Genomic DNA, 144,179 nt, shown 5'->3' with positions numbered 1-144,179 from the left:
CTCTGGTTTGTCCATTTTATGATTTGTTTTTGGAGCTAATGAAGAAGGCTTTCAAAATAGACCAATATGCTCCCATTCCCGTATATCTACAGTGAGTTTTATTATTTCCTGTGCTACAATTATTACACGCATCACACACACACACACACACGAATATTTTTTTATTTATTGGGAAAATGAACATGATTATTATTATTATTATAATATGGACTTATAATGAATAATGGTTTGCTATTGATGGGGAAGAATGAAGACAAGACGTGGGTGGGGCCGGGGGGATTGCCGTTTGGGCATATAAAGTAGGGAGGTTGGTGATGGTGAGTCATCCGAAAGTGACGTTTGGGGACCTGACCTGTCAGAAACAAGCAAAGTGGGACACGCATCCATTCCGTTTATATATATATATATATATATATATAGGATCCAGTTACATGCTTTCATCTCTTTTTAATTATGGGCTGAAAATTTTAAAGCGGATTGCTAGCAAAAAAAACAGCAACGGGTAAAAATATCGTAATTAGTGCTCAATATATACATATATATGAAGGGAAATGGCAAACAATGAAAAGGCTTTATTATATTTACCCATCAATGGCATATACATCCCAATGCTTGACCCCAGAGGGCAAGCGTAAAGAATGTACGTGACCCGGTCTTCATATAAATAACAAAAGAAAAATGAAAAACGTGTCCAGTTTTATTTTTGGATAGATGATGAAACTAAAACTAGATTTTACGATATGGTTAGACCCAAGAAGCCGAGTGAAATGTGACCAAATGCTGAAGCAGAATAAGGAGAGATCCCAGGAGCCAATCAGATGTGACTAACGAGTCTTGATATTTCCAAACTTTCTTCTTAAGAGGCTCAAAATAATTGGAATTTTCAAACGGACCCTCCTCTAGGACAGTGAAGGCACCAACTATATGGGCCTTTCACTTACAAGTTTATAAAGCAACAAGGCCTCTACCATGCACAGGCTTCAAGTCTCTTAAGTACAAAAGGCCCTTTTTCTAGGATTCAAGTACAGACAACCCAATTAAAAGCCTTCCAGTCTGCAAAGCAGCGTTTAATTGCTCCCTTTTAGCTTGTAGATGTACCCAGCGTGCACTCAAATGGGCTTAGACAACCGTTCTTTGGGCCTCAAAAGGGAGCAGGTTAAATTTGGCCCTAAACCAAACATGACAGCTTACGTACATGAAAGACAATTGAGAGAAAACGAGGGAACTGCGCCAAGTGAATGTGCCATATATAGTAACGGGTTTAAACCCTTAAGCTTCATTCTAAGGTTTGATTTTTGGAGGTACGTGAGGAAAAACATTGCTTGAGAGATGACAGCCCTTAATTCTTCAAAGGATTAATTTCACAACTGCTGCTGGCTGTGAGAATGCCTTGGGCAACCAACAAGGCGAGGGGATGTGAAGTTGCCATTAATTTAATCATATATATATGCATCAAAAGAGAAAAGGATATATTGTCAAAAAAAAAAGAGAGAGAGAAAATGATAGATTCAAATGCTTGTACATGTTTTTTTCATTAGTCATAAAGCGACTCATAGGCGTTCAACATTAAAACCATCACTGATTACTTGCCTCTGTTTATTCTGACATTACAGCACTTCATGAAAATAGTGAACACAAGGAGCTAGGTTCAATTAAGTGAATTTTCTTGGATTTAGATTAGTTAATTTACAACCAGAAGAGACAGGAAAGTTCTCAAAAGGACAGGACACAGGTGATGATAAGTCTGAATTATTGGTGCGCTTCGTAAAAGATGGAAAACAAGGTGGGGAAATGAACTAGCATTTCAAAAAAAAAAAAAAACAGATTTAATTTCTCCCTAATTTATGCTTGTAAATTGTTTTATTTTGGAGGTCGGCAAAAGAATTTGTTTTATTTTGGAAAATTTTAAAAAGAATTAGAGATGTCTGTTGACGTTCTAAAAGTAGTTTAACATTATTTGAGAAAAATAATTTGTTTGTATTTCTTTATGATATTTTAAGTATGCTTTTAAATAAAGATAAAATAACAAGAATTCATTTAATTTCTTGTACAGTGTATTTGTATCATCTCTCACTTGTTGCAGTAGAAGGTGCAATAACATGTATATATAAATATAAATCAAATTGAGAATTAAATTCAAAATATAGTTTGAGCACACTAGATTGTTGAACAAATTCTGGTATGGTGCAGGATGAAGGGCTTTTTGCCAAGCCCTAGCTAGATCCACCAAATTCATATAATTAATTAGCTCAGAGTGGCTGCCTATTCTGAAAGGGACCACAAACCTGCAATAAATAATCCCAAAACCGACCATGCTTATTAATAATTATATATGGGGGAATTGATATTTTAGTTATTGAAAAATGTACACTTTTTTCTCGTTTGGTTCTTAATTAATATTATCATCACAAGAATAATGTCATGATAATGCACCGAATCATATATACCAAGTTTTACAATATTAAGTCAAGGCAGTACTCTTATCTGTTTATTAATTATTTCCTGTTAACCAGCAGCTTAAGTATCGGATATGCGTTGATATTAAAGATGAAATACTTTTTGAAACATTGAAGTGAAATATCATACTATTTTGAAAGACAAGATAAAGAAAGAAAATATTGTTTGGCTTTGGAAGATTAATCAAGATGTTTTTATTGTCATTGAAGGAGATTATTGTCTGAAAGACTCCAACTTTCATGGGGGAATGCACCTAGTCATCTCCTAACTTGTATACACCGCTCATAGTCAAGAATTTCATCATTCACCATAAGTATTCCATTATAATCCTCCTACAGTCCTACTCATCCTTTTTTGATCGTATCAGAATCATGAGAAAGATTAATTAGAGTGGAAGCCAATATTTTAGGCTGGGTGGCCAATCGTTTCACTTTCACACATCACTATTAAACTCAATAAATCAGCCATAGCCTGCTACAACACAAAGCTTAGGAGCATAAGGGACTGTATATGTTTCCTGTCATCTTTTGCTAATTGAGTGAATTCATCTGCGGTGCAATTTTGAATGAGATATAGTTCCTATAATGTAATCATACTCCATCCATCCTTCTTATTATATGGTATCTCTAACTATCTCATTAAAATTGATAAGAGATGGTCAATTATTAAATTTGTCTGAAAATAAAATAAGCAATATTTTATTTAAGATTATCGTTCGGTTGCCTTGCATAAAATTTTCAATTTTACTTTTATTTAAATGAAAAAATTTTAAATTTGCATATTACATTACTCATGGTTAGAGTCATTTAAATAGGAGTAATATTGAGAAAATCTAATTATAATATCTCATCAAGTGACTTATATTAAGGATAAAAAAATCTTTCAAAAAATGCCTTGCATTAGGGATCAGAATTGTATACTTTATAAGAGCAAATCACATAAATGTATGTGACTTGGTATACATGTTGTTCACTTCTTTGTAACCCCAAGGGAAAAAAAAAGAGGCTCTTCGTAACATATAGATATCGGAATACAGGCACTATATGTAGAAAATGATATATTGGAGAGACGATCTGAATTGAAATTGACAAAGGAAAAATGAAAAGGAATCAAAACTCCTATCTTGTGGGGGTAAAATCCACTCACATTAGCTGTACCGTGTGGGCCAAGTCCTTTAAAAAAAAAGGGGGGAAGAAATAATGTTGTATGTGATGCAGTTTGGTTGTTTCTATGCGTAGGTATTGCTGGCTAAATCCTACATGTGAGGAAAAGAGACAAACTCACTTTTGTACGATATGCTCCTGGAATTTTCCCCTCAAAGAAATCAAATTTTCTTTATACATGCGTCCACACAAGTTCAGAGGAAGCCCCCTTGTGTTTCTGGCCGGAGCCTAGCCCGTGAACCTTAATGTCACTCACAACTCTCAACAACATTAGGGGGCGGTATGTCCTTTTTGGGATTCTGTCCAATTCAACATCACCTGTCACTTAATGCCTCCAACTGACCCCAGATGTAGACCTTTAATTTATTTAAAAATTATCCATTAATTACTAGATCGATCATAAATTACACACACACACATATGCAAGTATTGCAACACATCTTTTTGTTAAATTCATTTGTTGTTGACCCTTATATGTAGTGTATCGATTGCCAGTATGTGCAGTATCTGATATGGATGTTTATTTGTGATTATTTTTTTAAACGAATAGGATACTGTGCTGCTTGATAATGATATTCACGCTGGCCACGGAAGCAGAATTATAATTTATGGGAGTTCACTTCGGAGGGCTGACTTTAACTTATGACAGAAAACTGAGGTTTCATTTGCTAGCTAGCTTTAGCTTTAGCTATATAGGTAGCTAGCAGCAAAATGGCTTTGAGGCCTTTTCAATGTATATTCTGCAAATCCTTTAATTATTCGCTTTCGTATCTCCTGGATTTTATGAGACCTTGCAATCCCACGCTCCCAACGTGAGCCTAATTGGTTGCCATGTTCCCCATTAATTCCAGATCAAAAGTTCATTATACAATCAATATCTTAAATATTATATATCCTTCTGTTGTTTACAGATAGCTGTGTAATCTGTTTATTTCAATCATCATAACACACACACGTAACAATTAACTTAGAATTGTGTGTGTGTCTATATATATATATATATATATATATATAGCTAGCTAGATGTTTGTGATTATCTCTCTCTCTCTCACGAGGGTGCACACGACAACTTTCTGTTCAGGCTTCTCCCAAGCTTTTCACCGCAAGCCAACAAGAACAAGCAGCTCTTCGTATTCTGCTGAAATAAAGAAAAAGTAAAGTGCAATTTTAATTTTTCCCGCTGCTAATATACTCAGGGGATCCAGTAAATTATTAATGATTGATGAAGGTATTTTTTGATCTCATTACAAGAACAATATATATCAATTGGGATCAGTGACTTAATTATTACTCTGCATGGCTTTCTTCATCCCAAAAGTGATGTTGGGCCAAGTATTCCTGCATAGCGAAAGGGAATGATAAACAAGTGAAGGGTGAAAAAAGGACAGGAAAGGAGGGCAGTCACGAGATAGAGTTCCAAAATTTGTACTATTTGGATTAATATTCATTTTGTCTGACGGGACGTGAATATAATCATTTTCTTTTACTATTATCCTTTGCACCGTTTCGTTTTAGGAGAATTACTTATAGTCGGACAAAAGGGCAATACATTACAGATCAACATGCACCTCGTTTGTCTTCAATTTTGTTGAAAATACAATATTCAGCAAATTAAAGAGACGACAAGAAATCGGTATGCGCTGTGTGTGATAATTTTACTGTTTAGTTATAAATTATTGTGAGATATGGTTAATGCGGAATAAGATTGATTGACCCTTTTTCTTTTAAATATTAACGAAGACAAATCCAATTCAAATTCCCTTTGGAAAAGAATATTATGAGAGGGAAAATAATTTTTATATTCATAACTTATTGATGGACACTTTATTTTATTTTAATTTTAACGCGTTTTGATTATCCTCCATCCATTTCTGCCTTTAAAGAAAGCCTGCATAATATTCTTCATAATCTTTTACCGTAAGCCAAGCATAAATATTTGATTTAGGCTTTGTTTAAAATTGTTTTGACATGGCTGTTTGAAGTGACAACTTTAACTATGATTCTTTCGTATGAGGTGTGTTCCCTTTAATAATTAAAAATGCTTTCAAGAAAACTCGAGATTGTATGTAAAGTTGTAGATGGAGATGATCATAATCAAAATTAATAAGCACTATTAAACGTGTGGCGAAATTTTACCATTCTTTTGCTATTATGATCATATACTATGATTTGATCTGAATCAATCTGGATCTCATTAAGTTTTCATCAAGTGTAATAAGTCTAGAATATCAGGTGGTCCAATAAAAAAATACATGTGTATTTGTGCACATTTCATTTTTTTTAATTACATATATATATATATATATATATATCCAATTTTAGTTATTATATATTTTATAAAAAATAGCATGAAATATAATCACTTTTACAAAATATTTGAAATTTGCCAAAAAGTTGACTAAATTATTGTGGTCACTGGTCTTGGTCTTTGAAATTTCTACCATGGATCCTTCTATAAACCAACCAACATCAGAGATCCAGGCCAAAAGAAAAACAGAGAGAGAGAGAGAGAGAGAGAAGGGGGGGGCTGATATTTATAGCTTATGGAAAAGAGAAAGGAAAGCACGCTCTTGTACTTCTTACACTAATCAATATATCCATCAATGTTATCATCAATATAACACTGTCAATATCTTTTAGCTAGCTTAAAAAAACGATCCCGCTCAATTGCACATAATATATGATGCATTAATACAAAATAGTCCGCTTTCCTGTAACTTTAATTGATATATCATTAATATAAATTAAAATATAATTTATATTTACTAAAAAGATATATAGAAGTCCGCTTAATTGATGGGAAAGATTGTGATGGAAAAATCCACTATTTTATTTTGTTCCCAGAACATGGCACTGTCATAAAATATCATGGAAAATCTGACCGCAGTCAGTATGATGCATTGTTCGTAAAATTGAATCATGATAGTAAAAATAAAATAGATTTTACAGGATATATTGAAGTTTTGCCAAATAGGTTTCTGTTTTTTTTTTTTAAAGACTTGTAGGTTTTTGGCAGTGAAGCGCAAAATTAGTAGAGCTACCAAAATCAAAGTTATCTGAAAACTGATAAGCACCAAGTCAGCCTCAGCAGTGACTGTATTAGCAAAACCTGGAAGCCATTAATGAATGATACGTTGCTCAATTAAATCAATCACATCATTCAACAATCGCAATATTGCTTTTGGCATATTTCTTCCAGAATAATATGACCACTCTTAGTCAAAGCTTAAAAGCATAGCACGTGCTGTGGATTATTCTTCTACTAATTTCTCTTAAATTTGTACCCTTTTAATTTTTTTTATAAATTATTTTTATTCATCTTATCATTATCAATATAAAAAAATAAATGTATAAAATGTTAAATATAATTTTATATAATAAATTTTAAAAAAATATCATAATAATTTTTTATAAAAATAATGTAATATTATTTTTTTATAAAAATAATTTTAAAAATATTTTTAAAATATTATTTCAAAAAATATATCATAATTTATAAATAAAAATAAATAAATTTGTTAAAATGTGATTTATAAATTTGAAAGGAGTATATTATATTTATGCACTCTGAAGCGGAATCAAGTAATGTCTCCAATGGGTCCAGCTTCCATCTCAAACAAAGTGGAAAGGGAAAAATTCCTTTGATCACCAATAGAGCTGTACGTGGCATTATTTACTTTGAGTTTTTATACTTTAATCTGTATATGTTGTCAATAAGAATAATATCTTTTCAAAGAATACTCTTAAATAAATGAAAAAAAATATAACCTTAGGTCTTCACACATTGCTTGAATTTTGTTATAGATCCTTACATTTTTTTTTTAGTATTTTAGGTCTTTACACTTTTATTTTTTAATATTTTGAAGAGACTTAGAATATTAAAAAATAAAAGTGAAAGGATTTAAAGTATTGAAAGAAAGTGTAGGGATTTATAATAAAACTTAAGTACAGTGCAGAGATTTAAAGTTATATTTTTCTTAAATAAATTAATCATCTAGTGTAAATTGTATTGCTAACATTTTTATATACTAGAAATTAAAGATCAATGAACTAATAGTGTAGTGTACTCTTCTAGTCCTTTCTATAAATTATTTTTACCAACTTTATCAATACTAATGTAAAAAAAAATATAAAAAATAAAAGTATATAAAATTTCAAATATGCCTTTATATAATAAATCTAAAAAAATATATTACGTTATTTTTTTCCTCTCATGGAGGGTAATTTTAAAAATATCTTTAAATATTATTTAAAAACTTATACCATAACCTATAAAAAGGATCATATAGATGTTTTAAAATATATCTTACAAATAAAATTAAAGGGAGTATTTAATAACCTGGGGAAAGAAGAGAGGGAAGCTGTGTTTGTAGGTGATGATGAAGATCCTACACATTCATGAGGAATAAAATTGAAAGTAGCTAGGCCCAGAGACAAAGGAGATTAGTTACTTATTTTATCAGTTTTTGTTTTGTGAATTATTGTTTTCTCGTGATGATGATATGGGCACACATGTGAAGAGGTTGGTACGTGATCATAGTGAATTACCCTTCCCTGGGGCACAATGTTTTGATTAATTTATAAACTTGTAATGCCATTGATTTATATATATATATATATATATATAAATCATAGTGAATTACCCTTCCTTGGGGTACAATGTTTAGATTAAATTATAAACTTGTAGTGCCATTGATATATATATATATATATATATATAAACCAATTATAAATAGATTGCTAGTAAAATAGAATGCAATAATTTGGATATGGTTGCATAAATTTCTTAATCTGGAAATCCGAGGGGTGTGTGTGTATTCAATTTTCACATTGTTTTTTTAGGAGCCGTATTAAAGAATTTATCGGACCAAGTAAAGAAAACACTTCAGGGGTTTTTAATTATGGTTAACAAGCATGTATCATTTTGCATATTTTAGTCATAACACAACCAGATCTGCACGAACATATAACGAGGGTTTTCACTTGTCATTTGAAAATATACAAATGAAAAAGCTAGCACAATTTATCGGTCTAACACTTGTATATTTTCACTGCTTATTTAATCGACTTCTCTTTTTTTTATAAGTCATTTTAGTCTGCCTTAATTTTCATTATGATATTGCAACGGTTTAATTATCAAATTTTCTCATGCATGTGTATGCGTAAATGTTTTAATCAACCAATTAACTGCTTTATCATATTTATTGATTCCTTTGTCTCGAACCACGACAATGGTATAGAACTATTTATATTTAACTAGGTAATAACCTTAGGCCCCCAAAAATCTTCACGTTCTTCTTTGTATCTTTCAGCTTTTAATTTTGAGATGTTTTCAATTTATGATGCTTAGTTGATGACTTGATGAGAGTTGCGTACATGATTAGTATTAGAAAGCTAAATAATAATAATATTCAATCGAGCATTGATGAAATATGACACCATATTAGCTAGATGTATCTATTATCTTCTTCTCCAAACACTAAAATTAATAGACACAGATATGCAAATTGAATATAAAGCACAATGCATGCATGGAAATTGAGTTAGGTGGTGGCTGACAGAATGAGTTGATGTAAGCGAAACATTTATTCACAAGACTGCTTGCAATTACTATGACATGTACAGCCAATAATGGCTGTGAATTTTGCAATCATGGTTATAATAAATGATCCAAAACCACAATTCAGAACAATGATCATTATAATTTAAAACCCTTTAGGGTGAAGGCTGATTAGCAAATAACAACAATCAAATTTATATCAACCACCATCATATGTTAAAGCATGCAATTTTGAGTGGATGTAGCTTGAGTTGATATAAAAAGTCTCATATCAAATAAAATTAATTAAATAACTAATATATATTATAAGGTGAAATGATTCATAAACTTAAAATAAGGATAGAAAACAGATGAGTAAAGAATAGAAAGAGCGACTTCCAAAAATGAGGGGAAAGAATAAATAGATGAAAATAAGTGAAAAGATCATAGATAATTATATTTGATTAATATACAAATTATTAAGCTAATTTTATTCAAGACTTGTCATGAAAACAGGCATGTGTAGCAGAGATGATGGATGTTTTATGTATACATATAGATTACTGTTTTTATTTTTTTTTTCAATTTAATTTGTGACATACATATATATAGGAATATTGTTTACTTTTGTTGCGAGGTAATGAAAAGGAAAAAGCGAATCACGAGCTGAGGGAATCTGCAAGTTATGAGATGGTTAGTGCTAACCACGGGATGAATCTAATATTTGAATTATCATGTTGCCTTGGTTTATTTGCTTCCAAAATAATAAAAATGATTGGTAAAAAATCAAGGAAAAATCACAACCAAGGACCCTGGAGATAATTAATTATGTTACCGGACCAAAGCATTTGATATTACTTGCAAAACTAAATGATCTAAATATAATTAAAATTTATTGTGAAAAGATAAAACTACCTCTCCTATATTTTTGTTGATAAAGGAATTGATTGTTATTAAAATGAGAATGAGATTTGCTTTTTTTTTTTGAATGGAAACTTATCCACCATACTATAACAATTCCTTTATCAAATTAATATTTTATAGTTGTTAATGAAAGAATTAATTATTGTTAAAATAAGACTTGTTTTTTTTTAAATGAAAACTTGTCTACTGAATCACAATACTTGTTTCTCTCCACTACTAAATTAATTTTTTGAAGTTGTTAATAATAGAATTGATTGTTGTTAGAATAAAAATAAGACTTTTTTCTCTCTCTCGAATGGAGACTTATTTACCAAATCATAATACTTGTTCCTTTTTACCACCAAGTTAATTTTTTTAGAGTTGTTAATAAAGGAATTGATTATTATTAAAATGTAAATATGACTTGTTTTTTTTTTTTGAATAAGGAGTTGTTGTTAAAAGAGTACTCTCACTGTTCAAAAATATAAGGCATTTTTAACTAAATCTCACTCCTAATAAAAAGCTGCTTATATTTAAATTAACTATATCTTTTTATATTTACCTTTATTAAACACTTCATAATAAATATAAATTCACTCTCAATAGGGACTTTTTTTTAAAAAAAAGATAATGATTACACTCCGAAAGACTAAAAATATCTTATATTTTTTAACATCCAACTCTTCAAAAAATATTTTATATTTTTTAATGGAGGGAGTATATAATATACACATAAAAGATATCTTTATTTTTTTATAATAAAGGTAGGTATTTTGGTCGTGCAAAGTAACATTACAATTATTTGGTCTTGTAGCATAATTACTTATCTTCAAAACTTCTTGATTGTGATTTTTTCAAAAATTAATTTTAATTTATGATGTATATATTTATGTAATTAGCTTTCAAAAGTTCAACAGTATGAATGCAAGGATCCTATTTATATATGTACATATATAAAATTAAATTGATGACAAAGAATTGGTGAATGAAGAATGATGGAGTAAGATCAACAGGATCTTATTATTTTTTATGATTGAAAAAAAGGATATTTTATTATAAAAAAGGAAGAAGAAATTGGAAGATAAAATAAGAGAATAAAAGAGGAGATACATCGAAAAGAGAGAAAGGAAGCATCAAATGTTGTTTAGCTGTCAATCCCTCCAAGGACTCTCTCACGGGACACCATTTCTAATCTCCTCTCTCTCTATTGAGCCACTTTTACTGATATACCCTTCCGAATTTTATATATTTCCCTTAAACGGCGTGATACTATGATATATGTTGCCGTCACGTTCCCAGAAAACATCAAATTCCTCTGTGCGTGTGTTGGCCCGAAGTTCTTCATCCTCATGAATTATTTCCTCAGAAATGAAGAAAATCACGTGAACCCTTGTATATTTATTTGTATCTTGAACAGTACTATATACATGTATATATATATATATATATATATCGTGTGTTCATATTAGCTAAAACTTTTGCCATGCGCGCCGAATATATTTGCTAGCTACATTATAAGTTTTAGGATCTATATATAAATTGCACATTAATGATTTACCTGTTGGATGTCACTTGTTACAAGAATTATTTATTCATTCTTCGCTTCATGTACTATAAGTCTACGAGACTATGATTATAGCCTAAAGCCTAAACAAAAGGATTCACTGTATAACATATAGTATCATACATACCCCACCTCTCTATCCATAAAAAAAATATTTAAAAGTTATTGACTGTTTTTTAAAGTTTATGTAGTATACTTTTTTTTTTTTTTCAAAGAAAGTTTATGTAGTATGCAAGTCTTCTAGTTCAGTTGAAACACATGGTGATTCTTTTTTTTTTTTTTTTCTGTTGCTGTTCAAAATTATACAGTATTTTTATCTATCTTTCACTCTTCCAGAAAGTATTCGACTTCATTAAAAAATAATTACTTTTTCTATGCCTATCTCATTTAATAGGGTAATTTAATAACAAATAAATATAAATTTTTCATTAATTCAACAGTATTTTTTAAATTAAAAAATCTCATTAATTATTCTTAAAAAAACACACAAATGCATTATATTTTTAAACATAATATCCCTAAAATATACGTCATATAGTTTTGAACAGAGATTTTTTTTTTTTTTGGTTTTTTGGGTGGAGGGGGATGCGTGATTCAATGAAAGAGAAAATGAAATGATTAGCAATTTAACGTGGGTTTGTGCCATCGCTCATGTGTACCACGTAAGACTCGCAAGGATGCAATAAAATACCAGACATTTATGCACTCTCGTGAAAGCTGGATGGATGACTCACTGGTGTGGACTAAAAACTAGGAACGCTAGCTTCCAACAAATTATGAGTCTATTTATTTCCTTCCTAATTTCATTTCAATTTAACATTTTAATGCCTTATTCAATTTTTATTCTCATTCCTACAGTTACCTTGAGGTTTTTGCTATATTCAAATAAAATTCAAGAGTGGGTGTGTATCAGTGTATGCGTCAGAGAGAGAGAGAGGGGGAAGCAAATTTTGCAACAAAGAATGAATGTCCTGATGAGAATTGAAAAATGGGGAAAGGGTCAAAGAGGTAATTGTGGAAGGGAAGAGCATAATTTGATGTGGGGGAGATGAAGCAGTAGAGGCGAAGGAAACAGACAAGAGAATCACATATTTCATTGGAAGGCTCACTCACACTTTCCATATAAAAAAAAATAAAGGCCCCAATTCTCATGGAAGCAGGAAGGAAGCCAGCAACAAGCAAATCCAGAAGAAGAAGAAGAAGAACAAGCATACATGTCTTCCACGAGGGAGAGAAAGAAAAAACATGGTCAAAACAAAGCCTCAAATCATCACCAAGATCAGGAGGCCGAATCCTCCACTTCTTTCCACCATGACTTGCCTACGGTATTATATATGCCTTCTTCTCATTATTGTCTTTCTTATTATGTTCCATGCCTTCACTGACGAATCATGAATTGCTTCAAATTTCATTTGCAGGTGAGGGTGGAAACCCTAGAGAAGGGATTCATGGTTAACGTGTTCTCTGAAAAGAATTGCCCTGGGATGCTCGTCTCCGTTCTAGAAGCCTTCGAACTGCTCGGCCTCGATGTTCTCGATGCTAGGGTTTCTTGTGAAGACACTTTCCAGCTCGAAGCTTTGGGAGGATCCCAAGTATGGAACCCATTAATATTCACTCTCATACTTCATTCTTGATCTCTATTTGCTCCCAGTAAATTAATCTATACGATTTTTTTCAAGTATGTTAAAGTACATACATCTATAAGGTCCCTTGAGATAGTAAGGTTTTAGTGTTTGAGTTAATTGGTGATATTGCAGGGTGAAGAGAAGGGGATAGACGCTCAGGCGGTGAAGCAAACGGTGCTGCAAGCAATCAACAATGTGATGGACTGATCAGAAAGTACTGATAGGAGCGAGAGATGAAGTACCCCTGTTTTTGTCTTTTTCTATTTTTCTTTTCCAAGTGTAAAATTCACATATATTCAAATTCCAAAATGAAAGGCCAAACCTATATTACCTCTTCGAAGTTGGGTGTCAGAACTCTGAACGAATGGACATGAATCAGCCAAGTTGATTTATACACTCTTTTCAGTCTTCCAAGGGCGTGAAAAATGAAATATTTAAAGGAATTAAGCCCTCAAAAATTTTAAAAAAATAAAATACATGCGCTTATTTATTTGAGCAATATTATAAATGCTTTGTCCAACATAATATACTTGGCAAACATCGCGTGCGGTATACCATTATCGAATAAAAAATTTTGGGACCCAGGATCTTATTTACGCACGCACTACTTGCTTATAGCACCTTAAATAAGTTAGCTATGATTTCTTGATTTACATTTACTAATTATTATCTGAGTTGAATAATTGACTGAGTTGAGTGCGTTTAATTCAAAGTGATGAATATTTAAATAAGGTACTATTCATTGTTGGATTTTTGAATGAAACAGACTCGATTCCGTCAAAGTTGATTGCTCTTGAACCTAAAAATATGTATATACTGTACGAGGAGAGCTATCATTAGTGGGTCAAACAAGACTCAAATTTTGACTTAATGGTATCCAATACGAAGTAATTATATAAAGAAATTGTCAAGATTTTTGTTCCTTAAGTTGTTTTAATATCCAAGTTGAATGAACTATGAACTTGAATTGCCTAAGTACAGTGACACTTTATGGTTACGGATGAAGTGAAAAAAGACACCAAGACAAAAAAGACGGGTCCCACTATTTTTCATCATTACAGGAAATAATATATATTTGTGGAGAAATTCTTGAGGTCCTATTTGGTTGGGCCCACAATTTCCCCTCCTCTCTCCTCACCTCTCCTCCTCTCTTCTTCCCTCCCCTCGAATCAAATATATTCTAAATAAATAAAATACATCATATCATTTATAATCTATTCAATCAAAACATAACATTCAAATATCATTAAATATAAAATGATTCTGATATTAATAATAGTAAAGAGAGAAAAAAGCGAGAAATTAAATATGAATTCTAATATAAGAATAAAATCAATTAAAATAATATCATATAAGGTTTTAAATAGATGATTTGGAATATTTTAATTGAACAGGCTATAAATGACTTAGTATACCAATTTACTTAAGAATTTCTCTATATTTATGATGTTTAAAAAAGATTATTGACAGCTAAAATTGATTTTTGGTCAACGGCTAATTGTTCGAGTAACAATATCATTTCTCTTACTTGAAAACTGTTCCAGGTTCGAACAGGCATTGGCATGTTTGTATATGTGCGTGCATGATTCTCCATTTTTTTTACAAGGAAGAGTTAGGTCATGGGTAAAAGTTGAAGTTAATTTTGAACTGAGTTTCTAATATTTGGGTGAGTGAGCTTCTCTCCACCTGGTGTTGCCTTTCATGGCTCGTCACCTCGGGCTGTCTTGGCTATTGGTTGTTCTCACGCCAATTTACAATATTTGCAAATCGTTTCCAGCACTGTTGATTGGCGTCTTCTGGATATTGATTCTAGCTCTCTTCACTGCTCTGGTCCTCTTATTGACATGGTGCCTAACATCTTTCATTCCAACCAATAATGCTGCCAAACATGTGTTGTTGCTCTAATACTGTTATTCTCGATTCCCATATGCACCTCTGAAAGCTAACATGTTTGGAAGCCCATTAACACATCATGAATGAGGTGCCATTATGTTGGAGCCCAAAAGTCTACTTCTTAACCTACAACCCAAAAACTTGGTTCATGGGCTTTTTGTTTATCTCCGAGTCTGGCCTTTCTTAAGGTCATTAAATTGGTTGTCAATTCAATTTATATGTTGGGTTCTTAATCAGTAAACATTAGTTAGGTATAATAACTGTCAATATCCTTAGGAAAAACACTATTTTTGATTCCACTTTCTTTTGGTACAGGTTTCTGTGCTTTTGGTATTGAAAATAAAGATTTTTAATATTTTAAGCCTCTACAGTTTTTTCTTTATCTACAATTAGAGCCGTCAATTAGGACCGAACCCGTAAGGCTGGCCCTTTTAAGCCATAAAAAATTGAGAGTCAAGCCACTACTTTAAAATTTAAAAAGGTAAATTAGGTTTAAAAGGACTGGTCCTTTTAAACTTGAAAATAAGAGGGCCGGCCCTTTTAAGCCTTGATATTTTTTTTGAAAAAAACAACATAAAAAAATAAATAAAAAAAGATACCACATCATTCAAGCTCAGCACTCACTCTCTAGTTCAAATAGTAGACACACACATTATTATTTGCTTACTTTGAATATTTTTGTATTCTTTAAATATCTTAAAATTATGATTTTGATTTATTATTTATTGCAAATAATGAGGATGAAGAAGGAAGATATGAAAAGCTTAAAATATTTGCCATTGATAAGGATACATAAAGAGAAGGATCAAATCATATTGATGTTGATGATGATGAAAATCATCAAAATTTAGTTGATGATACTGCCAATGTGTAATTGATGTCAGAGTTAATTTTGGGATGTTATTTTTTTTATCAAACTTAAAATTTTTGTCGTGTGAATTAATTTTATTTTATTTTCTTAGACTTAATGTGATGTGTAATAACTTTGTTAAAGTTTTAAATATTTCTTTAATTTTTAAATTGAAAAATAAAAAAATAATTAGGGCCGAGGTCCTCAGGGTCAGCCCTTTAGCCTTGAGGGCCAAGGCCGAGTTGCTAAAACTAAAGCCTTGAGATATAATAGAGCTTAAAAGACCCAGCTCGTTTAGGCCTTGGCCTTTGAAAGGCCGACCCTAATTGACAACTCTACCTATAACATTGGTCTTTATATTTTTAGAGGAATGTTGATGTGACTCAAATGGTGTTAATAATGCTGATATATCAATTAACATAATTAATTTTATATTATGTGTCAAATTGATGTCGACATGAAATTTTTTAATAAGCAAAAATTTAAAAAATAATCTATGTAAGATGAAATAAAAGGTTGACCTAGACTCTTTAAATGATCAACAAAATACACAAATTTTATATAGGTTTTTTTTTAAAAGAATTTTTTATTAAAATTTTTATGTTAGAATTAGTTTGACATGTAAGAAAAAAATTAATAATGTTAATTAATATGTCAGTATTATTAATATTGTTTGTGCCAAGTCAACATCTCCCTAAATATGTAGGGACTAATGTTGCAGATGGAGAAAATGAAGAGATCTAAAATACCAAAAATAAAGTGTAGGGGATTTGTATCAAAACCCAAGTAAAGTTATGAACCAAAAGTATTATTTACTTATATCTTTATAAAAAGATATTTCCTCTATTTCATATTAAGAAATATACTTAATATGACAAAATTTTACATTTCAAATTTGCCCCTAATTCGTTTTATAATTAATAAAGTGAAAACAAAGGAACAAATATACTTATAAATGATGCATTGAGATTATAAATAAGTATGTATTAGGAAGAGTATCAATAGATTACATTAAATAACTTTTAAAAGGATATGTAATACTCCTTTTATTAAAAAATGTAAAGTATTTTTAACTGATTCACATTTTTAATAAAATAATTACTTATTTTTAAATCAATCATATCTTTCCATATATATTTTCATTTAATAAAATATTTTACCTTTAAAAAATATAAAATAATCTATTTACTAGGGGCACTTTAAAAAAATTAATAATTACACCTTAAAATATTCAAAATGTCTTATATTTTTTAATATCCAATCTCTTAAAAAATATCTTATATTTTTGAATGGAAAGAATATAAAATAAAAATTTTCTTTCAAAAATACTTATATTTTAAAAGAAAGGAGTAATATATACTATAGAATTTTCAACCATGAATTATATGATTAATTAAGTCTTTGAAAAATAATTTGATATTTTATGTCACAATTTTATTAGAAGACTAATTGAGTGTAATTCAACATTTTTACCCCATTCTAATTTCTGCTGAAAAGCACACACAGATATATATATATATATATATAGAGAGAGAGAGAGAGAGAGAGAGTAATGAAAGCAGCAGCAAGAAATTATTCACACAAGTGATTATTACATGCAACGAAAGAGGGCGAACTTATCATTAAAAGACACGCAACTTAACATATTAAAACTGGTAATTAAAACTGAAATTGATGGACAGCACAGGTGGAGCCTCCTCCTGATTGCTCAATTTATTTATTCTTCAATACTCACTCGTAATATTATAGCCGTTTCGGCAGCCATGCATCTCCGTCCTCTGTTTTCAGAACCTAATGCTGCAAACCAATCAGTAAAGCCTTGATTATGTTTGATTAACTGACAACTTTAACCAATCAACCTCTTAATATATCACATGCATGTATAGATAACACATGTGATGTGAAATGTAATGATTTTTTTTTTTTTAATGAACTCGTCACTTCATGAAAAGGGAAAAAGAATCAGTAAAAAGGAAGACCTGGCGCAGTTGGTGGACATGCTGATCTTGTAGGGGATGAAAACCCTGCAGCGAGAAGGCAGAGCCTCGGCGAACTGGGATTTGACTCCCGGCACTCTACCGGCGGCTGCTTTGAGGCAGTTACAGACTGCCTGGCGGTCCGGGGTGGTTCGAGCAGAGTTCACGGTGGTCCTCACTCCGTTGCAGCATGCCGGCGGAGGACCCCCGCCATTCTTCAGGTAATTCAGGCACGGCGCTAGGTTGCTTTGCACCTGACCACACGTAATGGCCTCACCCACTGCGACCACGACCACCGCCATGCACCCTGCCACCATGAGGAGCCTTCCCATCATTTTGAGAACACCACCAAAGTTACCAGTAGTAGAGATTGCTTGCTTTGAGATTGTTGCTGAATTGCCGTGGTTGCTTTGATCTGTGAGTGGCAAGTGATGGGAATCGAAGTGTTTATATAGAGAGTGATCCAGGAACGTAGTATCCCAGCTTGCTAGTAAGTCACTAGCTACGAGTTTTGGAGACTGCAGCAGAGCCATAAGTTGTTGGCAGTTGCGTGCAATTTAATGCTCTCTCATGTCTATCTTCACAATATTAATCTTAGGTATGCCCAATTTTGACCACTTCTTCTTTTATAAATAAAATATAGTTACTTGATGAAATTGGACATATATATATTGAAGTTTTTCGTGACAGAGTGTGTGACTGTGAGCAAAACAGCACCGATCAGGATCATGTGGCGTCAACTCTTAAATGATCCGGACACATATTACAAGAATTGAGATAAAGCGTGGGAAGTATCAACCAATTTTAATAACCACCTTAGTGAAATTGCATGGAGCAAAAATGTCTCAAGTGTATGGGTCGATATGCAATTAGTGGTAAAGCCAAGATTGAAGTCAAGGGATGCAGGATAATTTAATAAAAAAATAGTATTTTTTAAAAATTAATAATTATACTATAGGACAAAAATTATAATAACTTAAATAGATTGATTTATTATTTTTTTAAAAAATTATATTGAATAAGTTGATATAATCTTTTATGTAAATATGCTCTTTTATATAAAATATAAATCATTAAGCTATTTTATATATAATAAGTTTTTAAACTCAAATATTTTTTATTTAGTTTAAAAGGTGCAAAATATAAAGAGTAGGGGGCAATAGTTGCAAAATTTACATACCATATTTGTAATATTTTTTAAGTAAGGGGGTGCAATTTTTCCCTCACTATCATGTAACTCTGTCAATGCATGCAATATATTAATGCGTTAAGGTTGATTCTACAAGGAATTAGACAAAATAGCAATTAAGCAATAAAGTTTTTACTTTTGTTCACATTAAGCAAAACTACTTAAAATTGATTGGCTTAAATCCAAAAACCATTTCAATAAAAAGTGACTTAGAGTCACTAATTCCCCATTAACTTCTTAGACTCAATTTAACCTAATTAATTAATTTTAAAGCCAATTTGTTATTAGGAGTTTTAATAGTTGTTAGGGTCTTTCAATCCATTAACAACCTTATCTCTTAAATTAATTATGTTATTTCTAATACAATTATCTAAGAGGAAACTCAAACAAAAAACACTCACAATGATTATATGGGGCAATTACATATATATATATCCTAATTACAAATTAGATAAAATTTAATTTCATATTAATCAATTCAATGGTCTAGATGAGATTCCTTTTTGTTAAGAAAAAATTCCAACACTCAAGATCACATTTAGTAATGGCCAATCATCAAATGGATATTAAAACACAAGTTGATCAATCAAAATCAATATTAAGCTTAATTAATGGGTAAAAATGAATCTAGGTTCATAACTCCTCTAGGTCTAAAGAGAATCAGCCAAACATTATTTTGAAAATAGCAAAACTCAACAAATTAAAGAATATATCAAATTGAAGAAGAGAAGGAGAAGAAAAGCTTAATCGGAGTGATTTTGGATGAAAATAACTAGTTTATGAAACTTAAGTTTCTCCACCTCATCCATGGCATTTTTCTCTCTTTCCTGGTTAGTTTTCAACTACCAGAGTCGAGCAATGTTGAAGAATGATGAGTCAAAATGTTAAAAACCCTAAAAATATCAATTTTTCATGAAGCTGTGCTTTTCATTAACTCATGCTTATACTGCAATATAATTGGGTTAAACTGTGGTGTGAACCACTCTATCACTGTCACTGTCATTGTCAGCTTACATTACGTTGTAATGTAATTCAGATATGCTATAGCATAAATCTTGCCTTTTCTTCATCTTTAATCTTTTCTTTCATATGGCACTTTGACTTATAATTATCACCTTATGCATAACATAACATTATTAATACAATTTTAGCTCAAATAATATATTCATTTCAACAAGATACTACCAATTCTCCTTTTTTATATTCAAAAGCACTTTTCTTTCTTTTTCCTCAAATAATAGCCTCACTTTCTCTCAAAATTACCTAAATGATTCCAAATTAAACCCACAATTTCCTAATAATACATGAAAATATTTGGAGTCATCAGCCCATTTACAATTTTTTTGATCTTAACCAATCTAATCCTTCTTCACAGGAAAAGGCGTTTTACAAACACAAAACAACGCTGACTCACCAGCACACAACACAACACAACACAATTTTAACTAACCCGATACACTAATCTAACCTAAATCCCCACCAATTTTTTGGGTTTAGGGAGATAGAATTCACAACTCCTTGCTTTAAGGAAGAACGCTCATGCCATTGAACCAAGTTGTTCTTGGCATATTTTCTCACAATTATAAAGTCATAATTAGCAGGTCCATTTTCAATTTTTTTTCATTTTAAAATTAGCAAATAAGGTATTGTTTTTGAAAGGATATGCAGAAGTCACAACATTCAGAATCCCATTTTCTCCACCAATGGGGCCTTTGAGTAAAAGCCCAAGGGAAGGCAACAATCATGGTCATGGCGCAAAAATTGAATCGATCCATTAACTGCTTGTAGATTGGAAGCTCGTTCATTAACCCTATTAGATATGGTTCCTATTTTCCAACCTCTATTGAGTTTTTAGAAAAAGATCACAGATTTATATCAAGAAAAGGATGACGATAAGCCCAGTAACTGATCTCCCTTCAATCTAGTTCAGTCGAGAGCTGACTTCACGCATGCACAGGGCTGAACCTTGCTAATTATTATTTGTAAGCCGAAAGAGTTGGGCACGTTGAAAGTTGGAACCGAGAATGGATGAACTGGATGGGTCCAATCAGAAATATGGTAAGGCATGGTTTCCTATTAATTTTGGATCAGAAACCAAACTGTTTCTGAGATTTTCCATTCCTGAACGCATGGCTTCCTTCCTGCAATTTCATGTGCTGCCCATATCATCAGTACAAAGGTGCATGTCCAAGAAAAGTATTAAAAAAACCTATAATTGTTTAAACGAAGGGCATTACCATAAATTTGAGATATTAGCAAAGATTCTTGAATCCTTCATGGATCGCAGTCGCAGTGTAGGAATAACGTGTCGCCGTATCAAAATTTGGAATAACGGTTTTATTCAGTTGATAAGAAAACAATAAAGTGCTGTTGCTTGAAGGCAGTGCGTTGAAGGAGACTGCTCATTAAGCTTTTGTTTTCTTTGCAAAAACTGTATCATAAAAAAACAAGTGCGTGCTTGACTTTTCTTCCCAATTGCCCACATTCTCCGTATAATATACTAATATACTAATGCCGAACGGAACCTGATTGTCCCAAAAAAAGTGTAACGTGGGCAGTACGTGGCGTACGTGCATGTCTTGTGTATTTTCTTCGGCCACGCGTTTTTTCATTGACTCTTCTAGGCTTTTATTTTAGGAAAAATAATTGCCCTACAAAATTTATATCAATTAAAAATTAACTGTTATTAAAATATAAAAGAAAAATAAACCCAAATGAAATATTATTAATTTAAAATAAATTATTATTAAAAATTAAATAAATATTTATTAATAAAAGAATAACCCAAATTCAATTTCCCCACGCGAGAAAATGTAAGATCCCCACTAAGGTCTGAGGCAAGATCGCAAAAAATCCGGACCAAGACGGGTTGCTTGTTAATAGACAGTAATTAAAGAATCATAGAATTAAATTTAAGAGGAAAAACTGAAAATACGCCTTTCAGTTAAAAAAAAAAAAACTTAAAATGCCCCTAGAAATAAACAGTTACCAATTTTTATAAAGTATTTTATCAAGTTAATAAAACTTAGATCTGGTTCAAAAAATATAACATTTATAATTAATTTACGGGTTAACCTTCTTCACTTGCGTGAATGAGCCTTTTCAGCTGATGGCCCTCCATTTTGTGCTTCTTTAATCTCTGCCAAGCAAATAGTGCATAATTAATTATTTTGGGATCTTGAGCTCCAGTTCTAATATATATAGTTGGGTTAAATAAAACTATTAAAGGCATTTTTGAGTATTTATGATGTTGCTGTTGATAATAATAGTCCTACCTATCAGGAAACAGGAATTTAGATTTGTGTGAGTGGGTAGCGGTAATAGTCAGGATTTTCCAACATACCGGCATAAAAAAATATTAATTATATAATTACACATCCATCCTCGTGGTCAAAGAAATCTATATTCTATAATCTATAATTAATTAAGAAAATTGTAATTACCGCAATGTGCTTCCTGCTTCACACGTCTTTCGAAATGTCGGTAAAAGTGCATCAAATCATATAATAATCACAATTCACGTATATGACCTCTAATTTTTTTAGTGAAAATATTATTTATTTACATAAATTATTTCAATGAAGACGTCATTGAAGAGTTGATGCGCTTAAAGCAAAAAAGAGGCAACATTACTCTGCAATGGCACAGTTTATTTTATTTTTTCGAAAAAAGAAACTAATTTAATATTCAATAAAATAAAATGGATTAGAAAATATTTAAATGATATTAGCATATAATGATAAGTCAAATGGAGGCGGTGGTAGAGCCAGGGCTTGTAGTCAGGAGGTGCAAGATAATTTAATTTAAAAATTAATAATTTTTTTAAAATAATAATTACATAATGATTAAAATTGTAATAACATAAGTAGATTGATTATCATTTTTCTTTTTAGAAAATGATATTGAACAAGTTAATATGGTTTCTTATGTCAATATCTTCTTCATATTTTATGATCATTAAAATATTATGTATTTAATAAGCTTTTGAGCTGAAATATTTTTTATTTAATTCAGATGGTGCAAAATATAAAAAATAAGGAGTGCAAAGTGTTGTGTGTGTGTCAAAAGTCTCACATTGCCTAAATAAAGAACTATCCTAACGTATAAATACTAAGGAATGAAGTAGACTTGGAGAAGAAGTGGGTTCACACATGTGAGACAGGCCAACTCAGGGCAATCATAGTTGAAATTAGCCGATTCGGCCCCCCTGCACGTGAGTTCAAGAAGCACTGGGTTCCTTTTACTAGATTATTTTTACAAAATAATTAAATAAATAATTATTTTTAGCTTACCCGAAAAACCTCAAATTTTGCTATTTAAATTTGAATTTAAAGCCTTGACAGTTTTTTGGGCATTAAACCACTTTTGAAAACTAATTTTATGAGTTAATGTCTTAAACGCATTTGTCTGCCAACGTTTCTAGACTAATGGTGCTTTATATATGTGTAATCGAAGCCTTAATCTGTTGATTATGAGCCAACATTCATGTCTCTATCTTCAGGCTATATATAGCCATGGGTGCTTATAGATAAACTCACTAGCCTCTTGAGCTTTCGGGGCAATTCTCTCCTCCTTCCAGCTTTTTCTGTGTTGTTCGTCTGACCTTATTTTAGTTCTACTATTTTGGTTTCTTGCTCTGCAGGAAGTGCTTGTTTAATCTTGAGGAACTGTCGGTCTATCGTCCTAGTGTGTCGGAATAGTTCTTAAGGATATTGTCCTTTCAGGCATGACTCAAGCATTGATTCATGTCTATACCCTCAACAATCTTAAGAACTATTCGAACTGAATGGCGTCCAACAATGCTGAGAATGTTGTCCCTGAAGCTGTAACTGGTGGTTCGGCTAGAGATTAGTACGCCCCTACTGTTGTTACCGTCCCCCTGCCAAGGTTGTTCCCAGACATATCGAAGATAGAAGTCTTTGATGACAGGAACTTCAAATGCTGGCAGGAATGAGTCTTTCACCATTCTTAACATGCATAGTGTGGCTGTTGCTCTTGCTCAATCCGAGTCTCCTGCTGATACTGACCAAGCCTAGAGAGTTGCATGGACTCATGCAAACAAGGTATGCCGACATACTATTATTAGCACTTTATCTAATGATTTGTTCGATGTCTACTGTCTTTACAAGGAAGCTTGTAAAATATAGGAGTCCCTGGTGATAAAGTACACTATTGAGGATATTGGCAAACAAAAGTTCATTGTGGGAAATTATAACAAATGGGAGATGACCGAGAACAAAGGATGTGAAGGAACAAATCAATGAATATCATGAGCTGCTGGAGGAGCTTCATGTTGAAAATATCAACCTTCTAGATAAGTTCATTGCTGGAATCCTAATAGAGAAGCTGTAAAAATTGCGAAATGATTACAAACAGCAGCTGAAACACAACACAATGTTGTAAAATTTATACACCATATTTGTAATTTTTCTCAAAGTGAGGGGATGCATTTGTCCACCCTTACCATCAAGTGGCTCCGCCATTGAATGGAGGTCTTGGCATTATAGATACTCATCCGATGAATATGGCATTGCTTGCTAAGCAAATTTGGAGGATTTTATCCTTTGAATAAGATTATTTGCTAGTAACAATTTGAAGATAAAGTACATTGACTCCTCAGATTTATTTTAAGCTCAAGAAACTTTACAATGCTTTTAGGTTTTTGCAAAGGCATTTTCGAGTCTAGGAACATTATTCTGTCCCATTTAAATTGGCATGTAGGTGATGGTTTTAGCATTCCTATTGATCATGAGCTCTTGTGGAAACCTACTGACATTGGTCTCTCCTATAGACTCAATATTAAGAAGATCTTTAACTTACTAATTCCTAGTTCCTCTGTTTTGTCTTCTTCCATTTTGAATAGATCTTTAATCACTTAAATATACAATAGAGATGTTGCCCAAGCCATCTTTAAAATTCCTTTGCCCCTATGCTTTATTGCTAATAAGTTGATCTGGTTGGGTAATTTAGATGGCTCTTACAGTAAAAAGAGGGTTTTTGGCAACTTTGCAGATTTAGATTAGAAGATTTTGATGAATCTTTTCAGAATTTTCTTTGAAAAATTAGCTTACCTCATAAACGACTTCTTTTTATTCAAAAATTGTTAGCACTCAGCACTCCTAATTGGAGATATTCTTAGACATAATCATTTAGATATTCATTCACATTGTGTGTTTGGTTGTGTGGAATCAGAATCATTAACCTATTTTTTCTTTTTGGGAACTGTCATTATATATGGTAGATCAATCTAGTTTGATACTTTGTCTATTCACTTTTCTAAAATAGTGGCTACTAATTTTTCTAGTTAGCTTGTCACAACTCTCACAAGGTTGCATAAGGATGGTTTGGATTTGCAGCTTAGAAGTCTTATTATCTTCCTTAAACTGGTTTGGAAAAAAAAAACAAGAAGGAATCTTGCATTTTACAAAGGGATTATTTGTCATCCAAGGGAAGTGATTAAGGAATTTCAACAATTTTGCTTTTATTGTTTGGATATTTGTGTTTGGTCTAGTTCGAACAAAAGGGATAATAATGCTTTAAATTAAAGTTTGTGATTTTGGGATAATGTGGAATTTCCTACTGTTTGGAGCATAAGGATAAAAAAAATTCAAATAGGGTTGCAGCACCTACTATCTTGTTATACTTTTTGTCAATTCTAAGCTCATGCGAAGCTTCCTTTAGAAATGATCTTCTTACAATTAGCCAAATTGCTTCAATATGCTTTTCTTTCAAGGTGTGCTAACATGGATCAAAGAAGCATTTTCAAATAGGGCCTCTAATCAATGTGGTCTTACATTTCAGTGCCATTGAGAGAAATTATTTCACTGCATTCTTTTGAAGCATTACTTTTCTCTTTTGCTGGTGTAAGATATTTATATGCTTGCTAACTACTTTGATTTTGTATCATCTAATGTTTCCCAGGACTCAAAACTCTTCATTCTCCCAATCCCTTTAGAATTATTGCAAACTTATGTATTGTAGACTAATATCTTTGTATCAATTGATCTTTTTATAAAAAAAAAAATGGTGAGAACAATACAGCTAGCAAACTAATGTTATTACTAGTATAACTAGTCACAAAGGTTTTACACTATAGTTTTTATAAATAGGTCTGAAAGAATAATTTACAGCAAACACCTTTTTCATATCATCCTATATGCAGTGAGATTGTGTAATTATAATCATTATTATTAAATATGCATGTTAGAGTAAGCGAATGGTAAAAACTAAATATGTACTGTATAAATGGATATGATGGGAAGTATATAAACAAAAATCCATAATTATTTTAATTAAATTATTGAAGATTTCCTATAAACAAAATTAAAAACTATATCTCTAGAGCGAACATCCTCATCAAGAACAAATATTTTTAAATTCTCCATGCTTCAAACATGAGAAACAATAACCTATAATTAGTCATATGTGAAAAAGGACGAAGCATGTACAAACCAATAAAAAATAGGCTCTAATTTTGGCTCTTATTAATGGGTATTGCAAAGGCCAACACGATGGGAAACTACCTCTTCTCATGGTAAATAGCAACATTGAATCAGATGGACACATAACAATATGTGGTATACATATTTTCGTCCTTATAGTTGATCTAGACATTTATTGGGCTTCAATAACATATTTTTTAGTTTATGTAACTATAAGACATGCATAATTATACAATCCCATAAACTTATCAATGTTTTTGTTTGTGTTACAATAATTGGGCAACCACTTTAAGCCTTATTTTATAACTTGGGAGACCTGACATTGTAATTTAATTTAAAAAATTTGTAGAGTATAATTCATTAAGTGGATTCATCTCCCCATCATCTTTAATAACACTATTAGAGCTCAAGTATATAACTTTCTTTTCGAGAAGTAGGGACAACATGTACCTGTTTACTTCTTCAACCACAGCCAACATATGAACTAATATAGCCCTATCTCTAAAATATAAAAAATTTTATATTAGTAAGGAAATTCGAGAAAGTTGAATAAACAATAAATTTTACTAGATTATTTGAACCATCCAGTAATATATCAGTTAGGATCTTAATATCTACAAATCCTTCATTAGCTCTAATAGTAATCCCATCACCAATTGAGATAATCTAGTGTGCAAAATCTTGAAGAACACTAATAGGTACTCTATATATTATTTAATTTGTTATTGTTAGAAAGTCTCATGTTATTGTTAGTGTAAAAAGTTGACAATTGTTCCAAAACGAAGAGTTAATGACATCTCTTGATCCACCTAGAATAATAAGAAGGACGAATCTTCCTAAAGTCTCCATCAAGCACAGCAATTTTTCTTCCAAAAGGAATATTACCAACTAATAGGTTGTTTAACTTTAGAATATCCTTTAAGCATCTTTTAAGAGCTTTAGGGAAAAATTTGTGTGCCATTAGAGCCTCAACCCATATAATCAATGACAAGTGAATCAATAATTTAGCTAAGTTGCTCTCTTATTTCATGTTACATATAGTGTTTTCAATCATAGAAAAAGGAATACAAAATTGTGAGTGAGTTTTCTATCCTCTTGGTATCATTAGAGAAGCTATTTTGCTTGATGCTACATTGATAACTATTCTACCAATATGTCTTAATAAATCAGAAAGTGTACTCCAAAGATACCTCTTCCCAATACCACCATATCCATACAAGGAAAAAATTTATCCTTCATTAAATTCAATGGCATCAATAATTTTATCATAAATCTTCTTTTCTTGAAAATTAGGCTTTGAAGAAACCTTAATAGTTCATCATATAATGTAACTATATCATAATTTAGTTCATTTTATATTAATTTGTTGCCACTTGCATCCAACCTTGACATAAGTAAAGGTATAGGCTCGTAATCTTTGAGACTTTTCTTGTTAGATTGTAATATTTTCTCGATTTCAATTAGAGATAATATTTAATATGAGTTGAGCTCATAGGTCAACCCAGCCAGAGTTATAGGTTGGGTTGCATAATCTAAAACTTAGTTAGATATAAGTCAATTTTGGATCATACAATTCAACCCGAGCCCGCCAGCTCACTTATATTTTTTACTGTTTCATTATTCATTCATTCCTCTTCCAATCCTTCCCCATTTTATTCCAGCATCTAATTAGAGTAATCTTCCTATATATTATACTAAATAAGTATTTCATTAGTATAATATATAGCTAGAATGAAATAGTAGCAATACCATTTGGATTTGAAAATATTTGAATCGCATTAGTATATAATGACAAGTCAAATTGGTGAGAACAGTACAGCTAGCGGGCGAACGTTATTATTAGTATAATAAGTAATTCATTAATAATTGGAAGGTCGTGTGCTGCGTGTGGCCCAAAAAAAACAAAAACAAAGATGATCGTGAATGCATGCATCTTGTGACCACATTGTTAAGCATATACAGCTAACATCCTACAATGAAACGCAGTTCTTAATGTGTTTGAGTTTCAATTTTGTTGCGTTGGCCCACAGAATCAGAGAGTCGAAAACTGGGTGTATAAATAGGATCGATACAATGTGAGGGCATCGATAAGAATCAAAGTATCAAACAGATCACGCAAGGTTCTGCATTCAACTCAATTTATCATAAAGCCACAATGAACTCGTCCAAGTCCAAACACAGCTTCTGCTTGCTGCTGCTGCTATGTGTTAATGGGATAGTCTCAGCTAATGAATTATCCTCTGATTATTACGCGTCGACGTGCCCCGCTGCTCTTCTCACCATTAAAGCAGCGGTTTTGGCCGCCGTGCTGAAAGAGCCTCGCATGGGAGCTTCCTTGCTTCGTCTCCATTTCCATGATTGCTTCGTCCAAGTAATTTTCTTAACCCAACATTTTCATGCCATGTGATTAAACTGGAAAGTGAACGAGAGGTATTCTTTTGTTTTTGCAATGAATCTACAGGGATGCGACGCATCCATATTGCTGGACGACTCAGAAAATTTCAGAGGTGAAAAAACTGCTTTTCCCAACGTGAATTCAGTGAGGAGCTATGAGGTTATAGACAAGATCAAATCTGCTTTGGAGTTCATGTGTCCTGGCGTTGTGTCCTGTGCTGACATTGTGGCCGTTGCTGCCAGGGACTCAGTGGTTACAGTAGGAAGCTGATTCATGAACGCAATGACTGGTTTTTTAAATTATTGAAAGAGATTAGTATACTTTTGGTTCACTTAATAAAATATCAATGAACAAATGACAGTGAAGCAATATACATATACATATATATATAACAATTGACTAATGTAGTGCATGATTAACACGTGTCAGCTGGGAGGACCATCCTGGGAAGTGAAAATGGGGAGAAAAGACTCGATCACAGCCAGTTTAGATGATGCAAATAGGGATTTACCGGCTCCCTTTCTGGATCTTAGCGGCCTCATCTCTGCTTTCTCCAAAAAGGGATTCACAGCCCAAGAAATGGTTGCTTTGTCAGGTAATTAACGGCCCCTTATATGCTTTTTTTTATATACTTTTCTTTACTTTGTAAATATAGATTGCGAAGTTGAGATTAGGAGAAAGGAGATTGAGACTACCAGCCATCATGAGTTCCCATGACTTTGAGTCTCTTTTAGTCTTCTACTCTCTTAAAGCCTATTGAACTTCATTTGCTTGGGTCAGCTCAGCAACATAATTTTCCCAGGCTCTCCCTAAAATGGATTTGGATCCTCTCATCATCCTTTCTTTCCCTTTTCTTCTCCTCATCCCATCATCCTCATTTTTGGACTAAAAATTCAACTATTGACATTTAATCAAATTCATTCATTTAAAATTTAATATTTTAGAAAAATATTATAATAAAAATAAATAAATAAATAAATAGATCTAAAATGTTAAAATCTAATCTGAGCAATTCACAACTGTAAACTAACCATAGACTATAATTAAAATAACCGTTCAATTTTTAATCCAAAGGATAGGATGAGGAGAAGAAAATGAGAGAAAGGAAAATGACAGGATCCAGATCGAAAATTGTATCATATAACTTGAATGTCTTCGTTCTTTATCCTTTCTTATACCATGTCTCTCCACTTCCCCCCCCCCCCCCATATATATATATATCTATATTCTATTTTTCACAAATATATATATTCTATTATTAGTTTGTGCCTTTTCTGAGTAGTATTGTTACTTAATTTGTTGATGTTGTTTTAAGTTTGGTGATTAGCTTATATATGAACTCGTGCCACTAGTTGGCTTTAATGATAAGTTCAAATTGCAAAGAATCCGATACACATATCTCCAAATTAAATGTGGTCACTCAATTCTAGTCCATTACGATAACTTACCATGCATGCATGTGTCTCTTTTCATTAAAAGAAAAACCATAAAAAGCTATATTGATAGTATGCATGGATCTCGGGCAGTAGTCAAGGAGTGATTGCATGAATCCATATAAGCATTGATTTGAATTATGGAAATGAATTGCTGTATGTTCAGGATCGCACACAATAGGGCAAGCGAAGTGCGCAACTTTCAGGACAAGGGCTCACAACGACACTAACATAGACCCGTCGTTTGCAGCATCACTAAGAGCAAGATGCCCAAGCGCAGGCGGCGATGGCAATTTATCACCTCTAGACGCCACCACTCCCAACTTTTTCGACAACTCTTACTTCAGGAATCTGGTAAACAACAAGGGTCTCTTGCACTCCGACCAAGCTCTCTTCAATGGAGGCTCCTCTGATTCCTTGGTCACCACTTACGTATCCGATCCTTGGCGTTTCAGAGCAGACTTTGCCAATGCCATGCTTAAGATGAGTGAACTCAGCCCTCTAACTGGTTCCCATGGCCAGATCAGGAGAAATTGCCGCAAACTCAATTGATCTATTCACTGCAATTCTATATATCATTCATACTTTGTCTCTATTTTCATTTCTTCCCGGTGACTTGTCTTTCAGTAAGCCTAGTTTGCTGTTTTATTGATGCTGTTCCTTTTTAATTTTTTGGTTTTCTGGTTTCAAATGAGACTTTTGGAGGAATAATTGTTAAGCCAATTTAAGTTATTTACTAAGAATAAATTCCACCCTTCTCATAAATAAAAATTTAGATGAGTTAGGTTCTATAAGTTCACTAGGGCCGATGCATATTTTCATATTCAAAGAGTACTTATAGAGATATCTATAAATTAAATCGTTACATTGATAATGAGATTTGAACTGATGATTTTATGAATTATGACTCAAATTCTTATTAATTGAATTAACTTTTATTGGTTCCCATATTTTATGTAAACATGTATAACCAAGTTTTTATTTTTTTGGCCGAACATGTATAACCAAGTTCAATCAGCCAAAAAAAAAATGATAGGAGTGCTTTAATTTTTTAGGGTAAAATACCGTGACTTTCCTTTTATATTACTAATTACGTACATGAACTTCCATCCTGTTTTCAAGCATACACTTTAACCCAACTTTGACATAATTGAGAATATTTTGTTAAAGATGTTAAAATATTTAATTTTTTACTTGTAATCATGTTAGAAAATTTACAATTACTAATTTTTCCTTTATAATCAAATTGTATACTCTATCTTTCTCCCTATAAATAATTTAAAAATATTGTTTGAAGTTAATAAAATTTAAATAAAAATAAACTTAAATTATATTAACTAATTTATCTCTTATTATATTAAATACCTATTTCATTAATTTTTTATATGTATGTTTGAAATATGATTTTAACCACAGATGTATTTACTTTTTAAAAGATTAAATAAATAATTTTACATAACTAAAACTAAAATATGAATAAAAAATAAAAAAATATATTCATTAATTTGAACATACAAGAAAGCGTACCTCTTCTATAGAGTTCCGATCAAATCCTGGCCATCTGAGACCATTCGAACTCTCTCTCCTAACCTTCCAAATCCAAAGTTCATCTTCGTGAACTATGCGACTTCTTCAGCTTCTTCTTGATTTCGTTTGATCAATAGATCTGGTCCATGAACCTACCGGTAGCAGTGTTGATACTTCCCCTGCCTTTTTCCCATGCCCTAGGGTTTTTTAGTTAGGGTAATTTAGTCTTTTAACATTATATATATGTGATAAAAATAATACCAAGATTTTATGAACATACCATACATATTTTTAAACCTCATATCTATTTTCATTTTAATATCCATTTTTCTTTTCATCACATCAAACAGGGCCTTAGAGCTCAGATTAAACATATGGACATCATATGGAGTGAAAAATATTAATAAGATCATGAAGTTAACTTCTTTACTAGATTTTTTACTAACTTGTTTTCATGAAAAATTGTTTTAATTTTTAACATTTTAATATATTATTCTTTTGATGTCGTGGATATTTTGTGTACCTTATTTATAATGAATAGAGACTAAACTAAATTTTGAGAATTTACTGTGCTGGTTATTATTCTTGTTATTTTATATATTTTTATACATTTACCGTTTAAAATATTTTTGAACACTGGTATTATACCTTGCAAGCTTTTTTACGTAAAGCAAGATTTTTTAAATTTTTACTGCTTATCATTTCGTGCATGCTCATCATTTCTCTAATATTAAAATAAAGTGAAATCATATAATACAAAAAGGGGATCAACTCCATTTTTCTATAATCATATGATCTATAAGTGGGAGAAATATACTTGGGAGAGATAATTCCTCCATTCGCAATGTCATGAAATATCGAAACAGACATATGGATTTGCGCAAGACTATTCTGGAGACCGAATTTTAGGTGAGACAGTGACAAATCATTTGATTAAAAGAAGTAATTGTCTATTTGTTAGTTAAAAGAACCCAATCCAATTAATATTAAAATTGATAGTCAATTGTCATTTATCTTACCCGTTCAACAGCACGAGCCAGTGTTTATTATCTTTCTTCTTGTTGACCATGTCCCTAGAAGAGATAGTACAAGAGATAGAAGAACGAAACAAAATAAAGAAAAATCGTTGGCATAGAAATTTACGCGTTGTTTATGTTTCAACAACTCCTATATTACCGAATCTTTATTACGTATACGAAGAAATGCTACTGAAACAATCACTTTAATTATTGTATGCATGTCCCTAAAATCAACGAGCAAAACTCTCAACTAGACTAAATCAAAAAAAAAATTAAATTCAAATGACTGAATCATTCTTTCCATGATTGCTTGCCCGAGTGAACTTTAGCACTGGCAAGTTAATTAAGCAATGTGTTCCTTAAGATGCCCAGAAATGGTCGTCCGGACCTGGTCCAGCCATCGCTATTGGCAGCTATAGTTAGGTGTCATATGGCGAAGTCCCCTTCCTCTGCATGCACTATATAATATTGTCCTCAGTTTATAGCTCATACATTCGAAAAATAATACAGTATAGTCTTGAGAGAGCGTGAACAATCAAATGGCCTCGCAAAGGTGTTTCTGCATTGTGGTCTATTCCTTGGTGTTTTTAGGTGTCGCGAACACAGCCCTGTCATCAACATCACTGTCTCCTGATTTCTACGGCCACTCTTGTCCCAAAGCTTTGGACACCATCGAAAGAGTCGTTCAGGCTGCCGTCTACAAAGAGCGTCGCATGGGCGCTTCTCTGCTGCGCTTGCACTTCCACGATTGTTTCGTTAATGTATTGTGCCTACCCTGCTAGTTACTTCATTCCTGGCACCCTAATTTATATATATGTGCACATGATCGAGTTAATTGGTTTAATCAATTAAGGTTTGATTGGGTGAATATTTAATACTCAGGGATGCGACGGATCAATTCTTCTGGATGATTCGGCAACAATAGAGAGCGAGAAGAAGTCACTGGCAAATGTGAATTCAGCGAGAGGATTCGAAGTGATCGACGAGATCAAAAGCGCAGTGGACAAAGCGTGTGGTGGCCCTGTCGTTTCTTGCGCCGACATCTTGGCCGTCGCGGCTCGAGACTCGGTCGTCGCTGTACGTCGTATTACAAAAACATCAATTTATTGAAACTATTAATGAATGAAATCAATGACTTGAACTCAATTTCTACGTTGCAGTTGGGGGGCCCATCATGGAAAGTGAGGCTCGGCAGAAGAGACTCCAAAACGGCGAGCCGAACTGAAGCAAACGCGGCCATCCCAGCCCCATCTTTCAGCCTGTCTCAGCTGAGGAACAGCTTCAAGAATCAAGGCCTGAGCGAGAAAGACCTTGTGGTTTTATCCGGCGGCCACAGCATTGGGTTGGCGCAGTGTGGTACATTCAAAGACCGCCTCTACAACGAATCATCTGAGATCGACCCCTCCTTTGCCAAAGACCTCAAGAGGGGGTGCCCCACAGATGGAGGGGACGCCAACCTGGCTCCGCTGGACCCCACCGCAGCTCGATTCGACGTGGCCTACTTCTCCAATTTGCTTCGCAAGAAGGGCCTTCTTCACTCTGATCAACAGCTCTTCAGTGGCGCCTCAACTGATGCATTGGTTCAGAAATACAGCTACGATACGAAAGCTTTCCGCAAGGATTTTGCCAATTCCATGATTAAGATGGGAAATATAAAGCCCCTCACTGGCTACCAAGGCGAAATTCGTTACAACTGCAGGCAGGTTAACAATTATTAAAAATATATGCGCGCTTTTCTGTGTGAAAAAGAGCCGCCGGACTTTCATTTTCATTTTCATCAAAAAATATGTATTTATATTGGAGTGCTATTATGTTCTTTTAATTTATTTATGAAATATTCTAAAATATGTGTGATCTATAATAAAAAAACGAGCTACCTTAAGCTTAGTACCTCTGCTGGCGTTTTGCCCCGTTGTATACCAACGTATGGTCAAAATATTCTTAGTTATTTTTTCAATTATAAATTATCTTTTAATTAACAATTATCCTTCTCTATACTTTTTTTTTTTTAAACAATCCATAACATCTCGTGGAGCAATTTTTCTTCTCTTTCATGGAGCAATGTTAGTCTGTGACTTGGACGTACAGTTCTTTACACACACATACATGTGCTATCATCCCTTTCAAAGATGAAGTTTTTATACCACACACCAGAAACATGTGTCTATCACTTTTTTCTTTAATTAAAACCAATCATAATGGGATTTAGATATTTTATTTTGCAAGGTAGCTAGACAAATAAAAGAAAACAAGGAGCTAGAAGGAGAAGAGGCTTTGAAATTAAACATGTAATGAAATATAATAGGAAAAATATCCTTCAAGGACCACTAAGGGTATTTAATGTTAATCAATGACTAAAAAATTCTGAAATATTATTGTAGAACTAGGAGATTGATTTAAAAATAATTTTATATGGGAAAAGATTATAATGCCCCTGCCTTTCTTTTTTTAATGGATGAGTAGCCATTTATAAATTAACAAGCACCTATTTGCATTTAGCAAGAACTCAATCACTAGTTCACAAGTTCAAGAATATGAAAAAACTTTGTTGTGGAAAGGAATAATTGTAAATCTTATTTCAACGAGTAACTATTTGTTAATTAACAAGTGCCTATTCGCATTTAATAAAAAATTATTCACTAATTAACAAATTCAATAATAAAAAAAAATTAGTTGTGGAAAAAGGAACAAGTGTAGATTATAAGGTTACTTTTACTAAACCTTATCATCATTTTTTTTCCTCCTCCACTTCTTCCAAGCTTTACAAAGGTTCCAAAAATTAAAATGACTCAAATTAAAAATAAAAATTACTCTAAAATAAATCAAAACATAGTATTTACAAGACAAGCTATCTAACACCAAAATAAATACTAAACATAAAATAATAAAATAAAAATAACTAGATGACTCTCTAATTAACTAATAACACTCCTCAAAATATATGAAAATATAGAGAGTCATCACGCCCCTATACACTTGAATCAAATCTTGTTCTCAAGATTTTTGAGATCAAAGGCCACTAAAACCACAAGAAAACAAAAGAAACAAAGATTGTTGCAAATATGATAAAATCAGATACAGTTTCAAACTTTCAAAAATTTCACCTTCAAAGAAATCTTTCCTACCTTTCAAGAGTTTTAGTAACAAAGCAACTAATTAGGCTAAGATAAATCACCAAGGATTATCCCTCACCGATTAAATGTTTTTACTGTACTCTCAAGGTGTTTTAAGAGCTTGTGTATCACTCAATTTCATCTATTGAAATTCATCTACCATAAGCTTGTCTCTCATCTCAATCTCTACTATGTTGTCCCAATGCATACACAAATCAAAAGGACCTATTATAGAGTTAAATGCATAAGATAGGATGATGGAATGAAATAGATAAAGAATAAATGAAACCAACTTCAATTAGTGCTAAGCATCATCAAATAGATTTCAAGAAACAGGAGTTATCATCTATGAGATCAACGAACTAATCCATATTTCAAAATAGTATATTGACATGAATTCTCTATTATTCATCTCATATTTTTTATTCATCATTTTTTATGCATACATTATTTGCTTCTTCTTTTCTTTCTTTCTTTCTTTTTTTCATCGTTTTTATTTTCTTTCCTTTTCAACTCTTACAAGGCATTTGCATATTCATTACTTTCTAACAAACATGGACTCCTTTTATTTTATTTTTTTTTCAATATTTTTGTTTTTCAATTCCTTCACCAGTTGCCGTGCTTAGCACCAACTAAAGCAATTAAAAGGGGTAAAAAATAAAAGGATATTTTGATTCCCACAAAAGGCTATTAAATTATTCTTTCTTTCTAAGGAAAGGCCAAGGCTCAAAGGTAAAACATGGGATTTAATGTGAATAGGTTGGATATTTGGCCAAAATGGTTATGAAAAAGAAAGCCTAAATCATCTTTGTGCATGCAAAAAGGTATTTTAAGTTTTAAGAGAGATTGAAGACAAGTTCTAGAGATATAATTCCAATATATATACTTCCTCTTAACAACAACAAAAAAAAAATATTTAGGCTCAAATACCTCACAAGCTTTATTTAAGCCTAATTTCTTACTCATTTACTGAAGTCCTAAAAAGGTAGGACTAATTCCTCATCAATCTTAATTCTCTCAAGTTGAAATCAACCCAACTTTAACAATATTTGCAAATTAAAACAAAAAAAAACAAAATTTTTATAAAATTTTTCAAGGTTTTCATTTTTTTCTATTTTTAACCCAAACAAAATGAGCGACACCAAATTGCAAATACTTACAAACCAATATAAATTGAACAACATAAAACCAATAACACCCTCCCCCACACTTTAACATAACATTGTCCCCAATGTTATCAATAAGAAAGAGAGAAAGTAAGGACACTGAAAACTCCCTTGACAAGAGCTGAATGGAGAGTAGAGAAGGAAAATGAAGATCATCTAGACATATCCTATATCTTTTTTTCTTGACTCTCCAATGCTTTGCTAATCTTCTTCAACAATTCTTTCTACCTAGAGATGCATGGCCTACAAACAAAACAAACACCAACTTAAACAACAAAACAAGAAAATTAACAAAATCAAAATTTAAGAAGCAAAAAACTTAGGTTGCCTCCCAGAAAAAGCTTTGTTTATAGTCTTTAGCTAGATTTCTTAACACAAACATCTAATTATAAGTATCAAACATCACAATCATCTTGTCTTCATTTCTTTTCAAGCAACAAGGTATTAAATGTAGAAGTTCCTTATTCATATTAATGACCTATACTTTTTCAACCATTAGCAATCTTAAAGTACGAGCATTCATTAATTTCAAAGAAAGTTTAGAAGGCACATCCCAATAATTAGAAATAGGAGCTTCTAAAACTTCAGAACATCCAATAAAATCTACTTGACTGTTATCAGTAAGAGTTAAAATTTCAATAGGAGGGTCATGTATGACAAGTCTCAGAATTTCCTCATCAAGCTTAACATTAAAATCATAAAGATTGGGCTCTAGAGACAAAACTTCTTCTAGACATCCATTACTTTCCCAAAAATTGGTTTCAAGTACATTATCACCTTTTCCATTATCTATATTCTCATGCAATTCCCCATCCTCAACTTTCTCACAATAATCTTCATCAAAGATGAATGAGGAAATATAATAGCAAGTGTTTTTTTTGCTTTATCTCTTCAATATCTTCTAACATTTAGCTCATATAGTTTCCAATATTTTGAGCATTTGACTAAACTTAAGCTGCTAATGCGTAATCAATTCAAACCAACAAAATCAAAGCAAGCTAAGCAAATCAACAATTCAAAAGAAAAAGAAAAGAAAAAAAATGCTTAATTGAGAACCATTAAAATTTCTTTAATGCTATCCACCAATTACTTTAATTCCTCAGTAGCGGTGCCAAAAATATGATGCACATAAAAATTAAATGGATACCACAAGTGTACGAGTTGCAATTATAGTTAATGACAAATCAAGGTCTATTCCATAAAGAATTAAATAAATTGACAAATAGACATTAAATTACTGATTTCATTCAAGTTAAGTAAGCAAAAAATATAGTGGTGAATGATTCAATATAAAAATAAAAAATGTAAAGTGAGCAACTAAGGTTTTGAAGAACTTTAAAGTCTAGACAACAATTAGGAAAACACCCCAGAGTTCTAATATTTCATTTGCTTCATTGCACTCAACTTACAATTTTAAGGGTTAAGATGCTATAATGAATCCTGAATATCTTTCAATTACCCAACGTCCTCCTTAATTTTAACCCAACAATTCCTTGCCAAAATTAAGTTAAGAGCATTAAGTATAAATCTCCTCTATCCACTTAAGTTTTTTACGTACATTCTAATCTTATAGGCAAATTAAATATATTCAATCCTAAACATTCAATTCCAATGGTTCAAATAGAAATTCCTTTCCCAAGTTCATTCTATTTCTCCAAATCATCACTTAGTGGTGATCAATCATCAAGAAACATAAAACTAATCTAGAATTAAAACATAAAACATTCATTAATCATAAAGTAATCAATAAATCAACATGTAACTAGAGTAAATGAGTTCATAAGAGTTTAGAGTATTAAAGTTCAGCCACACATAGTTAAATACAGTCTTAAAAGAATAATGGGTCATAATCATATACATAGGAGAAAGAAAGATAAAAGTGAAGAAAAACTCAATGAAAACATGAATGGTGATGAGTTATCTTGCTCCCAAGACCCAAAGCTCTCCAAAATTGCTTCTAGACCTTTAAAGAACGTCTAAAATGAAGCTTCATTTGAGAAACCTTAGTTTTCCTCTTTTATAGGACAAAAAAACTAAAATTGTGTGTTCCAATGTGAAATTATTTATAGCACCCGTTGTAGTGGGCTCTGTTTTTGGTTCAAAATTTACCTTATAACACTAACCTACTATAGTGGCTGTTGAAGTGGCTAATCATTAAAGTTTAATTTCTTCATTAAAATCATCCCCTTCCAAGATATATAAGGGTTCCTAAAATTAAAGTGACTCAAATTAAAAATAGATATTACTCTAAAATAAATCAAAATATAATATTTACAAGACAAGCTATCTAACACCTAAATAAATACTAAACACAAGACAATTAACTAAAAATAACTAAATAACTCTCTAAATAACTAATAAAACTCCTTAAAATACATGAAAATATAAAGTCATCACTAAACCTACACTTAACCAAAACATCCACGGTAATTATGGGACTAACTCAAATAGATTAGCTTTGTTTAAAAATTCATTAAAGTTAAAAGTAATAAAAATGGGATCCTAAATTTTATAACTTTAAAACACTTCAAATATCACTTTAATGAGCTTGAATCAGGGTATAAGTAAGTATAGAAGCATGTGACACCAATTTATATTCAAAACATGTGAAATTTGGTTAAAAAATGACAACTTAACACAAAATAGGAAGGTACACTATGGCATGTGGCTCATACGCTGTGGCCTCCCTGCTTTGTGCCATGTGCCATAGCACATTGCACAAAATGACAGTAGTTACTGCAATTTTGACAACAATAGGGCAAACTTTTGACTTGCCCAATTGTTTCGTCTGATATTTGATTAATGTAATTTAGGTGTCCATAGAAAGCTATTTTAAAGTCCTAGCTAATGACACTAATTTTGTTTCCAAATCTTATTTTAATCAAAAGTTAGACATCTATTTGCATTTTTAAACTTTTCACACATTAAACCATAACTTGGGTGTCTAAAATATCAACTAAGTGTTAAAAGCCCACAACCACACCTAAACCACATTCAATAGACTTAAAGTAACCTATGCAATAAAACATAGTATCACTAATACACATTTATCACATTTCTAATCCTTAACTCCTTAATCTTAAAAATAAAGAGGGAGGTCAATTGCACATCATATATCAATAAGACCATCTACAATCATGCATATTGTCAAACTCATACTTGTATTAATATTTTAGCCCTAATGAATTAATTCAATCACAACACAATGACTCTTAAGGCTCAAAATACAACCACCTAGAGCATGCATGTAATATAGTGTAAGTACATTCAAAATGAACCTCTAGTTGGCAATATCAAATAAATCAAAATAATTGAGGCTTATAGTTAGGAATTAATATTCATAAGCTTCTAGTGCTTTCTCTTAGTCTTAACTTGAGCTAACACTTATAAATATTTGAGAGGACGTAAGTACAACTACTGAATAGTAAAGATTAATCTAACTTGTGCAAATACAAGATAATTAATTATAGAGGTGCAAGTGGCATATATCTAACATCAATTTATCAAAGTTACAATTATCAATCATAATCACAACACAATATTAACAAACATATGACTTAAAGATAGAAGAATGCATAGTGTCATAATAACACCAACCATGTGACTAAGATGCCATAACATGTAAGGGCCATAATAATGACAACCACGTGGCCATAAAGATGGTATGCATGATCAACTCTATTGTTATATCCTCTTAATACCCCTAACTAAAATTGTAGGCTATTTAATCAAAGGGGTTTGTTTATGTGAATAGACTGCCCTAGCTCATCAATTGTGAAAAATTATTAGATCAAGGCTATTGTACTCACTTTTAGAATCATAGTTTCTCTTAAATCATACACTATAGGGTGTTGTGCCCCTAAGCTAGCCTTCTCATAGAACAAGTGAAAACTAGTTAGGTTTGACTCTCTCGATAAATCATGGGACAGCTTCTTGTAGAACAAGTGGGACAATTTATAAAAGGGCAAGTCATTGAGCTTTGAATGGTGGTTTTATCATATGAATTTAAAATATCTACTCTTTACCCTAGGCAAACTCTAGCCTCATATGATCATGTAATGCAACACATGTTTAACTCATATCATGTACATTTCTCAATAATCATATTCTTGCATGTAATCACTTAAGCCTCATATTCACAGCAAGCAATTTCACAATTCATAACCCTCATTCATTATCACATTCCACATTTCTCTAATAGCATTACATAATCATGCTCAAATGCATTAATCGTATTCTCATCCAATTAAGTTCACTTTTGCTAAAAATTCACTTATATAATAAATTTCATGCCACACATGCATTTTGCACATATTTAAGGGCGTATACTCATATTTTCAAAAAAATTTACAAATTTTTATTAAACAAGCAAAAGCATAAACTAGATTTTCTCCAATTACCTCAAACCTTTGAGAGGTCAAAGATTTACCTATCAGTACAAATACTTTCAAGGCCTTTTCCCAAGCTTGAATAGTGCAATAAATGATTAATCTACAATTAAATCATACCCACAACTATTAACATCATCTTTAACACAATTTCAACTCTCTATCTCAACACTTTGCACACCAAAAAATTTCCAACTCTTGGGTTTAATCAAATCCATTAGGTTTATTGGTTAACTTTAACCCAAACTAGCTTCATTAAACCATTATTCACCATATATAGCTCCCAACAACCTCCAACTCCCACATTTAATACTCATTTTTTTGACATTAATGGGGCCAACTACTAAAAATTGTGCAAAACCATGAATCTTATGTTTAGGTAGCCTAAACAATTTTTATTAACTCTATTTAAGTTAATGAATTCATAGCCATAGACTTATGAGTGTAAAAATCAACTTTTCCCTTAAATCTTGACTCAAAAACTTGAGAAAATTGAAGAAGGAAGGAAGAAGCTTAGAAAACTTACCCTTAATGTTTGTTAGCTCTAAATTACTCTGAAACCTTTAAAAATCCAAACTCTAATAGAGCTTTATAGGTGCTATTCATTTTCTCCCTCTTTCTTCTTCTTCTTTTGTTTTTTGAACTGACAAGGCTCTTATTTTTGCCAAAATTTGACTATGCATCACAATGCATGCTACTTGCATTACAACAGATGGTATAGAGAGAAGTCCTCATAGCCACTTAATCATGCACTGTGACGCATGTGCCTGTGCTATGACAGATGGCATAGTTAGACAACTCTCAAAATTCTCTTCTCTTTTAGGGCCCAGATGGCCCAACTCCACTTAGTACCCAATTCTAAGGCTATAACCACAATTGAATAGGCTTGTTAAGCCTATCTAAACCTCCTCCAATACAATTTCACTTATCTTTACTTGGCCATCCTCGATTAGTTTGGTTAATTAGGGCATTAATTTTGAGGATATTACATAAATCATGTTTTAACAAGTAGTCATTCGTTAATTAATAAATACCCTTCACATTTAACAAAAAACTATTTGCTAATTAACAAGTTCAAGAATTTGAAAGAATTGGTTGTGGGAAGGGACAATTGTAGATCATGTTTCAATAAGTAGTCATTCATTAATTAATAGGGGTATTATAATCTTTTATCATCTAAAATTACTTTCAAATCAATCCCCTAATCCTAAAGTGATATTTCAAAATCTTTTAATTTTTATTTGACATTAAATTGTTAGGAAAATTTCAATAAAAACCCCTTGACCATAATTAATAAAAAAGAGAACCTAAAAACTCTAAAATTTCATTGCAATCTAAGGGTTCTGTAATGAAATTAAGATGCTGAGGGAAATTACTTGGCTGTCCCAACTAAAAGATAGTTGTTTGTCCATTATTGTAAGTTGCTCATTTTCATACATATTATTGTTAATTACCTTATGTTAGGTTGTTCATTACCCTACTATCTGTTATTTGCCTATTACTTTTGATTAATAATCAATTTTTTCCATGCTTTTAGACATTTATAATGGATAAACAACAAATAATAGGGTAACGAACAACTTAATATAAGGCAATGAATAATAGTATGTAGAGAAACAGACAACTAATGTTAGCATGATGATAACATTTGGAATAAAATTAACTAAAAGTAATGAACAAACAATAAATAGTAGGACAATGAATAACTTAATGTAGAGTAATAAATAACAATGTGTGAGAAAATGAATAACTCATGTTGGCATGATAAGAACACTTGAAATAAAATCAACTGAAAGTAATGGACAAATAACAAATCATAAGGTAATGAACAACTAGTGTTAGCAAGATGACAACACTTAAAATGAGATTAACTAAACGTAATGGATAAACAATCATTACTACAAAAATTACCTTTTGGAGTGCATCTTTTGAAGCACTTATGAAAAAAGCACTATTTCATATAGAGGTGAAACTTACAAGAGCGCTTTTATAATGACCCTAAAATTAAAAAAAATTAATAAAATTAAAATAAAAAAATTCTCCCAATATATATTTTTATTTAAATTAGTTTTATAGCTAATGGAGAATGGTAGTTTAGAAAAACTTATATTAATATCTTTCTTGAAGTATTAAAATTCAAATTCTATCGAGCAAAATTTAGTTTTACCTTGTTTTAAATTATAGAAAAACTTTGTGTCATTCTTGTAATTTTTTCTTGTGTCATTTCTTGTAGTTTCCCAATTAGTTCTCTTGGTCAGAATTGTATCCCTCTCCAGTCTGCAACAGAGCATTCGCTCATTTGTTTTCCTTCCTTCTCTTCACCGACTTAAATTCTCTCTCTCTATGCTTCTCTTTAATTTTTCTGGCGAGCTCACACTATTGCGCCTCCGGTTACCATTCTTCCTCCTCCCGCTAGCATCCTTTTCATTCTTTATCACTGTAGGTTCGGTCTTGCCTCTTTACTCTGTAATTTTTGTTGATCTTGTGAGAGTTGCATAGGCTTCATCTTTCCTTTATCCTCATCTTTTGCTCGTGAATATATTAGTAGTCTTCAACTCCCTGCTTTGCAACTGCATTTTTTTAGTTGGTGTGTTGGAGAGGATTTCTTCCTCCATCATTATCTGTCTCGTCTCTGTTCTGTGGCCGACAGTGGTGTGTGTTGTGCACCCTCGATCTTCATTTCTTCCTCCTATCTCAAATGTAAGCATCGCGGGAATGTATGTGGTGAGCTCAATATCTCCTCTTTTCTCTGGCTGTCGATGGTGTTCTTTATTTTCTTATTTTTGCTGTCAAAAATCTCTGGAAATTGAAGTGTTAATTTGTGATTAATGATGGATGTTACTTTATTATGAGGATGAACTGAAGTTTAAGTTGATATTAGTTGGATGATTGCTTCATGAGTTTATTAATGAATGCCTTCAAGATGTTTGAGAAAATCCTTCAAAGGGAGTTATTAAATTGTCATAATATAGCTTGACTTATTGGTTGAAATCTTAAGATGCTAAAATAGGAAGGGGGAAAAAGAAAAAGAAAAGAAGAGATTAAAACATTAAATAGGATTAAGTTTAAAGAAAGCCTATCATGATTTATGATTGATACTGGGCTATAAAGAGTTATAAGGATGAATTGAAATTCATTAAATAGTTTATATTGACTCAAGTGTACATGGAATATAACTAATTATAGTATTATCTTTAATATTATTTGAAAAATTCAAATATATGGTAGTTTGTGATATTTTATTAAGCATTAAAGAAGGCATAAACTAGATGAAAAGGTTTTTTGTTGTTCTTATTAGGTTATTGTTAAGTTAATAATTTGATAAGAAAATTGCTAGTTGTATTTGTATAGTTGTGAAGTCATTGGAAATTAATTTGAATGTCACTAATTGTTAGAGAAATTAATTGACAATTGAAATTAAAGGAGGTAGAGAACTTATCAAGATAAAAAGAATTTTGTTAATTGTTGATAATTAGCATATTAAGCACTTATTTATTTATATTAAGAAAAGAACAAATAAGTAATTTTAGAATTATAATTGTCTTGTTAGGAAAATTAATAGCACCCTTAGAACTAAGCGAGAAATTGAACTAAAGCAAGTGTTAGAATTATTGAAAAACTCTCAAGTGAGTGAGTGGTGTCCCAAACAATTTTTTACAAAGTGTTTATAAAATTGCTTTATTTAAAGTTTTATATTATTGCTTTATAAATTGTATAAATATTCTTGCCAATTCTATTTTTGTGATTTATACAATTCTTTTAATTACCTTACTTTAATATTAATTGGTTTATTACATAATCTGTTTCATTAAGAATTATACTATTGTTAAGGAATATTTGGATTCAATACATTATTAACTAATGATTTAGTTGAAACATACATTTTTGTTGTTTAAACTTTATAATTTATATGATAGTAGTTAATATGGTAATTTTTTCATGGAAAAAAATGTTGGAAAGGAAAGTTGTTAATCAAACCTTATATTTTGAAAGGAATGATTTTAAAATTGATGTTTAGATCCATACAAACTTGATTTTGATTAAGGGGACTGAGTTTAGAACGCTGAATGCTAACAACAATTCTGTTAGCTCTTAGTGTGTCATAATACATCTAGCTAGCAGGGTGCTTATAGGAGGTGCTAGTCCCGTGCGCAAGCCAATGCACGTGAAATGGAGGAATGGATATTTATGAGCATTGTACTCACGCTTGTTTCATGAGCTTTATCCCTGCGCTTGTTTCGTGGCTTCTAGCAGCGCTTGATTATTTTGTGGCTTTAAGCCGCATTTGTTGGTTACTTACCCTCGTGGATTGTGTATCCACGCTTGTTAATTATTTTGATTAAATCCCTCTAAAATGTGAAATTTTAGAAACTTATTATTATTTTTTTATTCTATTAAATAAACTGTTGTTTGATCGTACATAATTTTATATGGTAAATTCTCTACTATATTGTATTTAAAAGTTTGTTGCTTTATGTTTGTTAGTTACAAATATATTTTTCTTTATTATATCATCATTTGAATTTCTTTGTATATTTTTATTAGTTATATGATTCTTGATAATTTATAAAATGTCAAAATTATTAGGTTATTTTTCGATTATATTGCTGAGCAACTTTGTCATTCACTGTTATTTAAAATATGTGTTTTAATATTTCATTGATTTATTTTAAATTAAATTTCATTAGTTAGTATTTTTATATGTTTTATTTATAATTTTTATTGAGACACTACTCACTGAAAACTTTTTTTGATCTCCAATATTGTAATTAACCCTGTGCCTCCTATTAAATGTCGAGGGACTTTATTGTTTTTTTTTTGGACACTAGAAGTATATGCTAGTCTTTTTGTTGATATGTGTGTCTATGTATATATTGTTTTATGTGAATTGTAACTTATTACTTCACATATACTATAGTTAGATCTTAGTTTTGTTTTGATGATATATAATCTACTTGTGTAAAGCTAAGCTCTTTTATTGTATTGGTTGACAAGTTTTGATATTGTAGAAATTTTGGGAGGTCCAAATTATAGGGAAGACTCTGTCAAAATTGTTACAAAATATTTAAAATTTTTTTTCTTTTTCAAACCTTACAAATTATATATATAAATTAGTTATGGATAATTTTAACTTAATCTCATATAATTAAGATTTATGAAATATGAGTTTATTTTAAATTTCATGCTAATCATACCCTTTATACTGGAGTGTAACAGCTTTTAAAACAAAGCTATCTTACAATATAAACTTTTAGGAGTGCTCAATAAACGAGCACTTCAAAACATTATATAAAAAAGTTTTAAAATAAATATGAGCTTTTAGGAGCGCTCTTTTAAAAGAGTGCTCTAAAAGCCTTCATTCTTTAGGAATGCTCAATAATTGAGTACTCCTAAAGAGCTTATTTAAAAAAATAAAAAAATTATGAGTCTTTTAAAGCACTCAATAAAAGAATATTTTTATAGACTATACTCTTTAGGAGTACTTAAGCGCTCTTGAAGAGTATGTTAAAAAAAATTTTAAAATAATTTTAGTCTAAAGCGCTCTTTCCTACACCATTTACGCTTCAAGAGGGCTCACAACTAGAGCGCATTTAAAGATCACATTAAAAAATTTAAAGATTATTTTTATTAGTGTTCGGATTCGAATTTATAGGCCATTCTCACTTGTTTTTCTTTCTTCTCTTCGTCTCTCAGTTGCACGCCGTAAGAGGCGAATCTTGCTCTGAAACTCTTCGCCGCCAAAAGAAGCTCGTCAGAACATCGCTGCCAAGTCTTGGTCCTAGATTCAAACCACCGCACAGCATCACCGAAGCCGAACATATCAAAATCACTGGAAGCCGCTGGACTAGTCTCGCACCGCCGAGCCTGTCCGGCTCGAATCCCCTTATGCCGTTGGTGAGCCATTAAGTCTTGCATTGCCGACGGTGAGTACAATATTTATCATGATATATATATATATATATATATATTAAAATGTCGTCAGTCTTCGAAGATGCAACTCGCCCTCGCCGCCACTTCAGCTTCCACGAGACCCTCTCGGCAAGACCCTCTCAACGTCGCGCAGTGCAGTAGCATATCTCCTCGCTCATTCACTGCTTCTAGCACCGACAACGTCCTCTTTCTCTTGATTTCATCTACTAGCTCCTTCACGATGCCCACTCGTTCGTGGTGTTGATTGGTCTCTTGTGCATCCCTGCGTTGCTTTTGTATTCCTCTACAACCTCCACCCATCTCCCTTCCAGTGTGCAAAAATATAAACTCTCCATTTTGCACTGACTTTGCTTGGTGTTGCTCACTTTTGCTTCCTCGACTTTCGTTTTTATACCAAACTTTGCAACATCGTCCACTATGCTGGCTACCAAACTCCTTCAACTCATTTCATGTACACGTCTGTACAGTGTAAACACCACTCGGGGAAGCAAGAATATATGATCTTTCATTGTGAAAGAGCAAGGTATTATCTTTTGCTCTCTTGATTGAGTTCAATGCGACACGCGCGGTTCCTCACAGTTCAAATGTTATGAGCAACCCAAAAACAATTCCTACCGCGTTTATATGCCACTCTTTCTTCTGAACTTTGTCATGCAGTTTAGTTATGCCTCTAATTGCTTAAATATACATATATAATTATTACTATTATTATTATATGTAACTAACCCTAAAAACGTCCATAATATTATTTATACTTTATCAGAAATTATAAGTTTACACTCTTTCACAATATGAATTTTTTTATAAATAAAAGTACGTTAGACATTTAGAAAATCACATCTAATTAAGTACGTAATATATCAGCTGCAAGAAATGTTTCTATTCCGTTGCCGTTGTTGCTCGATTTTGATCCTTGGGCATGATTTGATATACATATTTAATTTGTAAATTTTCAGCCGCTTTCCCTTCTAATCTATATAAATGGGGTTCCTCATTCTCCTTCGTATACCTTTATTTTTAGGTTCTAGGAAGTGGCTTCTCCTCTTCGATCATTTGTAAATTTCCCAGTTCTTAATGCGTTAAACAGTCGACAACTGGAGAAACTTCTTGTTCTTCATATCTTCCTATATTTTAGTTCCTTTTTTTTTTTTAACTTTACCTTTTCCTGCATAGGCGTAAAGTGGAAAAGATGAACTTGAAAAGAAGGTAGATGACAAGATTGAGCAATCTATTGGCTGGGTCGAGAAGCATCCAAACAAAAAAAGTCAGGTGACCAATTTTTTACTTGCTTTTCTTTACCCTGTCCCATGTCAGCAATTATTCAAGTGTACATTTTAGTTAGCTTAGGGTTCTAATTTTGAGGTTTAAAGATATTAGTTGAATGCAAATTATGCCAAGTGCTTAGCACAGTATTAATGTATGATATATATCCTCTTTTATAATACAATCCAAGTTTATTGCAATAAGCTGATAAGTGCTATCTCTGGGCATTGCTTTTTTTACCCTGCCTATTCTAATAGTCTTCTGAATTTTGATGATGCAGATATCTTTCTATGAAGTGAAAAAAACAAACATGTATATATAAAACTGAACGCTTGTATTGGGAGCAGTGATATATTAATCTTAATGTAGCCCAGCATCCAAAGGCTCATTCTAACATATAATAATAATACAAATAGTTTTATTTATTAGATTAGCTAGAGATCAGACTAATTAAATTAGAAAATTAAAGTAATTGTTTTATTTTCAAATTCTTTCATTGTATACAAATTTGATGTTCATTAGTCAATATTGTTTCTAGATTGATTTTTAATATTGCCATTAGTAATTTTTAGGAGATATTGGAGGAAGTTTCAAAAAATTTAAATTTTAAAAAAAATACATATAAAAGCGCTTAGAAACAAAATGCTCCTACAAAGGGCATATGGGAGCACTCAAGAAAACAGTACTCCAGCAAGCTACATATAGGAGTGTTCTTAGCATGAGCATTGTTGTGTATGAAGCATATGGGAATGATCTTTTTCTTAGCACTTCCATATGCTTGTAACTTCATACATTAGGAGCACTTTATTTCAATATATATGGGAGCAATTTTATAAAAGCGCTCCTGTAGGCCACCTCAACAGGAACGCTTTATAAAATACTTTTGTATATATGAAAGTGCTGGATATAGGAGTGCTTATAAAGTGCTCCCAAAGGCTAAAAATAAACACTTCAGTAAGGTTATTTTATAGTAGTAAACAAATAGTAAGGTAATGAACAATTTAATATAAGATAATAAATAATAGTATGTGTGAAAATGAACAACTTGTGTTAGCATGATGATAACACATAGAATGAAATTTATTAAAAATAATAGGTAAATAGCATACAGTAGGGTAATGAATAATTTAATATAAAGTAATAAATAACAAACAATAGGAAAATGAATAACTCTTGTTTGCATAGTTTGGGTATATACATTTTGTGCTTGCATGGTCCGGGTATTTTTTTTTTTTTTATTAACTATGATCAAGTGATTTTTGTTGAAATTTTTCCAAAATTGTTTATAACGGTTCTTGTCTTCTTGAGTGACATTTTCCAATAAAAAAACATTGGGGTAGCTATATAACAGCGTGGAGTACAAGTAGGAATGGGACGCGAATGAAATTGATGGAGAACCCGGTGCGGATGTCACATCAACCGTTAATTGCTCTTTTCTTCCATATTGATATGAGATCTTAAGCCTGTGGGGTTTAACATGTACCTAGTTCACCTGCATTCCAATTTTAATAATTAAGAGGATAGTACATGTATACATTATATTTGTTTAATTTTATTTATAAATCATTTTTAAAATATTTCATTGGTATTATAAAAAATTTTAAAACTCATTGATTTTATTTTAAAATATAATAAATTTTTAACTTTGTCACTATTAAATATATATATTCTAATAATATATTTTCTTTCTCTAGAAAGGTAAAAAAAAATTTGTAATAAAAATTTATCAATGTGACTTATAAATAGAATAAAAAAAATTTTACCTTATAAATAGTATCAAAGGGAGTATTACATATGATATGCCAACATCATTATTTGATAAAAGCATACCCCCATTCCATATATACACATTTCTTCCATTCAAAAATATAAGATATTTTTAATTAAATCTCACCCTCCAATAAAATTATTACCTACTTTTAAACTAATCCTATTTTTTTATATTTAGTCCTATTAAACACTTTACAATAAATATAAAGTCACTATCATTAGGGGCATTTTTGGAAAAAAGGTAATGATTATACTTCGAAAGACTAAAAATATCTTATATTTTTTAATATCTAACTTCTTAAAAAATATCTGATATTTTTTAATAGTGGGAGTATATAACTAGCTTTTACATCAAATATTACTGTACACGGGATATTAAATACCACGTATAAATTGATTTAATAATAATTTTATTTGCAACAAATAATAGTATGTAAAAAATGTTAAATTAGATCATATAAACAATTACAAATAAATAACTATTACATTGAAAGTATAGATAATAACAATATTTTTAATTCTACAAACCATAAATAATGATAAGTTGATATATAACAATAAAAGATAATAGAAAAAAATAATATCACGAATACGTACAACTTGTTTGATTTTAGAATTTGATACCTCAAGTATTCAAATATAAATAATAATTTATTTTATTCAATAAATTATTATATTGTGCAAATGAAAGAAATTAAGACAATTTTTTCTGTTTTATAGTTTAATTTGTTAGTTATATTATTTTCAAACATATTAAAAATGTAAAGAATAATTTGTTGTTTTTTTATAGTATAAGGAGTATACTCTGGAGATAAGAATAACTTGTTATTTCAAAATATGTGTTATCCCCATAAATAATCATTTTTTGTTAACATGACATGAATGAAGATTTAAATAACAATGGGTTGGGGTTTAGAATTTGTTACCCGTCGTGTGCATATTGTAAGTAGGAATATAGAACAAGTTGTTTTATATAAGTTATAATTTATTGTCATCATTTCTAAAATATCTACATGCAGAGTGATTTTGCAAAGAGCATGAAAATGTGCAAGGGACCAGATTTAAGGAATAGATTCGTCCTTGACGATGAGCTGAGAAAGTAGGTAAGGCAGGATGGGTTATTGAAGTGAGAACTTGTGATATGCCACGCAAAGGGAAAGGGATGGGCCCCACATCCGCACATGGCAAGCATACATATGCGACAATCTCAGACATCATTTCCACTTCTGCTGCCGACAAATTACATGAATCATACCTCTCCCACGTACGTACCTCCCCTCCCTTTCCTTTCCTTCTGTTACCGCAATCTCAGTCTCTAATCCTCTTCTTTTGTATCACTCCATACAATGCCTTCTTAAACTCAATCCCCACCACATTGACAGGGGAATAGGGAATAGTGTGTAATCAATGCGGTAAGAATTATGAGAGATTGATCTTCATCCCAGACTGTGTAAGTTGCAATTAGCAACTCAGCTAGCTTAACTATCTTGCAAGCTAACTAATTAAATGTACAAGCAGGACATAGCTGGCGACTCAAGATGCCTGAAACAACAAACGGAAAGGCGCAGATCATTAGACGTCGGTAGCGTAGCGTAGAAAAGGAAATGCCATGTGGAGCATAACTGATCATTAATGCAGAAAAAGCATAGATATGCTTTATTATTATAAATTTGTTGTTCGTGGCATATGACTTTTTTCTTTTCTTTTCTTTTCTTTTCTTTTCTTTTTCTTTTTGGTTTTGTTGGTGACAAAGGGATATGTATTAATCAACAAAGCAAACAAAAGAACCAACCAAATCATCAAAAAAAAATAAAGACCAAAGAGAACCTGGTGGTACGGAGAAGTATGATTGTGTCTGATCTGAAATATGAGAAAGATTGAGAGAGATGCTTTTTGTTATTCTTTCTCTGAATACATGACTCCATGGATAATCAAATTTTGAGATTTTTAAGCAGTAGCCCAATACTATGGGAACATCCATGAGGTTTTTACGTATGCCTGTATTATTTGTGAAATGGAAAAGGAAAGACCACGGACGTGCGCATCAGAAGCGTCCGTTCAGTGTGTTGATTACAACTTCGTGATAAAGACCAAAGCCTCATATTATATTGTTAATGTCATTTTTAATTTTCTTTCTTAAATGATCTGTGGTTGATAATGTGCTTGAATAGTAAACTCAGCCGACTTAGTGAATAAACTACGCTTAGCAATTCTAAAATGGAATATATTAGATGGGGTGACTTATTCAATGTCAACGATACAATTTCTGACATGAGAACTGCGCTTCTAAATGAATGTTGACACTGAACAACTTGCTAACGTTCACATTTAACTTCAGGCAAACCGACACACTGAATTATATATCGACATCGGAAAAAGAGATCTGTACATATAAAAAACATGCTCCGTAAAGGCGTTTCTTCCTCTTCCTCTCCTTCATCCCACTCCCTCCCAGGGCTGCATATGTATGTTGCCAATTTTATGGCTAAATAATTTTATGATGTATATCCGCACTCCCGTATCTACCTGCAGAAGCTTCGAAAATTCAAGTTAGCAAGGAAAGATACATCTTCTTAATTGTTACAAACAGAGTTCACACTTTATATAAAGCGTGAATGAACATAGAAAATGAATTCATAGACATAGCCCTTTAACTCTAATTAGATCAACTTAAGCAATTGATTCTAGCACATACATAATATGACGTTGACAAGAGTCCTCAAAAGATTGAATCTTGATCGCCTCTTCACCTTCTGTTTGTCGGAGTTCATGTTCATAGCAGTTTTGATATAGTAGCAAGGTGGAGGAGTCAGAGTAGGGAAGGGAGTTTCAGAAAAAGGACGCTTTGGGGTGCCCGGTTCAGATTCCCATTCAAAAGGAATAGCAAGCGAGACTCTGAAAGATTGGCAAGAAAGAGAGCTTTCTTTTGAAAGAAGCCTACAGAAGAACTGATCATCTTGCTTGATTTGGAAGGAAGCAGAATTTCTGCTCTTCTGGGTAAACTCATCATCATGATCAGCTTTAGAATTAGTACTAAACATCGTGGCTTATTGATGAAAAGGTTCGGACGAAGTCGCCGACTCTGGAGGAGAGGATGATGAAGCAGAGGAAGCGGTTTGGAGTTTGGACTATGGTTTTTACAGAGTCTTTAAATACAAATACAAGTGGGTCGCATAGCTTGTCTTATGTAGAATTTCTTTATTATTCATGCACAACACATGTAACTTGGATAGTGGCTGCAAATGGTATTAAGAATCAATGTGCCTCCTGTACGTACACCTTACCCTTTTTCCCTATTCATTAAGTGACTAATTTCTTTCTGCTTATTTCACTGCCCTGAGCTCTTTCTCTGTTTCCTGTATATACGATTTTGGTAGGTCTAAAATGTTTTCTTCATCACAACTACCACTCGGTGCAGCAGTGGCACGTGATGAACCTATTATTTATGTTAATTTTTGGGCCATTTGGATTTAAATTTGTTAATTAATTGTGGTAAATTTGTAATAAGCCCAATAATAATAATAACAATAATAATAATAATAATAATAATTAAGTGTATAAGTTTGTGTCGTGAGATAGTTTTTCCTTGCTATTAGTGTGATTACATAGGCCTTCATTTTTCATTGTTCATACACGAGATTTCCTCCTCCTTGTTCTGTTTGTGTGATGTGAGCTATTTAAGGTAGAAGCCTTGAATTTTTCTCTTGATCATTGAAGAATCTGTGCTGTGAGAATTGATTAGTGGCTGTGGGAGGTTCATAGATTGTTTGCTGTCATTTTTCCCTACATCCGTTGTCTCCTTTTCTTCTCGTGTAAGCTAATGTTAATGGAGGCAAAGAAGTATTGAGCCTGCCCATTTCAAATTGTTTCTGTGCGTGAAAAACTGAATAAATGGTTGATGTTACATAATTCTTAGTGTGTGTATTTTGCTGTTACCCGTACTGTTTTAAGGAAGAGGAAAATTCAAATTTGAGCTAGAAATTATCTTAAAGCTTGATAATAATATACATATGGGTCAACTTTTAAGTTAAATTCATCTTTTGTTTAAATTGGTTGACAATGAAGAATTGGTTAGGGTTATGTTAAAAGAGATGAGATATGAAACTTGAAGAATGATGACTATAAGATGGTTGTTGAAGTACTTGTTAGCAGAATTGAACTTAATTTTTAAATATTTATGGAGATTTGTTAATTCTTGTGGGAAGTATGAAATTTAATTCGGATGTTGGAACAAAAATATTTGTCTATGAAATTTATAATGTAATTTTTGAATTCTTGAAGATAGATAGTTGTTAGTGAAATATTGAATGCTAGCATTTTTATGAGTAAATTGAAAGTGATTTATGTTTGGTGCCTTGACCAAATACTAGTGAGGATTTAAAAAAAAATCAAATGTATTATAGTTTAATATTGGTGGTGAGTGAAGTTGGAAAAAAGAATTATTATGCTGATTGAGGGTTAAATAAAATTTTAGTATGATTTATAAGGAGTTTGCAAGAGGAGAATTTTGATCAAAGTTGAAAGGAAAAACTTGAATTCTAGAGATTTCATATAAATAAATAACATCCCATTTAATTATTTATTAATAATCATTTATTGAAATATTTTATTTTTATGAATTATTTTAGTTTTAGAAATTTTGGAACAATGATGAAGTACAATTATATTATGATATGTGCATTTATTTTTTCTTAAAAAATATATTTTTTTAATATTGATGAAGGCATCTTTGTTTATTGAATTTTAAAATTTCTTGGTTACACAATTAATGCAAGTTTGTATAGTCGCTTTGATGTATTAAATTGGCAAGTTTTATATATTTGAAATAATTCATGCGAGTTTGATATTGAGAATAAAAATTTTATTTTAAAAATAATTATTTCTCTCATATGTTTGAAGTGTGAATTTTAAGAGGACTCTAGACAGAATGCTGCTGCTAACGGCAGTTTCGTTAGCCCATGGCACGCTATGGTTAATAACTAGCTAGTTTGTTTCGTGAGCTTTATTCTCACATTTGTTATTTGTGAACTTCGTACCCTCCTTTGGTTTTCATGGCTTGAGTCACATTTACTATGTGTTCACATTTGTTTCGTAGCTCAAGTTGTGTTTGGTTACTTACCCTCATGGACTGTGTGTCCATGTTTGTTCTTGTGGCATAAGCTGTGTTTGGTTATTTTACCTTCGTGGACTGTGTGTCCACATTTGTTATCAGTTCTGTTAAGTCCTCACAATACTAAATTTGGACAAATTTATATATTTAAAATTTTAATAATTTTAGTTGCTAATATGTTATTTCGATCTACATATGTATAAATTATTTTTCTTCTACTATGATGATATAAAGTGTTTTCAGTGTTTTCGGTTTAATCTCGTTTTGATGGTTATATTGAAGATTTATAAAGTTATTGAGTATATTATATTGAATTCTCATCCTTCCCACTAATTTACAAAATTTGATTGAAATTATTATTTTAAATTCTATCTTTAGGGATGCTATTCACTAAAAAATTTATTTTAGTCTGAGATTTGTTATCTAACGTTGATCCTACTGCTGACCTCTGAAAGACAATATAGTTATATTAGGTGAAAATTTTATTCAGTATTGTCACCTTTTGATGTAAATGTTTAAATTTTATGTATTTTAATTTAGATGAAAGATTAGTTGCTCCACATAGATTGTTGCTAAAACTTTATTTTGATTTATATACTATTTACTAGTTGAAAGGAGCTAAGCTCTTGATTAATATTATATTTCTTTACAATTTGTGTTGTGGAATTTTCAAGAGATCCTATTTATGAGAGAAATTCTATTGAAATTTCTACAAAAATGTTAAAATTTTGCTATGACAATTAGTATTAAAATGTTAAAATTTTCATATTGTTTGATTATTTATTTTTTTACAATGAAAGGAATTTATATTTTGAGGCTTCAAAAATACGTGATATAGTTCACACCCTTGCCAGTTACCTTCTATTTTCAGGGTGTGACAGAATTAAAGGAAAAAAAACAATGCATGTAATCTCACCAAGTCATTATTTGTTAAAATGCAAGAAAGAAAGGAAAATTGACCCAAAAATAGGGTTATTAAAACAAGAGACTTTATTTCAAAGTCCACGAATAAGCTCAAAAACCTTTAACTAGGTGTTGATGAACCATGTAAGGACTCAACCACGAGCGGATGAGTGAAAATTGAAGGAGATCTCTCACCTCAAGTTCGTCCAAGCATGAATACACCAACAACAAAGACATCCGTGCACAGATGAAACAAACAACAAAAGGGACCTCACCTCACCTCCCATCTATGCGCAGACAAGAGTGCATCATTTGGTTTCTAAATTTTCAATCAAGGAAGGAAGTAGCCTAATTGTGATGTTTCTACTCTTTTTTTGTATTTGATTTTATTCTTACTGTTTTGGTTTTGTCGTTCTATGACTCTTTGAGAGAGGTTATTAAATTTTATTTATTTATTTTATTCTTCAATTATGAGGTTACATTTGACCAATATATTCACTGTCTGTGGGCTTGTTTGATGAACTGAAAGGAGAAGAGCAAGCTTGGACTTAGGGAAGTAATAATAAATAATTAGATTAGAAATAGTTTAGGAGTTTATTGCAACATTAATCATGTCCTAATAGTTTAGCTAAAGGCTTAAAATTTAGTGACAACTCATTAAACATTAATAAATACAGCTTAATCTACTGAAAGATAATTAAATCACTTTCGTAACAATTGTTGCTTTAATTAAACATGAATATTTTTTGGTAAGCAAGAGTATGACATCTCGGTAGGTGAATCCGATTCTTAGTGCTTCTTATTGAGTGAATCACCAATTATTTCTTTTTGTTGTTTTATTATTCATTATTTAGTTTTCCAATTAGATTATCATTTGTTGTGTTCAAATAACAAAGATATATTACTATTCTCTCTTAGGTTCAATCTAGAATACTCTGAACTTATTACTATATCAATTCTGCACACTTGTCAGAGTGATCAGCACATTATCAAAAGGTGCAAACAGATATTCCAAACATGCATGTTTTTTATGATATAAATATTTTCAAACTATATATGTTGATGTAATATATAAGCAAAATTTTATTTGTAGCTTCATCACATCCATATTTGTCACTCTATATATATTTTCAAACTGATCAACCTATTATGAGCAAGTTTTTCTGCACAAGATTAACTTTAGATGAGTCAAAACCAGTGCAACAGCCAAGTACAGCAACCGTTGAGCTCCTATCTAGCTCGTTTGTTTATTATTTAAACCAGAATTAGCAAATCCGTGTATCTAATTGCTTTGGTGAATTATATACCGCAGATGATAACAAGCAGACTGTCCGGTCCTTAAAGTTACCACATAACACCCAAAAAAGAAAAAAGAAAAAGGAAAAGGACAAAGGGAAATTAAAGAAACTAGGCCAACCAAAAAGTAGCATCGTATTCAAACGCAGTAAAAGAGACCTGTGGAGAGTTGATCAGTTGATTGACAATTTATATTCTCCGTACGGACTAAGTGTTGAACAGATCACACGCATGCGAGCATTGGATTTCTTTGTAATGCAATTACATGAAGGCAGTCATTTGATTTTATGAATAACTGACGAAGGGGAGAAGGCCTTCAGTTTGTGAGGTGATTTTCTCTTACCACGAACGGGCTACTTCTCAGTTCAGATGCAGCTTCCAGGAATTAACGCCATTCAGTTATGAAGGCCGAAGAATGGAATTGACGTCTGATAAGGACATATGGGCTATTGTATTACTTATTGGGATGGTCCATTTGATGCTTCACTGAAAGCAACGCGCTGCGTTATTGTCCTGTTTGTTGTAGTTGTTTCTTAAATTTCTCAGTGAATAATTGGTATGGAGTGGGACGTCAGACCGTAGCTATAATTTGAAGGGGACTGAACTAAATGAGCATGAGGGAAGATCACCTAAATATGGCAGTCCATGTCCCTCTTCCACCACAGAAATTTGAGTGGGGCCATGTCTCTGTTTATGCAAGGCGTCACTTCTCATTTGGGTGAATGATCGTGCATAACAGTCACAAAACGTTGGCCTGGTACATGTGCTACTAAATGTAGCGGGCCATCGTCTGGGACCAGGGAGAAGATTTGACAATGAGCTTAATTGGGCCGGAGAAGTGGGCTTAATCAGCCCAAAAACTGAATTACTTGGTAACTTTGGAATCAACAAATCATCAGTCACTGGGTGAAAATTTGTGTTCCCAAAAGAATCAGCCCATAGACAGCAATTCTCAGTTACTCACCACAACAAAGGCATCAAACATTTATCAAAGGCCTAAAAGTACCAGGCCCAAGAGAAAACTCTTGACATGATTATTTCCCCACAATCTCAAAGAAGGGAGGACAGTCAATCGTATATTCTTGGTTTTAACTTTTAACATGCTGCGTTTCAAACAAAAAGAAGAAAAAAGGGTTCTAACATTCCTCTGCATTGGTAAGACAAGAAGATGAAAAGAGAAACGTTCTCTTTTGGGAGTAACGAAAGAAAGGAATGAAGGAACTGGGAAGAAGAGAAAGCAGTGTTTGAAATTCAAAGAGCAATATTTTTGTGCAGGCGATGAAGGGCGGGGTCAGGATTTTTAACTGGGGGGCCGAGGGTACAAAGCGCATACCATAATTGAAGAAAAAAAAAATTTAACATAACATAAATATTTCAACATCTAATTATATTTATATTTATTAATTTTAAAAACATAAAACTAAAATAAATTTTTATTTTTATTTTTAAAATTTTACTTGTCAATTTTTCATGACATAAAATTACCATGAATAAAAAAATAAAGATTATAAATTATATCATGTAAAATATTAGAATGAATAAAAAAAACTAGAAGATCATAACACAAATTGCACAATATTATATATAGATAGATAGATAAGTAATTGCAAATCATAACACAAATTGTACAATAAAATCATAAACATTGAAAAAACAAAGTATATTGAAAATTGAAGTGGCTTACCTTAACTTTATCCTTATATTCACTTAAATAAAGGACCTAAGGTCACGAGATTACAACCAAGCCAAGTTCTTCTATTCAACAAAAAGGAGAAAAAATTTAAAAGAAAAAAGAAATGGAACCGCATACACAAACGAAACAACATGAATATTTACAAGTGGTACCATATTGCTTTGCTTGAATGCTGAATCAGTCAATTGCTTTGCTAGTTGGCTTTAATCAGTGAACGGTGGGCCGCGGCACTAGGTTTTCAAAGCTCAAAGGCAAACCGTAAAAACAGAACTCTGTATATATTGCATTCATATACCATCAACTAAAATTGAAAATTTTTTTATTTTCACCTATTAAATACCCTACAATAAATATAAAATTATTGATTAATAAAAACACTTTTTTAAAAAAAGATAATAATTATATCTCAAAAGATTAAAAGTTTATATTTTTTAATATTTAACTCCTTAAAAAATATCTTATATTTTTAAATAAAGGAAGTACAAGATATGTTTTGGTAAAACTAAATATATATAACTCTTACATTTTATTAAAAAAATAAGAAATTAGAGGGCTGTAACCTTTGCTAGTTCCCCTATCTCTGCAAACACTTATGACATGGTTGTGGGGACGACGACGACGACGATGATGTCGCTATTACAATTTACGCATCATGAATTTGGAGATGTTGCCTTGTGGAGCTTCTTTTACAGCCTTGCTTGTTTAAAAATGCTGCTCTGTTCTGCATCCCCCCCCCCCCCAAAAAAAAAAGGTTGCTCTGTTGTTTTCCCTTTCTTCCCCCAACCCATACCTTTTTGTCTCTTGGTGTTGTGCTTGTCACCAGTGTTTAGGTTAATTTGCAACATCTCAATTAATCTATTTCATTGATCAATTAAAAGTAGATAGATTTTGATGCTGACCCTAAGATAATTTCACCTTTAGACAAATACAAAAAGCAGCTCTCATCATACTAGAACCTATGTAAATATGATAATCAATCATCCATATCAAAGTGCAAATACTGAACAATTCACTCTAACGTTTTTCTTTTAAAAATGCTTACTATTTGGAATATTCTGTCAACAGCTACGAGATCCAAGACCTCATAAAAGCTCTGGAATTTTACCAAACTTAAAGAAGTGACAACTCTGTTTCCCCAACAACAACCGGAAAACGGTGCACGGAGTGCGCATCACCTAAATATATTTTTTAAAATATTTTTATATCATATTTTTTAAAATAAAAATATATGAATATTATAATATTAAATATGAATTTTTTTTATGTTTATTAGAAGATAAATATCTTGATATTCATTACTCGATTTGGATAGTTTAAATTTAAACTTTTTATATAAATATATGTGAAAAAATATAAATTTTTAATAAATTTATTTATCACTAATCTGGCTGATATAAATTTAATTTGAATGGCTTAATTTAATATTAATTTTTTAATAATTTTTATAAATTAATTATCCAGATGTACTCTAAACAATATAAAATATAATTTAAAAAGTTTAATTTAATATTAAAAATTTTATAATTTTAAATAATTGACCATTTAGATATATTCTAGACAATTTATATTTAATATTATATTTTTTATATAAATATAATATAAAATTATTTAAAAATAATTTTAAATTAACGACAGAGATTATTTGAGAGATAATGAACAGCCAGATCACTCCATAAAGGCAATGAGCACGGTATTAATGAGTAACCACAACAACTTACAGTTTTGTCCGGGCCCCTTGAGTTGTACGCTTAACTCGCTGTTCAATAAAAATAAAAGAAAAAGATTCAAAGAATGTAGAGGCACAGAGGGCGTTATCCGTTGGTTCCTCAAAATAAAACTGACGATACGATGTCGTAAAGGGATCTGTTTGTTACCGTTGGGAAAGGGCATCTGGGGTCCCAACTCATTGCTCTTTTCCCATTTTCTCTCCAACGGCTCCTATTTCCTCCTCTCGCGGAGCCAAAGCCCAAAACGATTAACTTCATGCGTGATGTGCTAAAAACCAAGGCCATTCAAGTAACTTCCCCCTCCAATCTTCCTCTCCTCTCTCTTCACACCTTTTCTTTCCTTCTCCTCTGGCATAGCTCAGATAAGACCAGTGAGCCTTTGCGTGCTTCATCACCTAACATACGCTGCCACATCCTTTGTTTCTCGTTTCTCAATTTCTGGAAGTGATGGGATTTTATCTTCTGAGGCGTTGAATTGAATCCAAGCTTTTCTATTTGGCGCGAGGATGGAAGCAGACAGCTCCGATTTGGGTTCTGAAACGGTCCCAGACGTACCGCCTTCGCTGAAGGAGGGGCGCATTTTGAGAGTGCAGATTGATACTTCTGCTCCGTTTGAATCCGTGAAAGAGGCCGTGACCCGATTTGAGGGTCTTGGCTTCTGGAAATCCACCCGCGATAATCTGTCCACTCTTGATGTAACTCTCTCTCTCTCTTACAGGCTTCGCCTTTGATATTTATGGTTTCTGATTCTTTTTATAATACCTTCTCACTTGCTACAACTTACAATAGGACAAATTTTATTATTTTTTGTCTCATCTGGAATAAAAAAAATAAAGCCTTTAAGATTTCCTGTCAAAAAGAAAGAATTGGTCAGTGAATGTTGGTCTCTCGCAATGTGCGCTTATTACGACTCTATTATGCTCAAAGTTTTGTAGATAATGTTTGCTTATTCTCTCCCGCTTTTCTTTTCTGTTTTTTTTTTTTTTTTGGGTCTGTTCTTTTTGTGCTGAATGGTGTTTAGTGACAGCTTTTGTGATATTTCAGTCCAACGGTAATTTACTATTACCAATTATCAATTCCTGTAATTTGTCACTCCCATTATCATGACTAATAGACAGGTTCGGATCTGAAAAACTATAGTGATGAATTCTATGTACATGAGAGCGTCCTTGTATAGAGAGATCTGCATTTATTTTTATTTTTTTGTGTTTTCCTTTTAGATAAGTCTTTACTAATTTCAATATTCTTCACTTCAGTACTGAACAAATTTTTTTAGTGAAAGGAAATACGTATCCGAAATCTAATCTAAAGCATAATAATCGAGAATGGTAACGAAATCTTCCAAATTTTTTTCCCAATCTCTCTGAACATTGTTGACACCAAAACGCAACAGTTGACTGTGAAAACAACAAAGGCTTAATTTTTACTGTGTATGCCCTGAATTTCTAGGTATTTCGGGCAGTCCTGAGGCATGAATATATTTTGTATGTTAGTATTCTGTTTTCCTAGCTACAGCTACATCAATGGCCTTCTGTATGAATTATGAATTGGTTAAGATCTTGATTACTGTGTATTATTTTTAGCAGCAGGAAACACCAGAGCATGACGCTGGAAAACTAGAGGAGGAGGCAACAGTATTGGAGAAAGAACTGATCCTGAAAGAAAAGGAAACTCTGGATGTCTTGAAAGAACTTGAAAGCACCAAAAGGCTCGTTGAGGATTTAAAGTCAAAGCTGCAGAAGGAAGAATGTGAAGCCAATTTGAGGAGCAAAGAAGATAAGGAGAACCAAGTGAATCAATTGGACACGTTGAACCATGGCTTTAGTCCCTACCCTTCATCTAAACCAGGTCTGATATTGATGGAGCTGAAGCAGGCCAAGCTGAACTTAACCAAAACTACAAATGATATAGCCGATGTACGAGCTTCTGTTATATCGCTTAATAAGAAGCTAGAGAAGGAAAGAGCCTCACTCGAGAGAACTCGTGAGAGGTTAACTCACAATTCTTCAAAATTATCTTCTTTTGAGGAAGAGTTGAGCCAGACAAGACTACGACTTCAAGTTGCAAAAGATGATCCTTCAGAAATCACAAAAGAGCTTCACAGGTTGTGTTCTGAGGCAGAACATTTCAAAAGAATGGGAGAAGCTGCAAAATCAGAAGTCTTGTGGACAATGTCTGAGATTGAAAGGACAAAAAGCATGATAAGAACCGCTGAATTAAGGTTGATTGCTGCTAGGAAGATGAAGGAAGCTGCTAGAGCTGCAGAATCTGCTTCGTTAGCAGAAATTAATGTACTATCTAATAATCTCAAGGGCCCTTCTGAAGTGGTAACTCTTTCATTTGAAGAGTATAATGCTCTAACATCTAAAGCTCTGGAAGCAGAGGAAAACTCGAAAAGAAGAGTTACAGATGCCATGCTTCAAGCTGATGAAGCGAATTTATCAAAAATGGAGATCCTGAAAAGGTGGAGGAGGCTGCAAAAGAAGTTCAAACCTGCAAGAAAGATTTAGACGAAGCCATGGAGAGAGTAGAGGCTGCAACCAAAGGGAAGCTAGCAGTTGAAGAGGCCTTAAGGAAGGGTCACGAAAGAAGGCCTTCTGTTGTACGTTACCCGGCAAAGTTCAAAAATTCTCACCCTTCATCTCATCATCAAAGAGGTTCTCTGTTAGTTGGTGTAAATGGACTGGAACTGGAGGGTGATAAAGCCAAACCGGATGTTCCAAAGCCAATTTTATCAATAGGAGAAATACTGAGCAGGAAGCTGCTTCTTTCACAAGAGTTTGAAGCAGGATCACTAGGTCACATGCTTGGAAAACAAAAGGATGATTCATACTTCAGTAAGCAGTTTTGTGCAAAGAGAAAGAAATTCGGGCTTGCTAGATTGTCACATCTGTTGGGAAATAAACAGAAGAAAAAGAAGCCAACTCTGAATTTGAGGTGATATCGTTGAAACTTAAATTGCAGCTTTTATCGAGTCCACATAGTTGTGCCTGCTTGGCTAGTATCTTAATTGTTTGTTGTTTGTCAATTATTTGGTTGAAGTCGGGGTTTATGTAATAACTAATTAAAAGATGTCGAACTAGTTGTTGATATGATTGGTATGAATTAACTTATTATAAGCTATGTTGAGGTGTGAGTGGAGATGAGTTGACATGAGAGTAACACATTCCATAAAATTAGTTTTTAATAACTATAAAACTTGAATATTAAGATTTTAAATTAACATGTGATATTATTTTGCTATTCATCGTCTACTTGTTCTCTTCTATTTTTGAGTGTTTTTTACGTCTTTAATACGAACTAGCCTTGATTATAGAAATATAAACTTGATATTTGTAATGTTTTATAGTAACACAAAAATTGTACCATCTGTTTAGTTTTAATTCACAATGCACTTGAAAATAATTCTATTATAATAAAATAGTTGTTTAGGTCCATGCTATTTTTCTTTTTTTTTCTTTTTTTTTTGGCTAATAGAGATATAAATTTTATAATAGCTAAAATGATATGCAATTATGGTACTTCAATTTTTCTTTTTCTTTTTTCGTTAATGATTATCTCAAACCCTAAATTATTGGACAAATAACATTCTAGACCTTAAATTCTTAAAAATGTGCAAAAACTTCTTTAAACTTCTAAATTCTGAGCACCCGAAATCCTATCATTGATTTAAAGAAAATGATTGTTATTTTTAAAGGTTATAAGATGAGTATCATATTAACGTACTACTGAGCTCCACAATTACAAAAGCACAACCATTTTCTTCAACTTAACAATAAGATTTTAGATACTCAAAATATAGAAGTTGAAGGGAATTTTTATATATTTCAAAAATTCACTATCTAGGATGCTATTCATATAATAGTTTAGAATTTATAATACTTATTAACCTTTATTTTTTCAACATAAAAGCCAAAAATTTTACTTTTCTAAGCATACATGGCCTTGATAGTGGATACTTTAAAGAGCACTTCATAATTACAGAACTAAATTTATTTTATGTGCAATGTATAGGATATCTTAATATTTAAAAGATAAAAAAATATAAATATAAAATTCAAAAAGATTATTTATTTTTGTTATGTAAATTCAAATTTAAATAACGGTTTATTTTATTTTAAAATTTGTGATGCTCATGCATATTAAAAATATAAATAATAAATTATTTTGTTTAAAAATGTGTTATTTTTCTGTGAATTTAAATCTAAGTAATAATTTTTATTTTGCAATGTATTACTCTTATACAAATTAAATAAATAAAAATAATTTTTAAATAATTTTTTTGCCAAGAGCTTGGTGATGCCATCATTTATACAAAGTCAAGGCATAACTAAAATATAAACAATTTTTTAAAATGTAACATGTATTATAATGAACCATGTATTATAGTTTTTTCTGGTAAAGAATCATATACTATAATTTTTGTCATAAAAATATTTATAAATTATAATTATAATAAAAAATAGATAAAAATTATTTTTTTTCATGAAATAATGTTTTTAAATTAAGAAAATAAAATAATCCAAATTTTAGTACTATTTATCAAGCATATTCATGCCTATGAAAAGAAAAACAATGATTAAAAGAAGTTTATGAGGTGTGCAATAGAAAATAAGTTTTTATTTACTCTTTTCGTTTAAAAATATAAGTTATTTTAAACTAAATTTTATTTTTCAATAAAATAATTATTTACTTTCAAACTAACCCTATCTTTTTATATTTATCCCTATTAAATATTTTACAATAAATATAGGGCACTTTTGAGAAAAGAGTAATGATTACACCTCAAAAAATTAAAAATACTTTACATTTTTAACATTCAACTCCTAAAAAAATATATTATATTTTTTAATGGAGGGAATATCATTTTTACACATAATCCAATTTTAATTTGTAATGTCATTACATGTCTTATGCCGATCATTTTCACTATAGCTTGTAATATACTGCCTATTTTTAACTATAGCTCCCACACATTTATTTAATACAGTTCTCACATGATCTTTCATATATAAAAACTAAACAAATAAATATTAATATATAATTTTTTAAAAATAAATATCAAATTACTAAAGATCCAATTGTAGATCTAACTTACTTTACAAGTAGAAAAAATGATAATAAAATCCTTTTAAATTATATAAATAATAACTTAATTTTTAAAAATATTATAATTACATTGAAGTCTCTGGAGCCTTTTGTCAATAAATTTTAAATTAAAAAGATTATTTTATCCTTATTAATAAGTTATAATTTTTTATTTAATTTTTGATATTCTTTAAATAAAAGTTATTATTTCTTAAACAAAAGTTGTGATTGGAGTTTTTATTTTGAAAACTTATTTTTCAATAGTAAAAATTATACTTTGTAATTTTTTGTTCAACTCTTATGATTTACAGAACAAAAATTATTATTTCTTAAATAAAAATTATGATTAATTCTTATTATTTTTAATAAAAGTAAAATAATATTTTTATTTTAAAATTTATTAACATAAAAATTCTTAAAAATTTTGGTGAAATAGAGATCATGTTGTCATTTATATAATTTGAAAGATTTTATTATCATTTTCCCTTACAATTATATAAGATTTTATGTCTTTTATTAGAAAATCTAATTGCATACTTTTGAAATTTTATTAATTAATGTATATATTTTGAAAATAAGATATACACCCTCTATTTAAAAATATAAGGTATTTTTTGAGGAGTTGAATGTTAAAAAATATAAAATATTTTTAATTTTTTGAGGTGTAATATTATTTTTTTAAAAAGGTGTCTATACTAACAATGACTTTATATTTATTATACAGTGTTTAATAGGGGTAAATATAGAAATATAAAGTTATTTTAAAAGTAGGTAATTACTCTATTGGGGTGAGATTAGATTAAAAAAGCCTTATATTTTTTAACAGAGGAAGTAATTAATTTAGAATTATTCTCTATTTTATGAATAATAATTTTTATTTTGAAAAAGAACATAAATTTAAATCCAATTTATTAGTATATTTTAACAGTTTTTAACAAAAAAATTACATTTAACATGAATCTTACACATTCAAACCAAAGTAATCTTAAAAAAAAAACACGAAAACTACTTTTTGGCCAAACCGAATTTCTACAATATTTTGCTAGAACTTTTTTTAGCTGAATCAAGGTTGTTAAACTCATGAATTTAATTAAACTCATAATAGGAATGTAAATTCATAAAAATTTACCTCTTTTAACAAATAACTATTAAAATATGATTGTAATTTAATTTAAATATATTTAAAATATAAATTGTTAAAATTAAAGCCATATACATTGATAAATTATCATATACAAGACATAAAAATTTTAAAATAGGGGAATTTATGTTTGGTATTTTTATTTTCTTTTTTATTAATATCAATTTTTTCATTTCAAGTTTTTTTTTTGAACCAAATCTTAAAATTTTTATAAACTGAATTCTTTATAGTATATACTTAAATTACTCACATAAAAAAAATTGATAAGCTTAACAAGTTTAACTAAATTTACATCTAGTTTGAGTTTATAAATTAGTTGACATAATTTTGTAAATTAAAAATATAAAAATGGTAAACTTGAAGGTAAACTCACAAGTTTAATCGAGTTTATATTTAGTCTAAATTTATGAGTGAATTGACACGATCTTATAAATTAAAAACGTAAAAATATTAAACTCATAAAGTACCTTGAGAGTTCAACAACTATGAGCTGGATCATGTTATTTATAGTGTGAGTTATGAAGAATATAACTCTCTCCCATTTTAATATTTGTTAAATGAAATTTAATTAATTTGGAATTTATATTTTATACTGATATTGATTTAATTTGATTTGATTTTGCTGGGAAAATTTAGCAAGTTATGATAGAGTCGGTAATTTGGATATAGCCCGAACCCGCCCAAAAAATTTAGGACTAAACTCAAAAAAAATATTATTTTTTTATTGTTCGGGCCTATTCGAGATGCCTGAATAGGCCCGAGAAAATTTAGGCCAAGCTCGATCATGTTCGGGCTTAGCCTGAATACACGAATAAAAAAATAAATTTTTAAAAAAATATATAAAATATGATAAATATTAATTAATTTTTTAAGTTTTATATTATTTTATACCAAAATATTATATGTATAAGTGTTTTAATGTAGTTATTTTTTAAAAAAATTAAAAATAGTTATATTTCATATTTTTATTATTTTTAATCAATAAAATATCTCAAAATAATATTTAAAATATATTTTAATATTGATTGTAATATTTTAAGACCCAATTTTTGTTAAAAAAAATTTTGAATCCTATAAATCATTTGTATATAAAAAATAATTTTATATTTTTTATAAATTAACATAATTAATTTTAAAGTAAAAATAAAATTAAAATAATTTTAAAAATAAAATTTAGGTATGTACGAATTTTCAACTCTACTACTAGATAAACATAATAAATAGAATAATATTCTTGAATAATTACTTAATTATTGTCTATGCTAGATTTGGTTAAAAATTAAGATTAAATTAGAGTAAAAATCTCTTTTATGTAAGAGTTAAATAATATAAAAAGTTAAAGAAAAATAATTTAAAAAAATATTTTATTCATAATTAAATAATTTTTTTATATAATATAATGATGGTAAATTTTTTTATATTCATAAAAATGAAAAGTATAATTTACCTAAAAGTTATTAAAAACTTTGAACTAATCGGGATAATAATTTTAAGTTAGTAGTCTAATTGTGATTGAATTAAAATCAACTTAATCATAATTAAAATAATATAATTTAATTAAAATGTATAAAAATATTTATATATAACTATGATAAGAGTAATATTTAAACAACTAAAACATTAATTTATAAGTAAAGAAAACATTCATGAATAAATTATACATAATACAACAAAATAATAACAGAGTTACTTAAATACAAAGTTGATAAATTATTTTTTATTTTATTCTTTTAAAATTAAGATAATATTTTACGCCTACTAAAATTATTTAAAAATTAAAATTAATTTAAAAATAAAAAAAATATTTTTAAAAAATTTTGAATATTTGAACGTCTAAAATCTGAAGTTGTTAGTGTGCATCTGCGCTCTCGATCCAAGCCCGGCAGCGACTAATAATAGAATCAAACAACCGTGACGTGCCTTCTTCCCCACTCCAACCCAATCGAGGGCTCCTTCGTCTCCATTCCCCTGCCTGCTCCTCTCCTTCCTGGACCTTAAATCCCCGAAAGGTAATCTTTTCCTCTTCTCCTTCCATTGATTTCCTCCAAATACTGCGAAAACATATCCATTTTGTCTCTTATATCGCCGTTCTAATTTATTTGTCGACCCAAAAAAAAAAAAAAAACAAAGCTTCTTCCCGCTCCTCCTCCCCGCCTCACGCGTTATGCTTTACTGCGGTTTGTCTTCTCCTTTTTTTTTTTTGCCTCATGATCCCCTTCTACCGGAGATAACAAATACTTCTCTTGTTGATACTACAAGAACAGAAATTTCTGTTTCTTGGTTGAGTTTCTACGTTTCTGAACTGAAAGTATCATTGAGCTACCTCTAACTTGTTTTTAGTGGATCTGCTAGTGTCAGAATAACATAGTTTCATTGTTCTCAGGCAATCTTGAACTGACTTTATTTTGGGTAAGCTCACAAAGAGATAGGTTTTAGGATGCTATCTTGAACTCGATGCTTTTTGCAGTTTTACCAGTTCTCTTTGTTCACCTTTGAGGGTTGAATTTGAGGTATTTTCACTATCTGGAGCAAGGGGTATTAGAGTATAAGAGAGAAGATGGACATTTTCTCTCTTGCGTGTCTTCTTTTCCTCCTTCACCAGTCAATTTCACCATGCATGCAATGCAAATAAATTTTCCGGCTGATCCAGCTGGCACCTTCATTTCTTATTTGCTTCCAGGCATGATTGTCTTTACTCTTCCAGTTTCTTGCACAGTTCAATGTGTACACCAACACTATATTTTCACAAATCTCTTAAATAATGTTTAATTATTAACTTTGTTCTATCAAATTGGCTCACTAAATCTTGATACGTTTTACTCAGTTCTTAGGTATCAAAGTACATTACAATTCACTAAATGCATCATGCATCCTAGAAATATATGAACACTGATCCTTCTTCTTCTTCTTTGTTGCTGATAATCAGTGTATTCCCCCCCCTTTTTTTGGTCCAACAATAATTTTCCTTTATTTATAGCTTTACCCCAATCGTTTTATAGGTTTTTTAAAATAAAAGCAACATGGAGGAGGGAACAGGACTCTTATTTCTCATTATGTTGAGTGCTGCTTGGGCTTGTGATTCAAGAGAATTGGCTAATCGTGATCTTTGGAGAAATAACACAGCAAAATCTGACTATTCTGGTAACATTATCAGGTCTTATCATTCTCATCTTCATTTTAATTATACTGCCTGAGGAGATGGATAGAGTGATAGCAGGCGTGTCTTCCCTTTCTTTTTCACTATCTAATTAATTTTCTTGGGTAAAACAGAAAAATTTAAGTAATGAATGATTATTAATCTGAAATATTACCCACCAATATAGGATAATTTCAACGAAACTGATGCCAATTAGCTGATAGTTTATAGTTATTGACATATGGCTTTGTAGCAGGATAATCTGAAATAAGACAAGTGGCCAAAGGATGGGATGGACTGTAGTCCAACCAATAAAACTTATAACACAAACCTCCTCATATGAGTCATCTGGGATTGGCCGAAAGATGATCTAAGACCATCTAAATTCTATTGACATTGAATAGTTCTAGTCGTGACATGATCTTTGCTAGTCATATTTTTAGTGGTGTTCAGCCTTCACCTTAACAAGTGAGGCAGAGTGCACATGTGGTTTGACTTAAAAGCAATTGCAGATCTATGCAATTTTTGCATGCAGCAATTGCATGTTGTTTATAGTTTGGTACATGATTGTGACATAAGTGATTTATCCTGTCTACATTGAAAAATGCAGAACTAAACAAGAAACAAGATGTCTGTGCACTTTGTGAGGAATATTCTGCCAAGGCCCTTGATTTCCTGACTAAAAACAAGACACAGGATGAGATCATTGATATCCTTTACCACATATGTCACAAGCTGCACTCTTTGGAGCAGCAGGTTGGTCACCTTTTCTTGGATATGTCATTTTTTTGTTTGATGCTGAAGTTTTAGTTTTTTTTTTTTTTAAGATAAAATTTTGATGATGAAGTTGTTCACAGCTGTTGCAAATCTAGTTATAATTTCTGGGTATGCTCTTTTGATGTTCTGCCAACATGCCGTTCGCTCCCATGAAGGATGGATGGGCTTTAAACGTTATAATTTTACATACGGAACGTTTCATATACAGAATAACATAGCCCAACTTATGTTCAACCATACATTGTACTGATGTGCATTTTGGAACAACCTTGTTATATAAGAGAATATTACTGTCAGCCCTAGAGGATTCTAGGGGATGAATGGATAAACGAATAGGAGTTCTCAGGCTTTACGTTTACTCGTCTGTTTCTTCTGCTTTTGTACAGTGCTTGAGTTGGGTGGACCATTATGCTCCCCATTTTTTCTTAGAACTAGCTTCAATTCAACCTAGAGAACTTTGTAAGAAGGTCAGTCTATGTCATCAAATTGCAAAGATTTCGTCACAAGTCCAAGAAGATAGCTGTGGGTTTTGCAGAGATGCTGTTTCAGAATTATTGGTCAAGTTGAAAGATCCTGACACTGAGGTTAGTATGACCTCTACTGGATATCATTATGTTATGTCAAATAAGCTACTAACAAATTTAGTTTCAATTGTCAGCTTGATATAATCGAGACGTTATTGAGGGTGTGCAATTCCATGGAGAAGTATGCACATAAGGTAAGAAAAATCTGACAAATTCCCCATTATCCTTTTTATCTTGCATTCATTGAAACTCATATTTTTATGCGGTTAAATAAATTGTCATGGTTGGACCCTTAGTTCCTAACCAGTTTTCATACAATGAAAATGTTATATGCATCAGGCAAGTGTAATAGAGTGTGCCCTTAACTTCGTTTCAGGAGGAAACCTAGCCAGACAAAGCCTAAAAATACCTCCTGACTTGATATGTAAAACAAATGGAGTGCACAATTTTCCCAACTAAGTTTACCTGTTTCATCAATTGACTTTTTTTTTCCCCTAATGGTGGTCCAAATATATTACAGTGCAAGAGGCTGGTTTTCGAGTATGGACCTATGATGCTTGTCAAAGCAGAGAAGATCCTGGAAAGAACTGATATATGCACTGCATTACATGCTTGCAAAGCTTTCACAGTTGATACCGAAGCCGCAGACATGAAAGAAATTCCCTTGCTTTCCGACTCTTAATTATGAAAGTAAAAGAAGTTTCCTTGAAAGGAAATAGATACTACCATCACTCTGTAAAGTTACAAGCAGTATCAGAATTACGCTTTACTCCTGTGGCAGCTGTATCTATGTCGGAAGTTAAACCGCTTGTACCCACTTCATGTGCTTCTTGTACAATATCTTCTAGTACTTGTTGAAGTATCGACCTAATATAATAATACAAGTATTTCGTCATTCTGAGAGCACGATAGTTGTCTCAGAACCAACTCTACATAAAGAGCGCAATATGAGATCAGAGAAAATAAAATGGAGAATAACAAAGTACTTTTAAAAATATCAATTAATTCAAGTTAAGTTTTAAATATCAAACTTTAGAAATGTACAACTTAATTTATCACTTTTACAACTATATTGTGATGAATTTATAATTAATTTTTAAAATTTTAATGTGGTTGAAAAATAAAAAAATGTTTTCTCAATAAAATTTAAAATACAAGTTATAAATCTATTACAATGAAGTTGAAAATTGAGTTATAAATTTTTAAAATTTGATATTTAAAACCTAACTTGAATGAATGAATTTTTTTAAAATCTCTCTATTATTTTTCCAAAATAAAATAAAGCAAAAGGCCTTAAATGCAGATTTTGATTTATATATTACAACTGTTGATTATGTTTTCTTGGCTGCAGGAAGCATATAAATTACGTGGTTAATCTAGTTGATAGAATAATAGTGGGGGTACTCAACTAACTTCTTAACAAAGTATAGGGGTTAGGAACATTATAAATTAATTTCATGTTGATGAACCAAGACTTCGATTTATTGTTGGTTTTGTTGTGCCAGACCACTTTAACGACGTTTTTGAACGCGAAAATGTCATTTCATACATGCGAAAATCCTAAGACTAAGAAACAATTCAAAAAAATTACTGCTTCGCATGTTAATTCGGGTGGTAAAAATTGGATTCCGTGAGGTTGATCTGTAACGGTTCAGAAGCTCTCTGTGAGATCAATTATTGGTAGGAGAAATTTCGGTAACATAAAATTTATGTATTATATAAAATTAATGACAACAATCACCAATCCGACCTTAGCTCAGTTGGTAGAGCGGAGGACTGTAGTTGAAATGATAGCAGACATCCTTAGGTCGCTGGTTCGAATCCGGCAGGTCGGACCTTTTTTTTTTTTTCCCTTTTTTTCAAAGTCATCTAACAGTTCACATTGGACAGCCACAACAAAATATTTCGCGCTCTGAAACTTTTTATTTGATGGGGAACAATATTTGTTTCCAATAATTTAAAGTTTGATTCTGCTTATATGTAAAACCTTTGATTATTAAAATGGCTTGAAAACAAAATCTCAACATGCCCCATTCATACCATGCATTGTATTAAACATGAGTGGTGATTATATATAGGGGCGGCGGAGAGAGTATATTTTAATACATTTTAATTTATTTCACTTATATGAAAAATAAATAAATTATAAATGAGACTTATCACTGTCGGCAGTTTTAGTTTGCTTAATTATTAAACTTCTTCCGCTTTACATAGTCCAGATTTGAGAAGAATTATATTGCAGTTTTTTTTTTAATTATTTTCAATATCAATACGGAAATTAAACAATTCCAAACACGCCACTCGACCATGTTTGTAGAGAGGCGTTAACCAAAAACAAGGGGGGAGTCATGAGATTCTCACAGAGACGAATCTCATTTCTCATTCCTTGTAAGGCCAAAATCATGGATGAGACTGTCATTGGCGAGCATGAACTCTGTCATTGGCGTGCTGCAATTTCAGCTGCAAATTGAGGCATAATTGTTGTTTTATCAATCAAGGTATTTACCATGGAAATAAAGCCCGTTGTATATAAATTCCGTCCGTGTCGCGCAGGATGAATGGAGCTAGTTAATGCATGGCAGAAGAATGAAGATGGATGTTGTTAATGCATATTAAAAGTGAGGAGGCTAGGGCCAGAGTGCCAAGGGCAAATGAATGAGGGTGGGATATGGATACAACATTGAATTGTACGAGCTGTGCGGGCATACGTTGTCATCATACTCAAGCAGCCTCAGCATAGCTTTGCCAGATATGTAAGAATGGCGCCGTAAGAACAAAATTTAATAAGATGGAAGAAAACTTTAGAAATTGTAGAATTAGTGAAGGACGCCAGCACCATAGATTAAAGCTAAGTGGGTTTGGCAGCAAGCATGTGCTTTAAGCAGAAGCAATGATAAGCGGACGTTAGGTGGGTGATATGATATATATATATATATATATATAAGTCAAAAATGAGACGAGAGGGTGGTTTCTTAGACAATAAGATGCTGATTCCAATTCCGGATTCACTAATAAGGCCCAATTGACAGCTGCCATTCCTTCCCACTCAAACTAATTCTCATTATCTTACTTTTTACTGTGCTGATCAACTCTAATTAAACTTGATTTCCCTCGCTTTCTCAATTGGTTTGGTACTACGTACAAGCTCTTTGTCAAACTTCAGAATATATGAATGAAGCTCACATAGAGGAACAACCACACACCCTAACAAATACAAAAATCAATGTGCAATGATAAATGGGATGGTCAGCCTCACCCAAATAAGAAATCACAAATTATAAAAGCATTAATAATTTCAAGTTAATATTTAGACAGTATCTAAACAAATTATAAAACGCCCTTCAATTAAAATTCTCTCATCAACTAATCAAGCATTTTTCTGCAGAGAAATGAACAATTGAGCTGAAATGGACATTCAATACATACACACATACATACATATAAAATTTATAGCCACCATTAATAGTGGGACTCGTTTTTCAAACCCAGAATAATTTTTATTCCAAACTAAGCTTCTATACATTTTTAAATAGAATGAAATTTTATATTATCTAAAAAAAATAAAATTGAAGAGCAGATGATTCAAGGCGTTATAAGAAAATGTGGCGAATATAACAGAGAGCATACAGTCAACCAGCGTAAAGGTGCCAATGTGAAAGCCTGAATGAAATATTATTTCATCACCAGATATGTTGTTTGTTCGGATCACTACTTATTCTGCGACTGCATGTGCCTATCGTTTTAGTGGTATTTTCAGTTTAACACGGAATCGTGATCCTGCGTCTACTTAAGATGCTCTTATTGCCTGTGTCCCATTATAAGGCAATGCTCTAATCAAACTCAAATTAACTACTCATATTTCAGAACTAGCAATTTTTCCTGTACTTCGAGATTCGAGTGGCGTCCGCATTCGGCATCAAATGTTCATCAGAGTCAGAAGCAATCATCATCCTCTATTTCAGCCTAAATTGATCCCTCTCATTCATTTAAATTATTTTTAAATATTTTTAATATTATATTTATTAAAATAACAAATTTAAAAAATTTTAATATTAAATCTGACCTATTTATAATACATTTAAATGGTTAATTTGTAAAATTTATAAATTTATAATATTAAATTATATTATCTAAATTATATATGAACTATCCAGAGTCCATTTGGATAGTCAAATTTTAAAATTATAAAAAAAATTTAATATTAAATTAAACTGCTAGATTAAATATGTACTAATTATATTGGTGTAATGAACAGGTTTATTAAAATTTTAAAATTTTTTATATTTTTTAGATTAATAAATATAATATTAAAAATATTTAAAATTAATTCAAATGAATGGCAAAGATTAATTTAGAAAGCCAAGATTACTCTTAACCTTGATGAGCACCGAATGCAAATTGGATTCCAGTGAGAAGAAAACATAATACTCTCTCCATTTCCATATATAAATCAGCTTTTAGGGGGGAAAAATCAGCATTCATTTTATAAGTTACTTTGCAATTTGCACCACAAAGTGGATCATTAATTTTTTTTTCAATTTTACTCTTTTCCAATTTTCAATGAGTAGAAAGTACAAAGTTGCATAAAAGAGAAAGTATTTTTAAATATAATACATTTAATGAGTAAATTAAAAATTTTCTTTTATTTTTAAATAACATCAATAATTTAACAATTTCTTCTTTGTTTTGATGAGTTTATTAGTTAGAAGAGATTTATATGCTAGACTGGCAAGAGTATAATTTGATGTACACACTTTCTTCGAAGCACATTATAAGTCATTATTAACTCATTTATATTTCTTAAAAAATGTTGATTAATTTCCTAAAAATTTTAATACCTTTGTCGTTGAGTATAATAAATATAACATTTAACTTGTTCAAAATAACCTCTTTAATTACTTAATAAAGTAAGAGTATAATTGAAAAAAAAAATATAACACATACCCAATGTCCTATCTTTTGGACCGAGCAAATCTTTTTAAAAACAACTTATATCATGGTCTAGAAAGAGTATATGATAAGATGACATTATTGTTCAATATATGGGCCCGTTTAATTTAAAATATAAAAAATGATTCCTTTTTTAATTGAATGCAAAGGGAAATATATGCAATAATGATTACATTCCTTTTTTTTTTTTAAGTAAACTATCCTGTGTTTGAAAGCTAACAGCTCTTACTAATCTAGATTTAAACTCTACTGCCAAATACTATTGCATCTTAGGACTTGAGTTTGAGATCTCTGAGTACACTTCCATTGCTGACATGGAACACATGTTGGTTAATTACATTCTTATTAGTTGAATTCAACAATATCCTTTTTATTATTCTATATAACTAGCTTTTACTACCCATGTGTTGCATGAAATGATAAAAGTTATATATTACAAACAAAGGATATGAACAAAAACACAATTCACGGTAACATTCATTCACCCAATTCTTTCATTTCTAATCTTATAAAGCATGCAGTGGAAAAACAACATCTTATTCACTTCCTAAAAACTTTCTTGTACGCTATGTTTGTTGTCGTGCATCCCCTTCAAACTGGTCATCCTCAAGCAATATCTTCAAACCATCCATGCTCTTAATTCTAGACAAAGCAATATATAGTTCACCATAAGTGAATACTGATTTAGAAAAATGTAATCCAATATGTTATTACAATGATTGTATTTGACTTTTGTTGATAATCATTACAAATGAAAGGCTTACAGAGAACTCTCTTTTATACATACAGAATGACCATTTATTTTCTGATGAATTCATATCCAATATATGAATTAAAACCTTCTTATTCTTTATAGATCCATTCAAGGTAATCCCTTTAATAACATTCTTCCCTACATGAGAGATGCCCAGTCGAGTTCCATTGTATAGTCCTGATGCTTGATCAACATTTCCAAGCATCAACATTTCCTCTCATAGTCCTGATGTGCAAACAAATATAGATGCAGCAAATATGAAGGCTTGGTTATTGGTTAATAATATTGATGATAGTGAATGCGGGTGCGCCAATCATTGCTCGGGTGGACCATGTATTCTCAATTTGTCCCCGCAGCATCAATTGGGTTGGATCTAGCAAGATAGAGGATGCGATTTCCTTCCACGAGGAATCCAGAAACAAATCCACAGATAAAGAATTCACATTTTAAAAGGTAATTCCTTCTTCCACGTACATTGGACATGAACGTACGCCATGTAATTCTCATACGCTGTTCGCCTTACCTGCTTCCGGTTTATATGCTAATCTACGAAGCTCTGGCTTCAATTTCTCCTCCCAAAATCTTGCACCATTTCCCACTCTCCTTTCTCTTGTTTCCGCCTCCACCACTACCAGTTTATCCGTTAGCCGGTAAATGCCCACAACCACCACTAAATTACCCTTTTGTCCCTCCAGCTTCGCTCCCTCCTCGTTCTCCCTCTTCGTCACCATCACCCCCTCTGCTTTCGCCACTTCTTCCACCTTCCCCATTATGTTCCCCGCTTTCTCCCCCGAAACAATGCGTTCCACGCCATACGAAACTCCAGCTTCCATAAACATGCCCGACATGTCCAGCCCGGACGAGAACGATATCAAATCGAAAGCGTTCAATCCCCTCCCTCGGCTCTCCTGTTCCCCGACCACTTCCTTGTGCTGCACTCGCACCTCCTGATACCCTTTGCTGAACCATGGATCTCGGATGATCTCGTCCACCGTGATTCTCGTCTCGGGGTTCTTGTCCAGCAGCCGTGACAGGAAGCTCCGGAGCTCCGGCGACGTCCATCTCGGGAACCGAAACTGCCCCCTGTAGATTTTCCTGTACATGACGGCCAGACTCTGGTCGTTGAAGGGCAGGTAACCAGCGGTGAGGGCGAAGAGGATGACTCCGCACGACCACACGTCGACCTTCGCCCCGTCGTAGCCTTTTTTGGCGAGCATCTCCGGCGCCACGTAAGCCGGCGTGCCGCAGACGGTGTGCAGCAACCCGTCGGGTCTGATGTGGTCCTTGAGAGCGCTCAATCCGAAGTCCGAAACCTTGAGGTCCATATTTTCATCGATCAAAAGGTTGTCGAGCTTGAGGTCGCGGTGGAATACGCCGACGGAGTGGCAGTATCGGACGGCGGAGATTAATTGATGGAAGTAGAGGCGGCTGAGATCTTCGGAGATTCGGCCCTGAGCGACCTTGTGAAAGAGCTCGCCGCCCTTGGCGAACTCGAGGACGAAGTAAATTTTAGTCTTGGAAGCGAGGACTTCGAAGAGCTTGAGGGTGTGGGGATGGTGGAGGCGGCGCATGATAGATATTTCCCTCTCAACGTGCGCCACGAGACCTGCTCTGAAAGCTTGGCGCTTGCTGATGGCTTTGATGGCCACGCTCTGTCCCGTATTCACATTCGTGGCGTGATACACCTTGGCAAAAGCTCCCACCCCTAACAACTTTCTGAGCTCGTATTTTCCCAGCAAAACGACACCCGAGGATGCCTCTCCGACGGTCGCGGACGGTGCTGCGCCTTCCTCAACGGCAACGTCGTATGGATCCCGCATGCTGCTAGCGCTTTTCGTCAGAGGGGTCCGAGAGATATCTGGTCGGGTCGGAAAATTTAAGGATGATTGGAGCTGTGGAGCGGTACAAATGCCATAGGGAATTTGATGAGAGAGTGGTTCGATATTTAAACGAAACGCTCGGACATCAAGCCTTGCATTTGAGTTATTAGAGTGATTTTATTTGTTTGTACCTTTCGTAATCTTTGTCATTTACTGGTATTTGAGTTTTGACAGGGTTCTAATTCTTAATTAAAAGATTAGTGGGTTCAATTTTGAGGCTGCATTCAATGAACCTGTTAAGGTGGGAGAATAAGAGGGGTGTTTTGACTTATACTAAAGGTTAAATTAAAGAAGGGGTCAAAATCTTAAAAAACGGGCATGGTGATGACATCGGCACAATACTCGTAATAATGAATAACGGGGATTTGACATGTCTAAAGAGAATGTATTAAGTATATGAATACGAAATGTGGAATCTCCAGAACAGTGTCAAGTATAATTAAATAATAACAATATGTAGGAGCTACATAAAGGTAAAAAGAAGCAAACTCTCCTACTGCTTATGACGTTTGACCTGGAAAAGCGGAGTGGCTGCTCTGGTTGATTCATTATAATAATTAAACATTGATTGTAACTATGTATTACAGTAAGAACTTTGAAGAAGATTATGACAAAATGCAGAGTGAATTTATTTTTACTTCTGATGAGGAAGCCCCTAAACAGAAAATTGGAAATTCCTTTTTTCTTTTTAATATAAGGAGACTGAGAAAGCCGATTACAAAAATCAAATCAAATCAGAGTTCAAGGTGGACCTGCATGTTATAAGTGGTTTATTATAAATAATGAGATTGTGGTTGTTAAGGGAGGTTTCATGTGCAAGTGTATCAACGTATTTGTTTGGAAATTTCTAATCCATAGAACTTGTTTGGTTGGAGGAGGGGAGAGGGAAGGAGAAGTAAAATTTTAAAAAATCCCTCTTCCCTACACCGCCTCCCCTCCTCTTATTTGGTAAGATTCTCCTTTCCTCCCTTTCAAAACTTTCTCTCAATTTGAAAGGATGCCCCCTTCTCCTCCCCTCCCCCTCTCTTTCCTTCCTTTTAAACCAAATAGAGCCATAAAATAATTCAGACTATTAATACTCACTTTTTTCTATTTCTTCCTCAATTGTCCTTGCTATGCAAATTTTTTCTCTTCTTTTCTTTTCTTTTGGTTCCGAAGGCTACCCAATCCCCACACTAACTGAATATTTATGCACAAATGTTGTTCATTTATATTCATCAAAAACAAAATCTTGACCTCAAATTTGAACACTATCTATAATCTTCCCCCTGAGTTCAGTCAACATAATCTCCCTTCTCTTCATTAGTTGCCCACCATTTCATTAATTTCGTTCCTCCGTCTACTTTGATTTCCGCTAATATTTATACATCTTCTATATCTTTTACTTGCATCAAACTTTTTAATATTTTCATCATCTCATAAACTTTTGAAATTCCATTTCAAAGGACAATTCGTGAGCTTTCAAATATCCAATGCCTCTAGCTACTTGTTTGGCCATTATATTCCTAACATGCCTATCCTCATTAAATATCCATATACAGTACAAATTTTAAATTATTAAATTATTAATAATTACTTGAACCCTTGATGCCATATTCTCACTCTCACTCTCTTTTTACATGAGAATGTTAACTAATTTCCCAAGATTAAGGAAATTATTTAATTAAATGATGAAAATTTTTACAGCTCTTAAAAATCAACCTTAATCAGAGTAAATACATTATTTAAGTTAAGAATAAAAGAGATAAGATGCTTTTTTAAAAATGACTCCCACATGTTTCATTAAATTTTGTAAAAGATCTTCCATTAGAAATTAACATATAGACTCACAATATGGCGAATCAATATTTGAATTTCTGCTAGAAGATGTGCTCATCTTCAATATCTAACTGCATATCAAATATAATCACTTCAATAGAAGAATATTTATGAACAATAAAAATTAATGCATAGGGTCTTATAAATAGAATAAGATGGAATGCTATTTATTTGCTCTTACCACTATAATTCATCTTATTGGTTGAGCATCCGTTCTTGCGTTATTATAAATTAAAAGAACTAACTTAACATGTGGGTATATATAACTCTTGTATTCAAATGAGATTTAAGAAAAAAAAATAACGATAAATCAATAATACATATGTGTATATATTTTAACTTTTAAAGAAAGCGTGACAAAATTTGAGAAAGGTTATGGTAATTATGGCAACAATAATATGTTAGTGAGGAGGGATGAATATGTGCAGTGGTCAATTGTTTTGATTTAGACTCTTGCTTTAATCCTGGGCAGCCTATGCATAGCGAACATGCATGTAAATGTACGAAAATTCCCACATTTTGTTTTGTTTAGTTTTATTCGAGCATGAAATTAAGTTGACCAAAAATTAGGTTATGCCAATATAAGTGTTGTCTTTCATAATTTTTACTTGGTTTAGTTTGAAATGTTTTTTAAAGGCCTACTTCAAATGTAGGCCTTTAAAAAAGTTTTTAAATTCAAGTTTCAAAGTCTTTAAATAGATTTTAAAATATTTGACACTATCATCAAATAATACTAAAATTAATAAAAATTAAATTTTACTGTAAAATATAACCTAAGTCATCTCCTTAAAAGTCAATAAATTAACCACTTAAATTAGGATTATAAAAATTTAAATAATGGAAAAATTATTTTATGATAAAATTAATTTTAAATGCTAAATTAAAATTAAATAAATAAAGAAAATTCAAGTGAGAAAATTTTTAAGTACAAACAGAACAATCAATTATAACTCAATCACATAAACTTAATATTACTTGTCCACAAAATAAATTAATTTTATTTAATTTTATTATTCTAATTTTATTATGTATTTTTTAAATTATCATTCGAAAATTAAACGAAAAATTAAGTTATAAATTAATTAAAAACTTTATTAACTCACAACTTAACAATTATTTTATGTTAACCACATTAGAATCAAAGCATGAATAATTATTCAAACCAAACCAAATTGCTCTTATATTACTGTACTAATTGAAAATCATGCAATAAAGTTACTCTAATAAGTAATTACAATTAAATCACAAAGTTCAAATGTAGAGAGAAGAAAAGCAAATTAAAATAAGGCTAAAATAAAACCTTTCCTAAATATTGAAGATTCTAATTAAAATTTAACATCATGATTTATAATTAATTACGTCAAAAATTTAACTCTTCATGCTTGAGACTTGTAAATAAGAATTACTAAAAATGAAATTTTGACCAAAACAAAATTCTAAAAATGAAATCGGCGCCGCACTCATCGTTCGTAGCCTCCGTGCCTTCTAAATTTATTTTCCTCAATTTTCAATCAAAAAGGCGTGCATATGCGACTCAACCCTCTCTCTCTCTCTCTCTCTAACTTAATAATTTAATACAATAATAAAACTACCCTAAATAACCCTAATTAAAAACTATACTAAAAACTCAAAATAAAAATTTTGAAATTTAATTCTTGATTTGATCTTTAAATATGTCCATACTTTTCTTATTCAAAATAATATTCATTGATATCTTTTAAATTAGATTTAAAAAATCTACACAAATAAAATAAAAATTAAATAAAAATTGTGCAAAAATATCAAAAATATTATTTAAATTTTAAAATCAAATATTTTGATAGTTAAAATCTAAAAATTTAAAATTGACTAATAAAATTAAATAATATTCAATTAAATTCAATTAATCTTAAATAAATATTTAAAATTTAAATTAAAAGAATAAAAATATAATAAATTATCATTTATAAAAAAAGTTAACAAAAGTTACATAGGCTAGCTTAAAAGCTCAAAAGCTTAAAACCTATTTAATTATAATATAATATATGAATATATATAAATTTTAATATAATATAATACATGTATATATAAAATACTCTCCACGCCACATATTATAAGATAATTTAAAATAAGATTATGTATACTAATAAAATATAATAATGATACTTTACATACTTACTTTTTTATAATAAAATTATAAACTTTTAAAAATACCCCTTATACATATTTAATTATTATGCTACAATATCATTTTAATTTTTTTTACATAAAGTATAATATTAAAAAAATATCATTGATGAACTTTATTTTTTTCATATTGTCTTATATTTTGAGATAAAAATTATTTACAAATTATCTTATAATTTGATATAGAAGAAGTATATAAACACATCTAAATACGTTCTAAATATGCTTTAAATTTAACCTCTTTATAAACTAACTGATCAGATCAAGCCGTAGACGGCCGTTTGGTGCATTCTAACCTTCAATGTTATATGTGGTTGAAATAAATTGGAAGTGAAAGCGATCGTATGTAAGTACAGTCTCTCGGATATGACGGAGCAGCTATCACAGTTTGAATCCAACATATACACATGTATATGTACATATAATTTTCTGAAAGAAACATCATATGCAACTGCATCACTTGTCTCACAAAAAGAAGTCCAAAACCTATATTATTGAATACGAAGTTCCATGTTATGGATTAAGAAAGCAACCCATTTTATTGTAATTAATTAGCAATAAAAACAATAAGTTAAATATGGTGATAAAAAATATAAAAATGGGCGCGGAGATTTAAAAAAAAAAAAAAGTGATCCCGAGGGAATGGGTGATACGTATTGTGTTGTTCTTATCATTGAAGGACGTGGGGAAGGAAAGAGAAAAGTGGTTGGTCGGAGAATGCCAAGATGGAAACTACTCCCTATCCTTTTTTTAATAAGTTACCTTTTAAAAGATTTTCTTGATCCTTTGTATAAATTATTTTTGCTTAATTTTTATAGTTTTTAATATACAATTTTAAAAGCACCCTCCAAAAAGTTTTAAAAAAAAGTATAACATTTTAATCTTTAAGAAAACTTTTCTCAAACAATAAATCACTCTTTTTTTTAAAGTGAGGATAAAATTAAAAAATAATTTATTTTTAAAATAATTTTATTATTATAACTAACTCATCTTAGTTTTGATGAGTTAATTAAAAATAATTTATAAAAAAATTCAAAAATACTCCCCATCGACAAAGCCACTCCATGAGTTGCCAAGTCGTCGTCATCAATGTTAAATTATTAATCACACACGTTCAGTCTCAATTATTGGGCTTGGATGCCTGTGAACAGCCTAATTTAATATTCTCTTCATTTAAAAATATAAAATATTTTTAATTAAATTTTATTTTAATAAAATAATTATTTATTTTTAAATTAATTTTATTTTTTATATTTATTTTTATTAAATACTCTATAATAAATATAAAATTATTCATTAAGAAGAATACTTTAAAAAAAACAATGACTATACCTCAAAAAATTAAAAATATTTTATATTTTTTAATATTAAAATTTTCAAAAAATGTCTTATATTTTTTAACAGAATAAGTATTTTAATAACACAAGGATTTAAGGTGAATTTGTCTACTATGATTTAAAATAAAGTGATTCTTTCTTTTATGAAAAAATAAAGTGATTCTAATACTACTAAATATTAGAAAGTTGCGTATGAGAATACGAGGGAGTTATCAATCGAATTATAACTAAAAACATAAGGGATGCATTTAAAAAACTTATTTTAATAAGCTATTTGCTTATAAAAAATATAAATATATTGTTTTAATTTCAACAAAACATTGGTAACTAGCTTAATGTTCTCCTAACGAATAAGTGTTAAGCTTAACTAAAATCATTTTTATTTAATTTTATACTAAAATATTGACCTAAACTCGATTTAGTGATCAGTGGGTGAAGCAAATGACTTGCTGCTAAGGATGATCAAAACTAAGCAAAGTCAATCAAATGAACCAAACCAATTCAACAAAATAGATCAAAACCAATTATTAAAAAAGTTTGGTTTCTTTTTAGAAATTTCAATACTAAATGGTTTTGGTTTTTTTTCTTTTCAAATCTGAACCACATCTTATATATTTTTATTTGACAAAAATTGAGAAAGGTAATGGTGACAACAACAATACGGTGATAGTTGGATGAATGTACAACATATACTGGTCTACTGTGCAATTATTTAGACTCTTTCTTTAATATCCTAATATAGGGAACGAACATGTATATAAACATATATTCCTGCATTTTATTTCTTTGAGTTCTATTACTAGTATGAAATTTATCAATATAATAAAAAGGCATGCCAATTGTAAATGGCATCTTTAATTTCTTAATTTGTCTAAACTGAATAATTAAAAGAAGCGAAACCGATCCAATGTGATTCACGGCCTCATTGATCAGTCATGACAAAGCTGATATCATTGATTGGATCCAACATATAATTTTTTAAAGAAACGCCATACACAATTGCACGCCTGTCTCGTAAAGGTCCAAAACCGAATTATTGAATTCAAAGATTCCACTCTATCAATTAAGAAAACAACAAATTTTAAGCATAAAAATTTGTAATTAGTAATAAAACAATGAATTAAATTTGGTGGTCGATGAGAACATAACAATGGAGAGATTCCACCGCAGATTTTAACTTCTTGTAAAGGATGCCTCCCCCGATGCAGATTCCATTCTTTATGCTGAAGTTTCTGACTTCCATTATGCAATAGGCAGATGAAACTTGGTTTAAATGGACAAATATCTCTGTCCAAGTGTCATCAATCCTATCTCTCTTATTCAACCTCCTAATCTCTTAGGAGATACTGGCCACAAAAAAAATCTCTTGAGAGATGATGATACTCTTTATTAGAGGCCTTATATTGACATAAGTTTTTCCATTAAATTTGTTGGCAGCACCGGCAGAAACGCGAACGGCGAGGTATGAATTGCTCGAGTCGTGCCCGGGAGGATACTGTCCTTAAAAATCATTCCGGCACACCCTCAGACGACTGGCAATTCTCCAGGATTAAACAAGCACCTCCTCAGTGGAACGAGGGAATAGAATGACGGAGACCAAATGCAAGCACAAACGAAAACAGATGGAGGAGAGAACACGGAGCAGTCAAGAGACTTGGTCCCGCTCTGTCTGCACGCATGGCTATATATAGCCCGAAGGTGGACATGAATGTTGGGGGGTTACTACCGGATTAAAGGCTCAGTTACACTGTCATAAAAATCATTTAAAAGCTTGTCTGGAAATGTTGGGGTTACACAAACTAAACTGCATTTAAGCTCCTGTCTGGAAACGTTGGGAAGACAAAACGTTTAGAAAATTAATTCGGTTAATGATCAAAAAAACATTCTTGGTTTGGTTTCAAACTTCAGACAGCCAAAAAATGAGTTTCTCCAGCAAGGCAAAAATAATTATTTATTTTGTAAAAATAATTCGGTAAAAGGAACCCATTATCTCTTGAACTCACGCGCAAGGGGGGCGAATCGGCTGATTTCAACTGCGATTGCCCTGAGTTGGCCTGTCTCATGTGTGCGAGGCCACTTCTCCTCCAAGCCTATTTTAGTAGCCCACTTCATTCCTTAGTATATATACACTAGCAGATTTCTTCCTTTAGTCAATGTGGGACTTTGACACACACATACTTTTAACACACCTACAACAAAATTTGCTCGTAAGACTATTGAAAACTAGAGAGACAATAACAACTCTAAAATTTGGTCTTAGATTTGGAGATAGCCCACTTCTAAGAAAATTAAATCCTTCCTTTAAAATGTGGCTTGGGATTGTCTCCAACTCAAATATACATGCTCTAAAGGTTCAATCCTTGCCACAGCCCACCTTTTTGGTTGTAACTTTCTAAACTCATAGATTCACATTCTATCAGATTGCAAGAAATCAAGAGAGGTTTGGTTGAAACTAATCTTGCATTCTAAACTTAATATATTTTTCCCTCTTAACTTGCAGGATTGGATACTGTGGAATATAAAGAATGATGCAAAAGGACCAAATACAAGAAAAACTCATTTGCAAAGACTTTTCACTCGTGCCTGTTGGAATATTTAGAAAGAAATATGCAAAAACAAAGAAATATGCAGGTACTATTACTTGTGGTGGCCTCATCCAAGACAACTAAAATAATTGAATTAAAGGCTTCTCAAAATACATTGACTATTGTCCCATTACCACCACAAAACTAATGAGTATCCTTAAAAGAATCAAAATTTGTTGAAATGGCAAGTTTGATAAAGCAAATGTTTGTTCTTACTTTCTTTAAGCTCTCAATTCTCTAGAAACCATCCTGTCATTGAAATTATCAAAAAAATCATGAAATTTGTTATGAAAGATTGGATAATTACGTTTGACCATATTTTTAGAGAAGTAATTAAATAAATGTGCTGATTAGCTTGCACAGCAAACTTCAAATGATAATTTAGACATTAGGATTTTTTATTTTCTGCTCAATGGGTGTAAGAATTTCTTGTACTTTGATATTACCTGATTCGTCATCATTTTGCATAGATTTTTCTATGGCCTTCTATTTAAAAAAAAAAATGGAGAGATTAAAGAATGGCCCTTAGCTTAGAATGTCTGACATATACTCTCTGCAGTTTTTCTTATAAGTCACTTTTAATTAACTCATTGAAACTAAAGTAAGTTAGTTAGAATAATAAACTTGTCTTAAAAATAAATCACTTTCTAACTTATCCCATAAATTTTAAAAAGAATGCTTTGGTATGTGGAAAGAGTTTTCATGAAAAGACTTCTTTTTAGAATTTATTTGATTATAGTTTTGTGATTAAGATTAAAAAAATAAGAGAAAGTCGCTTATATAAAAGATTAAGAAAATCTTCTAGAATATAACCAATAAAAATGATCACAAGATGCACTGTGTTGCTCTTATCAAGAGCACTCGAGAGAGAATGATGGGGCACTCCATGTGTTACCAAGTCATCGTCAATATTAAATTAAAGGGCTAAAGTCTAAAATACATAAAAAATTAAATTTTAATGCAATTATATATGACATCCCTCATCATTTAATGTTTAAAATTAAACTTTTTTTTTTGTTTTTTTAGAATCCCCTACCATTAATTAACTATCATTTTATTCATATAGTTATTGCCATGTTATATTAATATAATACACATGGCACATGATATAAAAAAATATTTTTATTATTTTTAACACAATTTAAGGTGAGGTAAAATTTTATTCCTTTGTTAAAAAATATAAAACATTTTTTAAAAGATTGGATGTTCAAGAATGTAAAATATTTTTAATATTTTAAGGTGTAATCATTATCTTTTTTTTTAAAGTGTCCCTATTGAATAAATTACTTTATATTTATTTTAGAGTGATGCACCCTATTATATAGAGATAAACATGAAAAGATAATATTAGTTTAATAACAAGTAACTAGTTTATTGAGGGTGAGACTCAATTAAAAATTCATTACATTTTAGGAGTAATTTTTATTTTTAATACACATGATAATGCTCTCATTTTTTTTAGTTGAGATATATTGTTTTTATTGTTCATGGATAATATAATTTAAGAAAAAAATTATAAATATATTATTTTTATCAATTAAAAAAGTATTTTATATTAAACCAATGAAAATAAAATTAAAATATCTAAAAATTTTCATTGATAAGAATCATATAAATAAAAATTTATTCTTTAATACAAGAAAACTATGATATTTTACAAGTTGTTTTTAACAAAATCAATACAAATCACCAAGAGCCAAAAAAAAAAAAGAGTTTGAAGAAAATAAACAAAAAAAGTAACAAAATTTATGTGAATTTTATGAATGATAGGTTTTTGATATTTTTATTTTAATTCATTTAATATAAAAGGCTGTTTTAGTCGATAAAAAATAATATAATTATAATTTTTTTATTAAATTGTATTACTCATGAATGATAAGAACAATATCACTCAATTAAAAGAAAAAAAACAGAGAGAATCATCATATGTCTTAAAAATAAAAATTACAATTTTACCTTTCCTTAATTGTGCTAAAAAATAATTCAAATATTTTTCATAGCAATGTATTATTGCATTAATATGACACAAAAATCACTATATTAATAAAATAATAGTTAATTAATTGTAGAAATTTTGAAAAATAAAAAATAAAACCTTAGAGGGTTAATTTTAAACATTAAAAAAAATGAAAGAGTTTTATGTAAATGTGTTAAAATTAAGGTGTTTTATACATTTTAGCCAAAATTAAATCATTAATCAGACGCTTGCATCCTCTATTATTTGGTTTGGATGCTTGTGGACCGCATAATTTAATATTTAAATAACACAATCAGAAGGAGTAATACTAATTATATTTGGCTAATGAAACTCCATTTAGTGAGTGGCCTGGGTGGACCGAGGGACTTACGTGTCAAAAGTAAGAGATAAGACCGACAAAGCCACAAACAAAAGCTTCCCATGCGGCTTCTCCTCCACATGCACTCTCTTAATTGTCACTGTCTTTCTGACTTCACATGCAACCCTGAATTACGTCCTCTCTAAGTTCAAATTTATATTCTATCCCAAATCATTGCTGAGCTTCAAATTAAAAAATGAAATTATTAGACGCCATTCTTGTATTATTATTTCCCAACTTCAATTATTAGCTTCCCTTTCCGTCATTTATAAGGATCAGTGGTTTCTTTATTTTTTTTTAATTTTTTTAAATGATAAAATTAATGAATAGTGGGGATGGGAGAAGTGGAGGGAAATAGAAAAAAAAAAATGAAAAGATCCCACTTCCCACTTATAATGTGACAGACGTTGACCAATTATAATTCAGTTGTTTAATTAATTTGGTATAATCAACGCATGCTAGCAAAATTGAAAGGGAATATATGTTAACTGTTAACTGCTCCTTAATTATTAATGATTAATTGCGTAATGATGCATATATGGAATCTCTATTAATGCTGAACCCTCTGTTTTCTTCTTTATTAATTTCGTTAACTGTCCGAGGTTGCGAGCCATGGCTATTTAATTTCCGCATCAAATGAATTTGGATTACTTGTAGATTCATAGTAGAGTACTTTTTAGTTTTTACAAGATGATAATAATACATAAAAGAAAAACTAAATTAAAATAATTATATAGATACATAGATATCCTTTTTTTCTGAATTATTATTGATCCACATGCACATTTCTTTATTATATTGTTATTATTTTGATTTTTTATATTTTCTATTATTAGAGTTTAAATTCTTAATTCTTCTTATAAAGTCTTATCTATGGGTTATTTATTATTAGAAGATAAAAGAAGTATCACATCTAAAGATTAGAAGATAAATCATAAATATATAAACTTAGAAAATATCTCAACAAATGGCTTAAGTTATTTTAATAGAGTATATTATTCTTAAATATATTTAATATAAAAAATCTAACATTTATGTCCTGCATAGATAGAAAAATATCATTTTAATTTAAAAACAAAGTGATCGAATTAAATACACATATATATACACATGAAATTTATGTTTGGGATAATATGATTTTTAATTCCTAAACTTTCTCTCAATTATTAATTTAGTCCATGAATTTTTTTCAATATAATTTAGTATTTATAATTTATTGAGTTCAGAAATTATAAGACCTAAATTGTATTCTGAATAGAAAAAACTATAAACACAAAGACTACAAAGTGAAAAAAAATATAGAGACCAAATTATTTTGAGTCAAAATTCAAAAACTAATAAATCGGTAATTGAAAATAAATTTAAGGATTAAAAATTTTATGTTTCCAATTTCAAGTTTCTATTATTTTGGAATCATCACTTAATGAACATAAAATGTTGGTAAATTTTCACTACAACCTCCCTTGGCCAAACTTATTTATTGTCAACTTCTGAAAATTTTAAAACATCAATTCAATTCTTATGGATCCCATTTGAGCTTAATTGAAATAAAATTTTTGAGGAAAATGATACAAATAACTCCAATCCCCTGATGGAAGAAATTTGCAGCTTTCATTAACAATATAAAACTACTATAAATAAAAATAAGTGAAGTTGTGTACATGAATAACTCATGTTGCAAAATGAAAAATTTACATATGAAAAATGAACAACTAACATAGGTAAAATTTAAAACTTTTATTGATAACATAACATTAATATAAATATAAACAAATAATGCTAAACGCATGAAAAACTCATGTAGAAAAAATAAACAATTGATATATGAAAAATGAGCAACTAACGTAGGTAAAATTTACAATTCTCATTAATAGTATAACACATTTATGAATATAAACAAGTGAATCTAGACGCATGAATAACTCATGTAAAAAAATGAATAAATACTGTATAAAAAATATACAACTAACATGAAAGAGTGGGGTTATTTATATCATTTTCCTAAAATACTTGATTTCAATTTTGCCCTAATGAGATCTATAAAGACTGAATTGATATTCCAAAATTTTAGAAAGATTAATTATAAATAAATTTGGTTAAGGGGGTTGCAGTGGAATTTCCCTTAAAATGTTTAAAACATTTACATCATCTGCTATTTTGATTTTTGAATAAATAATACTCCACCCCAAAGATGACGAGTCTAAATCTGAGAGACAGATCCAGCGTCATTTAAGAATCATGAGCAATCTGACTTTTTATCCACCCCAAAGATGCCTTTATTATAATGCGGTCGCTTTTTTGTGCACTTTAGGTCCATTTAATTATTAAAAAGGATCTAAATGAAATAAATTTAAAAAATAAAATAAAAATAAATTAAATTATTTTTAATATGATAAACATAATAAAATTCATTAATTACTATATATTATAAATATAAAAATTATTACACCCTCTAAAAATTTTATAAATCATAACTTCTGATTTTATAAATTAAATTATACTTTTTCCTAATGAATGTGATTCATTTATTTTTTTAATTATTTTATTTTTATTTTTATTTTTTTAATTTCTATCATTTTTATTTTTTTTTTTTGTATCCAACCGATACCTCAATCATTTCGTCTATGAAATTTCTTTCTGGTTCGTTCCCTCCTTTTTCTTTTCATTTTCCCATCATCAAAATCTTATTATCTTATCTTATACAGAATAAAATATGAAAAAAAATTCAGTGTTCATGGAAGATGGAACAGTAAAATTAACAGTACCATGAACCCATTTCCTTTTCTTTAAAAAAAAAAATCAATTGTTTTTCCTATTTTTTTGGTTATGCTTATTTTTTATTTTGTTAAAAAATCAAAACATGTTTCACTGTGACTATATTTAAAAATTATTTTTATATTATATTTTTAAGATATCATATTAACATATTTTATATTTATATAATTTTCAAATTATCTTTTAATTTTTTTACAAGTAATAAGTTCGGACATAAAATAATGTGTCTATTTGTTTTCAATATGAACAAAAGAAAAATAAGTTTTTTTATTACTCATAAATATTTTTTTATTGAAAGTAATTTTATTTAAAATACTGTTTGATATTAAATATAGACATCCTTTTAATAAAAATTTAAATATTAATTTATCACGTTATCGAGGATTAATCCGCTCTACTATTATATACCTCATTCACATTCATAAAAGAATAAAAAAAATAAAAAATTGTTAGTAAAATAACTTGTCATCCATTAAGCACATCGATAATAAATCTCACCGGTGGCCTTTTTTTAAAGATGTAATGATTTTTTTACATGTTTGTATGTTCATAATCATTAATTAATATTGTCACCATAGAGATTTGGTTTTGTTTCGAACTAATATTATCACCACGGGCTTTCCCCAAAAACAAAAACCATTAATTATTTTTTTGAAATTTTCGTGTTTCAATAAAATGACTAGAAATGTTTATTTTAAGGTATTATAATAAATAAGAGTATTTTAGTAAAATACCATTGCATTTGATTTAACTTTAGGCTATTGCCTGTTTGGCAATTTCTTTTAGGAACAGTTTTTTGTTCTTTAAAAGAAAAATAAAAATAAAAAAATTTGTTTGATAATATATTTTTAAAAAGTATTTTAAAGAATAAAAAATAAAATATTATTTTGAAGAATAAGGAGAATGAAAAAAAACACTCATTTTTATTATTTTTTTATTCTCAGAATATATTTTATAAAATATCAGTTATCAAAACAATAAAACAAAAATATTTTCAAACATGCTCTTAATTATTAGTTTTCTAGCCTGTGCGTACAACTTTAAACTAATAATTATTTTGAAATTAAGAAAATAATAATGATTTCTTAATACATAAGCAAACCTTAAACAACAAAAAGATTTGGAAAAAAGGGAATATAAGCTTACAACATGAGTAGGATTGTGAAAGAGGCATGATGGTCTGGTACATATGTCACCAGGATTAAACCCCACACCGTCCTAGTAAACCAGAACATACATCTTTTTTAAAAAAAAAATTTGGTGAAAAATAATTATTTTATAATATAATACTTCTTAATATATTTCATGTAATATCTTATTTTCATTATTCATATTTTTATATTTTAGTTTCTTAATCATTTTTAACATTTTAAAGTTATTTTTAAACTTATTAATATATAAAAATAATGGATATTTTTAAGTATATATAATTTTAAAAACTATTGTTCTCATCCTGATGTTAGTTCTATATAAAATATATCTTAAATGAGGATAATTACAATTTGTTTTGTTGATAAATAAAAAATTCATTATTTTTAAAATATTTTTTAGGTTGGGTCAAGTTTTCCTAAAACAATGAAGGATTAGGCTAGCCTGAATTGCACCTTGAGCCAGGTAATGAGTTGGGGATGATGCATGACCTAGCCTGTGTACATCCCTACTTGCAGGGTTGGAGCTAAGATATAAGGTTGAGACTAAAATACATACACATATTGTATCACCAAAAGTTTCCCTTGATAAGGAGCTTAATTTTTGGATGTTTGCTAGAGAATACAACATTTCAACTAAAAATTTTAAGATTTGAGTGAGTTTACTTGTTCTTTCATGTTATTATATGTTATTTATTAAATTCATTTTTTTTCATGAGACTTCTTACGTTGAGTTAAGTGTACTTACGTTTGGATATATTAACAAAAAGAAATCACTCTTGGAATATTAAAAATAAAACACCAAAAAGAGAGAGAGAGAAGAAAAATAATTCAAAGTGAGCTCTTATTAAGATTCCGTTATATGATTTTCCCGAAGGTCCTACATCAAAGCGCGATGCATGGAAGAATCACAACTGCGGGACAGATCCAATTTAGTTACAAATGGGCTCATAGGCCTGCCTATATGATCTATAATATATGAGTCTTTTGAGGCCCTTGTAGTGTATAAGTAAATTGAAATTACAATTATTCATTTTAAAATAACTCTTGTATCATCAACGGAATTGAGCTCGGCTGAAGATCCTAATCTTTCATAACGTTCCAGTTGCCGATTATAATAAAAGTTTAAATCTACAAAAAACTTCTTTGACCTTTTGGTCTTCTATTATCGAACCAAATAGTTTTAGGAATGAAAATTAAAATAAAAAATAAAAAAGTATGTTTAAGAATTTAAATTTGAAACGTTTTAATGCTGATTTGGCAAATGAAAAGTTGACGGACGAACACATCATTCTCCGCCGAAATAGAAAGAAGACACCTCACTTTCATCCCTTGCGCTCCTTAATACTTCCGTCATACTCATCCGAGTCCTCCATGCTTGGTTTTATGTATATATAAATCAATATATGCACGTTACCAAGCTTTATTCATTAGGTACATAGTTCATTCCCCTGTTCCTCTGCAACAATACACGGTATATGAATCCATAAGGGTCATTGACTCGTTGAAGAATGAAGATGGCGATCATCTCTTTCTTTTTTGGCCAACGATCATCTATTTCTTGTTTCTTGTAATACAGAAATTTGTCAAAGTTACAAAATTAATGCAGAGAGGATCAAAATCAAAGAGGCATGAGCTCTGACACAATCAGGACCAAAAGCCCGTCTAAAGGCTGTAAAGCGCGCGAATATATCAATAACACTCAACATCATAGAGACTGAGTCCATAAATACGTGATCGTTCTTATATATACTAAAGGAACAAGAAATATGCTTAAAGCAAATAACTTTGCATGTTTCGAACTCAGAAATCAAGCAATAATTTGCATTTTAATCAAACCCCACAACCTTTACGCTTCAACTGTACATCATAATGGCTTTCAGTAAGTGAATGAGAGGGTAAAATTGGTGTCACTTGGCGAATCGAGGGGCTTTAGTCATGACCACACAACCGAAAAGATTCAACCACTTGCGACTGGGGATCAAGAAGAAAAGAGAAGTAACAAGAAATTGTATAAAAATGAAAGGCAGAGTAGAATAAGGATCTGATCAGATAAGGAGAGCATCTTGTGAGATTTGTTCAGACTGCGGAACAACTTAAGCTCTACGGATAAAGCGGCCTGCTTGCTCTGGAAACCTGACATGAATATCATTTCTGCAGCAACACTCTTAATTTGCCCGCAGCTCCACTCCTATATATCCACAATGGAACATCTTTGGTTAATTATAGAGCCTTAATTTGTTGTCTTCGATCATGCTGTATTCAATAGTAACGCTAGCTTTGAAATGTATAGAAGGAGATGGAAAAGATTAACCTGGAGTTGTCTGCCAACGGTGACAACGATAGTATCAGGACCAGCATCAAATGACAGGGGACCTCTTCCGGATTGGACATAGAATATACATTGCTGCAATGGAAGGTAGAAACGTAGAGCATAATCGCACCATCTCTCATCATCCGTGTCGTCTGATTCACTCACGTTGCCATGGGGATGCCTGCACAAGCTAATCACCGACTCTGTGTCTTGCTTCAACTGCTGTAGAGCTGCACTCACTTGCTCCACTATGCTATCTAGTCTACTAGCCACTCTCCCCATAGGAATCCTCCATATATCATGCATAAGGAATCCCATGTTAGCTCCCATATATTATACATGTATAACTCCCCAGTTTCAGAATCTTCATTTTCTCTGTTAATCACGTCAGCTGGATTGATGGCAGACAGTTTCTCACAGTGGAGCGGTGGACTCAAATGGCAGCAACTATGTATGTATTTGTTAATCAAGTATAACAAGCCAATAGTGTATAGAGTGTGAAAGACCATGGTTTCGTCTCAAATTAGACTGTCTAATTCACACATACACGACTTTAGATCGTTAGGTTCTTAATCTTGTCGTGACAATCCGAGTCCAGAGGTTTTATTCTCAGCCTAAACAATGATGTGCCAGGTGCGTTGTTATACTAGAGGCATTTGGGCAAAATATAAAATATGATGAACTACATTGTTTACTGTCAGTGAACATTACGTCTAGCTTCATGCATCGATATATTGATGATTACGAGTTTCAAGTGTTCGCTGAAGATTAACAGGAGAGTAAAGTAAGAGTTTAAATTCTATAAAAAAAAAAAAATCAATTGAAACCCCGCAAACTTTGTTGAGGAAACATTTTAGAAGGAAAATATAAAAAAGAAGGGGGGGTTACCAAAAGTTAGGATGGGAATGGAGGCCAAAAGACTTGGAAGCGATGAACTGCAATGTACCCTGGCGACAATGAACGCAGGGAATGACTCGGCCGGCATTCGGAGCGGCCGCCTCCTGCGCTTCTTCCTCCATTTTAGCCAGTTCCTGCGCCGTTATCCCGTGACCTTTTATCCTGAACGCACCGAACTCCTTCACTGATCTCACCACGGCATCCATCCGGGCGGACAGCGATCGGTACTCTATCTCGGCGGGCACCAGCATGTGCGAGACTGGCGGGAGGGCCAGCTCCGGACAATGAAGAGTGTTGTCAAGGTAGTCGGCGAAGCGGGGGTCGGCGGCGGAGCGCGAGCCTCTGGCCCGGGGGATGGGAGAAGGAGGCGGGAGGTGGTGGTTAGGGCTGGCGATCGGCATTTGGGGGAAGGGGGAGGGGGAGAAGATGGGGAAAACCCGAAAAAGGAAATGGAAATGGGAAGTAGGAAGTAGGAAAGAAGCTTTTGGAAGAAGCTTGATTGCAGAGGCGGGACCCGTGTGGGGTGTGGGAGGTGGGTGGGGGGTGCGATTGGCTTGGCCAGCACGTCTTTCTGTGGAGCTTTCATGGCTGTGCCCGCTTTGTGTAAGACCTCTGTCATACTCATCATTCCTCTTTTATCCCTCGGATGCAAGTTTGTTTGATCAATTTTAAGTGCACTTTTACTCTTTCCATACGATTCACATTACTGATAGAAATATTTGCTAGCGATCCAAGTGAAAAGATGAAAAATTGTTAACACTTCGATTAATTTGACTTATAGAAACATGCTTAATCATCCATCACGTACGTACTTGGTGGACAAAAAACCATATCCTCTGCTTTCGCTGCCAATTGATATTATGGGCGAAAAGGAAGTGTCAGCAGGTGAAAGCAGTATTTGGGCCGTGCTAAAGTTTGCTTTGGTCCACAGTGAAACTTGAACTCATGACTTCAGCATTCATGAGCCAGTTCGTTCTAACTCCAAGACTACAAATATCACTTAATTGCCTGATCATTTCATCACACCAGTTTGTTCACTACATTTCGCTACAGGCTGTTTGAACTTTTAGTACACACTTTCTCATGCACTATGCATCTCTTTCAGATCTTGATAGGACTCCTCTCGGGAGCTCCTTCATTCACTTGAACTCTCAACAGCTACATTGAATGCATCCACCTTAAATTAAAATTGGGCCTAATAGTAATTAGAATGGACCACGAGCGCGAGGTGGCGAGTCCAAAGGGAAGGAAGAGCACGACATGTAGACTAAGACTACTTTGGTTACAAAATGCTTCGGACTGGTGTTGGTTGCTCTTTGATGATTCCGCCAGGCAACCTTCATCTCTATCTCAATCAAACTCGTAACCACCGGCGAATCTTTTATAAATGAGAGAATGAGCGAATGTTAATTGGACGTCTAGTCGCTCCCCATTCCGATTCCTTGTACCTTTCGAGTGTTCGTTGACGACATCGGTGACATCATAACAGACAGCCTCTCCCTTTTTTCTCATTCCTCAGGAACACTAACATATATTCAGTCTTCAAATAAACCCACCCCCCTTATTTATTTATTTTTAGTAGCGCTTTAGATCTGTAAAATAATGTCCAAAAATACCCGTTACTCAAATATTGGGAGTAAATGATGCTCATCGATCTATATAAAATTTAAAAATTTGGATTTTCCTATAATTATATATGTAAATAGCAATTAGTTACAACCCCTGTAAACAAAATATGTAAAAAGAATAAGTTTGAAAAGCTACCGCATTAATTTAATTTATTAACTGGTGAGGATGGTCCCCCGATTAAAATGGCATTTTAACACACAGATAGCATTTATCTACCACGCATGCATCTAAAGAGTAAAATAAAGACCTTTCTTTATACTTCAACATCCCACGTATATGTATCTTCTTTGGCTTACATATTTTAAGATTAAGCTAATTAACCAGAGCCCTTCGAGGCACCACCACTTTAACCCTGCATGAAAAATTCAATGATTCAAGTCACCTGTTAACTCCACCACATGTATATGATTAAGGTTCTTGACATACACCATGCTTGGAAAATAGCCACTCATGAACACAAAAGTAGAAGCCATATATATACATAACGTTCTCAAATTAATTCCAACGTAAATTTTCATGAAAAGCGTATAAAAGTTCCAAGTGCATCCTCATGGTATGAAAATATGTTCATCTGGTTCATTTTAATAATTTGGATTGCATATACATGGTATCTTCAGAAGAAATTGGCATTACGTAGTCGGGCGAAAGGTATATTTCAAAATGAGAGTGGCCCAATAAGAGTATAGTGGCACAATTTCGTGATGAGCAATAAACAAAAAATCATAAATAAGACCAACAAATTTATTGCAACAACTAATAATAAACACAAAAGCTGCATAGCAAAGATTTGGCAAGATACCATTTTTCCACGTTAAATGGAAACTGGGTAATGGTAATGGGCTTAAATTTTGGTCCGATTATTGGATTGGTGATCTTGGTCCTCTAAGGTATTTGTCTTACACAAGCATATCAGCCAATAATCTACTGAGACCCATTTCTGACTATGTTGATGAGAATGGGCAGTGGAAATGGTCATTATTCCAACATCTTTTGCCAAGCTCTGTTCTTAAGGAAATGAGGAAAATTAACACCTGAGGCCAGCAGTCAAGAGAAACCATCCTGCTTTTGGCAGCTTAACGCTAATGGTAAATTTAATACAAAATCAGCATATAACGTGTCTCAATCAACAGAGTGGAATGACACTGCACCAATATGGAGGAAAGTGTGGAAACTTCCAGTGGCCTAGTGAGTACGATCATTCATGTGGCTTCTTTTCAAAGGCAGATTGCTTTCAAATACTGAGAGGCTTAGAAGGAAGATGACACTAGACCCAAAATGTGCGTTATGCAATGGTTCTCAAGAGGACATCAATCATGTTTTCAAAGAATGTACACTAGCTTCTGCAATCAGGAAGAAAATCCTACCAGCAGACATGAAGATTGATTTTTATGGTAAGACAACTGATGTTTGGATGACTAACACACTCATGAATCCCCACCTTGATATCTCCTGGAAGATTGGCACTGTTATCATGTGTTGGAAATTATGGGATGCACGCAATCGCAATATTTTTACTAATGAATCTTCCACTGTAGATGGTATTTTAGCAAATGTTAGAGCAATAGTTGACCACACTATTAAATCCTATCAGATTTATAGCACTTTGATGTAATTCACTTTTGGTTGCTGTACAGCTTGATTTTTAATGAAATTCCTTTCTCACTCAAAAAAAATAAAAAACACAGAAGCTGTAAAATATTTTCATATAAAAAGCGTATAAAAGCAGTCGGGCGTATAAAAGCGTATAAAAGTTCCAAGTGCATCTTCATGGTATAAAAATATGTTCATCTTGTTCATTTTAATAATTTGGATTGCATATACATGGTATCTTCAGAAGAAATTGGCATTACGTAGTCGGGCGAAAGGTATATTTCAAAATGAGAGTGGCCCAACAAGAGTATAGTGGCACAATTTTGTGATGAGCAATAAACAAAAAATCATAAATAAGACATTTATTGTAACAACTAATCAAAAACACATGCTGTAACAAAGCCGCTGGTCATATAAACACAATTCATTAAAGGGTGGGTCTAATCCTTAATATCCCAGGCCTAGACGCCTAGTGTTCCCCTCCCAATAATTATAGGCACACGGACCACTTGAGACATGTAATTTCTGAGCTGAGTGGTCCTGGGACGACGGATTTTAATATGTTGATACATACATAAGGCATGTCGGGAAACATAGACCCAACAATTAATCTGTCAGACGGTGGGACACACACAAGCACACTACGTATACTTTCGAGGAAACAAATGTATTAATTACCCTAAGTGTAAAAGCAAAACTCCCCTGTGTATGTGTGTGTGTGTGTGTGTGTTGTTGACATCCTATAAGGTTCATTAATATAGGTATCGATGTTGGCCAAAAAAAAAAAAATTAATATAGGTATTGATAGGTTTGTCCAACAAATGAGATACATGCTGTGCAGGCGGGTGCTAGCTATTCAGCTAAAGCAAACATAAGCATAAGCAACCATGATTTGGTCTTGGTTTCCTCATATAATTGAAGGTCTGAGACCCAATTTAAAAAAAAAAAAAAAGTTTACCGCGTATCTCATTATAATAAGAGGGAGATTCCTTGATAATCAGCATATAAAGCACAGTTAATGAATTATAAGTAATATAACTATGCCTGCGTGTATATATAAAGGTCTAAAGATTTAAAAGTTGTCATCGTGATTATGCTGACTCATTCTATCTAGCAAGCTACTTGAACACCGAAAAATGTTTCTTATAAACGGTGAAACTAACGGTGCAATATTATAGGACTTGTGTGAGTATGTTTGGAAAGGCCAATATATAGTTCAAATTAAACTTGACAAATGCATGGTTGAAAAAGTCAAACCTGTTGGTCGGTCGCGGTGATAACCACTATTAATTCAATATATATATATATATATATAAATCTTCTATATCTAATTATGGTGGGAGGATATACCTTGCCATTCAAAGGGGGACTCCAACCAATTCTTACGCTTGTGACATTAATATTTAGAAAAATTATGTATAGGTTTTATGGAGTAAATTTATTCATAAATAACTCTCACAAAATTTAAACACCACAGCTAGGATCTTAAATGTAATTTGAAATTAGGTTGCAAACATAATAATACCCCTATAAAATATATATTACATCAATCAAACAATTAATTTATAACTATAATTTTAATTTTTTATAAATATAATTTTACATATTTAATAGTAAAACAATCATTTGTTACTAACAAATTTTAACATTAATTATTTACAACTATTTCATTAGTAATTTATAATTATAACTTTAATTTTCTTAAAATATAACTTCACATATTCAATACTTAAATTGATCAATTAAATTATTGGATATAAGAAGTTATAGTTGCAAAAAGTTAACATTATAGTTATAAATTACTGATAAAATAATTATAAATTATTTGACTGCTATAATGTATATATGTTTAATAGGAGAATTATTATCTTTTTATCCCAATTTAAAATTACACTTAGATCTCAAGTGACTTAGTTATAGTTTCTGAGTTTTATAGAATTTATTTGTAAATAAGTCAGCTTTATAGGACCAACTTGTAATTTTCCCTTAATATTTTGAGTCCATATAGATCATAATAGAATAAAATAAAAATAAATCCATATATCCCACTTTCCTTTTGCATATTCCAAATTATATTCAATTTTACCATGTTTAGACAAATTACGAAAGGAGAATGATAATAAAGTCTCAAAATAATCAATTAATTTAAATTATGTCTTAAGTATCAAACTCTATAAATTTGCAGGTCAATTTTTCAATTTCGTAATTATATTGTGATGAATTTATAACTTATTTTTTAAATTTTAATATGTTGAAGAATAAAAATTTTATTTTTTCTGTTAAAATTTGAAATACAAATTATAAATTTATCAAAATGAAGTTGTAAAATTGAGAAATTAAGTTGCAAATTCTTAAAATTTGACACTTGAGACCTAACTTAAATTAATTAATTCTTTTAAAATCTTTTTATCATTCTCCCATTGCAAAATGGCATCATGATTAAGGAAAAATTGAGTTTAGACACAAAAGACCCCTTTTGAAGTAGCCATGGCACACTTCATATACACTTCCAGGTACTTAATTTATACCTTTTTAGATTATAAGCATTTTATTAAATAATTGAAATTTTTAAATTTTCTCTTTCCACCCTTCCAAAACCTCCCCTTCTGAATTGGGGGCTCCCCCCTTCTCTCCAACCAAATATAGTGTAAGACTATATTATTTATACTAATAATACTTTTCATAATATTTATTGGAACCATAAAGTAATCTTTTACAAAAGATTATTACTAAAAGTCATATGGTTTCTACCCATCTAATCACAAAATTAAAAATAATATAGCTACTGGCCATTTAATAACATGAATTTAAAATATCAATAGATATTAAAATTAAATTAAATTACTTTTTGCAATCTAAAATATGCATATCAAAATTTTAGAAATTATTTTATTTGCAAACTAGTAAATTATTTTTAATTAATTTCTCTTCAAAAAATATTTTTACCAACAACATATAATCCTAAAGTACGTAGACTTTAATCCCCATAGCAGGATACGTAGGCCTTAGAATATAATTCTGAGTCAAGTCCTCTCTTATAAATAAATAAATATTCTCATTTAATTATTATTATTTTTTTATCTATCAAACATGTGAATAAGAAAGGGACAATTAAATAACTTTAAAACTATATTAATTTAGCACAATTAACTTGAGATAAATGTTTTTATGAACGGGTGCTGTGGGGTGTCTATCACTTTTCTCACACTCAATCGACTTTAGAACCTGTTTCTGATTTCGCAGACCATCCTTACATTCTTTAATTAATTTTCTAATGTTTTTCTCAAAATTTTGGTGACAACTCCCATTCAATCAGTTTTTGCTCAAAGGCTAGAACTTTTGCTCTCACGCGCCGTCCGTATCGCATTTTTGGGTGCGACATAATGAACTTGCAATTTTAAAATTTTATAGTCAAATGCAACCTTAATTAATTAGTTAAAGGGGCATTCACACCTAGAGAGAGAAAGAGGTAGCAACATTTATATGCATATATACACGTGCGGGCACATATAATATACATATTTATATATTATATATTTTTTCCTTATTAGTGTCATGCTAAATATTCGTATCTTTCTCTATTAAGCTAAAGGGAATAAGGAGCATGAACTTAATTAAATGAAGAAAACATTATGCATGTTTCAGTTATAAGATATAAGAATAATGATTTTAAATGAAAAGGAGGAGGTAAGAGAAGACAATAAGAAATCAACTATTTGAAAGTTTGGCCAAAAAAATTAAATTATTTGAATGTAAATGAATTGTTAAATTTAATTAATGCCAAAAACTATTTATCATAAATTTATAACAACTTTTCTTACAATTATAGTCTAAAGTCGAAGGATTAATTATTCCTATTACTTAATTATTAGCATTTGATCGTATATTGATAAATAATATATTTTATATATTTTATCCCACTTTTTTCATGCATTTTAATGATAATTTTGGGCTAATTTGAGTTTATTAAATATTATTTGAATTATTAGCTAATTTTGAGAAATAATTTATCTTTGGATTAATTATAGGAATTTGGGCTTAAATTGTTAATATTTTATTTTTTCTATTTTTAACATGATTTAATTTTTTTAATATTTAATTGAGTTTAATTTGAATTATTACACATTATTTGAGTTTTTGGCCACTTTGTATGAAAATCATAATTACTGAAAAAAATAATTTAAAAATATTTTATGAGACATGAGATTTATTTTGAATATAACCTACACTAATAGGTTTATGTTAACTTTTTAAGTTATGAATGCACAATTAATAAAATTCAATGATAAAGATTAATTCATGAGTTTTAAAAAACATTCAATAGTCAAGGCTTTGAAAGATAATGAAAGAAATTATTAAGGTTCATTAAGGGTATAATGGGCATTTTTAACTAAAAAAAATTAGAGAACTTTTTCATATTTTTTTTTATCTCTTTTCTTATTGACTTTTTTTTGAATTTAGTGGCTGTAATTTTTTTTTAAATTCTTTACCCTCTTTTCTAGCCATTAAAATAAAATTATGATTCCCTAACTCTTCACTCTTAGCTGCCACCTACAATTTGAGGAGGGCTCCCTTAGTTTTGTTTTTCCTTTTCATCTGAAGCTCTGGCGTCTAGCATCTTCATCTTCTCACCACCCAAGACCTCATCACTGTCACTAAATTAATTTTTTTAGTTTGCATTTCATTTTTCTTAAAACAAAGCCCTCAATCATAATTTAAAACTCATGCATTACATAATAAAATTTAGTTGTTAGACATTAACATTAGCATTCATTTAGAAAGTTCTAGTGGTATAATTTGCATTTTATCATTTGCATTTTAGTGTAGGAATCTTGCATTTAGTTTATGATCTTTTTTTATTAGTATTCAAATATATAAAAAACTTAAGATAACCTCTAAATTACTTTTTGGAAGGAATGGCCTCGGGTTGACTTATACTGTATTAAATTAATCTTAATTTAATTGAATGCCAACACGATTAAGGCAATTCATCATATATCGCCAGGTTTTATTATACTAATTTCCTTTTACCGCCAGCATTGACGTTAGATTTAGCAGTAGCTGTTTGACCTCGTTTTTTGGCCTGAGATTAAGTTCAAGGCAAACAAAAGGAACCAGGAGAAAAGAAAGGGAGAAAGAAATAATGGGATGGAGGAAAATGATAAAGGTGGAGTGGTCACTTACAGCAAATGGGTGATAGTATTATAAGCGAAAGACAATCAATAAATTAATCACAAAGGTTTAGGGAATGTGGTGAATATATAATTTTTGGTTCTGGGGGACTAATTTCAAGTTCCAAAGTTCAAACTCCTCACTGCTGCACCTCGCTTCCATCCCATTCTTCTTTTTGCAGTTCAAGTTGCAATGCCACATCCAATTAATATGAAGCTTGCTACTCCACACTCTAATTAACCCCTTCAGAACACGGTAATTAATGTTTCTTTCAATTTTGCAGACATACACTACATATTCTATCTTATCTTCTGCTTTTTCTATGATATTTTTACACCACATATTTCTAAGGTAAGTTCCTTGATCTTCTGAACACTTTCATGAATCGTTTCTTTGGGGGATGGAGAATTAAGGAAGTGTTTGTTTTGCTTTCTTGCATTTCTGTTGTCGAAACTGATCAAGAGCGTGCCTTTTGTTTTCTGTTTAAATTACAGAATCTGAAAACAGACGTCATGTGCACTGATGCTGAATCTCGGGGAATCAGAAATGGCGAGACAGTGATTTCAAAGGTGGACGACAGTACTGATCATGTTATAGTTTTAGAATGTGATCATGAAGCCGCCAGAAGCAGTTCTTATACCGATAGATTCGTTCTATTTCAATGCCTCTCTCTCTCGCAGGTTCTTTCTTTCTTTTTCTGTGATCTCTTTCGTATGCGATTATTGTTCTGCAAGTTAATTAGCTCTTTCTCTCTGTGTTTGAGTTGTTCTATTTAAGAACAAACTTGTGTATTAACTAAGACTGTTTGGAGTAATATAATTAAGAAACCGTACACATATATAACACTATTGAGATTTCTTTGGGGTTCTAAATACGTTGTGGTGTCCGACTGTCCGTGTCAATGATGAAATAGTAAGACAGAACTCATCATGCGATGTGTTTAATGTAATGTAAATAGCGTGTACATTTGCATCCTCAGGAAGCCGCGGGTCGTACTCTGTGCGTAGAACTCAACATCGTGATCTAGGACAAACGTAAGATTGAGATTGAGTTTCAATGCCCAATGAGCACAGGCCCTCATTACCTCTAATGAGATTTGAAGTATCTAAATTAAATCAGGTTTAAATTTAAAGTTTTTATTTTTTTTTATTTCAAATTTATTGAAATAAAATTTTATAAAAAATTTAATAAATTTTATTTATAATTGTTTATTATCATTTTGAACAATTTAAATTTAATTTGAATGGTCTAAATTTAATATTAATTTTTTATCATTTTTATAAATTACTATCCAAATTGACACTAAATGATTTAGGTTCAAAATTTTTAACTTGTAATTTTTTAAAAAAATATTTTTTTAGAAAGTGTGAAAAGGAAATTATCTTTATTTTTAATATTTATTTATCAAAATAAAAATTTAAATTTTTTTAAACAAATTAATGTTAAAATGGACTTTCCAAAATACATTTGAATATTTAATTTATAAAAAAGATATAATTTTTAAATATTATTGAGGCATCTAGATTAAACATGTACTATTCAAATTAATGATCAACAGCTTTATTAAAATTTTTGATAAATTTTAAAATTTTAAATTTAATAAATATAAAATAAAATAAAAGTTTTAAATTTAAATTATTCAGATCTTATCAAAGATGGTGCTCTTCCCCTTGATGAACACTGAAAGGATGTGTTCTTTTCAAATTTCAAATATTGACCATGGCTCAATTAATTTTTGCTTGTCAAAAAAGATTTCTTCTGTCGTCATATTTTTGGCTATTCAATCTTTCAAGTTAATTTCTCAAGTTTGAAAGCGGGTGGTTCCTTACATGGCGATTTATATGAAAAAAATCATGTGATTGAAGCAATATTGGAATTTTGAACAATGAAACGATGCCCCCAAAAAATTGTGAGAACTAATCAGATAGCTTTGCCTTTGTTCGTCTGCGGGTAGCAAAGTACCAAGCGTGCAAGAAATGCTAAGTTTTAATTAATAACAAAAGAGTCCTAAACTCTCTTACCATAATTTACCTGAATATAAAATATATGCAAGACTTGGTAAAGCAAATATTTTTTTATTATTACTGAAATATGAAAAGATTACAAATATAAACTGAAGATAAAACTATCTAATAAACTTAAAAGCTATAGGTGCAAAATGCGAGTCTTTTTGAGTGTTGATCATTTTTTTTCTATGCTGTGGTATTCTATTTATAGTGCTAAAATGATGATAGCCTCTTTTTTAGGACCTAAAATGTTTTACTGAATAATCAAGGATCTCGCGAAACTTATGGCACAGTCTTTACTCAGTGTCTTCCATTTTTGGCAACCAGCCCGTTTTACCGAGATACTTGAACACGATGATGATGCTCCCGCAGATTCCAAGATCATTTGAGATCATATTTTTATGTACCAATGGTCTAAGGTTTGCAACTGGTGGGATTTCGACATACTCATCCTATCATGGCTTTCCATTGAGCTCGAGGCCAACCCTTCTGTTTAGATTGTTGATTGGGCCTGACTTTTCAATCACTCAGTCCAAATAGCTTTGTAACCTGTCCAATGTTTTGAGCAACGTTTCATATTTTAGTCCAAACAACCTTTAAGAGAAAAGATAATAGAATTTTGAACGGCTATACGGGGGAACAGTGTGCCATGTAACTTCCCTGGCTGAATTAAATTTCGTTTTTAATTAGAGAAGCAGGTTGGTTAATAAACCTAATGTTTATATATTATTTTAATTCAATTACCATTTGGCACAAAAGATGATGGCGTGCTAATCTGATGCTTCATCAAAAATTTTAATCATGATGAGACCAAGTACCACTATAAAATGGGAAAAGATCCTCAACGTGAAAGTGAAAGGGATGAATGCTTAGGATACCGATGCAGGTGAAGGAAGAGTTACGATGGCTGGCAAAGACGGTAGCCCCATAATAGTGACATCCCTCGTGATGTACTGTCGGTCCACCATCTCCATGATCTTCCTGAGCCGGTATGGCAAGGTTGAACTTACTGGAGGCTCTCTCAGGCTCGGCTTCGCCAATATCACTGCCCACTCTATCCTCAAGGGTCCACCATCTGTTCTCAAGCTTTTAGTTCCAGACAATGGTCCCTTCTCTCCCAAGCCTTTCTCAGAACTCTCCTCCTCTACCTCCTCGTTTCCATCCCCATCTCACTCGTCTGGCTTAACATGTCTCCTATCTTTCTCTAGCTTGGTCAGGATCTGCAAGTCAGCAAGACTGCCCAGCTCTACCTCCTCTTCTCCTTCCCCAACATGATTGCAAGCTTTCTTATACCCTCTGAGGACTTTCCTCAGAACCTAAAACTTGAACTTCCCTCTCACACTAACTGCTTCTCTTGTAGACGTTCGGCACCTCCCCATTAATTACATCCTAGCCATGCAGTGCAAGTTAGGGGTCAAAGGGGTTGTTTTAGCCACTGTTCTGAATTCTCTAAACCTGGCCCAACTGATTTATCTTCTCGTCTCCAATAAACCAGTCAAGCCATGGGAAGGAGCATCGGTTCTTGCAGCTTTTCAGGGTTGGAGGCCGTTGCTGAGATTGGCGTTGCATAGTTGTGTTTTCGTGTGATTGGAGTAGTGGTATTATGAGGTAATGATTTTTCTTTGTGAGCTATTCAGCAACCCACAAACCACTGTAACGACTATGGTAATCCTGATCCGGACCATTGGGTCTTTATGCATGTTCCCATTCTCTCTGAGCTCGGCTTTGACCACGAGAATAGGGCGTTCAATGGGTGCTGGGGAATCATCGCATGCACAGTGTGTAGCCATTATAGGAGTGTTTACAGCTTTCACATTGGCGGTGTCAACGTGTGTGTTTTTGGTGAGCATAAGGGGATTTTTGGGGAAGATGTTCGCGGGCACAAATAGTTGAGCTGGTGAAAGTCACGCTTCCACTTCTGGGGTTAGGGGAGATAGGGAATTGGCCTTAAACAACATCATGTGGAATCTTAGCAGGGACATCGAGTACTGATGTGGGAGCCAGGATCAATTTATGCACGTTTTACTTGATAGGATTGCCGGTCGCCATTGTTGCTATCTTCGTGTGTGAGTTCGGGTTTTTGGGGTTGTGGTACGGGATGGTGGCGGCACAAATATCCTGCTTCTGCATGATAGTTTATGCATTTCTTTGAACAGATTGGAGGCATCCGTTTTTGAAGGCTGAGAGGGAGCTTGCTCATTAGGTGGATGAAAATGATGATCTTCAGGAGACTCGCCTGCTTATTTCTCATCCTTCTTCATAAATCAATATTCACATTCAACCATTAACTCGTTGAATTAGTTTTTAATTAATTGTTCAAGGAATCAATGTGTTTTTGTCCACACGCATCTTCAGTATGTATCATGCTGCTCATTCACATTCATTGATGAGAGGAAATGCATGAGAGCATCATTTCATTGTTAACTCTTTTGTCTCACTATGAGAAACGGCAAAAATATTATACTTCATCAACCAACAATTCAACAAAGCATGAATGCGTGATTCTAGAATAAACTCGTAAATTTATTTTTCAAAGAATCCAAGACTATATGTTGTCAAAAAAAAAATGAGTAAATGAGCAAATTATCTTTGAATTTTATGTCTAATGGTACTATAGATTTTAAACTTATTTATTGTATAAATTATTCTCTCAATTATTGAAAACAATGTAATATAGCCCTACCATTAACAAAAGTTCACTCTCATTGTAGACTTTTTAATTTTCTGTTTATATAATTGAAGGATATTAACGAAACGAAAAAAGAAGGAAGGAGAAGAAGAGATCGATCAAGGGTGTTAAAGATTTGATCAATGTTTATAAAAAAAAATGAGGGAGTGATTTCATGTCGGGGTAGAAGAGAAGAGCTGAATCATGATAAGGTTCAATAAAGTGTAAGGGGTACAACTGGGGATTGCATTAGACAGTAATAACGATGGACCAAAATGGTTCGAAATATAATTAATGAATGAATGAAAGCAAGCTTATCACTACTTGGAAAATACAAATTAGCGAAAAAATTTAATGAGGGATCATTTATTCCTCTCTAAAATACCACATTAGAGAGGAAATCAGCGAGGAATGTTGATTTCATAGTTTGATTTAAAATTAGCGAGGAAAATAGCAAGGGACTGTCAATCCCTCTCTAAAATAAGAGAATTAGCGAGGAAAATAGTAAGGGACTGTCAATCCCTCTCTAAAATAAGAGAATTAGCGAAAAAAATAGTGAGGGATTGTCAATCACTCTCTAAAATAAGACAATTAGCGAGGGATTTAGCGAGAAATTCTATCCCTAGCTAATTATTACAAAAAAAATTAACTTTTGATAATGACTTTTAATTATACATTTAATTATTTTCATTTAAAAATAATAATTAAATTTAAAAATTAACTAAAATATTCATAATAAAATTATTTAATATTTTCTTTATTTTAAGTTGATTTTCATTAATAAAATAATATTTTATTAAAAATATAATATAAAGAATAATTTAAATAAAATATAATTATTTTTAACATATTAATAATTGAAAATAAAATTTAATATGTATATGTGTGTATTTTTATAATATAATATTTGATATATTTATATAGTTGAATAATATATATACATATTTAATTTCTTTATATAATGATTACAAGTGCCTTTCAATTCAACCGACAAAGAAGAAAAGCATAAAGCTTGGAAGGTATGAGGTTAAGGGTTCAAACCTTGACTTTGGCATAAATATAATGAATATATGATATGGTAAGAAGCAAATAACATGGTGTAAGGTAGACAGTGGTTGATAAAGCATGAGGTTGTTGATGACATGTCACACGTTAACATCATACATGGCGGGTGATATGGCATAGTTATTTTTAAATATAAGCATATTTAGCGAGAGATTAGTGAGGGACTAATTCCTCGCTAAAGTTATCAAATTTTGAATATTATTAGAGAGAGATTAGCGAGAAATTTAGTCCCTAGCTAATTTTAGCTAGCCCTTAATCCCTCACTAAATTTCTCGCTAATTTTAGCGAGCCCTTTTTTAGCTACGAATTTAGTGAATGATAAAATTCTTAGCAAAAATACAATTTAGCTACGAAAAATGACATTCAGTGAGGGATTCGTCCCTCACTAAATTCTATTTTTCTAGTAGTATATGAAGCCGAGTTAGGATGGTAAGGATGGGAATAGGCTGGGGCACAAACCCTGATGCAATAATAATCCACTTTTTCCATGCATCTTTAATTTCTTGCATGCCAATCACCCAATCACTCAGTCACTTACTGCCCTTATCATTCTCATTTTTTAGTACAAAGGCTACAGTCATCTACTTTGTACATTTGCGTTGTTCCCTACCATTGTGTAAGCAAGAAGCATGCATGCATCCTCTATTGGCTTCCCTTATCCTTTTTATTTGGATGGGGAGAAAACATGAAAAAAATAAAATAAGAGAAAAAACAACTTTCCTTCTTTTTGGATGAAAAAGAAAAAGTAAAAGGAAGGAAAAATGGATGAAAAAAATAAGATGTGAGACCCATCATATTTTCTCTCTATAAGTGGAGAAATTTTGGGAGGAAAATATTTATTCCACATCTACACTTCTTCTTTTTTACACATGAGCCTTTGTTTCATCATCTTTTACCCTTCATTTTCCAAGTCAGAACCTCAACACTCTGAATCATATCATATTTTCTATAATAATTTATTTGCTACACTATAATAAGTGATAGTAACTACCATAAAAATAATTTAATGCTGATTCATATAATTTTTATGATTACAAAATTTTTTGGCTTAAAAATTAATGACCTTACATTACTTTGTCTCAGTACTGTGCATGTTTCCATCTTTTCTACAAACTGCATATTTTTATAAATGTGTACCTTTCATATTTTCATGATATTATGTATAAATAATTTATTTTTTATGTTATAATTCCAAATGCTCGTCGTAGAATTCATGGTTATAGGTAAAAGCAAAATGATCTCACCAACAAACCTAGAGCTGAATTAAAATTTATTTATTTTTTATTATATTCAATTTTAAAAAATTATCCACCTTTTAATTTTGTAGATAAAAAATGACATATTTTTATTAAATTATTTGGTTTTAAAATATAATAACAGGAAAGTAATTTCTACCAACTAATTTGATTTTAAATTATTTTGATGATGTTAATTTATATATAATGTTTATTTTCAAAATATTTTTATACATATAATTACATTTAACATATATATTTTGATATAAGTTTATTACAATCATTGCAATATTTGCTTATTTTCTTTTCTGCCCATTTTTTTTAATACATCCAAATATAAGGAGTGATAATATTTTCTTTTTAATTTTCTCTTCTTTTCATTTTCTATCCTCCCATTTTCTTTTCTCTTAAATTTTCTTCCCACCCAAAGAAAGGGTTAATTTCTGTTTGGTTTGGGGTTTAGTGTCTTCCGTGATTATCGAAATGCATATTTATATTTGTGTTCTAATTTCTTATCATCTCCTTCTCTCTTCCCACCATATTCTCCCATTTCCTCTTTTCTCGACTATCTTCTGCTTTTCCCTTTTCATTGATGGGGAGAGGGGACAAAGAGAGAAGAGAAAAGAGAAGAGAGAGAAAGAAGAAGGATAAATGCTAAAATTCTCAAAATCTCTTATTCAATAATACTCAAAAATTTAACACAAATAAAAAAACTTAGCTATATCTATAAAGCTCTAAAAATAATAAAATAATAATAATTTAAATTCAAATCTTAAATCCTAAATCTAAATATAATATTAAAAATACTAATATATAAGATAACAATAAAATAAATAATGAATTTTGATTCAAATGAATAAATATCCTTATTTAAATATCCCTAATGAATAATTCTAATATCTTAGATAAATTTTAATTATCCTAATTAACTATCATCCCATATTCCATCACATATATATCCGCAATCCATGCAATTTTGTAACATTTTTCTCAATATGTTGATCAAGAAATGCTTAGGTAAATTAGGTGGACTATATTATTTGTGATCTGTTTAATAAAAAATATGACATTTTAATGATATTAAATATAAATTAATTATAATACTAATGATAATAGAGGAAAAAAAAGGTAAGAAATTAAATATACAGTCTGTTATAAAAATAAAATCAATTTGATAGATCATAAATGAAATGATATACTCATTTTACCTAAGTATTTCTTTACTAACCCTCGCTTCCTCTCACAACAAAATTCACATCATTTATTTGTTATTAATCGTCAATAATATCGATCCGTATCTTTCATAAATTTATAATTTTTTATTATTATTTATAATCTATTGATGTCATATCAATATGAATTTAAATGGTTTGTTAATAATTAATTTTATTATTAGGGAAAATAATATTTTCCGACTGAACCAATGACCTGTATTTTTTAAATTACATGTATACTAAGTTATAGAGCCTAATGGTTGAGAGGCGCGTTTGCAAATCAATCCAAGCCAATCGAATAAAAATGATCATTAAAAAGGCTTGGTTTGATTTTACAAATTTAAGAATAGAGTGGTTTGGTTTTGATTTTTTTTCTTTGAAATCTTAATAAAACCTAAACCATACTTTTTATATTTTTAAATATATTTTTTATTATTAATATTAGACTATTAATGTTCATTTTTTTTAAACTTTTAACTTCAACTAAAGTATAACCCAAACCTAAAATACTTTAAGGTTGCATTTGGATTGGTGGATTTAAGTTAGGAATTTAAATTTAAAATTTAATATTTAAAATCTCATATTTAAAATTCATAGATTCTAAATTTTTTATTTGGATGGTATAAAAAAATTTAAATTAAAATATTAAAATTTTTTGTTTGAATCTAAAGTAAAATTTTAAATTTTAAATTTTAAATTATATATTTAAATTTAAAAGAAACTTAGATGACATTGGCAATCCATTCCTTATCAAAGTCAATGATCTAAATGGCTAACTTCTACCAGGACCAAACTGTCAACGTTGACTAGGACTAGAGTGATAGAGACCACTGAGACCTAACAGCTAACTTTCATTGAGACCAGATAGCCGACTTCTATAGAGACCGACTTCCACCAAGATTGGACCAATAAATAATCGAAACTGGATCACCGTTGCTAATAGGAATTGTCCATGGAACTAGGATCGAATAACGGTCTCCCACCATAACAAGGTCGACAACTTTGACCAAGACTGAACTAGCAACTATGATCAAGATCAAACTATTGACAATGTCACAGTCAGTACTGACGATACAATCTTGGTTGTAAGAGATTGTCCAATCCTAGTCAACACAGACTGTCTAGTTTTTATGAAAGTCGGCCATCCGGTCCGGGCGAAAGTCGATCGTCCTATCCCTATCGTCATTGTTTGTCTAGTATCAATAGAAGTCGACATCCCCGTCTTCATCATCGTCATTGATCCGATTTTGGTGGAAGTCGATTGTCCTGTCACCGTCGTCACCATTAGTCTAGTCCTGGTGGAAGCCAATCGTCCAATCCCTATCATCATCAGTGGTGTAATCCTAGTAAAAATCAACCATCCGGTCTTGATCATCACCATCAATTAGATCTAAATAGAAGTCAGTCATTTGGTCTCAGTCATTGTTGTTTGTTTGGTTTCGTCGGAAGTCGACCTTCTAGTCTTAGTCGTCGGGGTATGGTCTTAGTAGAAAGCGGGGGCCTATCTAGGTCATCGCCAATGGTCTAATCCCAATGGAAGTTAGTTGTCCAGTTCGGGTTGATGTCGGAGGTCCGACATCGGTAGAAGTTGGATGTCTAGTCTAGGTTGTCACCTGCACTTTGATCCTAACCAGCGTGGGTGGTTCAATCCCAATAAGAGTCATCCATTCAGCCTTGATTGGCGCCAGTAGTGTAGTCTCAATTAGTAATGGTAGTCTAGTCCTAGTTAATGGTAGCAGCTTGGTTCCTCAACTTTGACAGTCTAGTCCAATTATTGTTGGCGGGCTAATCAAGCCTTCATAAATTTAAGTCAAATTATAAAAGAAATTGAGTTAGGATTTTAAATAATAGATGTTTAGAAAATATTTCAATTTACAAAGAGAATAGGGTAGAACTTGGATTTAAATTTGGGTCAATTCAAACATTTTATTTACCCAAACAATGGATTTGGTTCAAATCCAAATTCAAATTCAAATGTATATGTATCTAAAAATAGCAGATTGGAATTTCTAGCCCTTCATCTATCAATTTTGCTATTATTTAGCCAAATGAATATACTCAAGTTATTTTAAGAGTGATCTTTTAGATAATTTTAGATATAGAATTTTTCCTTTTTTATTTAAAACATGTTACTTTTCATTATAAAAATTAGAACAATTTCTAGTGAAATTTAACTTGTCTTACTTACAAATGCATATGCTTTCGTATTTATTGATAATGAAATTTGAATATTTTTATTTTAAATATGATGTTTATTTCTATATATTCATGAATATAATGATAAAGTTGAAAATGTGACTTAGAGTTGAAATATAAAAGAAAAAAGGGCCAAAATTTATGCTTATAGTCTTAATATATAATTTTATATGTTGAAAAAATTTTAAAACTTGATCCATATATAAATCAAACTGTCTATAAACCGAAACAAACCAATCTTAATAAAAAAACCGATCAAGTGTTATTTTTTGTTTAGATCGTTTAGTTTGGTATGATTCATGTTTTGATTAAAATTGAACCAAATCACACCTTTGATCACCCTTAATTAAAAGCAAACCATTCAACAATCTACCTCATCATTCCTTTCACAACAGTATGGATGGACTAATTTGGAAAAAAATATCCATACTAAAAAATATAAATACTATACAATTAAGAAACAACATATTCTTTAAAATGGGATGAGGGGATCATGAAGGCAATTATAGAATAAGGGGATGTGGATGATTTATAGGTGTCTTCTCTTATTGGAGATTATCTTGTTTTAGGTATGGTCAAACATTAAATATGAGTATCCTTCTTAGTGTAAATTCAAACTTTAAATTGTCACGTTATGAGGGATTAGCGCTCTTCGCCAAACCCAACCCAAAGTGGTGATGGAATACAATGCACGTAGGTGTAAAAAAAAAAACACACATCTTGAGATTTATGCTAGGGTAATATTTTCAAGATATTATTATCTCTTATCCTTTTATCTAATTCCAATCATAGTAATAATTTTTAATATATAATCTTTCATAATAAATATTGGCTCTTTGCCCAACCGTGCATCAAGGGCTCAAACAAGAATGCTTTTAATAATAGAAAACTTGTGAGCAATAAAAAAGTATTGTCTCTTATAAGATTTCCATCTTTTTTTTTTAGGTAAATGAATAAATTATTGCATGAACATTAAATCCAATAGCACTAAAGACCCTAAACTTGTTTATTATACAATTATTCTCTTAACTTTTAAAACAAGTGCAATTTAGCCCTTGTCATTAATAAAAGTTAACTTTAATAGTTAATTAACCATAAAATGATAAAAAGGGACACAAAAATTACAGACAATGACCCTAAAAATTTACTTGTGGTCTTTTTTTGTAATTTTTTATGTTCTTTTTTATCAACAAATGGTTAAAATTAGCTTTTGTCAATGGCTAGAGTCAAATATAATTGTTTTTAAAAGTTGAATGAATAATTTATATAATAAATGAGTTTAAAATTTATGATGCTACTAGATCTAGAGTTCAGGAAGTAATTTGCTCATTTATCATTTTTTTTATTGTTATGGGAGCATGATAACATTTGACCTAGTGCCCTTGTAACGTAACAATCTATGTTTTCACATCAAAATAGTGTTTTGATAACAAATAATTTTATTAACTCACTACTAAAAAAAGGTTCCATATAACAGTTATTTTTGCCTACATATAACAATTAATAACTGCTATATATCCAAGTGTTATGTATAGTTTTGAACAAACTATATAGTAGCTTTTATTCACTATATAAATTGCATTTATATAATAGTTATTTTCAAATAATTATTATATATTTTATTTCAATTACAAGTCCCACTAACAATGCAATCAAATATACAATTATTTTCTAAAAATAAAATAGTTGCCCTATATTCAACGACTATTTTATAAAAACCATTATTTAGTTAGGCCTAATTTTGATCATTTTTTACAGGTTGTCTAGTAACTATCACTAGTACAAAATATAAAATTTATGGGGTATTTTTTACATCGGTTGGAAGGCAAACGGTGTAAAAAATAAAGGCGGTGGTATTTTTATAATTATCTTGAATTATGTGACACTTTTTACACAGGGTGTCCAGGCACCCGGTGTAAAAAGTATAGTTTTTACACCGGGTGCCTGGACACCCAGTGTAAAAAGTGTTTTTTAAATTCATTTCTTCCTCCCTTCATTCATCAGTTCCCTCTCCTCCTTCTCGCGCCCTCCTTCTCGTCTCCCCTTCGTCCACCCACTCCCCCTCCGCCTCATCTTCTCCCTCCCCGGCCCCCCTCCCCCTGTCCACCCAGCCTTCCCACTCATCCGCCGAGCCCCCTCCCCCTCCTCCTCTCGCCGCCCACTCCCCCTCCCCCTCGGTCAGCCCAGCCCCCTCCCCCTCGTCCTGCCGCTCCCCCTCCTCCCCTCGCAGCCCACTCCCCCTCCCCTTTATCCTGCCGCTCCCCCTCCTCCCCTCGCCGCCCCCTCCCCTTCCCCCTCGATTCGCCCGGCCGCCCCCTCCCTCTCCCCCTCATCCCGCCGCCCCCTCCCCTTCCCACTCCCCCTTCCTCGGCCGCCCATCCCCTCCCTCTCGTCCCGCCGCCCGTCCCCCTCCCACTCCCCCTTCCTCGGCCTTCCCCCTCCCCCTCATCCCGCCGCCCACTCCCCCTCCCCCTCTCTCCTTGCCCACCCCTTCACTCTCCCGCCCCCTGCCCTTCTCCCTCCCTCTTGCCCCCCTCCACCACTCCTTCTCCCTCCCTCTCAGTGTTGAACCGTTGCTGTAGCTGTCGCCACCCAGGTATGTGTTGAATATAAATTTTTAAATTTTATAATGTTTAAATTTAGTTTTTAATGATATTGATTGTTGCTGGGAGTGCTGTTAGTGGCTTCATAAAGCCTCAGGTTGTTGCAAGTGATCATTTATTTAGTTTAAAATTGTTAATTTTCTCGTGTAAAATTTTCTAAAACTTTTGGGAAGTCCAATTTTTAGGGGAGACTCTATTGAATTTTTTTTTTGAATTTATTCTTTCCTCTAATTTTTTTAAATTTAGTTTTTAATTATATTGATTGTTGCTGGGAGTGCTGTTAGTGGCTTCATAAGACCTCAGGTTGTTGTATGTGATCATTTATTTGGTTTAAAATTATCAATTTTCTCTTGTAAATTTTTTTAAAAGTCTTGGGAGATCCAATTTTTAAGGGAAGATTCTGTTGAAATTTTTTCAAATCTTAATTTAATTAGGAACTTAGTTTCTTAAAATAGTTTGCAGATAATAACATTAGTTATATTCTTTAAGAGATGATATATGGATCGTAGTTGGATGAATGCTAGACGAACGAGTGACGAGTATGATAATGGGGTGAAAGAATTTTTAGAATTTGCTAAGAAAAATGCTGTTGACAATAGTGAAAGGTTCTATTGTCCTTATGTTAATTGTTTGAGTGAGAGGAGACTAGGTGTTGCCGAAATAAGAGAGCACTTAGTTTGTGATGGGATTTGCAAAAATTATACAATATGAATTTGGCATGGTGAACGATTGAAAAATTATAGTAACACATCTCAATGTGTGGGAGTTGATAATCTTGATGATGAAGTAGAAATGAATGAAGATCGATTAGAGGACATGATCCGTGATGTTGGGGAAGAGGCTTTTGAACGAGCACATGTGTTGTAAGTAAACTTAATCATCAAGTTTAGTAAACTAATATAATTGCATTGTTGTAGGTATCTTCATCATTTGTGCATTACATCAGGTAAAGGTGATAAGTTTGGATTCCTTTGCCCTCATCACATGACAGAGAAAGGTAATACTCCAGAGTTAAGGGCCGCGTACCTCCAACAGAGAATATGTAAAGTCAAAAAGGACGTTTTTATGGCTCCATATGTGCACTCGTAAGGATCAATTTATAATTAATAGTTTTTTAATATGGATTTACTTTAACTTGTATCATATTTAGCAGGGACCATTGGCAGTTATTTGTTCTTTCAATGAAGAGCAACACTGTCGTCTTTTTATGCTCCCTCCATTACAAACTTGGAAAAGAAATGAAGAAGACGATAGACTTGTAAGAATACTTTTACTAAACTATTTAATTTAATTTTTTTTGAATATTTTTACTAACTTGGTAATCTTGATCATAGGGTAATGAGAACATATCAAAATATAGTCTTACAAAAGCATGGACATGAGCTCAAGGATCCCACATGGATTGAGCCAAAGGTGATGCTATACTTTATTAATATGTTCAACTATTAAGATTTCTTACTAATTTTTTATAATTTGTTCTTATATAGAGTCATAGATAACCGGTGAGGACGAACTTGTGCGGCCTATATGTCATGAGGCACATGCTCAATATTATCACATTAGGCAGGACCGAATTTACAAAAGAGGTAAATATATATATTTTTAAAAATTTTATTTTATTATGTTATTTGAGATTGATTAATATGCCTACTTTATGAATCAAATTTTAGATGTTCGACAATTCGGATGCATTTTCTGAAGCTGAAATTGAAGACATCCGCATACGTTGGGCAACCTATTTTGTGGAGAACTTGTGAGGTTTTTTGTTACTTTTAGACATGTTTTAATTTTGATAGTTGACACAATTTAGATAATTATTAGTTTTCTTAATAGTTAACTAGTTTTGTATAGTTGATAAATATTTGATAAATAATTGTAAATGAATTGAGCTGTCTGATTTGGTAATTTTTATGCACAAGAATGGTAATTTTGATAATTTTAACAATTATTAGTTTTTTTAATAGTTGAATAGCTTTGTATAGTTGATAAATACTTGATAAACAATTGTAAATTAATTGGGCTGTCTGATTTGGCAATTTCTATGCACAGGAATGGGTAAAATCGATAAAATAAATATAATATAAAAAAATAAAATACTTTTTACACCGATTATTACCACAACCGTTGTAGAATATAATATTTTTTACATCGATTATGGTAATAACCGGTGTAAAAAGTGTACCTTTTACACCGGTTCTAATCCCAACCGGTGTAAAAGGTGTACTTTTTACACCGGTTGGGATCGGAACCGGTGTAAAAAGTTAAAGTAAATTTTTTTTAATTTTCTTGTATATAATTTTCAACATCAGCTCTATAATCGATGTAAAAAATTTAATTTTTACATCGAGTTTATAGCCGATGTAAAAAGAGAGACTTTCTACATCCCCTGGAACAACATCGTCTCGTTAACCGTTGTAAAAAGTCATTTTTAACCGCTATAAAAAGTTATTTTTGTACTAGTGTATATATACTTATTAGTTTTGGTTATGTTACTGTTAATAGTTTTGGATTTACAATTTTGGTTATATAGTTGAATCTATATAGCAGTTATCTCAAATAACTACTATTTAGTTTGGTCTTCTTTTAAAAAAAATGCAACCTCCTGTAATAACAATACAGACTATAACCCAAAATGAAACCAAATTCCTTATACATTGATCATTATTTCAATAATCCAACTCCGTTTCCTTAAAATCTATTTGCAATTATTTCAATATTGTAAAAGAAATGCTTATACATTAAACTAATTGAAGGAAAAATTTGCCAATAAGTGAAACCTCTTACAAGTAAAGTTGGCTAAAAAGTTCACCAAAAACAAAAAATTATGGCTAAAGTAACTATGTTTTGCCTGATCATGGGAAAAAAAAACCTATCATATAATCCTATTTATTGAGTACTAAGCTAATGTGCACAATGATCATCTTCTTTGTAACCATTGCTTTAATAAATCTTGGATCACCTTTTCAAGAACTTCTTCAATCTGAGCTAGACTATATTCCTTAACATATGTATCCTCAAAGTACTCTTAAGCCAAGCGTAACATAAATCAAGTTCAAGTATGTGATAATATAATGTAAATTATTAAATTTAATAAAGTAGATATAGGAGAAATACTTGATTAAACATAATCTCATCAATCAACCCATGTTTAGCTATGTTTTTCATATATCTCATGATGCTATATAGCAACAATCCCTAAACTTATCACATTATTTTTGGCACTCTTGATCAAACCAGGAAAGAAGTAATTAGTTATAATATAATAAAATTAATTTGATGAAATAAATTTAGGATAAATATATATCTTAATTATCATCCATTCAAATGTACTATCAAAAGTAGAAGTTACTCAAATGAGAGGCAACTTTTTATGATGTTGAAATGTATGGACAGTCCTACATGATAGTATAAAACTTTATATGAAAGATTATATGGAAGTAATAATTTACAAACATGTAAAAAAAATTATTTAACTATTTTTTAAAGGTGTTATTTTTAGAGGCATTATTTGTTTTTTGTTTACTTTGAATTACAAAGTTAATTTCTTTTGTATTTAATCTTTTTATTTATTCAAGGATCCGTTTTCATTTCCTCAATCAGAAATCCAAGAAATTACACAATTTGGGGATTGTTCATGTTAGACTTTTACAATAATCATCCGTCGGAAGAGTGAGTTTTCATAGTGATTGTTTATGATTGGTGTAGTTGAATTGTTGTAAAAAGATTTTCAGTTATCTGGATATTGAATGTGAATGAAATTGTAAATATTTTATAATTTATTTGATTTCAATTGAATTGAATTGTATTATATTCTGGCTAACTGGCTATACATATATTGATTTTAAATTGCAGTTTATTATGAGTAGGGCAAATGTAAAAAACAAACAAGTTTTTTAAATGCAATTTCTAAATTGTTTATGACATCATAATTGATTTAGATATTGATTTTTTTTAAAAAAATTGAACTCCTATAAACCAATTATATAACTAGTTTAGAATAATTAATTTCTAAATCAATTGTATAACCAATTTAGACCAATTGTGTAACCCGTTTAGAAACTAACAAGTTTTTTAAATTGATCTTATCTAAGATAATTAATTTTAATAGGTTTAAATAATATTATTAGTATTAGTGTGCATGCATTGATTGATAAGGATGAGTGAGAGGGATAGGGATTTTTTTTTTTTTTTTGGGGCCACGGAGGGAGAGAGATTGATAGGGAGCGAAAAAAAAAGAGAGAGAGAAGGGAGTCAGAGTGAAGACAAGTAGGAATGAAGCGGGGACACACGGGAAGGTTGCAAAACATGTGAGGAAATAGGCCTTCACGTGTGCTTTCCCGTGTCCCATGATTAGTGGTCCAATTTCTTATGAATCTTATCCGTTCATCCATTTCCTGTTGTTATTATTAACTACAAGCAATAATGCAATTTATTTGAGACCCACAAAATATAAAGCCGCTGTTCTAATGTTATAATAATATGGAATAAAATGAACTAGGACTTTATGATGCAGCGAATCAAGATTCAAACCTCATAAAAAAGGTGTCAACATTGTAATTGTCTTCAGTAAAAAAAGTTATTGGTAGAAAAAAATGTGATGGTGCGTGGGGGTGTTAATATTGTGGGCATTGGGCAAAGTACACATAATGGAAATTGAAAGGGCATCAACTAACAAAAACAAGCATGGTGAGCTAACAAGGGGTTAGGTGAGCTTCATAAATAGTCTTCATTCTTAAACTACTCACCTGTCCACCTCCAACAGATCTACAGACTACAAAATGCCCATAACACATCGTTTCAAATTTTTTTTTTATAACCATTAATTAATTCCCACGTTCATATCCTTATTTGAAATTTCTCCAGTAAACTGCCACCTCCCCTCAAGCTCCAAATTCCTATTTCATCACCCACCCAACTTAATTTCATTCCGTCGCATCAAATCAACCTCCATCCGTTTATCTCACGTTGCCTTATTATATCCAATATTTTATCCATCCCTCTCATTTCCTTTACCTCACTTTCCTTATTTCCACTTGATTATTTCATATATACAACTTAATTTCTACTATTACCTTTGTAGAGAAATATTTCATATGTTTCTAGTTCTACAATACATTTTATTAAAACTTAATTAAAAATTTTAATATAAAGTCCCATCTGAAACAGGATCATCCACACCACAATATTATATGCTAATGTATATATGTATTAATGTGTGACTTACAGATTAGTTTATTATGCCCTTTTTTAAAAAATATTCAAAACGCCCCAGACATAATCTATCATGTATATTAAATAAAAGAAAGGGACAGATGGTTGAATGAAAGAAAAACAGTGGTGTGAACAGGCTCAATGTGCATAGAATCACCCATTTGGAAAACACTGATATTTTATGCCTCTCAAAATATAACAAGTCAATAACCACTGCTACTTAATTTTGAAATGAAACAATTATAACCGCTCGAGTTTTCATCCATGTCAATGTATTAAGTCCTGTTACTTGTTGACTAAAAATCGTATGCGAAAATCTTGAGGGGACTGAGGCTAACCAGGGTATTTACATATAATTCATGTTAGGCAAATGAATTGATAGTTCAGTGACATTAAATAATGGACGTGACTCGAAACAGTCAAGTTAATTTTCTGTATTTTATCAAAAAAATAATTTTCTCTAATTAGTCAAAGCTTCCGGATTAATTTTTTTTTAAAAAAAAAAACAAAGCAGCAAAATTGGTAGCCCAATCAAATCAACGGTGTAAATATCGCGCCTACTACCCCCGAGGGATTTGACTTTCGAGCCGCAAGTACGTCGTTTGATACTTTCATATTCGGGGAATATCTTGCGCTGTGTGGCCCCCCAAAAAAATCCTACGCTATGTTCAGTTTATTATTTAATTATTTAATACTTTATATAAAATATTGAATAATAATAATTATTACTTTTTTAAATAAAAGGAGATGAAATTACGTGGACGGAACAGGACAGCAACAGGCAGTGACTGATCACCACACGAGGGTAACCCCATGTGATAAACGTTAAATCGGAATGAAATGGGTGTGACGTTCTGGTCTAAAATTGTAATATAACAGCAATATATATTTTCATCTGTCATACATGCAGCCCAATCCAAGCTTATGATTATTACATGCCAAATCATTTCCTATAAATTACAACATCAGATAGAATTTAAAGTAGGCCACATTATTTATAAATTATAAATAATATTTTTTTGTATTAAATTATATGATACTTTAAAAAAAATTAACATCTTAAAATATAAGACATATTGATAAAAATAAAATTTTATTAATATTATCCTTTTCATATATTCTCTTTCTTTAATATTTTTTTATTAATGAAATATTAAATTAAGGGTGTTTTTTAAAGTTTATACTTTTATTTTAAAAAACTAATGTTATAAAGTGTATTTAATGAGTTTTATTGACATGTGAGATTTTGTCTAAATATGTCATATAATTTTAGGACGGAAGGAGTATAATTTATTATGAATTTTATATCTTATATTGATTGATTAATATAACTAGATGTACTAATTATATTCACAATCTATAAATAATGTAACTTATTTTCCAGACTGCTAGCAAGGTCAGGAAAAATGTGTTCAATTGTTTACAAAAAAATAATTAATTCGTATTATATAATTAACCTCTTTATTTTGGTAAATTTATGGAATGCTTAATTACTTGACTTATAAAAAATTAGGTAAATTTAATTTTTAGTTCCTGTATTTTACTCACGTTTTGCTTTTGGTTCCTATATTTTTTTTCATATTTTAAGTCTCTACATTTTTATTTTTTATTGTTTTAGGTCCTTCCAAAACCTCTATACTTTGCTCATAGAGAAACTGACAATAATAAAAAATAAAAGTGTAAGGATCTAAAATGTCAAAAAAAAGTATAAGAATAAAAAATAAAACGCAAATAAAGTATAGGGATCAAAAGTTATGCTTACCTTAAAAAAATTTAGTTATACTTGTAAATATAAAAAGGATTAAAATGCATTTTTATTTCTATACTTTTCTTTAGGTAATGTTGGTTGTTGGGTAACCTGTATTAATAAGTGAGGTATTTATTTTAAAATTATTTTTTAGGAGAGCAAAAATCTCCCTCCATTAATGGATTGCTCACAAAAAAGTATTTTTGCTCTTTTAAAAAATAGTTTAGAAAAAAAATACTTCATATAGGATATATAACATTCTTTAAAATAATGTATAGGGATAAAAATGTATTTTAATTTAATATAAAACAATGCATTATGGCCCAAAAAAAAATGCATTATCAGCTAACTTGTTCGGGGGCTTGAAAATCCTTTCCTCAAAAGTTCGAGTAGTTCTGTGTTGGGCTTAATCAAGGAATCAACTTTAGTGGTTGAGCAAATAAAGCTAAGGAAAATATCAATCAAGTACTCCTAAAAGAGTTTTATGTCATTTAGGGACCAATAGGTTTACAAATTTCACTGTAATTTGTTGGTTCTTAGTTGATATTATTTTTTCTAGTGGTGAGTCTTTTTGGCAATAAAATTAGTGACTAATTATTCGTAAGTAATAAGCAAAATATATCATTAATTTTAGATTTAGTGATGGATCGTCTGTCTCTAGTTTTCATCACAAATATGATGTCATTAATTTAGCGACCAAGATGAATTTGTCATTAGTTAATAAACTTTATTATTAATTTAATTTATAATTAATTTTTTTGCATGTCCAATCATTGCTATATCACCTCTAATGCCATCTCACAAGTACACATTACTCACCATTTGCCATATCGTGGCCACTTGGACCTCCACGCCATGTCACTATTATGTTAATAATTTGTTTTAATTCTCTAAAAATGTGATGTTGTCTCATCCTAAACTTAAAACTTCTCTCTTTTCATAAATGTTTTTGCCAGTTGAGTTGTAATGACATTTTATTCTTAATACGAAAAATTTAATATATATTACCTAATTGAACATATATATTTAATTTAAATATATTTAATATATTATTATTTAAATATGTTGATAATATATATTATCATACACACGCATTAATACATAAATATATATAATTTAATATTTATTATTAGTTAAAAAAATATATTATTTAATACCAAATAATATATATTATGAAAATAAATATTTGTATATATCGTCTTATATTATCTATGTTATAATTAAAATATCTTTATATGGTAAAAATTTTATTTTATATTTAAATTTACATAACAGAAGGAAAAATATTTTTTATTTTTATATTATATATTTTAATTTTAGTAAGAGAAAAATTATTTGTTTTATTATTTAATTTGATAATTTTGAAGATTTTTTTAATGCGAACCTTTCTATGTATGTTCATGACGAACAATAAATACTAAGCGTGTCAGAGACGTTGAGTTTCAATTGATAACAAAAGAGTCCTGAGCTCCCTTACCATAATTTATTCGGATGTAAAAAGATATAAAACTTTGGTAGAATAAGTGTTTGATTTTATTGAAATGTAAAAAAAGTTATAAGGTCTAAACTGAAAGATACAGTTGCTCAGCATAACTAATCCTGTGATCTATTTGAGCGACATTTCATATTTAGCCTAAATACTTATATTATAAATTATTTATTTTTATACAATAATTGAGCTCATTTTACTAATTTTTTAATTAAAAATATTTATCACTAATATAAAGATTGAGCAATGGAAATTAGGGAAGGATTTAAATCAATCACTAAATTTATAAAATTTGACCAAAATGTGACTGTATCCTATTTCCATTACTAATCAATTTGTCACAAAATTTCCATTACTAATGCCTATAATTGTAACGAATTAGAGATCTGTTATTAATTTTAATTTTTTTTGTAGTGACTAAACTGCCCCTAAATTGTTATTAGGAATTTGACAAGGACATACTTGGTATTAACAACAATTCATTCTCACTTTAATAAGTTCAAAATAAGCTTAAATTTATAAATGTTAATTTTACATTAACAACAATTGATTCACCTTTTGACAATATCCTATTCAAGAAAAACAACCCATTTTGAATTTTACAACTTCAAAAAATGATAGAATAGGCTTAGACATATTTACAGTTTTTGGTTTTACGTCAACAACAATTCATTTTCTTTTTGACAAGAACCCATTCAAGAATATAGTTAGTAATTCAGATAAGTTAAGTTTATTTGAGTCGGGCTTAATTTAGGTTGGGCTTGAAGTATCATACGCTTTTGAAAAAGCACATATAATTAAAATTATTAAGCCTGACCCTAACTTTTTTTGACTAGGTTTAGGTTGGTTCGTCAAACTTGATCAAAATTATTAACTTTATATATATATAAAGCTGAAAATTTTAAAAGTCAAATTTATTCAAGCTGAGCTTAAAGTATCAAATCCGCTTAAAAAAACATATATAGCCAAACCCATCAAGCTTGATTTGAATTACGGTTCTATTTAAAAATAATAACAACACATTTTGAATTTTACAATTTCAAAAAATAATGGAATGTATGTAGATTTATAAGTGTTGGTTTCATATTAACAACAATCCATCGTCTTTTGAAAAAAAAACGTATTTCAAAATAATGATAACCCATTTTGAATTTTAAATTTATGGTTGATTTGGACTTTCTTGAAACAAAATTAATATCAACCAGAGATTAATAGATTGCATTAAAATATGCAAATCTATTGATCCTTAAATGATATAAACTTCTTCCAAGGGTCATCCGTTGATATTTTCCTATAAAAGTAGAATACTTTATTTCCCAAATGTGTTCAAACTTTCATTAAAAACAGAAAAAATAATTATATAACTTCATTAAAATAAAGATTTATATAATGAATTTTTTATTTTTATATTAAATTCATATAAATTATAAAAATAAAAAATAAATAATTAATTTCTAATAATATTTTTTGTAAATTTAAAATAAAATTTTAATATAATTTCAGTTTAATGACAAATTATATAATTTCTGGTTACTTAAAGTGTCCTCACTCCTCACATTCAACAGATTTAGGATTAAACTCTTAAGAAATTTAAGCATTTTTTAAGGGATGAAAATATCAATACGATTAATGATTAGGTTAATATGTAATGTAAACGATAAACTATAAGTTCATAAATGATTTGAACCTTGATGCATCTAATGTTTAAAATTAAATTATCCTTAGACTTACAGTTTAGGGTCCAGATTATATATTAACTCTTAATAATATAAATATACATTTTTTTTAAAAAAATCATTCATGAAATCAAGATTCTTCCTTAAAGTCTATGTACTTTTTTTTTTCTGAAAAACAAAATTCTATGTACTAATGCTCTAAAAATTGTATTCCATGTTTGTTGACATGCTCACCTCAAATACTATGCAAATACACGGGTTGCCTTATAGTTGATTTACTAATTAATTGATTAATAGTCACCAATAGGCTGACTCATTTCAATTTTCAATACCCATGATTTGTTCAAAATAAAGAAGGTTAATTATCAGACAAAAAATAAAAATAAGGGATATACTGGAAGGAAGAGGCGTTGAATCATGAATGAAAATGAAAGCGAGATAGCCAAACCGGGACGAACGGAGCCGATAAACGGTGAGATATGTCTGTACCGAGAGCGTCCAAAACTCCAAATTGCTGATGCTGCCGTGGCTGCGTCCGCAAAAGCTTCTAATTTTCCCGTACCCTCCACGTGTCCCTTTTTCATTGGATTCAATATTTATATTATTTTCCTCTTCAACTCATAGACATTACCCGGGAGCCAGCCACCACACTCTCTCTCTACCACTTTTGAACCCTCTTGTCTCAACATATGCTCCTAAAATCTTCATCGGAGCTCCTCAGTGGGTGGAGAGAGAAACTTAACTGAAATTTTTTTGTTGACATCTGAGTCACAAAACTTTGGGACCTTGGAAAGACCAAAAAGGGCAGGCCTTCAACTATGACCTCCACGAAGCTCGTCTCAGTTTCAACACTCTAGCTTCGCCGATTCCCTTGGATGTATGTTTTCTGCCGGAGTTTTTTATTGCGTCTATTGTAAGTTGCTTTTTCCTTCTTTTCTCCCCCTTTTGTTTCTTTCAATGGGTTTTCTTGAGATGAACTGCTCTGGAAGGCCAGCTTCTGACTGAAGCAAACCTTACTTTGACAATTTTTAAACAGGGGTTTACTGCAAGGGAAACATGCTAAATTTGGGGTAGGAAGAAGAATATTTGATTACTTTCAGGCTCATCGGTAAAAGAAAAGGTTGTCTTTTTTTCTTTTTCTTTTTTCTTTTTCTAATTCTTGCTGTGGACGAGAAAGTAAAATTATGATGATAAATTTGGGAGTGGGTGATTAGCTTTGAGAGGAATTGCGATTTGTTTTGATCCATTGGAGTTGTTGTTGTCCATATAGGAGGGCATGTTCAGGGGAAGCTGGGTTTATTGGAATTAAAACATAGTATTTTTTGTGTAGTTAACAATTGAAATGAGGAATTCGGGTATAGTTTAAGGTTGCAGCATGAGTTACAGCGACAGGAACAGAGGAGCAAAAGAGAGGGAATGTGAAGAGTCAGTCTTGCAGAATTCCGGGGAATTAGAGTCCAAATCGGTTGGGCAGAATGGATCGATTACAAGCCCACAGCTATCGATCGATGAGAATCTTCTGGTTGACCCTACACAACTCTTCATTGGTTCAAAAATCGGTGAAGGAGCTCATGGGAAAGTTTATGAAGGAAGGTCAGTGACAAAGTCGCAATCAAGGAAATTTTACAATTCGCTTTCACTGTTTGTTGTAAACTCATGTGAATATATTGGTCGGAAGACCTGTTAGTGTTAAAACAATAAAACATCCCTTACCCCTCAATTTCTTGCGAAGCAGCTAACTTTTCGTTGATTTCTTATTACTAATTTCAATAATCTAGTTGACTAATTTAAAATGTCTAATTTCTTTCACAGTTTCACTTTCAAGTCCATATTAATTTTTGCTGAGATACTGATCCCTTACGCTTTTCAAGAGGCACTTGGTTCTCTGTTTAGTCATGTAACAATCAAGAGTTAGCGCAGAATATATTGCCTTGAATCATGGATGAGCTCTATAACTTAGTGTATACACCAAAATGTTTGCTGGCGGCTAGAGTCCTGGTTTATTTAGGTGTAGATTAATTAATTTCCAGGTATGGAGATCAAATTGTTGCAATTAAGGTTCTACATCGTGGGAGCACTTCAGAAGAAAGAGCGGCCCTTGAAAATCGTTTTGCTAGGGAGGTTAATATGATGTCCCGTGTCCATCATGAGAATCTGGTTAAGGTGAATGCCGTTGTTAATTTGTTATAGATGTGCCCATCATGAGAATCTGGTTCACATTTTCTTGAGCCTTGTTATTTGACTAATTGTTTCATAGTATGCAACTGAATGTACTTCTTCATATTTGCAGTTTATTGGAGCTTGCAAGGATCCTCTGATGGTTATAGTCACAGAGCTGTTACCAGGGATGTCGCTGAGGAAATATTTGACTAGTATACGCCCTGGACTATTAGACTGTCAGGTGGCTATAAATTTTGCCCTTGATGTTGCTCGGGCCATGGATTGCCTACATGCTAATGGGATCATACATAGAGATTTGAAACCTGGTACTTTGTTTTCCTTTGTATATACTGCAATATTTGTAATGAATACACTGTTTGTCACACATTTACTGTTTTGTTATGTACTCTTTGGTCAAGTGTATTCTAGTTGATGGTTCTGTTCAGTAGTTGTTGAAAGCTTTGTGAAATTTGCTTTGGATATCCCTTTCTTTTTCTCATAATGTTTCTTTACGGCTATAAATGCCATTATCCATGCATGTTTTAATCTGTTCACTTATGGACTCTTCTGATATCTTAGTTGTTACTATGAGCACTGAACATTGTTATTGGTTATGGTTAAGGAAAAAGATGCAAGCTTCTTTGTTTATTTGCTATATTGCTATCATTGTGGGGTTTATTTCCTTGCCGGCTTTTTGTTTGCTTGACCAGGACTCTTTCAGTAGTTACTTCTCTATCCTCTCTGAAAATGAAGAGTGAAATGATAAGGTTAGAAATAATGATAACGTTAGGTGACAAGTGTTTAGAACATTGTTGTTCTGGATTTGACATTTTGCTCTAGGTGTGGCATCTCATCTTAGTAGTTTCTGACACTTGTGTTGTGGAGAAGAATATAGTTCTGCACTAAGTTTCTAGCGTCAGTTAGTATTACTCACTTCCTTTAACTACTTTTCTTTATTTTCTTTTTTCTTTTTGGAAATTTTATGTGATGCAGACAATCTGTTGCTTACGGCAAATCAGAAGTCTGTAAAACTTGCAGATTTTGGTCTTGCAAGAGAAGAATCTGTCACTGAAATGATGACTGCAGAAACTGGAACTTACCGTTGGATGGCACCAGAGGTATCTTGTATTCTAAAATTATCATATCACTAATAAATATCTGAAAATGTGGCTGGACGGTCAACATTACTGCATGTTTTGGTGCTTAACATCTTCTTTCATGAACTAAGAAGCATGGATACTGAACATGATGTTGACAGCTTGTGACATGATAGAGTCTAAAGTGGTCATATTTAATTTAACCTGTCCATCACGTCCAATGCAAGTCACACACAGACACTCTATTTTTTGTTTAAAATGAGTTTCGTACTTCAGCACAAATGGATAATTGAGCTGGGATGTGCTGGAGTTTGCCAAAAGCTGGACACAAGCTAGAAGTCATTCTAGTCATAGATCAGATAAATATCCATATTGTGCCTGTTATAGTCTTATATTTTGTTTATTCGCCCCAATTCTTGTGAGTAGATGTCAGTAATAACATAATGGTATTTGTTTCTTTTCTAAGGTTGAGCGGGTTCAATTCCAATGTTAAGATCATGTTTGTTTAGCCAAAGCTTATACTAGTACATATATTTAGGCCCTGATCAGTTTGAACATAAGTTATTTGTTGAAGGACTATATGGCATTGTTACTTCTGAAATTCCACCTGTCTCAAAATGCATTGCGAATTTGCTAGCTGTTTATGCATGTTCTTGTCACTAGGTTTTGATGACATAATGTCTTTTTTCAGCTGTACAGTACCGTGACATTGCGTCAAGGAGAGAAAAAGCACTACAACAACAAGGTTGATGTGTACAGCTTTGGAATTGTTTTGTGGGAACTTTTAACGAATCGCATGCCTTTTGAAGGGATGTCTAATTTACAAGCTGCTTACGCTGCGGCTTTTAAGGTGAAAAGGCTGGTTTCAGACTTCTCAGTTTCATTATTGTTGCTCTAGTTGTTACAGTTATGTAGTGGATGATGACTATTCATGTCATTTATGCTTTGTGGTTGAACAGTTCATGCTATATTTAGCTTCTTCTTTTTTTAAACTTATAAGCCATTTATGTAAATGAAGGATCGGATTTGTTGATAATGGTGACATGTTTTGCATGAGATTGCAGCATGAGAGGCCAAGCCTTCCAGAAGACATACCTCCTGATCTTGCCTTTATAATACAATCATGCTGGGTTGAGGATCCAAACTTGAGGCCAAGCTTTAGTCAGATCATCCGTATGCTTAACCCCTTTCTCTTCACTTTGTCACCTGCACCGCCCTCCCCTTGTTTGCAGGAACCTGAAAATGTTGAACCTGAAGCTGCAGCAACTACAAGCAACGGTGCGATAACCGAGTTTTCTGCCCGAAACAGAGGGAAGTTTGGATTTCTTCGCCATTTGTTCACTTCCAAAAGGACCAAAAACTAACAGTGAGTAGTAGATTTTTGGACAGCCCCTTTTTGTTGTAGATGAGAATGAGTTTGCCATGATGAAGTACATAATTATAATTCATTTACGAGTAATCGTGGGTGGATTGAAGACAACAAGTAGATGGAATGATGAAACAAGTTCTACAGAAGAATAGAATGATATTAATATACTCTTTTTTCTCCCTTTTTTGGAAAGAGCAAGGAAAAGGTAGGACTGTTGAAATCATCTAGTTGTTCTTGTTGTAAAGGAACACGTGGTTATTGGTTTAGACACCTTTCTGATGATCTGATCTAAAATATCCTATTGATTACTATGTAGCCATTTATTGTTTTTACGATTGAGTGATCATCAAATGTGGAAACATGCAAGAAGTTTTATCATCAAATGTGGAAACATACAAGAAGTTTTATCCCACTGAGTTGGGTTGGTTGTGTGAATTGCACAACGTTATTATGCTCTATCATTTAACATGGATGTTAAAGCTTTTAGAAATGTTATTAACTAAAAAGTTTAGGTTAATAACTTTTATAAGTGTTCTCATTGACTTTCATCTACTTTTTTTAGCAGGGCTTAAAATTAACCATTCTACTCTTTTCATTGGTGTGGCAGTGCCTCTCGAAGTTTTCTTCATATTTGTCCAAATCATTTTAAATGATTTTTTATCATTTTTCTTTCAATAATCTCTACGCTCACTTTTTTTTTTGTATGTGCTTATTTTAGATTTTATTTTTATGTATATAATCATACATCCATCTCAACATTCTCACCTTTGCTACTTTAACTTTTTGTTTTTGCTGTTTTATTAAAAATCAATATTCACTATTATATAATATAATTAGTTTTATAACAATTCGATAAAACTTTTCTTCAAGTTTATTAAGTATTTTTCGATTGCAAATAACTCATTTAACTATTTTTCAATTTTGCATCGTTTGTAATATCTATATCAATTTTTCTATCATGTTGAATAATAACTTTTAAATATTTAAATTTTTTCACTTGTTTTGATTTTTCAATTTCACTTTCAAATTATAATTGATTTACTTTTTATTAAAATTATAATGTAAATATTCTTTTAAATGTGGAAATGTATGATAAAAAAAAAGTATAAATTGGATCTTTGACACTCATGTTTAAAGAAAATAATGTAAAATGCAGCTGCACATAAACTTCACATTTTAATATTTTATCTTAATTTTTTTTAACTTTGTAATTTTTTACTTGGATGTTTGCATTCACCTATAAAGGGTCGGTCTCATGTATATATATGGAGCTCGAGACGACTTATGTTATTTATAGCTTTGTAAATAAAGTGGCTTCTAGCCCATTTAATATTTAATATAATTCGTAAACAATAAATTTTCAGACGCGTTTATATTTTATGTTGTTGATTGATATTGAAAGCTGCGTATTGAGTGGGGGAAAATGCAAACGATGTGCCAGTTTATGCATGGAGGAAGAGGATCGTAGGAAAATAGGCACGCTTGCTCTATTCACTTTGTCAGCATGGTAGGAATTTTTTTTTTTAAAATCTTTATCAGATGACATGTTCATTTGCATTTATATATGTCAAGGTAGTAGGAAATGAAGTGCAAGCAATTGTGGCCTTATTCACATTACTGATACTGATATTCTGGCTTAAAGAGGGGCGAAAAAAAAAAAATTACTGGTAATGCTAATTTGAGAGAGAATGGAACTTCATTAAGGGAAAAGTCAATATGGAGGTGAAATTCCTTGACTTTTTAAATGTTAAAAGTTGTTTGAAAATGTTTCATAAGATAAAATGACTTTTAAAATGTAAATTGATAAAAGCTTTGGATGTAAATTAATAAATTTTCATAAGCAACTTAGGGATAGATTTAAAATGTCAAGTGGGAGTTGAAGCATTTAATGAAGAAAATAAATATGAATCTAATTTTATAAATGATCATGCTCTTCTTCTTCTTCTTCTTTCTCTCTCTTCTCTTTGCGCACGACGAGTTCAGCTCTCCTCGGATTCTCTTTCTTTTCTCTACTCCTCTCAGTGTTGTCGTCTACTCCTCCGACCTCCCTCCTGTTGTCTCCATCTCCTCACCGTTGTTGCTCCCTCGTCTAGTGACCACAGATTGGACTTCACTCCCTCAATTTCTCCCGTTCGTGACTTGCTTTCTTCTTTTATTGCTGCGTTCCTCTTCTTCTTGTTTTCTTCGTTCCAAACATATCTGAGACCACTCACACTGGAGATCCTGATTCCCTCACGCATCGAGGTCCTCTTTGTATTTATAAGACATTTCGGAGCTCAGAGAAGCAAAAATAACTTGGGCCTGGTGCTTGTTGGAGAATGAAGCAGGGGAATTGATCGAGCACCTGGGTCCCATCCTTTAGAAGTATTTCCAGATTTGGGTCCAAGGAGATAGAGAGGTGACATTTTCCATTACTCCCTTTGTTCCATGTTCGAAGCTTGCTTGATTTGTTGGATTTGCATGTGCTCTGTTTAGCTTGTTTCTATAGAAGTATTTTAAAGCTTGCCCCCGTTGCATTGTTTGAACTTGTCTTTTCAATAATCTAGCATTCATTTGACTTCATTATTGATCACTCAAGGTGAGCCAATTTGGTTCAAGAAATTGTCAAACTTCATCACTTATACATGTGTGTGTTGGATAGAGAGAGGCAGCGGAAGATTAAAATTTTAAAATTTTTATCCTGATATGAACCGAACGAATTCATTTAAATCAAAGTGAATAGAAGAGTTACTTTTTTAATTCTTTAAAGTTGGCGTACGTTTGAATCTCAGGAGCTGATAATATAGATTTACTCCTTCTACCAGTATTTACACGAACAGCTCTTTAACTCGAATAACGTGCTAGTGCTCTCTGCGCCGTTCTTTTTTGAACGTTAATTTTTTTTATATGGTGTTTCGTGAATCTCAGAATGTTTTTGCCGTCAAAACTTTTCTAACTCTCTCTCTATTCCTTCATAAGGACGTCCTTATTTATATATAGTATATAGATAAGGGTTTTTATCTTTCACTTAAAAGCTCACAAAAATTTAATTAAATTTATCTTATAAATTTAATCCACAATATCATATCTAATTTAAATTTATCTTATAAATTAAAATTATAAAACTGACGTGATATTCTCTTTTATCATATTAGTTATTAAATTTAATGTATCATATAAAATTAAATTTAAAACTAACATAACATAACATAACATAATATATATATATATATATATATATCACATATACATATTATATTATATATATACACAAATATATATATCCATATATATTTTGAAAAAAAAAAATATATATTATATTATCTATATTTAATTTTATATATCATATACATCTATCATATATATATATTTGATATATATATACATATATATATATATATATAATTATATTTTAAATTTTATATTTCATATAAATATATATAAATATTTATCAAATAAATATTTAAATATATATATATATAATTAATTTATCCTATATTATATTCATTGAATCTAGATATATTTTAGATTCAATAAACTTAAACATTATAATTCGAGTTCGGCCATTTTTGTATGCGACCCTGTAAGCCCATATGAAATTGACAGTGGGCTAATTACACTATTAGCCCACAAGTTACAAGTGGCTTCTTGTAAGACATTGCAACTACCTAATTCATATGAAGATCGATGATCCAATGTAACCTATCATGCAACCATATTACATCCCTTTTATCACGCGATATTTCAGTCAAGTATGAGATATGAAATTGTCATTCTCCTTTACCTGACCATTACTTTCTCGATCTCTGAGTAGACTGACAGTATCAATGGAAAAACCCTTTCCATTGTAGTATGGCCATACATTTTCTCAGTCTTACTCATCGAGGGGCCCAGTAATATCTCTCACTTAATGTGAGGGACAAATTTTATCTTGACCACTCATATTCTTCTGCATGAATATTACTAAACTCAATCATAGCTTTTATGATCACCTGATCAAAGGTGACTTTTGACTAGGTCAAAGTTCAGTGGTCATCATTTAGGAATCCATGATAATCTCAGGTCAAAGGGCTTAGTAATATAGTTACATATGAGATAAGTTTATGATTTGTACCATGCAGCTTTCTCATAACGGGTCGATCCAACACATTGTACTCTTTCAAGTGCCTATTACTTTAATTTATATCTCTATAATTAATCAAAGTCATACCAATCTTGTTTTATATATGATCCCTCAAAGATAACTGATCAGGGACATTTAAGACAATCACTATAATTTGTTCAGGGATACAGTTATTATATTGAACATGCAATTATTATGATAATAAAAAAAAATTTATTAAATAATAATGTGCATAATATAATGATTGGTTCTAGGGTATAATTTTCAACAGTGTGCTGTGTCTTGTGTGTGATCATGTAATGGCATTTGGTTTGGTGTCTTGATTTTATATCATTCTTTCTTTAAATAGGATGGCGTAGGGGACCAAATTTTTCTTGCGTGTTTCAGGTAGTGTAGTGGCATATGGTTTACCGTCTTGATTTGTCTTCTTTCCATCTTAAGTTCTAGACCTGTTAGTTCAGCTCAGCATATCGTATGTGAACTGGACATGCCGTTGCAAAAGGTCTTTGGGCTTGTGATTCAATGCTCCGAGTTGTTCTTATTATATATTGGCATTTTACAAATTGTACGTAATCTTCTATGACAATATCTGTGATTTCCTTGCGTGTTTCATTTCCCATCTGTTTGCCTAATCTCGTTATTTTTGTTATTTGTGGATTAGCCTTCACTAAACATGGCTGACATTTGGTTCACCTATAGTGTGGGTTTGGATATCCATTTAGGATTTGTTCATTGGTTTGTTTTCCTGTACTATATAGGCGTTTGGCAAATAGAAAAGGCATACATTTGAGTATTATTGGCACTTAAAATTTAGTACAATACAAAGAATATTATTGACTTGGATCTACAAGGTTGAAAGTATCTTTGATAGAGTTGATTAACTGAACATCATTAACTCCCTTTTTTTTAGTATAACAATATTTGTGTTTTCCTTGTGTTTGTTCTGACTTGATTTTGCTCATTGTTGGTTCAATGCTCTGAATTGGGTATGACTTTAATACACACTCATATTTCATAGTTGAAGTATTATTGTCCATGTTGCTGTCACCATTTTTCTTGTTTTCCTAACAGCATATTGAGAATATGATATTTTAATAATCATGATTAAAGAAAAGACATTGTGGGCTATGGAAAACAAAAAACAAAAACAAAACTTTTCATCAAGTTAGCCTTGCAACAAGTAAGGAAATAATGACCGTGAATGCTCAACCTATCAAAGGAGGGGCAGGAAACTCTAACGCTACAATTCAATGCATTAAGCTCAAAATTTTTTTATAAGAAATAATTGAAAAACAAGTCAGATAACATGAGTAAGGATTGAAATTTATGGGATAAATTATTGAATAAAGAGACAGGTCTAGGATGGGATAAGGACAAGAATACTATATTAGCACCAGATTAATAATGGGATTGAAAGCTTAAGGTATAAATTTTTTAAATGGGATGTTTTATGCTTGATATTTTATTATTTAAATATACTATACTAAGTTCTTTTAAATGTGCAAGGAAATCTAGAGTACAAACAAACCAAACATAAACCATTTTCATATGTACATAAATTGATAAAGCCATTCCAGCCTGTTGCAACACATGGCAGCACTGGGCAAATGGGTTATGGGTCAATCTGCAGGCTAGCCCACGTGGGTTGGTATTTTTGCAATTATATTTATAATTTCAATCAATAGATCTTATGAAATTAGTAAATAATATATATTCAAAATATTTTTATAAAAATTAATAAATCATCGATTTACAAACTATAGAAAAAATTTTATTTGCAAATTGTAAAAAAGATTTACATTATATTTCAAATGTAAAGAACATATTTGGGAGTCATAAATTATATATTTAAGAAATATTATTATTATTGTAAATTTATAAAATGATATACTATGATTAAAAAATAAAAAAATTATTTTTTTAAAAATAAGCTAGCCCATTTTAGCAACAAGTTTTATGGGTTAGGCTAACCCAGAACATTTTAAAAAAAGAGTTAATTTATTCAATTAAACTCGTCAAATTTTACGGGTTAAATGGGCTAGCCCGTGGGCTCAACCCATTTTCCCGACTCTAGTATAGGGCACATACATGTAGATACTTGCGGCTGGTGATCTAAAAGACGTATATAGGCTTGAAATGGATTTGATTGAAGGATCAAGAAACAGTGACGACAAGAGGGAGATAAGTGGAGGACCTGTCCCTAAGATTAGACAAATTAACTTGGATAATATTGGTATACACAATAGTGGTACTAGTTCAAGGAGAAAGCGAAAGAGAAGTGATAATGGTCAAAATAAAAAGGGAAAATGTCTTGCATATGTCATGGTTGATATAGTAAGTTGTTTGGTTACTATACAAGAGGATATGGTTACAACAATGAAGACAATTCTTAATTTAATAGAGAGTGTAATACATGACCAATTGATCCTACTGTTTTGGACGTTACAATGAAACTTTACAAAATTGAGGAGATTACAAGTAATTAGGTGCTTCTTGGAAATTGTGTCATGGCCTTGTTAAATAGGACTGTAAGAGAGATGTATATTGGGCTTAAGGGAAATAGAAATTAGTGGTGTATTTAAAGTGCTTGGTTGAAAAGCAGCATGAATCAATTATTGCTTGCTTTGTCTATGTTTTAAAACTTTTTGGTGTTTTTTTATATTGTTAACTTAACTTTGTTTTTAAATAGATTGTGTTATTAAACTCTTGTTTTATGTGTTTTTTTAAGTACTAAACAATGGTATAATAATTGCTAAATTATATTATGTAGTTTTTATGAATGGAAGTAGACGATCTCATTTATTACAATTACTCTTATAAGAGGAAAATGATGAGTTTGATGCTATTATTGCAATAGTAGCCAATTGCTCAATACCATATTTTTTTAAAGAAACTTGTACAACTAACTTGCAATTAAATCATGCATGGGTGTAACAAATTTCGCAAAAGCATCCCCAATGTTATAACATGTTTCGTATGAAAAATGAGGTTTTTCTTCAATTTTGTAATAAATTGGTGCTATATGATCTACAACCAACCAAAAGAACAAAGGTTCATGAAATGGTCAATATATTTCTTAATATTGTTGGACATAGGATGGGCAATAGGATGACACAATAACAGTTTCAACATTCATCAGAGATTATTTATAGGTATTTTAATAATGTATTGTATATTTGTAAGAAGCCAGTGAAAGAATATGTCAGACCAAAAGATTGTACTTCTCAATATGCATATTCAAAAATTTTAGGCGACTCACAATATTGGCTATTTTTTAAAGATGTCATAAGAGCAATTGACGGAATGTATATCTGGTGCATGGTGAGTGTTGAAGAGCAAAAGAAATGTATTGGAAGGAAATGTACTCCAATACAAAATATAATGGCTACATGTGATTAAAATATATATTTCACTTATGTTATGGCTGGATGGAAATGGATTATTCATGATGCTCGTATATTTGACAATGTACTCACAAGGTAGAACATGAATTTTCTACATCTAACCTAAGGTATGTTTCATATTTAATCAATTTAAAATCAGATGTTTCAATTTAACCAATTTAATTAATTTCTATTATTCTATTAGTAGGTAAATATTATTTGATGAATATTAAGTATCCAACAACTTGTGGATAATTAGTTTTTTTATAGATATCATAGGTATTATCTCTCAAATTTCAGGCATTCATCTTGATTTGCAAATAAGAATAAAGTTTTCAATTATTGTGACTGTTTGGATTTCGATTATTTTGACTAAAACCATAATTTGGGTTAAAAATACACAAACACCCTTTTTTTTTCATAATAAATTATTTCTGTCAGAGCTAAATTTTTATGCAAGCCGAGAAAAGTAACTTATTCAGTTCAATTGTATCATCAACTCATTTGTTACTTGCCAGGGTTTTCTTCCTACTGGACATACCCCTCCTGCTCCTCCAACCAGTTTCAATTTCTCAAATATCATTCGTGTTTCAATATATCACTACATCAGTTGTACTTCATCCTCCTCCCATCTCTACTGACATTTTGACGCCATCAATGGCTTGGTTTCCCGTAAAGCGTTTGTGTATCTTACTTCAACAAATGGGAAATAAATGATAATAATAATGAAGTAAAATCTTATGCTAAAATTTAATAATATTACATTTATTAAATACATTTCAATAAATTTAATAATATTATATACTTATATTTACATTTTAAAAAAGCAATGCCCTTTATATAATTTGTATATTTAAAATTAATCTTTACTAAATCATCCAAGCATATTTAATTATATCAAAATTAATTTTTTTTAAAAAATATAAATAAGATTATGTTATAATGTAATCAAAATAAATAATGTTAATCTTATCTACCTGAAATTTAAAGGGGCTTATTATATATCATTCAAGTTTAAAGATTACAATTGAAAAAACTTCTGGGATTTAGAAAAACAGATTTGCAGTCTTACATCACATGCCTAGCTATCCATATGTGGTGCAAGTTTATATGGTTGGTGTAATAATAATTATATATAATTTTATTAAAAGAAAATTTATAGCTGATTCTGATTTTAAGTTTTTTGAGGATGAAAATATAATTAATCCTCATGAAGATATTAATCAGCATGCATTTCTGCCATCAATTTCAAGTTTTGCCAAATGACTGACTTTCATTGCAACAACTAACTTTAATTTAACTAACCTTTGCTAAATAAATTCTAAGCAAATAAATTTTTAACAAATTTAAAACCAAACAAACATTTCGTTCCAAAATCTAATAAAATATTATTTAGACCATCACATAGATGAATTCTCCCAGCACAAACATAACGCTAAATATCGATCACTTTCATTTCGAAGATCGATTACTTTCACAATTTTTACGTTCTTTCTAAACTTTTTGTTTGACTGTGTGACTATGTACTGCCATATAATTTTATTAAGCCTTGGTTGACGAGTTGTTTCAAATTAATGAGGCCAACTCTCATGCATTTTAGAATGAATATTGTTTACATGCATATATAGTATAACTTTTTATAAGTTTTTATATTGAATATTAAATATTAATCAATGTCCAAACATGGGAGATAATATAAATATTTTTGAAGAAATGATCAATCATGCATAGCAGTCAAATAATTTTTTAAAGTCTATTATATAAAAATTAGTTATACCAACAAAAATATAATAAATAAATTTTGATGAAAATAATAAGTAAAATAATCAATATAATTTTAGAATTAAACTGTATTTTTGCTCTGAAAATATTTTGGAGGATTCAATCTTATAAATGGTTAATAAAACTTACGGTGGATTAACGTATCATGTACTGTCCAAAACAATAAGGTAATTTTTAGGTAAGATGTTAAAAAAACACATTTTATATTCTAATTTATAAGATATTTTTGGAAAGGTTTTGTTAATGATCTTTTTTCAATATTACTCTTTTAATTATATTCTCTCTCTATAAATTAAATTAAAAATAATTTTAAAAGTTTATATTGATACTTTAAAAAGAATAAAATTTTAAAGTATATTTAATAAGTTTTCTGTGTACGTGTAATTTTTTAAAGTGTCTTATAAATTAAGATGAAAAAAAAATATATTTTTTATTTTCAATATACAATTGATGAGATTTTTTTAAATATTTTTAATTAAAAATGCAATTAATAAATTTTTTAATTATAATTGTTAAATCGGATTAAATATGAGAAGAGTTTATAATTTTAAAATTAATTAATTAATTTATTAAAAATATCATTCAATTAAAAATATCTTATAGCTAGAGGCAATTTTAAGTGTGCTGCACTATCTATATTATTCCTCATATTCCTAATTATAAGATATTCTTAGAAGAGGTTTACTGTTTTAAAATACAAAATTTTTTGAAAATATCAAGTTTTTTTAAATATATTTATTTTAATATTACTCTCTTTCTTTATTTAATATTTCATCTGTCCCAAATTATAATATATTTTTAAATAAAATTTTACATACCATTAAATCTCATTAAATATAGTTAACAACCTTATACTTCCAAAGTAAAAATATACACTTTTAAAAATACTCATAATTTAATATATTAAAAAGAAGAGATGAAAATTAATTATAAAAAGTAAAAAGGTAATATTAAAATTGATGCATTTAGTAAAACATTAATCCATCCAATGTGTTTTATATTTTTAGAGGGAGAAATTTTTTCAAAAATGTCCTATAATTTAAAATAAAAAAATATTAGTTAGTGAGATTTAATATTATTAAATAAAGAATATTTTTAAAAATTTATATTTTTATTTTAAAAATAATAATATTAAATATATTTAATAAATTTTATTAATATATAATATTTTATTTAAAAGTATCTTAAAATTTATGTATGTTTACCCGTTCTCTCTGGCTGCCTTTCTCGAGTGGTTCCGTTGACGAGCACAGTCTTGTGGGACCCATGCTTAGATTGGATGCACGCACGTGTTTGGACCAAAAATATACGGCAATATGCTTCCTCTCCATTTTACAAGATAATTTTTCTGCCTAAACGAGTATTTCTGCTGTTCAAAAATATAAAATATTTTTTAAAAAATTAAATATTAAAAAATATAAAATATTTTTAATTTTTTAAATAATAATAATTATTATTTTTTAAAATATTCATATTTATAAATAATTTTATATCTATTATAAAGTATTTAATATAAATAAATATAAAAAAATAATATTAATTTAAAAATAAATAATTAATTTATTGAAGAGTAAAATTTAATTAAAATGTCTTACATTTTTTAATGGGAGAGTATATAATATAAAATATTTAAAAAATAATTATTTATTAATAAAATTTATTTTAATATTATTTTGTATTATTTAAATTCTTAAAAATTTATTCTAAAAGTTTTTATATATATATATATATTTTAAAATTAAGCGTATATATTTAATTGATTTTATTATATTCGTAATTGAAAAAAAATAACGTTTTATATTGCAAGCTAACATTTCCATGAAG

The 144,179-nt window shown here is 31.0% G+C and overlaps 10 protein-coding genes, 1 non-coding gene and 1 pseudogene across 17 annotated transcripts; 8 read left to right on the top strand and 4 right to left on the bottom strand.

Annotated features, from left to right (window-relative positions):
• Positions 1-12,590: 12,590 nt before the first annotated feature.
• LOC129289010 (uncharacterized) lies at positions 12,591-13,587 on the top strand. The gene is made up of 3 exons (XM_054925845.1): positions 12,591-12,951; positions 13,045-13,218; positions 13,384-13,587. The coding sequence occupies exons 1-3, from the start codon at positions 12,841-12,843 to the stop codon at positions 13,456-13,458; spliced, it is 360 nt and encodes a 119-aa protein (XP_054781820.1). The 5' UTR covers positions 12,591-12,840; the 3' UTR covers positions 13,459-13,587.
• A 3,957-nt stretch (positions 13,588-17,544) lies between these two features.
• Positions 17,545-18,526, bottom strand: LOC129289615 (non-specific lipid-transfer protein 1-like). Of its 2 annotated transcripts, none has more exons than XM_054926406.1 (2): positions 17,974-18,526; positions 17,545-17,791 (listed from the first exon to the last, which is right to left on the bottom strand). In XM_054926406.1, exons 1-2 carry the CDS (start codon positions 18,501-18,503, stop codon positions 17,779-17,781), a joined length of 543 nt encoding a protein of 180 aa, XP_054782381.1. In that variant the 5' UTR covers positions 18,504-18,526; the 3' UTR covers positions 17,545-17,778. The 2 variants fall into 2 exon arrangements, with proteins under 2 accessions (XP_054782381.1, XP_054782383.1); XM_054926408.1 differs by having other exon boundaries at positions 17,545-17,785.
• Positions 18,527-28,707: 10,181 nt separating this feature from the next.
• Positions 28,708-31,214, top strand: LOC129289591 (cationic peroxidase 1-like). Its single transcript, XM_054926386.1, has 4 exons — positions 28,708-28,972; positions 29,063-29,254; positions 29,426-29,591; positions 30,596-31,214. The coding sequence occupies exons 1-4, from the start codon at positions 28,757-28,759 to the stop codon at positions 30,979-30,981; spliced, it is 960 nt and encodes a 319-aa protein (XP_054782361.1). The 5' UTR covers positions 28,708-28,756; the 3' UTR covers positions 30,982-31,214.
• Positions 31,215-33,465: 2,251 nt separating this feature from the next.
• Positions 33,466-34,865, top strand: LOC129288817 (cationic peroxidase 1-like). The gene is made up of 3 exons (XM_054925579.1): positions 33,466-33,736; positions 33,858-34,052; positions 34,136-34,865. The coding sequence occupies exons 1-3, from the start codon at positions 33,515-33,517 to the stop codon at positions 34,691-34,693; spliced, it is 975 nt and encodes a 324-aa protein (XP_054781554.1). The 5' UTR covers positions 33,466-33,514; the 3' UTR covers positions 34,694-34,865.
• Positions 34,866-52,814: 17,949 nt separating this feature from the next.
• LOC129287507 (uncharacterized) lies at positions 52,815-53,741 on the bottom strand. The gene is made up of 2 exons (XM_054923693.1): positions 53,302-53,741; positions 52,815-53,132 (listed from the first exon to the last, which is right to left on the bottom strand). The coding sequence occupies exons 1-2, from the start codon at positions 53,645-53,647 to the stop codon at positions 53,092-53,094; spliced, it is 387 nt and encodes a 128-aa protein (XP_054779668.1). The 5' UTR covers positions 53,648-53,741; the 3' UTR covers positions 52,815-53,091.
• A 7,868-nt stretch (positions 53,742-61,609) lies between these two features.
• On the top strand, positions 61,610-64,458 carry LOC129288543 (WEB family protein At2g38370-like). Of its 2 annotated transcripts, none has more exons than XM_054925171.1 (2): positions 61,610-62,030; positions 62,922-64,458. In XM_054925171.1, exons 1-2 carry the CDS (start codon positions 61,842-61,844, stop codon positions 63,843-63,845), a joined length of 1,113 nt encoding a protein of 370 aa, XP_054781146.1. In that variant the 5' UTR covers positions 61,610-61,841; the 3' UTR covers positions 63,846-64,458. The 2 variants fall into 2 exon arrangements, with proteins under 2 accessions (XP_054781146.1, XP_054781145.1); XM_054925170.1 differs by having other exon boundaries at positions 62,919-64,458.
• Positions 64,459-69,426: 4,968 nt separating this feature from the next.
• LOC129288807 (uncharacterized) lies at positions 69,427-72,896 on the top strand. Its single transcript, XM_054925558.1, has 6 exons — positions 69,427-69,573; positions 70,564-70,705; positions 71,311-71,456; positions 71,864-72,061; positions 72,136-72,195; positions 72,522-72,896. Exons 2-6 carry the CDS (start codon positions 70,585-70,587, stop codon positions 72,681-72,683), a joined length of 687 nt encoding a protein of 228 aa, XP_054781533.1. The 5' UTR covers positions 69,427-69,573; positions 70,564-70,584; the 3' UTR covers positions 72,684-72,896.
• Positions 72,897-73,746: 850 nt separating this feature from the next.
• TRNAY-GUA (transfer RNA tyrosine (anticodon GUA)) lies at positions 73,747-73,836 on the top strand. The gene is given in 2 exon segments: positions 73,747-73,783; positions 73,801-73,836. It is a non-coding gene; the product is annotated as a tRNA-Tyr (tRNA).
• Positions 73,837-77,400: 3,564 nt separating this feature from the next.
• LOC129289582 (CBL-interacting serine/threonine-protein kinase 14-like) lies at positions 77,401-79,707 on the bottom strand. Its single transcript, XM_054926371.1, has one exon. The coding sequence runs from the start codon at positions 79,523-79,525 to the stop codon at positions 78,209-78,211; it is 1,317 nt and encodes a 438-aa protein (XP_054782346.1). The 5' UTR covers positions 79,526-79,707; the 3' UTR covers positions 77,401-78,208.
• Positions 79,708-95,399: 15,692 nt separating this feature from the next.
• LOC129288879 (uncharacterized) lies at positions 95,400-97,413 on the bottom strand. The gene is made up of 3 exons (XM_054925684.1): positions 96,953-97,413; positions 96,065-96,353; positions 95,400-95,941 (listed from the first exon to the last, which is right to left on the bottom strand). The coding sequence occupies exons 1-3, from the start codon at positions 97,360-97,362 to the stop codon at positions 95,732-95,734; spliced, it is 909 nt and encodes a 302-aa protein (XP_054781659.1). The 5' UTR covers positions 97,363-97,413; the 3' UTR covers positions 95,400-95,731.
• LOC129288232 (protein DETOXIFICATION 53-like) lies at positions 97,388-109,561 on the top strand (annotated as a pseudogene).
• A 19,538-nt stretch (positions 109,562-129,099) lies between these two features.
• On the top strand, positions 129,100-133,370 carry LOC129288950 (serine/threonine-protein kinase STY13). Of its 5 annotated transcripts, none has more exons than XM_054925769.1 (8): positions 129,100-129,375; positions 129,499-129,582; positions 129,824-130,055; positions 130,493-130,625; positions 130,753-130,948; positions 131,616-131,740; positions 132,411-132,569; positions 132,784-133,370. In XM_054925769.1, exons 3-8 carry the CDS (start codon positions 129,838-129,840, stop codon positions 133,081-133,083), a joined length of 1,131 nt encoding a protein of 376 aa, XP_054781744.1. In that variant the 5' UTR covers positions 129,100-129,375; positions 129,499-129,582; positions 129,824-129,837; the 3' UTR covers positions 133,084-133,370. The 5 variants fall into 5 exon arrangements, with proteins under 5 accessions (XP_054781744.1, XP_054781743.1, XP_054781746.1 ...); XM_054925768.1 differs by having other exon boundaries at positions 129,793-130,055; XM_054925771.1 differs by lacking the exon at positions 129,499-129,582.
• Positions 133,371-144,179: the final 10,809 nt, after the last annotated feature.

The sequence above is a fragment of the Prosopis cineraria genome, unplaced genomic scaffold (genome assembly GCF_029017545.1).
Source record: "Prosopis cineraria cultivar Desert tree isolate PC_DT_omini unplaced genomic scaffold, ASM2901754v1 PC12, whole genome shotgun sequence".
Classification (NCBI taxonomy): domain Eukaryota; kingdom Viridiplantae; phylum Streptophyta; class Magnoliopsida; order Fabales; family Fabaceae; genus Prosopis; species Prosopis cineraria.
Note: the sequence above shows the minus strand (reverse complement) of the source record. Positions and strands in the feature narration are given on the sequence as shown.

What these genes read in the sequence shown, in the direction of transcription:
- LOC129289010 (XM_054925845.1), top strand. Translation starts at nt 12,841, where the DNA reads ATGTCTTCCACGAGGGAGAGAAAGAAAAAACATGGTCAAAACAAAGCC. An exon ending in TCCACCATGACTTGCCTACG is followed by an intron (nt 12,952 to 13,044) that starts GTATTATATATG and finishes TTTCATTTGCAG; the next exon opens with GTGAGGGTGGAAACCCTAGA. An exon ending in AAGCTTTGGGAGGATCCCAA is followed by an intron (nt 13,219 to 13,383) that starts GTATGGAACCCA and finishes GTGATATTGCAG; the next exon opens with GGTGAAGAGAAGGGGATAGA.
- LOC129289615 (XM_054926406.1), bottom strand. Translation starts at nt 18,503, where the DNA reads ATGGCTCTGCTGCAGTCTCCAAAACTCGTAGCTAGTGACTTACTAGCA.
- LOC129289591 (XM_054926386.1), top strand. Translation starts at nt 28,757, where the DNA reads ATGAACTCGTCCAAGTCCAAACACAGCTTCTGCTTGCTGCTGCTGCTA. An exon ending in TCCATGATTGCTTCGTCCAA is followed by an intron (nt 28,973 to 29,062) that starts GTAATTTTCTTA and finishes ATGAATCTACAG; the next exon opens with GGATGCGACGCATCCATATT. An exon ending in CCAGGGACTCAGTGGTTACA is followed by an intron (nt 29,255 to 29,425) that starts GTAGGAAGCTGA and finishes AACACGTGTCAG; the next exon opens with CTGGGAGGACCATCCTGGGA.
- LOC129288817 (XM_054925579.1), top strand. Translation starts at nt 33,515, where the DNA reads ATGGCCTCGCAAAGGTGTTTCTGCATTGTGGTCTATTCCTTGGTGTTT. An exon ending in TCCACGATTGTTTCGTTAAT is followed by an intron (nt 33,737 to 33,857) that starts GTATTGTGCCTA and finishes TTTAATACTCAG; the next exon opens with GGATGCGACGGATCAATTCT. An exon ending in CTCGAGACTCGGTCGTCGCT is followed by an intron (nt 34,053 to 34,135) that starts GTACGTCGTATT and finishes TCTACGTTGCAG; the next exon opens with TTGGGGGGCCCATCATGGAA.
- LOC129287507 (XM_054923693.1), bottom strand. Translation starts at nt 53,647, where the DNA reads ATGTTTAGTACTAATTCTAAAGCTGATCATGATGATGAGTTTACCCAG. An exon ending in TCTTGTCAACGTCATATTAT is followed by an intron (nt 53,133 to 53,301) that starts GTATGTGCTAGA and finishes AAGCTTCTGCAG; the next exon opens with GTAGATACGGGAGTGCGGAT.
- LOC129288543 (XM_054925170.1), top strand. Translation starts at nt 61,842, where the DNA reads ATGGAAGCAGACAGCTCCGATTTGGGTTCTGAAACGGTCCCAGACGTA. An exon ending in ATAATCTGTCCACTCTTGAT is followed by an intron (nt 62,031 to 62,918) that starts GTAACTCTCTCT and finishes TATTATTTTTAG; the next exon opens with CAGCAGGAAACACCAGAGCA.
- LOC129288807 (XM_054925558.1), top strand. Translation starts at nt 70,585, where the DNA reads ATGGAGGAGGGAACAGGACTCTTATTTCTCATTATGTTGAGTGCTGCT. An exon ending in TGCACTCTTTGGAGCAGCAG is followed by an intron (nt 71,457 to 71,863) that starts GTTGGTCACCTT and finishes GCTTTTGTACAG; the next exon opens with TGCTTGAGTTGGGTGGACCA. An exon ending in TGGAGAAGTATGCACATAAG is followed by an intron (nt 72,196 to 72,521) that starts GTAAGAAAAATC and finishes AATATATTACAG; the next exon opens with TGCAAGAGGCTGGTTTTCGA.
- LOC129289582 (XM_054926371.1), bottom strand. Translation starts at nt 79,525, where the DNA reads ATGCGGGATCCATACGACGTTGCCGTTGAGGAAGGCGCAGCACCGTCC.
- LOC129288879 (XM_054925684.1), bottom strand. Translation starts at nt 97,362, where the DNA reads ATGCCGATCGCCAGCCCTAACCACCACCTCCCGCCTCCTTCTCCCATC. An exon ending in CATTCCCATCCTAACTTTTG is followed by an intron (nt 96,354 to 96,952) that starts GTAACCCCCCCT and finishes TGATATATGGAG; the next exon opens with GATTCCTATGGGGAGAGTGG. An exon ending in CCGTTGGCAGACAACTCCAG is followed by an intron (nt 95,942 to 96,064) that starts GTTAATCTTTTC and finishes GTGGATATATAG; the next exon opens with GAGTGGAGCTGCGGGCAAAT.
- LOC129288950 (XM_054925771.1), top strand. Translation starts at nt 129,838, where the DNA reads ATGAGTTACAGCGACAGGAACAGAGGAGCAAAAGAGAGGGAATGTGAA. An exon ending in ACATAGAGATTTGAAACCTG is followed by an intron (nt 130,949 to 131,615) that starts GTACTTTGTTTT and finishes TATGTGATGCAG; the next exon opens with ACAATCTGTTGCTTACGGCA. An exon ending in ACCGTTGGATGGCACCAGAG is followed by an intron (nt 131,741 to 132,410) that starts GTATCTTGTATT and finishes GTCTTTTTTCAG; the next exon opens with CTGTACAGTACCGTGACATT.